The sequence below is a fragment of the Mirounga angustirostris genome, unplaced genomic scaffold (genome assembly GCF_029215605.1).
Source record: "Mirounga angustirostris isolate CCGP_5_RB_7025 unplaced genomic scaffold, mMirAng1.0.hap1 SCAF_11, whole genome shotgun sequence".
NCBI classification, from domain to species: Eukaryota; Metazoa; Chordata; class Mammalia; order Carnivora; family Phocidae; genus Mirounga; species Mirounga angustirostris.
This window is the reverse complement of record NW_026991719.1, coordinates 123,762,596-123,905,297: the sequence shown is the minus strand read 5'-3', so window position 1 is coordinate 123,905,297 and position 142,702 is coordinate 123,762,596. Positions and strand designations below refer to the sequence as shown.

General features: G+C 46.4%; 4 protein-coding genes across 8 annotated transcripts; 1 reads left to right on the top strand and 3 right to left on the bottom strand.

The window, feature by feature from the left end:
• Nucleotides 1-26,530: 26,530 nt before the first annotated feature.
• LOC123842068 (thioredoxin-like) lies at nt 26,531-27,029 on the top strand. 2 transcript variants are annotated; one of them, XM_045871577.1, is made up of 3 exons: nt 26,531-26,674; nt 26,711-26,761; nt 26,970-27,029. In XM_045871577.1, the coding sequence occupies exons 1-3, from the start codon at nt 26,531-26,533 to the stop codon at nt 27,027-27,029; spliced, it is 255 nt and encodes an 84-aa protein (XP_045727533.1). The 2 variants fall into 2 exon arrangements, with proteins under 2 accessions (XP_045727533.1, XP_045727479.1); XM_045871523.1 differs by having other exon boundaries at nt 26,531-26,761.
• A 40,687-nt stretch (nt 27,030-67,716) lies between these two features.
• On the bottom strand, nt 67,717-73,999 carry CNGA2 (cyclic nucleotide gated channel subunit alpha 2). Its single transcript, XM_045883729.1, has 6 exons — nt 73,890-73,999; nt 73,578-73,670; nt 72,788-72,958; nt 71,372-71,479; nt 69,469-69,575; nt 67,717-69,122 (listed from the first exon to the last, which is right to left on the bottom strand). The coding sequence occupies exons 1-6, from the start codon at nt 73,997-73,999 to the stop codon at nt 67,717-67,719; spliced, it is 1,995 nt and encodes a 664-aa protein (XP_045739685.1).
• Nucleotides 74,000-85,013: 11,014 nt separating this feature from the next.
• FATE1 (fetal and adult testis expressed 1) lies at nt 85,014-115,811 on the bottom strand. Of its 2 annotated transcripts, none has more exons than XM_045883759.3 (6): nt 115,676-115,811; nt 92,159-92,499; nt 91,019-91,146; nt 86,850-86,956; nt 86,369-86,447; nt 85,014-85,606 (listed from the first exon to the last, which is right to left on the bottom strand). In XM_045883759.3, the coding sequence occupies exons 2-6, from the start codon at nt 92,262-92,264 to the stop codon at nt 85,475-85,477; spliced, it is 552 nt and encodes a 183-aa protein (XP_045739715.1). In that variant the 5' UTR covers nt 92,265-92,499; nt 115,676-115,811; the 3' UTR covers nt 85,014-85,474. The 2 variants fall into 2 exon arrangements, with proteins under 2 accessions (XP_045739715.1, XP_045739708.1); XM_045883752.1 differs by lacking the exon at nt 115,676-115,811 and adding an exon at nt 110,331-110,395.
• On the bottom strand, nt 105,216-115,813 carry PRRG3 (proline rich and Gla domain 3). 3 transcript variants are annotated; one of them, XM_045883739.3, is made up of 4 exons: nt 115,676-115,813; nt 112,240-112,278; nt 110,772-110,932; nt 105,216-110,401 (listed from the first exon to the last, which is right to left on the bottom strand). In XM_045883739.3, the coding sequence occupies exons 2-4, from the start codon at nt 112,244-112,246 to the stop codon at nt 109,874-109,876; spliced, it is 696 nt and encodes a 231-aa protein (XP_045739695.1). In that variant the 5' UTR covers nt 112,247-112,278; nt 115,676-115,813; the 3' UTR covers nt 105,216-109,873. The 3 variants fall into 3 exon arrangements, with proteins under 3 accessions (XP_045739695.1, XP_045739701.1, XP_045739688.1); XM_045883745.3 differs by lacking the exon at nt 115,676-115,813 and adding an exon at nt 114,865-115,108; XM_045883732.3 differs by lacking the exon at nt 115,676-115,813 and adding an exon at nt 112,769-114,849.
• Between the last annotated feature and the right edge of the window lie 26,889 nt (nt 115,814-142,702).

Below are 142,702 nucleotides of genomic sequence, written 5' to 3'. Positions count from 1 at the left end.
ACATGAAGGGAGAATATCTATGTGGAGAATGGCAGATAGACCAACATTGCCCAACTCTTGAGCCTTGAGAAATCTGTTCCCCCATACTAGTCTCTTACTGTCATTCTGCCAGAAAGACTGTGACCCAAATGGCTGTTGATCCTTTCCAACTGCCCTAAGAAACATCTCTCACCACGTTTCAAGGGGCTGCCTTGGACTTTCAGTTTTATGCCTGAGAAATACTCTTCCCTTTTGATGATGATTGACAGCTAGAACAGCAATTCCTTCTGGATATACGTGGCACCTGTGCTCAAGGCACAAGCTTAGCCAGACCACTAGAGAAAAACACACAGACAATAGGAGGATGAAAGTATTGTTTGATTTCTGTGCTTACAATCTTTGTTTCATTTTATGGGGCTTGAAATAGACCCCAAAGGAAAATTGTTGACATGATTCTAATAACTCAGGGAGGACATGTGGCAGATAGAATTCTAAATATGTTTCCCTAAGACATCTGTTCCCAGGTTATTGAAGTAAACACTAATCTATGTACTGCTGTAAAGGGATTTTGCAGATACAAAGTTCCAAATCAGTTGACTTTAAGATACGGAGATCACCCAGACTGATCTGATTTAATCACAGGAGCCCCTGGAAAGCAGAGTTTTCTCTGGCTGGTGGCAGAAGGAGAAGTGAAAGAGATTCAAAGCACAAGGAAGATTCAGTGCACTCTTGCTAGCTTTGAAGATTGAGGGGCTCATATGCAAGGACCAAAGAATGAACTCTAAGAGATGAGAACAGCCCTTGACTGACACCCAGCAAAGAAACTAGGACATCCATCGTGAAATTGCAGTGTGCTAGCAACCTGAATGAGCTTGGTAGCAGATCCTTCCCTGAAGTCCCAGGTTAGAGCCTGGTGTGGCCCACACCTTGATTTGTGAGGCCCCAAGAAGAGCACTCAGTTAAGCTTTCCTGACCCAGGGAAACTATCAGAGAATAAATGGGTATTATTTTCAGCTGCTAAGTTTGTGGTAATTTGTTACATAGCCATAGAAAATGAATACAGGACATCTAACCAGTCCCCCAAAAGTGTCAAGCCTGTATCTCAGCTCTCTGCATGCATGAAACCAAAAAGCCTCTCTTCCCCTCTCCAGCCCTGAGCTGAACTTCTCTCATACAACTTCTCTCACTAGCTGAGGTCTCAGTGTGGCCTTCTGGTTTCTGTGGTGCTGGGGACAGGCTAATGACTAACTTGATCCACTGGCAAGCAGGACATTTATCAGGCCCAGGCTGGTAGGAACAATCCCTGCTATTTTCAGGAAGCTAGGTACAAAGCACTTCCATAGTCATTTCTCACTGGAGCATCACAGCAACCCCCAACAGTAGAAGCAATCATGTCCCCATTTCCCAAATGAAACAATGAGGCCCAAAGAGAGAAAATAGGTGGCTCAAAGTCAGAGAACTAGCATGGGAAAAGTCCCTGCTATTTAATACAATTTACTTTTGGTAACTGTGGATTTTTCATCTGTGGGTTGCAAGGCCTCGGTGAAACATGATCATCAAGGCTGCTTCTCCTCATGTGCATCTGAACTAAAGGAGTAGAGACACTAGGGAACCTAATGAATCGTGATATATTTATTAATTATTTGCAGAGTCATAATCTGCCCCATGATGTTCCCTTGTTTTGTAAGGCTCTTTGCCACATGGTTCCTGTTATTGTTAATTTTATGTGTCAAATTGACTGGGCCACAGGGTGCCCAGATATCTGCTTAAACATTATTTCTGGGTGTGTCTGTGAGGGTGTTTTCAGAAGTGATTAGCATTTGAATGGCCGGACTGAGTAAAGAAGCTCACTCTTCCCAATGTGTGGGCATCAAGCAATCCACTGAGGATCTAAATAGAACAAAAAAGTAGAGGACGGAGAAGTTTGCTCTCTCTGCCTGACTACTGAGCTGGAATATATTGGACTTCTGCTCTCAGATTGGGACTTACACCATCGGCCCTGTGGTTCTCAGGCCTTTGGAACTACACTACTGGCTTTCCTGCATCTCCAGCTAGCCGATGACAGATTTTGGGATTTATCCTCCATTAGCATGTGAGCCAAGTCCTCATAATTAATAAACAAATAAATAAACATCTCCCATTGATTCTGCTTCTCTGGAGAATGTTGACTAATTAGGTTCTCTCCCTCACTTTCTTCAGGTCTTTGTTCAGTGGGGCCTTCTTGGACCACTCTATCTAAAATTTCATTGCCCCCTTAACCGTACCTCCTGCTTTATTTTTTTCCTTATTGCAAGTTATCACTATGCAATATCCTATATATTTTATTTATTTCTTTATTGTCTATCTCCATAACAATAGGGATTTTTGTCTGTTTTGTTGATTGTTTTATCACCAGCACTCAGTATATTGCCTGACATATAGTAGCTGCTCAATAAATTTACTATTTATTTTTATTTTTATTATTACAGAGCTGGGATGTAATCTAGGTATATATAAAGTCAAACCCAATTCTCTTATATGGTCACCATGGCCATTCTGGCTCTCTGTAGGGACAGAGACTGTCAAGGATTAACCATCATATCTCCTGTTCCTTGGAGACAAAGTGGCCCCCAAGAATATAGACAGAGGCTGCTTCTGTCCTAGACCCTTCATTCTCTGAACCAGAACTGACTGCAGTGTCACCTGCTCTCCTTTTTTTATGGAAAGTAATTTGTCCAGATGATGTCTCAGGCCCGAAGGGAAAAGATCCTATCTGCCTAATAAGCTGGGATTCATTCATATCAAAGGGAACAGAAGCAACAGATTTATCCTGATGCCTGTAATTTATTTAAAACTTAAACTGACCCTAATGTAAAAAATGAAATTGTGCCACCTGAAGTGGCTGAGACATATCAAGTGTGGGCCATCTCTCTGTGGCCAAAGCAGTCTCTCAATAACTAACTGTAATACCCCTTCCCATTGGCAGAGCCTTTAGGACCAGGAGGTTCGACCAATCAGGGCAGCTCAGACCTTCCCAGAAGGGTGGGAGAAAAGCAGAGGCTGCCCAGTCCCCTGAGTCTTCCACTTGGGTAGTCATGGCCTACCCTAGACTGTGTATAGGAACCAGAGTTGGGAAACCTATCTAGGACATACAAGGCCTTTGACTGGTGTAGTTTTGCAGCTTCTAAGGCAGGGTCTGCAATGAGAGAGTTTCACAGAAGGCTTTGACTAAGGAAAGGTGTGGGATTACATGGGGAGTGAGACGGAAGTGCTTCTGGAAAGATATGACGTTGCCATGCATACTTATATGGTATTAAAACAGCTGACATGTTAAGGGTGTTTTTTAAAGAATGTCACAATGTCCAAACATCAAATAAACCCACTCCCAGCCCCTAGCTTTATCTAATGTCACGTGCCCTCCTGGGATACAACCTCATTCTAGCCTGATTCCTGATCTCCAACCCCATAACATACACATGTGTATGCACACAAACACACAAATACACACACACACACATTGCTGTTTCACCTTCTATTCTTGGTCTCAGTCCTTGCCTTACCTCACTTGATTCTGACTCCTGCCTTGGGTATCTTTCCATTAACTGCTAAATGTAAAGAACAAGCTATTTTCTCCACCACCAGAAAATGGAAGTCCAAGCAGCATTTGGATCTAGTAGAGTGTTCTAGTCACACCTCAGCTGGAAACTATGTTTGCATAATGTTTTCCAAGGCAGCCCTTTACAAGCAAGTCAAGGTTAGTGAAAAGTAGAACCTAGGCACAAGTAATTCATGCCTCATGCAAGGAATTAGACACAATCTAGATGTTAGACAATATTAGCATGGTTAAGAAAATTATTGTACATCATCTCCAAAGAGTATTATGCAACCATTAAAAAATATCATTATGAAGACGATGTTGCAACATGGAAAGTGCTTACACTTTAATGGTAAATGGAAAAGGCTGCATATATGACTGTAATTACAGCAATGTAAAAAAAAATATACACATGTGGTCAAGGCCTGGGAGGCAATGTGGGGTAGAAAATAAGCTCTTATGAACTACCATGTGGGAATTATGGGCTATGTTTTTATTTGCAAATTTCCTATAATGTTCTTTAATAGTGTTATAATATTGCTGTTATAATAAATAATAGTCAAAGAGAACCAAGTCCAGTCTGAAGTCTTCAGTCGACTACAGCTGCCTGGACCAGAACTGTCATAGAAAGACCTTCCTCAGTGTCCATGAAGATGACAATAAGGACAGACACTGTGGAACACAATCTACTCTAGCTCTCCCCTCTCAGTTCCTCATCCAGGGGCAGACTGTGTGTTCTGTGGGCTGCAAGGAAAGGACAGAGCAGGCCAGGCCTCTGGACCAGAGGCAAAGGAACAAATTTCAAACACTGCTGTTATTCCTGTACAGGGCAAGTACCTGATGACTCCTTGCATCCTCCACACTGCCTTGTTCAGTGTTGTGCACACAGGAGTTACTTACTAAATATCTAACTTACAATTATTATCATGATTTTTCTTTCTCCCTGTTCTCTCCCACCAAAATAAGATTCTGGTTGTCCTTTGGTATTCCCCATCTCAGTGGCACCTCACCCATGGGGGTGGCCAAAGGCACTCACCCTTGTCTCCCTCTTTCACATCCCCACATTCAATCCATCACTGAATCCTGTGGATCCTGTCTCATTAAAATTTCTTGATGTCTAGGGGCACCTGGGTGGCTCAGTCAGTTAAGCATCTAACTCTTGATCTCAGCTAAGGTCTTGATCTCAGGGGGGTGGGTTCAATCCCCACATTGGGCTCCATGCTGGGTGTGGAGCCTATTTAAAAAAAAAAATTCTCAAATCTCTCTTACTTCTCTCCATTCCCACTGCTACCCCACAGTCCAGACCTCTGTCATCTCACACCTGCACTATAAACTGAGTTGCTTAATCTCCAACCTCAACTTAATCCTCTACACAAGTTGTGCTGAAACTTTCCTGGCCTAACAGTGGTGGTCAGGGGAAATGCATGGTAAGGGAGTGGGGAACACTTAGGACTGTGAACCTATGGCCTAAAGCCCCCAGAAGAAGCAGGGCCTTGTGGGAAGAGTCCACATTTTGTCAGGTTCCATTAAAATGACGCCCATGTTGCTGGCAGTTCCTGCAGGGCCTGAATCTATCAGGGACTCCAGGACCACACTGCAGGATGACCCATCTAGGATTCAGGATGAAAAGATTTGAACCTGTATTCAGCTTTGTTTAAGTATTATCTCATCATTTCCCTTTATATTTAAGTGTGTTCATGTACAGAGTGTATTCAGTTTAGTTGTATATGTTTATATATTTTGGGCGGATGTTTTTGAAAACATTTCACTGATACAGAGCAGGTAATCAAAAATGTTAATTATGAACACCAGCCACCATCTAGATATTTCTAAAATATTATTTTGATTGAATCACTCTTCTGCTTAAAACCCTTTAATGATTTTCCACAGCTTGCTGCATAACCCACATGCCCTTTAGGACCTAGTCCTGGTGACAATTTCAACATTATCTACCATTAGCCCAGGAGCCACTTCATTAGCCCCTAAGACCACCAAATGGCCCAGAGGGGCTACTTTAAGCCTTTGTAGGGGTTGATCCAATGGTGTGCTGGAGCCAGTTCATTGGTTTTGACAGCACATTGTATGCGTCTCTGCTCAACTGTGTTTCCAGTGATGTCAAGCTGGTAGCTTGAAATGGGCCATGATGGAATTACTTACAGCACAGAAATTGAAAAAAACTAAAATCAGAGATTTCTCTTTCCAGAAAACTCATTTTTTAACATTTAGCAGCACACCACTGAACTGATCCTTCTTCTTGGAATATCCTTTTCTGTGATCTTCACTGGTCCCTGCTTCAAGATTTAATTCAAGCAACATACCATCCAGGCATCTTTCCTCATCTCTTTTTGCCCCTTTCTGTATCTATGCCTCTCCTCTGTGCTCCTGTGCATACATCTATCATTTCCGTGTGAACTTCTTAGGGGGATACCCAAGAACTATTTGTTAAACTGAATGAAATTTCTGATAGAGCTGGGATACCTTGATGCCTACAGCTCCTGTGGGCCCTGGTGAGCCTAGTCAGTAGAATTAAACCCTGGGGACAGCTAGAACAAGAATTAAGAAGTCCCCAGTCTCTCTGAAAAGTAACCAAATTAACAACTCAGTTCTAACATGTTCCTCCATTCTCTTCCTTGCTAAGGATATCAGGCTAACAGCTTCCTTAACCTTTCCCCAGCTTCTCTCAGAGGCTGCTGTAGGGGAATTAGTTCTCCTGCTAAAGAAATTATCATTCACACACATACCTGAGCAAACAGCTGAGACAAGAGTTATAGAAATGTGTCCCATTGGATTGCAAATGGAGATTTGTTTTCTTTTTGCAATAATCCTTTATAACATTTATCATTTGCACTAGCAAGTTGGTGCTTAGAACAACAATCTAGAGTCATTCTAAAGACAGAACTTTAGATCCCAGGCTTCCCTGAAGAAGGAGGGATAAAAACCTTTTTCAAAGGAGAAGAGAAACATCAAGTCATGCCAACCAGACACCAGTGTGGCAGAGGAGAAAGATTAAATATGGGATGATTCCGATTTTCTGCTCCTCAGACCAAAACCCAGAGCTACAAACTGAAGTTCTCTCCTCAAGGTGTTAGCAAAAGCCTGACTTCTAACCAGGAAAGGGAGTAGGAGAGGCAGGTGAGGTTAGCCCTTAGGTCAAGAGGGAAGGTCATCTCCTTAGCAAGTTCATAGGAAAAAACTGTGCTCTCACAAAGAGCAAAAGGTGGCTGACTCCAGAGAACCATGGGGAAGGAGCAGATATGACAGGAAGAGAGAAAAGAGAGACTACTGTCCCTCTGATTGGGAAAGGAGACTACCGCTAGGGCTTCCCTTTCCTCAGCTCAATACAACCTAAAGCTCAGAGACTACCAGAGAAATAAACTTTTGGTCCCTCTGGTTTCAAGAGAGACTGTGGAGTCCCAAAGACCTGGGTTTTAATCCTTGCACAGCCATTCTCTACCTGAATGAATTGGGGCAAATTAATTAGTTTTGCTCTGCCTCAATTTTCTCATCTGCACTGTAGGTACAACCTCGCTCAGAGTAGTGAAAATTAAAGTAGATGTAATAGTTAACTTTATGTGTCAACTTGGCTAAGCTACGGTGCCCAGCTGCTTGGTCAAACACCAGTCAAAATGTTGCTGAGGAGGTACTTTTTAGATGTGATAAATATTTACAATCAGTATACTTTGAATAAAGCAGATCACCCTTTGTGGTGTGGGTGGGCCTCACCCAATCAGTCGAAGGCCCTAAGAACGAAGACTGAGCAAAGAAAAAGAATTGTGCTTTCATGAGTGCAACATAGAAAACCTGCCTGAGTTTCCAGGCTGACTGGCCTTCCCTGAGGAAATTGGACTTGCCAGCCCTCACAATCACCTGAGCCAATTTCTTCAAATATATACATATTGCAGTCAGGGTTTGTCTGAGATACAGAGCTAATAGTATATATAAACAAACAAATAAACAAATTGTTGGATCTGTTTCTCTGAAAAATCCTGACAAATACAATAGATAACAGATATATAGCACCTGACATGGGCAGGCACATAGGTCGTATGAGTAATGACTCTACCAACTAACACCCATCCACACTTCTCACCATATTTATCCTTTCATTTGATGGCATTTGATGTTGTCCTAACTAACCTACCTTTTCTTTCTTTTTTTTTTTTTTTAAAGATTTTATTTATTTATTTATTTGAGAGAGAGTGAGAGACAGAGAGTATGAGAGGGAGGAAGGTCAGAGGGAGAAGCAGACTCCCCGCCAAGCAGGGAGCCCGATGCGGGACTCGATCCCGGGACTCCAGGATCATGACCTGAGCCGAAGGCAGTCGCTTAACCAACTGAGCCACCCAGGCGCCCAACCTACCTTTTCTAATATCCAGGCCAGCCGTGGGGTCTTCTCCTAAATCCCTTTATTTTGATGACAAGTCCTAATTGAATATTTTTTGATGGATCTTAAACCTGGATACATATTACAATCACATGGAGAGCTCCTCAAAATTATCAGTGCCTAGACTCCATCTCCAGATATTTTAATTCAATTACTCTGGGATGGAGCCAGGACATCTATAGATGTTAAAAGCTCCCAAGTGATTCTAATGCACAGCCAGTGTTGAAAACCATTGTTGCAAACTATGCCAAGTACATACCAAAAACAAAGACAAATTTGAGAGGATGCATCCTTTCATTCAAGTACTCTATTTCCAAGTAAGTGCTTTCCCCTCAATGAAGGGTATTACTGTCATCCAGTGCCCAAGCAAGAATACCAGGAGTCATCCTTGATTCTTTTTCTTTTTATTTTACCCCTCAATCCATCAGCCAGACTTATTGACTCCTGCATAAAAAATATCATGCCCTCTTCTTTCTAACTCTACTGCTACTCCTAATCTAAGCCCCAGTATTTCTTTTCTAGGACACTGTATTCACTTCTGTATCAGTCTGGGTCCAATCATGACAAAGAAACTACACAATGATTTCAACAGGGAAAGTTTAATATAAAGAATTGTTAGTAGTTTTTCAAAATAAAAAAAAGTTCTACAGATCTGTTTCGGAAAAATGTGATAATACTTAAAAGTATTAAACAGTACACTCAAAGTGGTTAAGACAGTAAATTTTATGCTGTATATTCTTAACCACAATTTAAGGGGGGGCAAAATCTCAGTAAAAGGAGTCAGACACAGAAGGATCCACATTCTGGAAATTCCAGAGAGTGCTAATCTACAGAGACAGAAAGTAGGGCTGGGAATGCAGACAGAGAGTGATTGTGAATGGGCACAATATTTTTTATACCATGATGGTGGTTTTACAACTTTGTAAACTTATTAAAAACCACTGAACTGTACACTTAAAGCCAATAGATTTTGTGGTTTATAAACTATACCTCAATAAAACTATTTAAAGAATAATTATTAACTATGACTGGGGGTTGAATTAATTAGGGATTAGCAATTAACAGGTAGAGAACTCTAAAGAACATACGAATAGCAGATATAAGGAGCAGGCACTACCCTTATGAGTGATATGGAGCACCCAATGGAAAGCTCCTTCAAATACCCCAGCCATTTATTGACCTTGGGGATGCATACCCTGTTGGAGAGGGCACCATCATGGCTCACTGAGTGGCAGAGAAGTCACTGTGGTGCTGCACTGACAGATGTACTAAAAATTCACCCTTAGGAACTTGTTAGAAATGTGTCCTCTAGGAATGCTGTTCACTGGTAGGTGTCTCACCAAAACTGCCCAAGGTGGGTGCCAGAAGAAACTGCTGGCCATTGGGTGCTGCTGACCACTGTGTACTTCAGGATCTGAGTTCTGGAAAAGCTCTAAGTACTGCAGGGGCCAGACACTGGGGAAGTCACCTGTGCTACAGAGGTGAGACCTGAAGAAGCCATCCATATAGGCTCTAAGAGCCTGCTGATGAAACACACCAGAACCAGGAAGAAAAACTCTTTTCCTCCTGTAATATCTTCCTAGTGTCCTCTACTGACAAAGTTTCTGTAACAACTGGCAAGGAAAAAATATTTGGAGGGACCAGATCCAATTTCATACAACAGGCAAAAAGGGTAAATTTGGAGCTGAGGGGTAATAAATCAGTAACCAACACAGACTCCTCACTAATATATCTGCTTCCATTCTTGCCCATCTGAAATCCATTTGCTTTATAGCAATCAGAGTGCTTTTTTTTTAAAACTGAAAACTTTATCTCATCGTTTTATTTTCCTTGGAATAAAATTCAAACTTCTTCCCATGGCCTAAAGATCCTGATACTCTGGCCCTTGTTTCGCTTTTCCACTATTCTTTGCTTCTGTTTCATGCAGGGTTTTCTCACCAGCTAGTCCTAGAACCCCTTCACTATCCTACTCCTTCCTGACCCTCTCCTACCCCTGGACCAGCTTAGCCCCTACTTATCTTTAGGTCCCAGCTAAGATGGCTCTTTCTCAGGGAGGCCTTGCCTGGCCCCAAGCTGAGTCAGCTATCCAAGCTCCCTGTACTTGCCCTTTTGAAATATTCATCATCTGTAGTTCCTTGTTCCATGTCTGAATCTCCTACTGGACTGTCCAGTTTATGGAGAAAGAACTACATCAGTCATGGCCACAGTCATATCCCCAGGGCTTGGCACAGTGTCTGACACTCTGTAAGTGCTCAGTAATACCGTTAAATAAAATCTAAATGATGATAGACACCTAGTTACGACTACACTGAACCTGGTAGGGAGCACTGTGTTTGATGAACTGAGCCAGGAAATGTCTGAGGTAAGTGGGTTTAATCAGAGAAAACTCTTGGAAGGAAATTAATTTTATACCAGATAAGAAAGGGATAGTGGACCTAGATTGCCAATAAAATGTAGAATTATTGCAAGAATTACAGTACCTAAAAATATTGGCTTGACTAAAACAGAAAAATTAGAGTGGAGAATAGGGGACTTAAGGCTAAAGAGGTGAGGGGGGAAGCAACAGCAGAAGGGATATATCTGTCTAGCTGATCTAGGACCCCCTGAGGATTATTAAAGCCAGATGTTTTGGGGAGATGACTCTGGCATCTATGCATCTGAATGGGCTGCAGTTTCCCATGGAGAGAGAGCAGAATGGGCAAAGGAAAAGTCTGGTGACTAGTGGCTGAACTCAAACCATTGGTCAGTGAAGGGAGGCGGGAAGAAGAAAGGGGTGTATATACTTCAGTAGTACCTGCAGAGGTAGAAGAAATGGGATCATGCTATATACTGGACTCCGTGCTGGGTTCAGGGGGTAAAAGAGTTATGGCCTCCTCCTTGTGGAACTTGTTAGTGGGAGAAACAAACATTAACCAAATAGTCACAGAAATAAATATCATTGCCAACTACTGGATATTTACGCCAAAGATACAAATGTAGTGATCTGAAGGGGTACATGCACCCTGATGTTTATAGCAGCAATGTCCACAATAGCCATACTATGGAAAAAGCCAAGATATCCATCAACAGATGAATGGATAAAGATGTGGTGTGTATATATATATATATACACACAATGGAATATTATGCAGCCATCAAAAGGAGTGAAAGCTTGCCATTTGCAACGATGTGGATGGAACTAGAGGGTATTATGCTAAGCAAAATAAGTCAATCAGAGAGGGCACCTGGGTGGCTCAGTCATTAAGCATCTGCCTTCGGCTCAGGTCATGATCCCAGGGTCCTGGGATCCTGCTCGGCAGGAAGCCTGCTTCTCCCTCTCCCACTCCCCTTGCTTGTGTTCCTGCTCTCTCTGTCAAATAAATAAATAAAATCTTAAAAAAAAATAAGTCAATCAGAGAAAGACGTATCATATGATCTCACTGAAATGAGGAATTCTTAATCTCAGGAACAAACTGAGGGTTGCTGGAGTGGTAGGGGGTGGGAGGGATGGGGTGGCTGGGTGATAGACATTGGGAAGGGTATGTGCTATGGTGAGCGCTGTGAATTGTGTAAGACTGATGAATCACAGACCTGTACCTCTGAAACAAATAATACATTATATGTTAAAAAAAAAAAAAGAAGAAGAAGAAGAAGATATTAGGAAGGGAAAAATGAAGGGGGGAGATCAGAGGGGGAGATGAAACATGAGAGACTATGGACTCTGAGAAACAAACTGAGGGTTCTAGAGGGGAGTGGGGGTGGGGGGATGGGTTAGCCTGGTGATGCGTATTAAGGAGGGCACATATTGAATGGAGCACTGGGTGTTATATGCAAACAATGAATCATGGAACACTACATCAAAAACTAATGATGTAATGTATGGTGATTAACATAACATAATAAAATAAAATTTTAAAAATATATATCATTGCCAACTGGGTATGTGTTAAAAAGGAAAATTGCAAGCTGCTCTGAGAGTTAGCATCAGGAAGGCCTGACCTAGCCCAGGAGGTCAGGAGAGGCTTCCCCATAGAACTGAAGGGGAAGCTGAGATTTGAGTTAACTAGGTACCTGTGGTGGTTGGGTGGTGAGATATAGAGAGAGCACTCAAGGGAGATAACTTCATGTTCACACATGGAACATGTATATGCACATGGCTTGCACCCACTCTTCTATCTTTGGAGGTCCTAAGAGACTTATTTAAGAGAGAAAGCAGGCCTCCAGGAATATCTTGGGGCAAGCAAGGCTTGCTCACTCTGGCACATTTGTCCTCAGCCTCCACTAAACACTTTAGATATTCTCAAAAAATCAGCACATCCACTTACAACAAACCTATTGACTTGACAGGGAAGCTAAAGCACAGAAAGTTGAAGTGATTGCGTTAAAACCACAGAGAGTGAACCCATGTGTTTCACTGAAGGTACGATTTTGAGACAGATTCAAGCTGGGAGTCAAGTAATCAGGTCAGCAAACAGTCAATGGATCTCAGACATTAAGAAAATACATCAGTGGCTTTGTTATTGACACAGCCACAGTGACTCAGAGATAAGCTGAGGAGTAAGACCATAGCTATACTGGTCAATAAAGCACTTTCGTCCTGACAAAGCAAGCAATTAGGATCAGCTGTGTTTCATTTTTTACCTCCTACTCAGAATGACCCTCTAAATACGTCTAGCAAGTCAAGAAGGCAGGGCTGAGGGTTGACGTTTAAGTCATTCCAGGGGAGATGAGAAAAAGAAGAGCATAGACCAAGAAATTCCACATGAGCTATTTTTCAAAAACTCCCCATCTCTGAAGTATGAGGAAACTGGAAGCAACCTAACAGAGAGCCCCTATCCTCCACCTCTCCTCACCCCTCCACAGTGCAAAGCATTACTGACACTAACTCATCCCAAGCTGGGCAGATTCAAAGGAGCAATACATGTTGGCAAAGAAAGGGAGGTGGGGTCTCCATGTCTGCTTGGGGCCAGCTTGGAAACCTCATTGACTCTTGCCAATTTCTACTCCTCCCTTGCTGCCAGCTCCAGGTACACAGGTCCACTGAAGATGCAATACCATCCCAGCCTAGACCAGAAGTTCTTTGAAGGAAGAGACAGGGTGAGAGTTACTTCTGTGTCATTTCTGTATCCCCAGTACCTGACACTAAATAGGCACTCTGTTAATATTGCTTTTGTTGACTACGTACCTGAATTCAGGGGGAAAAAAAGCTGCTTTCCTAGGAAAATCTCAACCCTAACTTAGCAGTCCCTGAATTCTGCCCACAGATGTGCCCTAGACTAAATTCTACTTTTCATGGCATTGTTCTGGGCAAAGAAGCCCCTTCAACTCTCACATTATTTGGTCTCTGCCTTGTCATTCTTTCTGACCTAGCACAGAGCCATTTTGTTTTTTTGTTGTTGTTTTGTTTTGTTTTTAGATTTTATTTATTTATTTGATAGAGAGAGAGAGATAGCGAGAGCAGGAACACAAGCAGGGGGAGTGGGAGAGGGAGAAGCAGGCTTCCCGCTGAGCAGGGAGCCGGATACGGGACTCGATCCCAGGACCCCGGGATCATGACCTGAGCCGAAGGCAGACGCTTAACGACTGAGCCACCCAGGTGCCCCACAGAGCCATTTTGTTAAAAGTCTTATGGCCACTTCAGCCAAGTTATCCATCTGCCTGCAAGAAAAACTCTGGGCCCAAGTTTTTCTTGATCTCAGGAAAAACCATAGCTCCCACACAAGCATATCATAAAATCAAGTTCATTTCCATTTGGCTTCCTCAGCCTCATCTCCTAAGTCAGGTCTCAAGTTTGGCTTAGCTGATGGGAAGGCCGTGTTTTGGGAAAGTCCCAGTGCTGAGTATTAGTCACCCAAAAAAGTGTCCTCAAGGCTTTCTACATGTGGAGACAGCAACCCACAGCCTTGCCAGCAGCTATAGCAAAGTCTCAGCTGAAGAGCAGAGTGGTAGCCTTAAGGCATCTGAAGGAATCAGGGGCCTCCTCTTAACCCCCAAACTGAGAATGAGCTTCTTTGGGCTAAAGAGGTCTCTGCTGAGACTGGGAAGTTCAGCAGTCTTATGTCCCAGCCAACGTCCCACCCAGATGGTGCCTGTCCTTTCTCAGATAGCCTGAGGGATTTATATCCTTGGCATGAACCATTTTTCTGGTGGTGACCAGGTTTCTCAGAACCTCCTGAAGAACAGTGAAGGGGTGTCTTGAAAGAAGGTGAATTTTGGAAAGAAGACAAACAAGGGAGGGGATTCCATGTTGAGGAGAGGGTTCTAGGTTGAGCTAAGAGCATGAGCAAAGGAATGGAGATAGATAAATTAGTGACTGAAAGTACTAACAAGTTATTTTGTTTACTTGGACTCCAGGACTCTGAAAAAGGAACATAGGAGACAAGGCTGAGGAGGGCTGCAGGAGCTGAATTCTCCAGGGTCTCTGACATGAGCTGCCATCAAGGGCTTGGACTTTGTGCTGTAGGTGGTGCCAAGCCTCTGGATTATTTTAAGCAGAATAGTGACACAAGAAAACTTATGCTTTGAAAGGCTCCATCTGGCAGCTGTGTTGTGTTTGGACGACCATTCAGGAGGCTGCGGTAGTTGGGTATTGAGATGGTGGTGGCCTGGTCTATGAATAATGTCCTAGGTTGAAAAGAAGTAGACAAGAGATCATTAAGAAGATAAAGGGACAGGACATAGTGACTGACTGAATTTGGGACATAAGAGCCAGGAAAAAGTTGAGGATTTATGAATCCATATAATACATTAGGATTTATGAACCCATAAAATATATTAACTAGCTTTTACTGAGCATCAAATGTATACAGAGCTCTGTGCTTGGTAGTAGGGACCCATAGTTATATAATACATGGTGTCTACACTCAAGTAGCTCCAGGTCTGGTGGTAAAACCAGACAAGAATGTGACAATGACAATAGGGTATGCCTAGTTGTTACGGGGCACAGAGGAGGGGCTCCACATCTAGCCTCAAGAAGATGGGAAGGCTAAAGTGAAAATTCTCACAGGAGTTAACCACTGAGCTGAGTCCTAATAGGGACCAGTTGAAGGGATGAGGGTACAGATACTGCAAGCAAGTGCACAGCATATGTGAAGACCGTGAGGTGTGAAACAGCATGATGCATGTGTGGAGCCAGGGACGAGGTGGATGGTAGCACCATTAATGCTACCTGGGACACAGTAGGCAGAATGCCTTGTGGTAGTGGTGGCAGAAGAGGAAAGGCAGGTTGGGTTCTGTCTTGGACATATTCTGTTTGAGGTCCCTGAGGAGTAAATAATCTCTTCAAAGAGCTCCCTATAGAGATACAGCTGGGCTTAAGAGGGATGGTGATGGTGGCCTGTGTAGAACACCTTGCTCTCCACCTTCTCAGTAGCATAAGACCAGTGGGGGTTAGGAGGACTGAGAAAGGGAAGATGGAGGCTATCTGAGGCAATTCCCTTTGGTTGCAGGACTCTGTGGCCCCACAGCAGACCCATATTTGAGGTAGGGATTGTTTGGCTACCAGGGATCTGAATGGTTGAGACCGCTTTGGTGCCTGAAGGCATATCCTCTTTCTGTCTCTTGTAACTTGTCTAGAGAAGAAGGTGAGTCACCAAGCTCACATACACACCAGAGGAGCAAGGGATGGCAAAGCCCACATTGGCCACCTGGTTCTCCCAACTCCTTCTTTCCTTAGCCACTCTTTCTTTCACCTACCCACAGTGAGAGCTCAGTCCAACTGTGCCAGGTCTGTGTTCCCAGTCCTGCCCCTCCCTCAGAAGGCTGGCTGCACTTAAGGGGAGGGTTGACTTCATGGCTGCCAATCACTGACTCTGGAGCCAGGGTTATGCTTGAGGAGCAAAAAGACCTATCAGTCCACAGAGAAATTTCACTTTTCCCATTGTCTGCTTCACCTGGCAGGATAGGCATTCTTCCAAAAGATAGCAAAGAAGAGGGAAGAGGAAGAGCAAGGTATGTCTTAGGAACGGTGAGTCTTCAAGAGTGTCAGAGGCTGGAGCTCAGGACAGTGGAGGGAGGAGAGAGTGGCCTTCAGTGAGGACAGAGAGGTGAGCAGAGGTCAATCACGGAGGACCTCTTAACGCAGGTTAAGGAGTTTGGACTTTGTCCTAGTGCCAATGAGGAGCCACCAGAGGGTTTTTTTCCTCTTCCATGAAGAATGACTTTATTGTTTTTGTAAAATTTATGTGTTCTCCTAATTAGAAGTTAAATCAATGCAGAAAAGGTTAAAGAAGGAAATTAAAAAATAACTTTGGGTCCCACACTAATTATTGTTAGGGCCTCATTCTAACCTTGCCTTTATGTTCATGCTTAGAAACGAGGGTGAGTATAGAGACAGATACAGAGAGATACAGAGAGGTGAACAATTTTCAATGATATCCTTGTATAAATGCTAACTTAAACAAAAATATAAAATTTAATTTCCCTTCAATTTAAGAGAAGGTGTCTTCTCTTAAAGAAGAGGAGACACCTCAAGGGAAAAAAAGTAATTAGGTCTAGGTTGTAAGAAGAACACTCTGGCTGCTGTGATAAGGGAAGGATTTGGAGGAAGGAAGTTTTGATGAGACCAGGTAGGAGCCACATTGTCATACAGGTGAGAATAGTAAGAGCTTGAATGAGGCAAGGTTAGTGGGCTTTGAGAAGAGAGGTGAAGATAAGTTCCAGTGGAGGAGTAGATTTCCTAGGACTTGGTTTCTGGTAGCGGAAAACACAAAAAAAGCTCTGCTAGGTGACTCATAGGTCTCAAGCCTTGGTAATGAGGAGTTGTTGTTGCCATGATCAGAAATAGGCTAAGCAGGCAGAGCAGGTTTGATGAGGGAGACGATTAGCATTGCTTCAGATGTGCAAAGATTTTGTAGCTGGTGGAGTATCCAGCAGACAGTTGGAGGTGGGAATCTGGCTCAGATGGGAACAGGACTGAAGATAGGGACCTGGGAGCTATCCACACAGAAATGAACACAGAAACTGTGGGACTATGAGAGATCTCCAGGGGAGAAAATGTTGAGATATAGAACTAGGCCAAGGACAGGAACAGGAATGCAGGGAATGTTTATGTTAGGAGATGGAAGGAGGGAGAGGAACTAGGAGAGTCAAAAGGGTTGGGAAGAGGCAGATGTTCCTGTCTCAGTGTTTTGTTCATGGTAGTTTCCAGAAACATTCTGGAAAACCCAAGTGCAAGGTGTGTTTGGTGAGAGAGAAGAAAACTAAGCCTACAATGTGAGAGAAAGCAGCTGGGAAGCAGAGTTTCATCTCAGCAGAATGGGGCCAGCAGGTCTCTATGAAGGGCTTGAAGAAGCAGCAACCAAGAAGGGGCCATTGCATTTGACAGTTAGGTTTTGAATGTCCATTGTGGAATAAAGTTCTGGAGAGTACTGGGAGACAGAGACAGATGACTAGGAGATGAGGAAGAAGTCAGGGTAAGGATGGGATGGCCTTGAAGGCAATCTCTACTCTCCAGATGTTTGGAGTGAAGACAAAGGAAAAATCAAAGTAACACCAGGAGACTAGTATATGCCTAACCTAGGATGGGCATTTTCTAGGCTGTAAGACAAGAACCAGTAGGGCGAAAGAGTCTGAGAAGGAAACATGAATGGTGATGATTCATAAAGATGGGACCTCAGGAATCTGGATAAGAAGGGGAGTGAGAGTGCCAATAGAGAGAGGTGGGCCTTAGGACTAAAGAAAAGGAGAAATATTGAGGTAGAGATAGTGCCAAAATTTTAGACTTGAGAAAAGAAATGATACCATCAGCAACCACCACTTCTTAAGCATATACACAGTGCCAGGCATCAGGTTGAGTGCTCCTCAGGCATTATTTGGTGTCATTCTAACAATAACCCATGACATAGATACAATTATTGTCCATATTCTATAGAAGGAAACAAAGCTCATACAGATCAAATATCCCAAGGCTGGTTAGTGAGAAAGGCAGGGCCCCAGCCCAGCTCTGTGGATAAGGTCCAAGTTCTTGCTCATTCATGTTGAATGGCCTCACACAACTCAAAATAGGAGGTAAGCTTCCTGCAGGCAAGGGATATAAGGGTGCGATTGGGAGTCAGACAATCCTATGGAAAGGCCTCAGGAGAACCAATCTGGAAACAGAATGAAGTTCAGGTTAAATAGGATTTGACCAAGAAACAAGGTGTGACCAGCAGCCTTGTGAAGAGTCAGGGAGAATCCAATTGCCCTAGAGTCTCCAGCCCTTCTTCAATGCCCAGATCTATAGAGATATTATTCCCCCTTTACCAATGAAAACTTGAGGTCCAGGAGAGTCAGTGATTTTCCCAGAAAAGAAAGTTGGGCCAGGACTGGTGCACAAAGTTTCTGACTTACATGGCAGTGCTGGCTCTTCGAGTCTAGTGGATGGATGCACGCACATGGCTGGGAATGCTAAGGCACCAGCCCTTCCCAGCACACAGGGACAGCATAACTTGGAAAACTGCCGTTCCAAGCAACCAGGCTCTGTGAATTCTGCCAGATCTGGACTTAAGTGTCAATGCCACCACTTATTGGCCATGTGCACTTCAGTCCGTTGTCCAAGCTCTCTAAACCTCCATATCCTCTGTAAACTGGAAATAATAATAGCACCTACCTCACAAGATTGTTGTCATGTATAAAACATGTCACCCCATGTGAGGGCCATAGCATTGTGCCTGGCACTGAGTGAGTGGTCAATAAATATTCATGGCTGTTGTTTCTGTTGTGGCAATTGCTGTTAGTGGGGAGAACATGGTTTAGAGGCAGACAGTCTGGGCTCTAGTCCCTGATTGACCACTTAATTGCTCTGACCTGGACAAGTTGCTACACATAAGGCCAGTTTCCTCAGCTCTAAACTGGGGATAATTCACAGGTGACCATGAGGATCAATTAGGTAGCAGAAGGGAAAGTGCTTTGAAAACTACAAAGTGCCCCACAAAGGTTATTTATTTAATTCTACCTTGGAACCAAAAGATCAGCCTCCTAGAGAACAAGGCACAAAGGATAAGAAGAGATGAAAATAACTAAGTTAATGAACTCCATAAATCAAAATTGAGTTTGGAAGAAGGAAAAAAAAAAAAAGACTTTTTACTTGTATTTGGAACCTGCTCCAGACCAGGATTTGGACAAGCCCTGTTGGGGTTACAGGGCTGAGTCAGCTTTGCCAACAGCACCCCCAGGTCACTTGTTCACACCTAACTCTGCCACCAAACAGAGGAAAAGCAGATTGGAGAGTGTAGGTGTCAAGATGGGCTTCTTGAACAAAGTGGAATTTGGACTGGGCTTTGAAGGGTGAATAGGTGAGTGATGTGTGAGGGGTAGGTGTAGTTGTCAGAGGGTTAAAAAAAAGCTTGAACAAAAGCACAATAGCAGGGAGAGGCATGAGTTTAGGGAACAGCAAGTCAGTCCATGTGACTGAAGAGAAGGGTTTGTGACTGAGAGGAGAGGTGACAGATCAATCTAGAGAGGTAGGGTGGAAGCAGCTCACGGAGTGACTCAAGGTACCTAAGGAGTTTTAACTTTGTTCTGCAGGAAATGAGGAGGAACTTGTGACCAGTGCCTTCCAATTTCCCTGGCCTTACCTGGCCTCCCACTGTGTTCTGAGCAATGTAAGTTAGAAAAAATTTTCTTTGATGAGACATACTCCATGGAACTTCAGTTTGGCTTGTTCCCATCCTAAGCAGAATTAACTGTAGCCAAAAGAAGTGGTTGGTCATGTCCTCTACAGCTCAGAAAAGCAGCTCTCTATATAAGTCTCCCCAGGGTCCCAGGAAGACCAAGCTCTGCCTCAGCCAGACAGCCCTCTGCTAGACAGTGGGAGGCCATGAGCACTCTGGGAAGACCCTACTGATTCTTATCCTCCTCACCCTCCCTTAAATGTTTTTCTCCTCATTTGTGGCTTCTCTTCCCATTGTTCCCCCCACCCCACCTCCTGGTCATTTCTGAATTCTAGTACTCTTATGTTAATTTTAATGCCTATAGACTTAGCTAGCCTTTGACTTTTGACAATTTTCCAACCATGGCCACCCTGTCTGTTACTTGCCCCTTCTCCAGAAAATACACACAAGCAGAAAAATCCCTGCTAATGTGCATAGGTAGGCTTAGCAGTGTCTTTTTGAGCACAAAATCCTCCATCTTGTTAGTATTGGGGAGCTATTCTGTCTGGGTAGATCAGACCTTTACAAACCTGACAATGACTAATCTGCCAAATGTTTATCATCGTCTAAAGATTTATAGCTTTGTTCAGAAAAGGTAAAAATTGTTGGTTTTAGTCAATTAGAGAATAATTTATTGTCTTTCTTCTTTCTGTGACCTCCAAGACCATATGTGGTTTATCAGTAAGGGGCCAGTCTCCAAGGCAAAACCAGGCACACCAATAATCCCCCAAAAGGCAGAAATGGGACAAATGAACTCTCTGACATGCTCTAGGTTGGAAGTCTCACTGGGATTTGTTCCCCACAGATCCCCATCACAAGGAAGTTAAAGTAGGCTCCAGGTTCATCAAACACACTGGGAATCGCCAGTATTTTACAAATGTGAAGTTGTATAGTCAGACTTTAAGATAACTATTCCCTCTCTAAAATTATCCTACAATTAGAACAGTCACCAGGTAGTAAGTATCAGAGCCTTGGTCATATCCTTCTGGTAAAAACAGCTAGATTATTTTTGGGAATGGCTAAGTGAATAGATTTAATAAGATTTACTACTCAATTTTAACCTAACAAGGAGACCACTTCGTTAATACAGCCTGGTATCAAGATAAACTAGAATGACTAAATGGGATACACAATTAGAGCAAGGTTTAGAGAAATACAAGTCCCTAAGAACTTTAAAGAAACTTCCTTGCTAAGCCTAAAATGATCAACCTAGTACTTTCTCTTTCCCTTGCTTTAATCTGCTGGTTTCAATGTCAGGATTATACCAAGATTACTTCAAATTTTTGACTGCCTGCTATCTCAAGCAAAGAATCTATGGAAGAAGAATGACTTGGTCATCTCTCCTTTGACACCACCCTCCCCAACCTAGAGCTGTGATATTGAAGAAATCATTCTGTGGCTCTTCCCTAATAGCCCTCTACTGAAGTCATTAATCACAGATGTCATTTTCTTCTCATCACAGTATTTCTGCATTTGTTTCCAAGGAATCTGAGAGAATCCAAAAGGAAAAGAAAGATGGCCATGTATGCGCTGCTTCCCAACATAAAACCCTGTGATTGCCTTTTCCCCAAACGGGAGGGATTAAATGTTCTTTCTCCAAACCTGAGTTTCTTGCCCTCAAGCCAGAGTGTATGGTATTCATAATATATGTTGGTCCCTTATATATATGGGACCACCATAATATATGATGGTCCCTTAGAAATCACTACTCCTCAAACTGTTTTCTGTTACAATTTGGACTTGGGAAAATTAATTATGCCAGAATGGAATGTTTAATATTCCAAGAGCATAAGCAGATTTCTAAACAAGCATATGTAAATGTTTGTTTTTTTTCCCATATGTGCTGTGAAATCAGACCCAACATCAGAGTCCTCCACTGTAACTCTGCTCTAGGCTCCTTGTAGGAAATGCCTAATTGTGAGTTTTTTCCTATGGAGTGAGAATAGGGACTCTGGGACTTGGGCATTGCTTGGTCTGCAGCTGCTGAAGTGGGAAAGATTCAAGTCTGATTGGGAGATAGGCATCTATTTTTTGTTTAGATCAAACACTGGAAAGAACCTGCAGATCCAAGGAATGGAGAAGCACTGAAAAACACAAAAAGTGTGATGAGATTTCCCCACCCCAGGGACAAAAAAAGGAATTCCAAGGCATGGGATTGTGGACACTATAATACAGAAGTTAGGGGAAAGGGAAGAGATGAAGACCAGAGACAAAAGGTGTTACAGGAGACCTTTGGAAGATTCCAGAACATTTCCCAGAAGTCCCTAGTACAAAAGGCCTGTGACTTCTTTAGGGCAGGAGAAATAAAAGTGGGAGCCAGGAAGATTCTCTCAGATCATTGCCCAAATGAAGGAGAGAAACCCAAAGGAGCAAGAGGAGGGGAATGGAAATAAACAGTGGCCTTAGAACAGCAGGATGGAAGTAGAGTCTAGGAATGACCCCAGATTCTAGGAAATACCTTGAGGGTTTCACAGAACTCAGAGACTCCTATTAGCCCTTTGTCACTCCCAAACTGTCAGTAGACTAATCTGAGACACCCTGAGTCCTTGCAATCTCACCTGGCATTTCTACTGTGACCAGTCTGGGACTCTTGGCTTCAAAGAGGGCCTCTGCCCATTTTGGATTGGCATGGATTCTCCAACAAAACCTATCTCTGCATCACTCTTCCCCCACATCTGTCTCTGTCTGGCCAGAGGTCCATACCAAGAAACCTAGATCTCCAGCCCAAACACAGAGAAGCCTCTATCCCACATTAGTGGTCTATCTCCTCTTTACTGTTTATGGTTCCTCTCCTGCTTCAGCCACTCATCTGGCTTTTGGCCCTTCTCTAGAAGAAGTCCTTCTCTAGAACAAATGACCAACCCTGTCTGGAGTGACTCTGGATGACCAGAAGATTGGCATTTGCCAGCATCCCTTCCTTTGCTTACCACTTTGTGTTTCTAGCTTCCCCTGCTACCCTCCTGGCTAAGTCTATGCAATGGCTGCCTGATCCCTGAACCTGAATGTGTCATTCCTGGCCTGTGGCTTAGCTCTGGCTCTGCTCTGTGACTCATGGTACTGACTGCTGGCTGAACCCCTTCATTGATTACTTGCAGCAGTATACCTTTCCCAATCCAGGCCTTAACCCAGATGTCAGTGTGCAGACCTCTACCTCAGCTTTGGATGTTCTTCCCATTTCTCCAGCCAGCCTATGTGGCAGTGACAGTGGAGAGGCCTAGATAAGCCTATGCTTAATCCTCCACATGGGGGTTAGAGGGTTACAGCAAAGGAAATTATCCAAGGCCTTGGCTCACAGCACCAAGGTCTGACAAGAGATAATAAGTGAAATTAAGGAGGCTAGCGAACTCTGTCTAAAGAGTCATCAGAATTCTCTGACTGAGCTGGGATTGCCCCAGGAGCACTCAAAGAGCCAGAGGTTATAGCCAGCAAGAGAGGCCAAGAGGAACCTGTCCATAAATGGAATTAGTACATATGGGGATTGGAACTAAAGACAATTAAGAACATCCCGGTGCTGTATGTTTGGTGGCCCAAGTGCTCATATGATTAATCAAAATCTTCATACCACCTCAAATCCCAAGCTTACCTAGAAATCAATGTTCCAGATCAGCACTGTCCAATAGTGGCTATAATACTGGACAATGCAGATATAGAACATTGCCCTTTTCCCCAAATGAATTTCTGGAATAAGGACAAAGAAAGAATATTCAAATGACTAGTCAACAGCTCACCAGCCAAAGGGGCTAGACCAGAAGGGAGGGATTGGTGCCACATGGGGAGAGAGAGAGGGATTCTGGTGTTTTGTTATTCCCAGGCCAGCTCTCTGTTCAGTGAGGAGCTTGGGACTGGTGGTCCTACCTTGCCTTCCTATATCTCCGCCTCATTGGCCATTTCAATTTTTACTTATATGACAAAACACTATAAAATTCTATTGTCATTTAAGGACATTTAAACAAATGAAGAAAGAGAGCTTATTCCTATATGTGACACCTCTTTATCCTTCTTATCAAAGAAATGTCAACTCTCCACAAATCAATCTACAGATTTAAAATAATCTTAACCGGATTTTTGGGAACCTAGACAGGATGATTCTAAAGCTGATGTGGGATATAAACAATTGATATAACTAAAAATATATATTAAAAACAAATAAGGGGACACTTGCTCTAACAGATATTAAAATATATTTTGAAGTCACAATAATTATAAGATGGACATAAAAGAATAGTGTACAGAATAGATCTAAAAACAGACTCAAGTATATGAATATTTAGTATATAATAAAGGAGACATCTCAAATCAGTACAGAAATATGTTGAGATATCCTATCTCAACAGGGAGGGGATCTCAACTGAGCCTGGGTGGCTCAGTTGTTAAGTGTCTGCCTTCGGCTCAGTTATGATCCCGGAGTCCTGGGATCAAGCCCCACATTTGGCTCCCTGCTCAGCAGGGAGTCTGCTTCTCCCTCTGCCTCTCCTCCTGCTCATGCGCTCTCTCTCTCTCTCTCTCTCTCTCTCTCAAATAAATAAAATCTTATGTTGAGATAAATGGATAAGTATTCGGGGGGGGGAGGAAAACTTAGATCTTGTCATGTAGAAGACAAAAAAGGGAAGGGAAGGGAAGGGAAGGGAAGGAAAGGAAAGGAAAGGAAAGGAAAGGAAAGGAAAGGAAAGGAAAGGAAAAAGAAAAGAGCAAGACAATCTAATATTAGTCTCTTTTACAGTGTCATCTGGAGAAAGCACAAATTTGAATCTGAACAACAATGTACTCTTTTGTGTCCAGATTATTTCACTCAGCATGATGCTTTTGGGATTCATCCAGGCTATTGCATGCATCAGTAATTCTTTTTTATTGCTAAGCAGTGCTCTATTGGATGAATATGCCACAGTTTCTTTATCCCTTTTGTGTATTCAGTTTGTGCATATAAGTCTATTCAGTTTATTATTGTCCTGTTGATGGACATCTGGGTTGTTTCCATGTTTTAAGCTATTATTTATAAAGCTGTTATGAACATTCTTGTATGATTCTTTTTATAGGCATGTATTTTCAGGATTTTTGGGTAAATACCTAGGAGTTGAATGTTTAGTCACAGGGCAAGTGGATGCTGAGTTTTATAAGAAACTACCAGACCCTTTCCCAAAGTGATTATATAATTTTATATTCTTACCAACAGTGTGTGACAGTTCCTTTCTCCACATCCTCATCAATATCTAGTATTGTCAGTCTTTTCATTTTTAACTACTCTGGTGAGTGTGTAGTGGTGTCTCATTGTGCTTTTCATTTCCAAGATGACTAATGATGTAAGCAATTTTTCATGTGTTTATTGGCCATTTGTATATCTTTTGTAAAGTGTTTGTTCAAATATTTTTGCCCATTTTCAGTTGTCTGTCTTTTTATTATTGAGTTGTAGAAGTTCTTTACATATCCTGAATGCCAGTCCTTTATCAAATATAAGTTTTTAAAAATAATTTCCTCCAGTATATATTTTGCCCATTAATTTTGTTAGCAGTGTCATTTGATAAGCAGAAGTTTTAAAATTTTTATGAAGTCTAATTTATCAATTTCTCTCATTGCTTCTGTTTTCTGTATCCTGGCTAAGAAACTGACTACTTCCAAGTGGCAAAAATATTCTTCTATAATTTTCCTTAAAAGGTTTACGGCATTTCATTGTATGCGTAGGTCCCTGATCCATGACAAATTAATTTTTGTGTATGGTGTGAGGCTAGGTTCAAAGTTCATTTATTCGTATAAATGGACAGTTTTTTAAGTGCCATTTGTTGAAAATATTTTTCCTTTTTCATTATGTTGCTTTGGCACCTTTGTCAAAAATAAAAAGACTGTATAAGTGTGGATCTATTCTGAGATATTTATTCTGTCACAGTGATATATTAGTCAATACTTATGCCAGTAACACACTATCTTGATTAATATAGCTTTAGAGAAAAGCTTGAAGTCAGGTAAAGGTTAATCCTCCAACTTTGCTTATATTTTTCAATATTGCTTCAGGTTTTCCAGGTCCTTTGCATTCCCATATAAATTCTATAAATAGCTTGTCAATTTCTACCAATATGAAGTGTAGATTGAACTGGAAGTATGGATACCACTTGAGATGCTATTGTGGTTGTCCATAGATAGGAAATATGCACTTGAATCAATGCAGTGGTAAAGTGGAAATTAGGAAATGCATTCTAGAAATTATCAGGACTTAATGATTGGATGTGAAGACTGAAAAAGATGATGGAGACTTAGATTACTCTGATATTTCTGTCCTGGATGAACATAAGGATGACATTTTCATGAAATATAAACCCTCTTTCATCTAGAAAGTATTTATTAAATGCATATTATGTAACAGAGACTGTGCTTGGCACTGGGAACATAACAAAGCAAAAGCATACTCGGTCCCTACCATACTGGAACACCTTGTGGATGAGAAAGACATTCATTAAATAATCAGACAAACAGATGTAAAATTGCAACTAATAAAAGTGTACTACAGCAAGCACACTTAGCACTTAGATCTTGGTTCCTAATAACTTTCTCCAATAAAAAGAACCAAGAGCTCCTTGGAGAAAGGAGCTTCTAGGACTGGGGTAGAAAATATACAAGATAAGCCAAGTATCTTGTAAGACGAGAAAATAAAGAAGTGCCAAAAGCATTAGCTGCAGGTGTACAACATACTCAACTGTAACTATGCTGTGCCTTTTTTTCCTGTGGCTTATTCATTTCATAACTAGAAGTGGGTATTTCCCATGTCTCTTCACCCATTTTGTCCATCCCCTAGGCCCCCTTTCCTCTGGCAGCCATCAGTTTGTGTGTCAACTATATTCAAATAAAAAAATTAAATACATAAATAATTTTTTAAAAAAAAATAAGTGCTAGTTGCTGTAAAGGGAAGGCAGACTGCATGTTTTGCAACTCGGTCTGGCATTTTTTGATCCACTCTCATCAGTCCTCACCATCGTTTGTCAGACCCCAACTGCCAAAATGGTGAAGCAGATAAAGAGCAAGTATGCTTTTCAGGAAGCCGTGAACAGTGCAAGAGATAAACTAGTTGTAGTTGACTTCTCAGCCATATGGTGTGGGCCTTGCAAAATGATCAAGCTTTCCCTCTTTGAGAAGTATTCCAACGTGGTATCCCTTGAAGTAGATGTGGATGATTGTCAGGATGTTGCTTCAGAATGTGAAGTCAAATGCATGCCAACCTTCCAGTTTTTTGTTTTTTGGTTTTTGTTTTGTTTTGTTTTTAAAGAGGGAGGGGGTGTGGGGTAGGGGCAGAGGGAAAGAGAGTATCTTAAGCAGGCTCTACACCCAGCACAGAGCCCATCACAGGGCTCCATTTCACAGCCCTGAGATCATGACCTGAGCCAAAATCAAGAGTCAGATGCTTAACCCACTGAGCCACCCAGGCACCCCATCCTTCCAGTTTTTTAAAAAGGGACAAAAGGTGGGTGAATTTTCTGGTGCTAATAAGGGAAAACTTTAAGCCACCATTAATGAATTAATCTAATTATGTTCTCTGAAAACATAACCATTCATTGGCTATATAAAATTTATAATTTTGTTTATTTACAAAAAAGAAAGATCAAATATGAAGACTATATACTCAACTGTCATCTAATTATAAGTGACAAAAAATATTAATTTTACCCTTTAAAAAAGAAGTGCTGAAAATGAAACAACAAAATCCCACTATGATAGAGCATGTCAAAATGACACAGGAGCCAACTGAAAGACTTCTTAATGGCCAAACCTGGAATAATTTAAGCACCAAAATAAAGTAATATTAGAATGTAACCCAAAGGCGCCTGGGTGGCTCAGTTGGTTGAGCAGCTGCCTTCGGCTCAGGTCATGATCCTGGAGTCCCTGGATCGAGTCCCGCATCGGGCTCCCTGCTCAGCGAGGAGCCTGCTTCTCCCTCTGACCCTCCCCTCTCTCATGTACTCTCTCTCATTCTCGCTCTCTCAAATAAATAAAATAAATCTTTGAAAAAAAAAAAGAATGTAACCCAAAGTATAAAGTAAATATTCATGAGTCCATAGTAATAGAAATAACTGATTGAATAAGTTAATAGATGGGGGATAAGAGCCTCTTATGCACAGGAATTACAAATAAATTATATAGATACTAAAAGAAGGTAAGCATAACACCTACTCCTTAAGTGAGGGTTGCACATACTGATTTCTTTACAAAGAAGACATTATGGAAAGCAGGGGGAGAAGAATCATTTTACAGTATAGAAACCTAACAAGCACTACTTTAGCCAGGTGATCAAGGTCAACATCAACTATCATAAATCACGTAGATAGTGTGTTGCCTTGATATGATGTGATGAAAATGTCATTTTACTTCTGAGGTTTTGCTCCCAAATATCATAACTCCTGTCTAATCATGAGAAAAACATCAGACAAATCCCAATAGTGGGGCATTCTACAAAATACTGGATGAGTCCTCCTCAAAACTGTCAAAGTCACCAAAAATAAGGAAAGTCTGAGAAATTGTCCAACCAGGAAAAGCCTATGGAGACATATATTTAGACAACTAAATATAGTATTGTATTTTGGAACACAAAAAGGACATTAGGTAAAAAGTAAGGAAATTTGAATAAATTACAGATTTTAGTTAATAATGTATCAATATTGGTTCATTATTATAACTAAAATTCTACACTAATGTAAGATGTTAATAATAGGGAAAACTATTGGAGGTATATGGGAACTCTCTGTACTATCTGCTTAATTTTTCTGTAAATCTGAAACTGTTCTAAGAGATAAAGTTTATTAGTTTTTCTAAAAGTTCTCTAAAAGAGAAGTGCACGGTCTAAGGGGGACTTGAGGCCAGAGACAGAAACAATGTTGTGTTCAAGGAACAGAAATAAAATCATTGTGATTTAAGTAGCATGATCAAAGGTGAATATGGTGCAAACTACAATGAAACTGATAGATAAGGGCCAGAATGTGCAAAGCTTTGTAGACCATATTAAACATTTTTGTCTTTATCTTGAGAGCAGTGATGTTAAGTAGCAGGGGATGAGAGGTGACATGAGGCAAAGGGAGAGGTAAAGGATGACACCCACATTTTAGTTTGGCCAACTGAGTGCCTGATGCAGAATTTACTGAGACTGGAACACTGGAAGTGTGCAGGAGATCAGTTTTAACCATGTGGGATTTAAGATGCCTGTGGGACATCCAAGTAGAGTGGTGGTGGTGGTGGTGGTGGTAACTTTATTGTTATGGCTTCAAGAAAGAATGAGAACAGGCTACTTCTTTCAAAAATTTGGTGGTAAAAAGGAGAAGGCTGGGACAGTCATTGCGCAGGAATGAAAACTCAAGGGAGATAGAGACAGAAGAGAAGGGCTAAGCAATAGAATAAAGTCTTGCCAGGCACCAAACTTAAATTCAATCATTAGGCATTACCATATTTGATAACTATCTTCTCCCCAACTTAATGGTGCCAGTGAATAGCTTACTCTATACTTCATCACAAGCCTGGCTGTAGAGTGGCTGGGGCTTGTGATAGATGGGGAGGCCATAAAAATCTGGGTGCTGGTTTGAGATTTACCTTATATCAATATTTACTATAGACATAATCAATACAGCTGCTCAGAATGATGTTTCCAATGAAATAAGTATTTTCTCCAAAGTCAGTCCTGCCTCTACTTCAGGCAAAAAAGAAGCAACTTTTGAATCCATTGCAGTCTTGTTTTTTGAGTGACTCTGAGTTGGTTGGGTGGTAATTTGTAGCTCAGGCTGCAGCCAAGGAGCAGGCTTTGCTTCTGGCTCCCTCCTAGGCAAGATCTTTAATCCAACAGTGATTTAAACCAACCCTTTCTCCACAAGCTGCTCTGCTTCAGTCTTGTCTATTCCCTTGCCCACACTTCAGATCACTAACCCATGGACTTCCTTCCAGCAGCTAAAACACAGGAGCTCTGACTTTCTGGCCCAGCTCCATTCCTATTAGGTTTGTGGCTAGTAAGCTAGGTTCTTAGAATCGACTTAAACTGGGACAGGGGTAATGGTAAGTAACTACATGTAGCCACCTCTGGATGTATTCTAGGTCCAGCATTGGGGTTGCCTTCATGTACTATAACTACCATAAGGCAAACTACATTATCACAAACCATCCTGCCTGCACAGAAACTTAGTCTGCCTGTCCCCTTAGAGTTAGGCATGGTACCCACCACTTCAACTACACACACATAAAGACCCAGGTGTTCAAGCCTGTTGGCAACAGCTCTTCCTATCCTCACTGAGTGTTAGATCCTAGACAGGGTCGCAGCCTGCACTGGCACACACTCTCTGCCCTGCTCTGTACTGGGCACAAATGAGATGCCCAGGGATGAAATAAAAAGTTTTATCCTCAAAGAACATAAGCAATCATCTAAATACAAACAGGGCAGATACCTAAAGACACAAGAAGAGCATGAACACAGCTTCAGTTTACCAAGTACTCACATGACTTCACCTAGTTCTCACAAAGCCCTGCATAATAAATCTTATTCTTACTATATCCAAATTATAGAGGAGGCAACTGAGGTTCAGAGAGGTGAATCTCTTTGCTACAGTCAAGTTTTGTAAGTAGAAAATACAGGATTCAAATCCAGATCTGTTTGACTCTAAATTGTGTCTTCTTAACATCTTCTTAAGAACTCTGCAAGGCTGTCTCAGAAAACATTGACCTTGCCAGTAATTCCCACCATCAAAAGCTGATAGCAACACCTGCTACAGGATGGGGGCATGTGGCTGGGGTTTCTGGGAAGGGGATGCACTGGACGAGTAGAAATATAACCTGAATACTATTAGTGTTGGCAGGTGCATACCACGCCTCAACATAGCTGCTCTATTCCTCCATCTTGTCCAGGCTAATCCTGTCCTAGAAGATGTGTCATTTCATTAAATATGCCCTTTGCCTCTGTAACAAGATTCCCTTCTTCTCCAAGCAAAAATGATGGATTGGCCTTCTGTTTGCTTAGCTGCTTACCTTTGAAAAGCCACCTCAGTTGAGCCAACTTTTGAATCATTTACAGGAAAATAGTTCTGCTGCTAAGACCTGCATTATGGCCTGACTAGGGTGTGACGGTGGATAAATCTCCTTGGGTCTCAGCTTTCCCATTTGTAAAAGATAGATATGTTGGGTTTCATTCCATCTGTGTTCTATCAATTGAGGAAGATAGATTTAGTTATTCAGTCAACCAACAAAAAATTATTGAAGACATCCTATGTACCAGGCATACCGACATACAAAGCATACAGTGATGAATAAGACAGGAATGATCCTGGCCCTCATGGGGTTTAGCATCTGTTGAGAGAAGTGGCCATGTAGCAGGTGCATCATAACACATTGTAATCATAGCAGGAGGGCTAAGAGACCAGGGTGTCTAACTCTGCCTGGGGTATTGGGTAAGTTTGCCTTCCTTACCATTACCTTTCCCTGGATAATTTCTATGCATCATTCATTCATTCATTCACTCCCCAAACATTTCCTGAGTGCCTGCTGAGTGTCAGGCACTGGAAATACAGTGAAGGTCAAGGTAGACAATGTCTTGGCCCTGTGGAGCTTACATTTAAGTAAAAAAGATGCACAATAAGTAAACAAATACACATACAGAGATAACTCAGAGTGATGAGTCATAAGGAATAAAGTTCAAGGCAATGTGCTCATAACCCTGTAGCTACTTTAGGTTGGCTAGTTCAGAGAAGGTCTCTCTGAGGAAATAACATTTGAGTTGAGAGTCATTAACAAGAAGGAGTCAGTCACATAGTGATCTGAGAGGTAGAGCTTTTCAAGCAAGTAGAAAAGTAAGCTCCAAAGTCCTGAATATACACTGAGTTTGATCTGTTTAAGAAAAAAGAGGGGGAAAGGCCCATGGGGCTGGCATATGGGGAATGACGAGAGAGTGACACCAGGTGAGGTTGGAGTAGTAGGTGAAACTAGGTAACTCAGAGCCTTGGAGGTCAGGATAAGAAGGGTGAATTTTATTCTGTCTGCAGTAAGCAGCCATGGAAGGTTTGAAAAGCAGGATAGTAAAGTGATTTGCATTTTTAAATCACTCTATCAGATATTTGATTTGCAAATATTTTCTCCCATTCTGTAGCTTGCCTTTTCATTTTGATTGTTTCCTTTGTGGTGCAAAAGCCTTTTAGTTTGATGTAATCTCACTTGTCTATTTTTGCTTTTGTTGTCTATGCTTTTGGTGTTATATCCAATAAACCATCGCCAAGACCAATGTCAATAAGTTTTTTCCCTATGCTTTCTTCTAGGAGTTTTACAGTTTCAAGTCTTTAATCCATTGTGAGTTGAATTTTGTGTATAGTGTAAGGTAAGAGTCCAATTTCATTCTTTTTCATGTAGTTGTCCAGTTTCCCCAATAGCATTTATTAAAGAGACTATCCTTTCCCCATTGTGTATTCTTGACACCCTCGTCAAAAATCATCTGACAACACACACACACACACACCAGAATATTACTCAGCCATAAAAAAGAATGAAATCTTGCCATTTGCAATGACATGGATGGAGCTAGAGGATATTATGCTAAGTGAAATAAGTCAGTCAGAGAAAGACAAATACCATATGATTTCACTCATATGTGGTATTTAGAAACAAAACAAATGAACAAACAACGAAAAAAAAAAAGACAAACAAAAAATCCAGACTCTTAGCTGTACAGAACAAACTGGTGGTTGTCAGAGGGGAGGTGGGTAGGGAGAACCATAAAAGAGGTGAAGGGGATTAAGAGTACACTTGTCTTGGTGAGCACTGAAAAATATATAGAATTGTTGAATCATTATATTGTACACCTGAAACTAAGATAACACTGTATGCTAGTTATACTTCAGTAAAAGAAAGTCATTTGACCACATCTGCAAGGGTTTATTTCCGGGCTCTCTATTCTATTACATTGGTCTATATGTCTGTCTTTATGCCAGTACCTCACTGTTTTGATAACTATAGTTTTGTAACATTTTGAATTCAGGAAGTGTGATGCCTCCAGCTCTGTTCTTCTTGTTTAAAATTGCTTTGACTAGGGGTGCCTGGGTGGTTCAATGGGTTAAGCGTCTGCCTTCGGCTCAGGTCATGATCCCAGGGTCCTGGGATCCAGCCCCGCATTGGGCTCCCTGCTCTGCGAGAAGCCTGCTTCTCCCTCTCCCACTCCCCCTGCTTGTGTTCCCTCTCTCCCTGTCAAATAAATAAATAAAATTTTTTTAAAAAATATAAAAAATAAAATTGCTTTAACTATTTGTGGTCTTTTGTGGTTCTATATGAATTTTAGGATTTTTTTTCTATTTCTATAAAAAATACCATTGGGATTTTTTTTTTAAAGATTTTATTTATTTATTTGAGAGAGAGAATGAGATAGAGAGCATGAGAGGGGGGAGGGTCAGAGAGAGAGGCAGACTCCCCGCTGAGCAGGGAGCCCAACGTGGGACTCGATCCCGGGACTCCAGGATCATGACCTGAGCCGAAGGCAGTCGCTTAACCAACTGAGCTACCCAGTCGCCCACCATTAGGATTTTTATAGAGATTGCATTGAATCTGGATATCATTCTGGGTAGTATGAATATTTTATCAATACTAATTCTTTTAATCCATAAACATGGGATATCTTTCCATTTATTTGTGAGTTTTTAAAATTCTTTCATCAATGTTTTGTAGTTTGGGGTACACAAGTCTTTCACTTCCTTGGTTAAGTTTATTCCTAAGTATTTTACTGTTTTTGATGTAAATGGGATTGTTTTCTTGATTTCCTTTTCAGATGGTTCATTGTTAGTGTATAGTGTATAGAAACATAACTGATTTTTGTACTTTGATTTTGTATCCTGCAACTTTACTGAATTTGTTTATTCTCCAAAAAAACATGTAAAAATGGCCAACAGACACATGAAAAGGTACTCAGTATCACTAATCATCAGAGAAATGCAAATTAAAACTACAATGAGATATCACCTCACATCTATCTGGATGTCTATTATCAAAAAAGATAATAGAAGACAAGTATTGGTGAGGATATAGAGAAATAATTTTTGGTGAGGATGTGCACTGTTGATGGAAATATAAATTGATGCAGCCACCATGGAAAACTGCATGGAGGCCCCTCAAAAAAATAAAAATAGAACTACCATGTGAGACAACAATCCCACTTCTGGATATATATCCAAAGGAATTGAAATCAGGATCTCAAAGAGATAGCTGCGCTCTCATATTCACTGCAGCATTGTTCACAATAGCAAACCATAAAAGCAACCTCAATGCCCACCAACAGATGAATGGATAAAAAAAAAATGTGGTGTATACATATATATAATGGGACATTATTCAGCCTTTAAAAAGAAGAAAATTCTGCTATCTACAACATGGATGAACCTGGAGGACATTATGTTAAATGAAATAAGCTAGACACAGAAGAGCAAATACTACATGATGCCACTTATATAAGGAATAAAATAGTCAAACTCATAGAATCACAGAGTAGAATGGTGGTTACCAGGGGCTGGTGGTAGCAGGGGGAGGAGTCTTATTAATCAAAGGTAGTTTCAGTTATACAAGATGAATAAGACCTAGAGATCTACTATTCAGCATAGTGCCTAGAGCTAACAATACCGTATTATATACTTAATTTTCTAAAGAAAATTTATATTAAGTGTTCTTATCATCATAAGTAAATAAATAGGGCAGGAGGAAACTTTTGGCAGTGTTGAATGTGTTTATGGTATAGACTGTGGTGATAGTTTCACAGTGTCAACTCCAAAGTCACTAAAGTTATATACATTAAATATGGACAGTTTTTTATATGTCAATAATACCTCAATAAAGTGGTTTAAAAAGATACTCTAGCTGCTGAGCAAAGAATAGATTGGGAGGCAAGGCAAGAGTGTCAGTCTGCTCGTCTGCTGTAACAAAATACAATAGACTGAGTGCTTAAACAGTAAGACATTTATTTCTCACAGTTCCAGAGGCTGGAAAGTCCTAGATCAAGGTACCATCACAGTTAAGTTCTTGAAGGCCCTCTTTCTGGCTTGCATTTAGCCACTTCTTGCTGTATCCACATATGGTTGAGAGCAGAGAGAGAGGAACTAAATCCTCTCTTGTCTCTTCTTATAAGGGCACTAATCCTATCATGAGGGCTCCACCCTCATCATCTAATCACTTCCCAAAGGCCTCACCTCTTAATACCATCACATTGAGGGTTAGGGTTTTAACATAGGAATTTTGGAAGGATAAAAACACGCAGTCTATAACACAGAGAGACCAGTTATAGAGAGAAAGGTAACAGTGGCTTTAACAAGATGTTCCATGATAGCTCAGTCAAGGGCTGTGAACCTTCTCCAAGGCCTCCTGGCAGACCTGCTGCTACATTTCTATAGATGTAGAGAGTGAGTTACTTGCTGTGACAACCCCTACCGTCCCCCACAAGCTAAAGAGGTCCATCTGCAAGCAAGAAGGTACATGGAATGGGGAGCCAAGAGGCGGAGGTCCCTCCTCCCACAGTCACTCTAGCCTGGGCACCTGGTCTCCCTGAAGAACCCCAGGATTTCTGCCTATTTTTACCATACAAATGCCACTTCAAAGTCATTGTACTAGAAAAGCACCATCTGGGCAACTTCTTCCCAAGATTCCTTCCAGGCAGAAAGGCCTGAGGCTCCCCTCATCTTGTCTCCTGATCACAGTCTGTAAGAGCCTGGCCTGGCAGATTGGCAGCCAATCCCCACACAGGCATGACTTATGTGTGTAAGGCACAGGTCTGCATACGGTTAGAGGGTGGGTCTGCAGGGAGATTAACTGCTCCTGCCTAACACCTTTGGACCTCTAAAGTGACTGTGAAAGCCTGGATTGTCACCATCTTCACAGTGACCATCGGCTTACCTTGTTGTGGAGCCTTGGGTAAGTTCCTCCTATTCTGGGGCCAAAATTCTCCTATCTGTAAAATGAAAAGTTGGCCTAAATTACCCCTGACTCAGAATGTTCTAACAATGCTACCCCATGAGCTCTGAGATAGGGGGGTGCTGGACTGGGTGAATCGTCAAAGTATAGCAAAAGTACCAGATGGGAAGAAGCTGGCTTGAGACAGGGAACTGGCATACTGGATCTTGAGGCATGGAAACAGCTTCCACTATGAAAAAGACCACAGTGAAGGGCTCTGTAGTTACACACCACACCCACGACCAGTTGAGCCTGTAAGTAAGAGATGGGAATATAACCCATGAAGCAAGACTGGCAGACAGAGACCCTAGATTTTTCCAGGCATGCAGTAGTCTCTGACTGAGAACTTACTCTGTGTCTAGCCTTGAGATGGACTCTGGCTTGAGAGGCTAGAAGGGTTGAGGAGAATAGGGTTGTGGAAAAGAGAGGAGGAATAAGGCAGCCACTACAGAAAATGGATTTTCAGAAAAAAAGTCAGGATGTTTAAAGAGACTATTAATGTTGTTTTGTGATATATGGTCTCTTCCCTGCCTCTCCCTGAAGGCTTCCAGTGAAATGCCACATTAACTGTCAATATGCATTTGCAGTTAGATTTTTCCTTTTTGAGATCTGACCAATATGCTGAGATTATCCTCTAGAGGTACATAGTGCCAGAGCAGTGGTGGCCCAAGGAGGCCCCACACATTTGAGTTACATATAGAAGAGTTTTAGCAGCTTGGCTTGTTCACAGGAGGAAAATCTAATGGTCTCCCAGCTACTCACCTACCCCCATCTCCATATCCCCTATCCTGGGGCCACCAGGTCACAGAAACCCCTCTGCTCAAAAAGGTTGAGCAACCTCAGTGAAGAGTCAAAGAGGAAACAAAGCCTCAAAGTTTATTTCACAGTGCAGTCATTTGTAATGCAGGCCCTGAGTCTTAGAGATCTGGGGAGTTATATATAGGGTCTAAATTGGACTGCAAGCTCATCAATACTATTGCCACCTACTATGGACTGAATTGTATCCTCCCAAAAATTCCTATGTTAAGCCCTAACCCCTCAATGTGATGGCATTTGGAGGTAGGGCCTTTGGGAGATACTTATGATTAAATGAGGTCATGACGGTAGAGCTCCTGTAATGGTATGAGTACCTTTTTAAGAAGAGACACCAAAGAGTCCCTTCTCTCTCTCTCTCTCTCTCTCTCTCTGCTATGTGAGGACACAAAAATAAGGTGGCCATCTACATGTTGAAAAGAGAGCCCTCGCTAGAACCCAACCATGCTGGCACCTTGATCTCAGACTTCCTGCCTCCAGAAGTGAGAAAATAAATGTCTATTGTTTAAGCCACCCAGTCTATGGTATTTTGTTATGGCAGTCTGGGCTAAAACACCACCTCTGATAGGAAACCAGAGCTTTGCCTTTCACATACATACTTATAGGCATCCCTGTGGGTTAAGCATGAAAGGAAGTATTAACTGCATTCCACAGAGGAGGAAACTGAGGCCCAGAAAGCAACCTCACTTGGCCAAGGTCACAGAGTGACTAAGTTTTGGAGCTGTGATTCAAGTCCAGTACTTTTGAGGCTAAGTCCAATATCTTGGTCCCAGTTTCTCAAAGTGTGACCCAGGGACCACGTGTTTCAGAGTCCCTGAAGAGCTTCTTGAGCAAGCATAATTGGTGTGCCCCATCCCAGATTCACTAAGTCACAGCATCTGGGGGTGAGCCCATGAATCTGCAGTTTTATCAGCACAGTGTGATTCTTATGCTTCCTAACACTAGAAAAGATATATCACTTTGCTCAGACCGTTGTAACAAAGTACCACAGGCTGGATGGTTTAAAAAATAGAAATGTATTGTCTTTCAGTTCTGGAGGCTAGAAGTCCAAGATCAAGGTGTGGGTAGGGATGGTCCCTTCTAAAGGCCATAAGGGAAGGATCTATTCCAGGCCTATCTCCTTGGCTTGTAGATGGCCCTGTGTCCTCACATTGTCTTCATTCTGTGTGTGTCTGTGTCATAATCTCTTCTTCCTATAAGGACACAAATCAGATTGGATTAAGGCCTACCTTAACAACCCCATTTTAATTTAATCACCTCTTTTAAGACTACATCTCTAAATATAGTCACATTGTGAGGTACTAGGTGTAAGGACCTCAACATACAAATCTTAGAGGTACATAATTTAGCCTATAACAGAATCATTGATCAAAAATATGATTCCTATGTTTCATCCCTAGTGAAAGACAAGTCATTTCTCTTTCTCTCCCCCTTCCTCCCACTTTCCACACCTCTAAAAACAACACTGGCTTCAGGAGTTCCTGCTTCATGTTCCCATATCTCCCAGCTCAACTGAGGCCTTTGAGAATCCTCAGGAAGCTAGGGTCCTTCCACCTTTCTTGGATGGTGGGTATGCACATGGGTGATGTGTGGAATGTGGCATAGTGCCTTGTGAAGAAAGGCTTCTATTCTCAGGTGTGCAAGTTGTCTCAGTCTGCATGTTTCCAAGGGCTGTAATTAGTCCAAAACAAAGTGGAAGGCATACTTCCAGCAACAGAAAACACATACCCATCACTCTGGCTCAGCACCAACACAGTAAATACTGTCTTTCATGCCCTGCAGCTGACAAGCTCATGTAACTCACACGAAACAATAAGAACTCATCTTCACTCACAAAATCAAGCATGCTTGCCAAAGATAGCAGAAAATGAAGACAATGTCTAGGGGTGTGCATAAGTACAACCCCTCTTCTTCCACACTGCACATCCTTGAACCACAGTTACTGGAGGGGTGGTGTCATGTGGAGCACCCCAGCTTTACCCATAAGACCCAGCACAGAGGGTGTAAATCTCAACCCAATGGGACCCGAGTTATTCTGGGCCCTTATGGTGCTCCTCCTATACCACATTTGGCATTAGATGCACTGGAGATCTTGTCCCCAGAGACATTTGCTCACACAGCCCTTTCATACTCTCTGGAAAGCCTGGACATTTTCCAAGGGCCATATCCAATCCTTGCTCCCCTATAAAGCTTTGGGCAAAATCCAATGCCATTTCTTCTGAACTCCCAAATCCCTGGTATAGAGATACCTGGTTTTCCCCACTCCCTTTGATCACTCAGTGCAGAGTTCAATCACACTGGGAAATTCCATTTGTTCTGAGAAATGGCCCCCTGGGCTGGGGCATTCTAACAACCCAGGAAATCAGATTGCAGCCACTCTCCCTCCAGTTCTACTTCCTGGTTGCCCAGAGCTGCTGTCCTGGTCATCCTACTTTCCAAATCTCCTGTACTGGAAAGCATATGTGTGTACCTCCCCACACTCAGCCACCAGGCTGCTAAAGGGCCTCATCCTTGGGGTGTGAGGAGGGAGGTGACAGGGATATAAGGGCCTCTCTGGCAGCAAGAAGAGAGAAGAAGGGAGAAAAAACATGTGAATACAGCTTTGTGACAGCCACGCTCATATAAGCAAAGAGCTGGAGGAGGAGTGGGCACACTGGGAGAGAAGGAGATGATCACAAGAGTTAAAACAGGGCAAAGGCCCACTGTGCCAGGACCCATCACACTGCTGAAGTCCACTCAGCTTGTTTACTTGGGCTTTTTACATGGGGGCTATTCACAGTACTCCTGCACAATCCAGACATGGGTCATCTTCATCCCAGTTAATGTAGGTAGAAGGCTGGGAAGACGATGTCTCAGTCTCAGAGTGTAGGTCTCTTCTGAAAGGGGGCTAAATATGCCTGTAGGACCCACCCTGACCACACCAGGCTCAGCAAGCTGAGCCATTTCTAGTAGCCATGAAAGCAGCTGATGTGATGCTATTCCATGCAGACAGCTCTGTTTCATAAGCAGGCTTGATGTCATACCCCAGGCATCTGGGGTGGGATTGCAAAGCTCCCTCCATCCTGCCTTTGCCTTATTTGTATGCAATCTGTCTCTTTCACTTAACTGAGAGCCCCTCTAGGCCAGCAATGGCCTCTGATTCCTGTCTATCACACTTACCCCACAGCCCACGCTCTAGAACCTGGCACTGAATAGATGATGGCTCAGTGTTTTCAAGGGAGCCCAGTAACCCAAGAAACCTATGAAGGTGAAGTCACAGCTGCAAATATGGGTCAGGAGATCAGTAATTCTGGAACAGGCAGCCTCCCCCCTGGGACACAGCTAGGGCTGTGGCTGGAGCTCGGACAATTGTGAAAGCTGTATGCTTCTTAATCTAAAGGAGAGCTGGTTTGCTTCCTCCACCCATGAAGGATGTGCAGAGCTTGCTAAGGAAGCACTGAACTCTCTAAAATGCTCCCACACCCATACTAGCTTTACAAGGCCTTTCTTTTCCCCCTCTTCCTCAACCCCCCTCCTCCATCTTTGCATGTTTTGACTTTCTCAATTTTACCTGCAATTCATGCTCATAAAAGAATATGTGAAACATTCTGAATAAGAGAAAGAAGTAGAAAATGTCATCCATATTCCACCCACCAAAGATAGCCATGGTTAAGATTTTGAAGTGTTTTCTTCCAATATGTCCTCTAATCTTTCTGAGCAGTGAAGGTTTCTGTGTGTTTGCTTTATTTCTACTGCTTAGTGACAACTGAAAACCAGGTGAGGAGGAGGGAGCAGAATGAGGCAATGTAATTGTTAGGAGAGTGGCATTTGAGCCCCTGTTAAGCTACTGACACGCTCTGTAGTATTGGGTATGGCTTGACCTTCCCTGGGCTTCAGTTTTCCCATTTGTATAATGGGGTATTGGATTAGGTGAGTTCAGAAATTTCTTCCAACTTAGAGATTCTTTGAACCCATTAAAGAGTACGGAAGTCTTCAGAGAGATTGTTATGTGAGCTGAGATTTAAAAATGGACACTCTGTTAGTAGATTTGGAAGATGGCAGTCTAGGTGGAAGAAAAGACAATCACAAAGAGAGAAAGGTTGGAGGACACAAGCTGCCCTTGGGAGACAGTCCCCAGAGGGTTGAGTATGTGAGAAGTATAGTGGGAGATGCAACTGGGGCCAGACACTAGATACCTGGAATTCCTTCAGTAGAAGGCTGGGTCCAAGATGGGTTCCAAGCACAGGGTGTCTATTAGCCTGTAGAATAGACAGTGGATATTGGAAGATGAGCAGGGGACAAATCCAGCTGCTGCCCATCCAGGTGTAAGATCTCAGGGAAGGTCTGGCCTTGCTAGCCAAGCTGGGATGGAGGCCAATGGAATAAAGGAGGGCTAGAGTTAGGACCCTAAGGACTCCATCAAATGTAGGCATGGCACATATTGAGGGTGAAGGACTCAAAGAAACCAGAAAAGAAGAAAGAAAAAGAAAGAAAGAAAGAAAGAAAGAAAGAAAGAAAGAAAGAAAGAAAGAAAGAAAGAAAGAAAGAAAGAAAGAAAGAAAGAAAAAGAAAGAAATAAAAAGAAAAGAAAAAGAAAGAAAGAAAGAAAGAAAGAAAGAAAGAAAGAAAGAAAGAAAGAAAGAGAAAGGAAGGAAGGAAGGAAGGAAGGAAGGAAGAAAGAAAGAAAGAAAGAAAGAAAGAAAGAAAGAAAGAAAGAAAGAAAGAAAGAAAGAAAGAAAGAAAAGAAAAGAAAAGAAAAGAAAGAAGAAAAGAAAGAAAGAAAGAAAGAAAGAAAAAACAGAAGCCCCAACAAGAAAACAACTTAAAAACAAAAGGAAAAACCATAAAAAGAGTGAAATGATGACCTAGACAGAGTTCAGATTATCCTGCCATCTTCACCAGGCTTATTTTCCCAAGTTGTGCACTAATGTCAGATAAGCTAGCAGATGGGAGTGCAGATGTTGAAACAGTCAAACGTCCTAGGAAAGATGTCTGGGGATAAGGGTCTAGACATTCATTCACCTATTTAACAAGCATCTCCAAGAGCCTGCTGAGTGGTCAGCCCTTGAAAGAGGGTGCCAGCCAAGCTCTTGACCCTCCCTGTCAAGACTTAAATATACTATATGTTGGCTAATTGAATTTAAATTAAATTTTAAAAAAGACTTATATGTACAAGATGAGCATATCAGAAACAGCTGAGCATTGCCCAGAACTTTGTCCCAACTTAAATATACTTTGAGGGAATAGCTGTGCTTAGGTTACTGCCTCATGGTCCAAACACCTTGGCTCTGCACTAATATCATTATCTGAAAAAATAAAAAAAAATGGAGCCTGTGTTTCCATTTACCTATAATACTTTATTATCACAAAATATAATAAGAGAACTTCAGGGCTGGACTGGAATTTGAAAGTCACTTAGTCCAGAAGCATTATTACTGATTTAAACAGGCAAATATAAATATCTATTAGACACAGGTTTCTGAATGCAAGTGGGTGAAGAAAGCTAGGTCCCCACTCACCAACCTCCCACTATTATCCTCCAAGCAAATGATATAGCCAGTCTTGAAGAGAATGTGTCACAGGGTTGCCTCTGGTAGGGTAGAGGCCCTCCAGAAGTTTTTCATCAACTTATATTCCCAAGCAATCAGCCAATATGTGGTCTCAGTTCAGCTGGACAGACATTTGGTGGCTGGTTGGATAACATGGTGGATAACTTTGGCAATCCCAAGAGCCCCTTTCAGCTTGTAGGTATTTGCCATGGTTCCTTGCTCCCTTGCCTTTCCTCTTGTCTAAGAAGAAGAAACATTGAGGCTCATCATCTAAAGGCTGTCTCCCCTCTCAGCTAGCTTCTGAAACTTTAAACATGTGTCCTATGTAAGGAGAGCTCTGGTCTTGCAGAAGCAACTGTGTCTATTTCCCATGCCTACTGTGAAAGGCAGAACCTGATTGGCCCTATGACCCCACCACTGCCCAGTTTGTTTTGCCTCAACTAACCCCAAGAAGTATCAGTTACATCCTCTGAACTTTCACTGGCCAATTTCTCTTCCTTCTTCAATAGGAGATTTAGGGTCTTTTAGGAAGACTCTGCAAACTCCAGCATGAACTGGCAGACATAAGGAGCCCAGAGAACGACCTGGTGGTGGTGGTAGTAGTGATAGCAGTAGTAAAAATGGAGGGCTGTGTGTGGCCCTGCTTACTATGTTCGGTAGGGGGGACCTCTGCTAGTTCTAGAAGGTACTCAGCCCTGTCCCTAGCTTGACACTCTGCCCAGACCCTTTGTCTGTTTGCTACCTGCCTTCTTTTTAAATGCTCACAGCATGCTGCAGAACTGTGGAGTAGCATGAGCTTTTCATGGTGATTATAAAGGCACTTTCTTTATCACCTCCCTCTGTTATCTCTCTGGCCATGATAAAGCCAGCTCTGTCAATGTGGACTGCGAATCTCCCCTTGCCTCTATCTACAACTGTCACCGTGCTTGCAGCTCTGGCTGCAGATTAAATATCTATCATGCTGATAAATGGCTTTTGCAGCTGGGGCAGAAATGCCAAGTCACCTTAGAGCAGCCAGTGGCAGGCAATCCAACCAGGGCAACCCTGTACAGGAAGCCCAGAATCTGGAGCAATCAGTTTTACATCTGTGGCATTGTGCCCAAGCTCACCTGTGGCTCATCAGTTCCACAGGTCAGCTCAGATGGAAGGATGCCAGGGAAGCTTGTTGATGCCCTGGCTAGCTAGTGGCTCTAGAAGAGCAAACACCCACAATTCCTCTTTTGTTATTCCTAGGCAAAATTGGAATCCCTGGCCCAAAGAGACACAAGACTGGTCTTGCAGCCTAGGCTTGCAAGGCAGTGTGTTATGGATGCAAAGTATGAGATAAGGAGCTTTGGCTGCCTCTACCCCAGATCAGTGGAAAGAAGCAGCTGGGAGCCCTGTGGGGAGGGAGACTGACAAGCAGGGCCCACATTTGTACATTCCTACAGCATCTCTGGTAACCAAATCCACCTCCTCGCCACAGTAGATGAATTTGCCAGTGAAATTCTGAGGAGTGCAGAGGCTCATGCTGTGGCTTGACAGCTCTGTCCCCAGGGGCCCACCATGACTCTCCTGCTTCATAAGGGGCTCCAGGCTGTCTCCAAAATTCTTGCTGCTCTGAAAGAGAAGGGATGGATTCAGAGTTCTGGAACCCCTGGGGACTCATTCTTTTCCATACTAATTGGCAAGTTCATCTCCAAGGCTTTTGCGTCATTACTATCTGGCCATTCTCACCTTTGGTGAGTCACACCTCCTTAAGGGAGGGTTCCCTGGTGTCTCTGCTGCCTGTGATGCCGCCAAATACCACTGAGGTTCTGGCAACAAGCAAGAGGGAAATGCTGCAAACATCTGTGCCTATGGCTGGGCCTGCTTTCCTGCCAATACGTGGCCTCCAGCACAGTTCTCACTGATACGTAACTCAAGGGTCTTCTTGCTGGTCTAGAAGCTCTTTGTTGACAGCGTCTGAATCTTCTTTGCTTCTCATCTCAGGAAAGGGTTGTTGAATGAATGAAGGATGAACAAATGAATGACCAGGAGTGTAAGAAAAAGAGTTCTCAGGCTATGAGTCTTTTGGTAGACTTCCTCTAATTTGCAGCCTAATGGCTCATGTTAGGATTTCCTTCTAGGGCTTAAAGGAGGTAAGCCTGCTCTCTCCTCCCCAGGACAAACTTAGAGACTTCAAAAGGGTGACTACATTCTCCCAGGAATCTGCTCCTCCCCATGCTGAATAGTCCTTCCACTTATTTCTCCCTTTTACCCATCCTGGTAGTTTTCTTTTCCATACACCAGGTTGTCCCCAACTCTATTCAAGTATGGGGCCAAGAACTAAGCTCAGGTGTCTGGACATGGTCTGCTCGACAAGGAGTCACTACTTCCCCTTTTCTGGACAGCACAACCAATTACTGTGGCAGCTTGTTCTCTAGCCACATCACACTCTGGACCCCTGTTGAGCTTTATGGTTAAACAAATTAGGTATTTTTCTTCTGAGTTCCTTCAGAGCCAGAGATCTTTAATCAGGGGCACAAAATTTATTATTTTAAAACCTGATGGCTTTTGGGGCACCTGGGTGGCTCAGTCGGTTAAGTGTCTGACTCTTGGTTTTGGCTCAGGTCATGATCTCAGGGTTGTGAGATCGAGCACCACAACGGACTCTGCTTTTGGCACAGAGTCTGCTTGAGATTCTTTCTCCCTCTCTCTCTTCCCTTCCTGCTCATGCTCTCTCTCTCTCAAATAAATAAATAAATAAATAATCTTAAAAAAAAAAAAACCCATGATGGCTTTCTATGTGATCCTTCAAAAAGTCATTTTGTTGAGTTGGGCCAGGATGCTACAACTAACAATGACTACCTTCTTCTCTTCAAGCCTTATATAAATTTGGTAAATTTGGAAAATGTGCCTTCTATGTCTTTAAAATTGGGACTGACCAAGATTAAGAACAGAGTTCTGGGACATGTCACATTTGACCTCTATTCAATGTTGAACCCCAGCTCTCAATGAACACTCTTTTGGTGTAGTTGGTGAGGTGGTTGTAAGTCAACCCAGTGGAATGAATTCAGTTCATATTTCTGAAAAGATCATGTGAATTCTGATTGGGTGGCTTAACATACTGAGACTCCTAGAATGTCACAAGTGGAAGTACTCTTAGTGATCACTTGTCCTTTTTTTTCATTGGACAGGTAAGAGAGAAGCCCAGAGAGGGGAAGAGTGTGCCCAAAGTTACCAGGGTAGCAGAACATAATGAAGCTCTGCAGTCCAGACCTTGTCCTCCATAACTTGCTTCAGTTTCTCTTTACAAGGGGGCAATGGACAGTAGCATTGTCTCCATCACCAGAATATTTGAAGCTTCCTTCTAATTGACATTGAAAATTAAAGCAGAGACATGACACCCCATAGTCCCTTCTCTGGTACAGCAGTGGAAATTCAGAAAGCATCATTCTTTTTTTCCATTTGGCACTGAATGCCACCCAGCTTTCACATACCCAATGTCAAGGTAAATCCCTGGATGCTGCAGCAGTGTCTCTTCTCCCCTGCCCTAAAGATATAGTCTGGGATGGCTTACACAATGACCTGTGTTGAGTGGAATCTATAAGAAGCCCTCAGATGCCAAGCCTGGGATTAGACCATGAGGTTGGTTGGGGACAAAACCCTCAGCAGGGTGCCTAGACATCCATTAGTTATTTTGAGCTCTTGTCTGAGGGTGAGAAGCCTCTGTACCTATTTTCATGCATACTTTTCACAGACTGGGATTGAAAGAAAGAAAAGTAATGGATATAAAAATTTTGCCAGTACACTTCTTAACCAACCAATAAGTTTTTCACCTGTTTCCCTTGATATTTGGGGGTTGTTCCTTTTTTTTTAACTTAACTTCTAACTCTAGAGCTTATACACATCTCATTCGTTGGAAGGAAGAAGTCATTTATCAGAAGCTGAGCAAGCCAGCTCACTAGTTATATACATTTGTGCTTCTTGCTGGGCCTCTGGCCCTTTATCATTGGTATCATCCCTCCCTGACTCCTAGGCCTAGCCCATCATGGTTATTGATTGTGTCTCTCTAGCTCTCTGTTTCTGTCTTCTCTCATTCTCTCTCTCTCTCTCTGTGTGTGTGTGTGTGTGTGTGTGTGTGTGTGGCCTGCTCTCAGATTTTGTCTCTTTGTTTCTCTCTCTGTCTTTTTCTCATTCTCTCTCTCTCTTCTCTCTGGCCTTAGGTCCATCTCCCAGGCCCTAAAATCTGGAGGTTATAGTAATCCCTCCTAGAAACACCAGCATTTTCCCTTCAAACTTGTAGCTGTGGACCTTACTCCCAGTTGTCTAACTTTAAATAATGACTGTTAATGGAACATTTTGAGGATTTAGCACATACTATTCTCAATGCAAAAAAAAAAAAAAGTGCTCCTAGACTTGGGAAAATGTAAGATAAGAAAGAAGGGTACCTGCTGGGACTCCCTGAGGCTTAACCTGGCTTGCAAAAATGCACCCTGGGCTTTTAGAGGTGGCTTATGGTGAGAGATGCCTGGAACCAGATGGAGGCAGAGCCTTCATTTGATGCTATCTTCTCCCATATTACACCTCTGCCAATGTTCCCTATTGCCCTCCAGACAAAAATGAAACTCTTCAGCCTGGAGCACAAGGTCTGGTGTACCATGTCCCTGCCATCATCTCCATCTTCACCTCTCAGCATGTCCTACATATACCTTCTTATTCAGCCATTCCAAGGCTTCCACCTTTATCTCAACCCACTTTCCCTTTCCATGGCTTTTATGCCTTTGTTCATGTTGTTTTCTTACCTAGAATTCCTTTTCCTCCTTCTACACCTCCCAACTGACAATCTCCTGTAAATTAAAAAACAAAAAAGCCTGCTCATCTTCCAAGCCCAAATTAAAAGTTGCTCAATGATTCAGCCATTTAACAACTATTTATTGAGCATCTACTATGTGCTAGATACTCTTCTAGCTACTGGAAGCACAATTTTGAACAAGTCAGATAAAGTCTCTGCCTTTATGAAACTTTTAGCTTTAGTGAAGAAAACAGATATTAATCAGATAAACACACTCATGAAGGTATAATGATATCTGGCTTAATAGCTATGACCGAGGGTTCCAGGATGCAATGAGAATATGTAATGGAGAATTTGATCTAGTATAGGAAGTTGGGGAAGTCTTCTTTGTAGAGGTAGTGTATGAACTGAGGCATAAATAAGATGAATTAACTAAGTTTCAGCTAAAGAGATAAATATGTTCAAGGACCTTTAGGTAGGAAGTTCATCTATGTTTCAGGAAGAGCCAGGGAATAAGTGTATCCAGAATAGCAGGAGATGAGGTCAGAGAGATGAGCAGAAGCCAGATTAGGCAGGGCTTGCAGGACAGGGGAATGAGTTTGGATTTTATTCTTCATGAAATGGAAAGCCACTGGAAAGTTCTGAACAGCAGTTATAAGCTTTGTAAACATTCTCCTGGCGGCTGTATGGAGAGTAGACTTTGAGAAAGCAGACAAGAACAAAGACAGGGAGACCATTTAGGAGCTAAGACAAGCATATGGCAAACTTGGTTCTCAGTTGGTGAATCAAGACCAAAAGGCTTGGCCCCAGGGAAACTCACAAGCTGGAGTAGAGGCAGAACAATCTTTGCTGACCAGGAGCAGAAGCGGTGGCCTAGGATCTCCAGGCTGGAAATGATCTCTAAAGGAATGGTCCTCTGAATGTGTGTTATGCAAAGTGTGGTCCACAGATGAGTGCTTGCTGATGAGATGAGTATAACAATAAGAGTAGGTATTTAGGTACTATTTTAGCAATTTGACATGGCTGCAACACAGAAGTGTGTGATTTCGTATTTTACAAAAGTATTGATTGTGACAAAATGGAGATTGAAAAACTAGTCTTTCCCTCCCAGGTAGTGTGAAAAGCACTTCTCTACACTTCTGGCTCCCTATCTGGGGGTAAGTCAACAGGGTAAGGACTGTCATCTGTGTTTTTAAGCCATTCCCAAGGTGACTCCTAAGTCAGTTTGGGAACCAGTGGACCAACAGTGTAGCATGATCTATACTCTAAGCACATACACAGTCTCCACCTTTCTATGGCCATGCAATCACTCCTTGCACACTTCCAGGGCTAAGGAAGGCCCCCATTCTGAGGCATTGGCTCTGACCTTGAAAAAGTGTTTACTCAGATGGAGCTAGAGTGCTGACCGGCAGCTGGGTCTCTGTGAGACTCAACTGAAGCAGTGTTTATGGTCATAAGGTGCCTGGATCAAGTCTTTCTGCTGATCTTCTGCTCAGGCTGGGTCCCTATTTAGACTCCTAGCCCCTCTTCAGGATGTCTCAGGAAACTCTGCTGTGTACATCATCTCTGTCTGCAGGGCCTACTGCTGGCTTCTGTGCTGCAGTTACTTGTGCCACCATGTTCTTTTCTCCCTTCTCCTGACCAATGCTCCCTGCTTGACTGCTAGAGTGTAAGAGGACTTGATTTGTTAAGACACATTCAACTGCTTCAATATCCACCCCCACAATGTCTCCATCATCTTACTCCAGAACTACTTCCATTGTCTCCCAAGCCCTCCTTTGCATTGTCTGAAGCCTCCCAACTATGCTTGATGACCTCCCTTGAAATGCCTATTGGTCTTCACCTTTTGCCTCTTCAAAGCAGTTCTGGCCATGTTGCCCCTTTAACTTGTTCATCTGAGTGGAGAATCGTGCTGGCAAATATTTGTGCTTTGGAGCATGAGTTGTCTATTTTTTTTGAATACTGTGTGTTAGCATAGTGCGGTGACAAGAGCCAAGAACAGGGGCTCAGGAAGCATGAATTTAAGTCCCACCACTCTGAATAACTCACTGTGCCTCTCTGGGAAACCCTACCTTTCTTTGAGCCTCAGCATCCTCATCCACAAAATGGAGCTGCCTTCCTCGCAGACTTCAACACTGACAGAATAGAGGCTTTGAAATAGTCAATTTGCATAGGAGAAGAGCAAGGAAGAAGACTTGCCCTACAGATATTAAGGTATAATACAAAGTTACAGCAATTTTAAAAATAACAATATGTACTGGTGTAGGAAACCATAAAACTGACTAGATCCCCACCTCACACCACATATAAAAATTTATTTCTGATGGATTAAAAACCTAAATATGAAAGATGAAAGCATAAAGCTATTAGAAAATGTAGGAGAAATCCCTTTAACCTTTGAGAAGGCAAGGATCAGACCTAAAATAAAACCTTCAAGCCATATGAATTGATAAACTCAACTAATCAAAATCAAGGATTTCTGTTCACGAAATGTTAACATTGGAAAAAAAGATAAATGGCTGATTGGTGAATACATTTGTGATGTCTTAAGCCAAACCAAGAAGGGATCCTTCAGCAAGAAGATAGGGACAACAACAACAACAATAACAACAAATAGATAAAGAATTTGAGTAGGCGAGGGCGGAGCAAGATGGCGGAGGAGTAGGAGACCTGGATTTTGTCTCCTCTCAGGAATTCAGCTGGATAGGGATCAAACCATTCTGAACACCTACAAACTCAACAGGAGATCGAAGAAAAGAAGAGCAACAACTCTCCGAACAGAAAAGCGACCACTTTCTAGAATGTAGGACATGCAGAGAAGTGAACCAGAGGTGATATTTGGGAGGATAGACGGCGGGGGAGGGGCCTCCGTCGGCCCTTCTGGCAAGTGATAGAGCCGCGGAGCACAAAATCGGAACTTTTAAAAGTCTGCTCCGCCGAGGGACGTCACTCTGGTGGCTCAGCGGGGGTGGGACCCTCCGGGACAGTGTGGTCTCAGGACCCTCGGGGTCACAGAAAGACCGGGGGTGCCTGAGTGTGGCAGAGCTCCCAGGTAACGGAGCAGGGAAGCCGGCTGCAGAGGCGGAGCCCAGGCGCGGGCTCTCAGCTCGGGGTGGCCCTAAACCGTGATCCGCAGCCCAGTCGGGCCCCTGCTCCTCCAGCAGGGACCCCACAAGCGGCAGATCCGGGGAGACTCACCTTCCTCCCCCGGGAGGAGCCACGCAGGAGTTCACCGCAGGGATCTGCTGGGTTTGGAGACTCCAGACCGGGTCGGGTGCCAGAGACAGAAACATGCAGTCACAGGCCGGGTGAGCACGGAGATCGGCTGGAGACCGGGGAGACGGGAGTGACTGACGGCTTTTCTCTGGGGGCTCACTGAGGAGCGGGGCCCCGAGTTCTCAGCTCCTCTGGGGCGGAGATTGGGAGGCCGCTATCTTCACTCTCCGCCTCCAAAGCTGTATGGAAAGCTCGCAGGGAACAAAAGCCCCGGAGAGCAAACCCGAGCAGATGACTTAGCCGGGAGGGGGCAAGGGCGGGGCAATTCCGCCTCCGGCAGAGACATTTGGAAACCACGGCAACAGGCCCCTCCCCAGAAGATCAGTGAGAACAGCCGGCCAAGACCAAGTTTACCGATCAATGCGAACGGCAGAACTCCAGCGCTAGGGGACTACTGCACATAGAATTCACGGCTTTTTTACCATGATTCTGTAGTCTTTCAAAGTTAATTTTTTTTTAACTGTCTTTTTTTCTTTTTTTTTCTTTTTGAATTTTTCTTTTTCCCTTTTTCAACCAACATCTTATCAATCCCTTTTTTTAAAAAAAACATTTTTATTTTTCATTTTTAGAGTCATATTCTATCCCTTCATAGTAGTTACCTGTATTTTTGGCTTATATATATAAGTTGTTCTCTCTTTAAAATTTTGAGATAGTTTCTTCTAACAGATTAAAATATACCCTAAATCTCTAGTATATGGTGTTTTCTATTCCCCTGCCTGATCACATTCTCTCCCTTTTTTTTTCTTTTTTCTTTTTTTAAATCCTCTTCTTTTTTCAAACAACTTCTTATCAATTCCTTTTATAAAATTTTTTATAGTTTCCATCTTTACAGTCATATTCCATCCCTTCATCATATCAACCCTTATTTTTGTACATATATAAGATTTTCTTTCTTTAAAATTTTGGGAGGCACCTTCTTCTAAAAGACCAAAATACACTCCAAATCTAGTGTGTGGCACTAATCTATATACCAGCCTGATCATATTTGATCACATTCTGGTTTTTTTTGTTGTTGTTGTTGTTGTTGTTTTGTTTGTTTTTGTTTTTATCTTTATCTTTTTCTTTTTTTTCTTTTTCTTTTTTCTCTCTTTCCCTTTCTTTTCCCACTGCTTCAGGTCTTTTCTAAATTGTTTAGAGTATATTTTCTGGGGACGTTGTTACTCTGCTAGCATTTTGTTCTCTCATTAATCTATTCTCCTCTGCACAAAATGACAAGACGGAAAAAATCACCTCAACAAAAAGAACAAGAGGTAGTACCGACTGCCAGGGACCTACTCAATACGGACATTAGTACGATGTCAGATCTAGAGTTCAGTATCATCACTTTAAAGATACTAGCTGGGCTTGAAAAAAATATGGAAGTTATTAGAGAAACCCTTTCTGGAGAAGTAAAAGAACTAAAATCCAACCAAGTAGAAATCAAAAAGGCTATTAATGAGGTGCAATCAAAAATGGGGGTGCTAACTGCTAGAATAAATGAGGCAGAAGAGAAAATCAGTAATATAGAAGATGAAATGATGGAAAATAAAGAAGCTGAGAAAAAGAGAGATAAACAACTACTGGATCACGAGGGCAGAATTCGAGAGATAAGCGATACCATAAGACAAAACAACATTAGAATAATTGGGATCCCAGAAGAAGAAGAAAGAGAGAGAGGGGCAGAAGGTATAATGGAGCAAATTATAGCAGAGAACTTCCCTAATTTGGGGAAGGAAACAGGCATCAAAATCCAGGAAGCACAGAGAACCCCTCTCAAAATCAATAAAAATAGGTCAACACCCTGACATCTAATAGTAAAATTTACAAGTCTCATAGACAAAGAGAAAATCGTGAAAGCAGCTCGGGAGAAGAGATATGTAACCTACAAGGGTAGAAACATTAGATTGGCAACAGACCTATCCACAGAGACCTGGCAGGCCAGAAAGGACTGGCAGGATATCTTCAGAGCACTAAATGAGAAAAATATGCAGCCAAGAACACTATATCCAGCTAGGCTGTCATTGAAAATTGAAGGAGAGATAAAAAGCTTCCAGGACAAACAAAAACTAAAGGAATTTGCAAACACAAAACCAGCCCTACAGGAAATCTTGAAAGGGGTCCTCTAAGCAAAGAGAGACCCGAAAAGCAACATAGACCAGAAAGGAACACAGACAATATATGGTAACAGTCACCTTACAGGCAATACAATGGCACTAAATTCCTATCTTTCAATAGTTACCCTGAATGTAAATGGGCTCAATGCCCCAATCAAAAGACAAGGCTATCAGACTGGATTAAAAAACAAGACCCATCGATATGCTGTCTGCAAGAGACTCATTTTAGAACCAAAGACACCCCCAAATTGAAAGTGAGGGGGTGGAAAACCATTTACCATGCTAATGGACACCAAAAGAAAGCTGGGGTGGCAATCCTTATATCAGACAAATTAGATTTTAAACCAAAGACTGTAATAAGAGATGAGGAAGGACATTATATCCTACTTAAAGGATCTATCCAACAAGAAGATCTAACAATTGTAAATATCTATGCCCCTAACATGGGAGCAGCCAGTTATATAAGGCATTAATAACAAAAGCAAAGAAACACATCGACAACAATACAATAATAGTGGGGGACTTTAACACCCCCCTCACTGAAATGGACAGATCGTCTAAGCAAAAGATCAACAAGGAAATAAAGACTTTAAATGACACACTGGACCAAATGGACTTCACAGACATATTCAGAACATTCCACCCCAAAGCAACAGAATACACATTCTTCTCTAGTGCCCATGGAACATTCTCCAGAATAGATCACATCCTAGGTCATAAATCAGGTCTCAACCGGTACCAAAAGATTGGGATCATTCCCTGCCTATATTCAGACCATAATGCTTTGAAACTAGAACTCAATCACAAGAGGAAAGTCGGAAAGAACTCAAATACATGGAGGCTAAAGAGCATCCTACTGAAGAATGAATGGGTCAACCAGCAAATTAAAGAAGAATTTAAAAAATACATGGAAACCAATGAAAATGAAAACACAACTATTCGGGGCGCCTGGGTGGCTCAGTTGGTTAAGCGACTGCCTTCAGCTCAGGTCATGATCCCAGGGTCCTGGGATCGAGTCCCACATCGGGCTCCCTGCTCCGCGGGAAGCCTGCTTCTCCCTCTCCTGCTCCCCCTGCTTGTGTTCCCTCTCTCACTATGTCTCTCTCTGTCAAATAAATAAATAAAATCTTAAAAAAAAAAAAAGAAAACACAACTATTCAAAATCTTTGGGATGCAGCAAAGGCAGTCCTAAGAGGAAAGTATATAGCAATACAAGCCTTTCTCAAGAAACAAGAAAGGTCTCAAGTACACAACCTAACCCTACACCTAAAGGAGCTGGAGAAAGAACAGCAAATAAAGCCTAAACCCAGCAGGAGAAGAGAAATCATAAAGATCAGAGCAGAAATCAATGAAATAGAAACTAAAAGAACAGTAGAACAGATCAACGAAACTAGGAGCTGGTTCTTTGAAAGAATTAACAAGATTGATAAACCCCTGGCCAGACTTATCAAAAAGAGAAGAGAAATGACCCAAATCAACAAAATCATGAATGAAAGAGGAGAGATCACAACCAACACCAAAGAAATACAAACAATTATAAGAACATATTATGAGCAACTCTATGCCAGCAAATTAGATAACCTGGAAGAAATGGATGCATTCCTAGAGATGTATCAACTACCAAAACTGAACCAGGATGAAATAGAAAACCTGAACAGACCTATAACCACTAAGGAAATTGAAGCAGTCATCAAAAATCTCCCAAAAAACAAAAGCCCAGGGCCAGATGGCTTCCCAGGGAAATTCTACCAAACATTTCAAGAAGAATTAAAACCTATTCTTCTGAAACTGTTCCAAAAAAATAGAAATGGAAGGAAAACTTCCAAACTCATTTTATGAGGCCAGCATTACCTTGATCCCAAAACCAGACAAAGACCCCATCAAAAAGGAGAATTACAGACCAATATCCCTGATGAACATGGATGCCAAAATTCTCACCAAAATACTAGCCAATAGGATCCAACAGTACATTAAAAGGAGTATTCAGCACGACCAAGTGGGATTTATCCCTGGGCTGCAAGGTTGGTTCAACATCCGCAAATCAATCAATGTGATACAATACATTAACAAAAGAAAGAACAAGAATCATATGATCCTCTCAATAGATGCAGAAAAAGTGTTTGACAAAGTACAGCATCCTTTCTTGATCAAAACTCTTCAGAGTATAGGGATAGAGGGTACATACCTCAATATCATAAAAGCCATCTATGAAAAACCTACAGCGAATATCATTCTCAATGGGGAAAAACTGAGAGCTTTCCCCCTAAGGTCAGGAATGCGGCAGGGATGTCCACTATCACCACTGCTATTCAACATAGTATTGGAAGTCCTAGCCACAGCAATCAGACAACAAAAAGAAATAAAAGGCATCCAAATCGGCAAAGAAGAAGTCAAACTCTCACTCTTTGCAGATGATGTGATACTTTATGTGGAAAACCCAAAAGACTGCACCCCAAAACTGCTAGAACTCATACAGGAATTCAGTAAAGTGGCAGGATATAAAATCAATGCACAGAAGTCAGTGGCATTCCTATACACCAACAAGACAGAAGAAAGAGAAATTAAGGAGTCGATCCCATTTACAATTACACCCAAAACCATAAGATACCTAGGAATAAATCTAACCAAAGAGACAAAGGATCTGTACTCAGAAAACTATAAAATACTCATGAAAGATATTGAGGAAGACACAAAGAAATGGAAAAACGTTCCATGCTCATGGATTAGAAGAACAAATATTGTGAAGATGTCAATGCTACCTAGAGCAATCTACACATTCAATGCAATCCCCATTAAAATACCATCCACTTTTTTCAAAGAAATGGAACAAATAATCCTAAAATTTGTATGGAACCAGAAAAAACCCCGCATAGCCAGAGGAATGTTGAAAAAGAAAAGCAAAGCCGGCGGCATCCCAATTCCGGACTTCCAGCTCTATTACAAAGCTGTCATCATCAAGACAGCATGGTACTGGCACAAAAACAGACACATAGATCAATGGAACAGAATAGAGAGCCCAGAAATGGACCCTCAACTCTATGGTCAACTCATCTTTGACAAAGCAGGAAAGAATGTCCAATGGAGCAAAGACAGTCTCTTCAACAAATGGTTTTGGGAAAATTGGATAGCCACATGCAGAAGAATGAAACTGGACCATTTCCTTACACCACACACAAAAATAGACTCCAAATGGTTGAAAGACCTCAATGTGAGACAGGAGTCCATCAACATCCTAAAGGAGAACACAGGCAGCAACCTCTTTGACCTCAGCTGAAGCAACTTCTTCCTAGAAACATCGCCAAAGGCAAGGGAAGCAAGGGCAAAAATGAACTATTGGGACTTCATCAAGATAAAAAGCTTTTGCAAAGCAAAGGAAACAGTCAACAAAACCAAAAGACAACCGACAGAATGGGAGAAGATATTTGCAAATGACATATCAGATAAAGGGCTAGTATCCAAAATCTATAAAGAACTCATCAAACTCAACACCCAAAGAATAAAGAATCCTATCAAGAAATGGGCAGAAGACATGAACAGACATTTTTCCAAAGAAGACATCCAAATGGCCAACAGACACATGAAAAAGTGCTCAGCATTGTTCGGCATCAGGGAAATCCAAATCAAAACCTCAATGAGATACCACCTCACACCAGTCAGAATGGCTAAAATTAACAAGTCAGGAAATGACAGATGTTGGCGGGGATGCGGAGAAAGGGGAATCCTCCTACACTGTTGGTGGGAATGCAAGCTGGTGCAGCCACTCTGGAAAACTGTATGGAGGTTCATCAAAAAGTTGAAAATAGAGCTACCCTATGATCCAGCAATTGCACTACTGGGTATTTACCCCAAAGATACAAAAGTAGGGATCTGAAGGGGTACGTGCACCCCGATATTTATAGCAGCAATGTCCACAATAGCCAAACTGTGGAAAGAGCCAAGATGTCCATCAACAGATGAATGGATAAAGAAGAAGTGGTATATATATACAATGGAATATTATGCAGCCATCAAAAGGAATGAGATCTTGCCATTTGCAACAACGTGGATGGAACTGGAGGGTATTATGTTGAGTGAAATAAGTCAAATAGAGAAAGACATGTATCATATGATCTCACTGATATGAGGAATTCTTAATTGCAGGAAACAAACTGAGGGTTGCTGGAGTGGGGGGTAGGGTGGGAGGGTTGGGGTGACTGGGTGATAGACACTGGGGAGGGTTTGTGCTCTGGTAAGCGCTGTGAACTGTGCAAGACTGTTGAATCTCAGATCTGTACCTCTGAAACAAATAATGCAATATATGTTAAGAAAAAAAAAAAAGAAGAAGAAGGTAGCGGGAGGGGAAGAATGAAGCGGGGGAAATCGGAGGGGTAGACGAACCATGAGAGACGATGGACTCTGAAAAACAAACTGAGGGTTCTAGAGGGGAGGGGGGTGGGAGGATGGGTTAGCCTGGTGGTGGGTATTGAGGAGGGCACATTCTGCATGGAGCACTGGGTGTTATGCACAATGAATCATGGAACACTTCATCTAAAACTAATGATGTAATGTATGGGGATTAACATAAGAATAAAAAAAAGAATTTGAGTAGGCAATTTATATAATGGTCAATAAACATGTGAAAAGATGCTCAAGCTCACTAATAATCAAGGATATGCACATTGAAGCAATAAGATTTCACTTGGCCCCTATCAGTTTGGCAAATAATAGAAAGTTGAAAAACACCAACTGTCAGCAAGGACTAAGTGAAACTGGAGATTCCATGCCCTCCTGGTAGAGTGTAAACTGCTTTATTGTTTAGAGAGCAAACCAGCAGGGCTTATTAACATTATGTACACCTGTACTTCATGATCCATTGAGCCCACATCTGGGTGCCTATCCCAAAGCAGGTCCCATTAGGACATGTCCAAGGATAGCCACTGTGGCACTGCATGGAAATGGGGATGAGCCATTTTCCATCCCCAGGAGAATGGATAGTTTAAATAGAAAACTAAGCAGCAGTTTGAAGTAACTAGATGTATGTGCAACATGGACTGATCTCAAAATTATAGCGCTGATTTTATTTTAAAATAAGAAACAGAACAAGATTTATAGCACAATAACATTTATGCAAATTAAGAACACATACACAAAACAACACTATATATTTTTTTAAAGATTTTATTTATTTATTTGAGAGAGAGAATGAGAGAGAGAGAGCACATGAGAGGGGGGAGGGTCAGAGGGAGAAGCAGACTCCCTGCTGAGCAGGGAGCCCGATGCGGGACTTGATCCTGGGACTCCAGGATCATGACCTGAGCCGAAGGCAGTCGCTTAACCAACTGAGCCACCCAGGCGCCCTAAAATAAGAAACAGAACAAGATTTATAGCACAATAACATTTATGCAAATTAAGAACACATACACAAAACAACACTATATTTTACAAGAATGCATACATATTCAGAGACTCATCTCAAATGCATTAGAGTGGGTGCCCATGGAAGGGGGAAAGGATGTGGGGATCTGGAATAAAGGGGGGGAAACAACACAAGAAAGGGGCCTTGTACACCCTGTCAGTGATTCTCATAGCCAGCCCTGAAATGAGGGGGTGGATTTAATTCAACTGTGCACCTAAGGTCCACAAATAAGTTTTATTTAGTCTTTTAAAGGGGAAAAAAAGGGAGAGGGGGAATGAAATAACTGCTTACTGGGTATGTAGTTTCCTTTTGGGATGATAAAAAAGTTCTGGAATTAGAAAGGGGTAATGGTTGCACAACATTGTGAATGTACTAAATGCTATTGAATTGTATCCTTTAAAATGGTTAAAATGATGAATTTTATGTTATGTAACTTTTATCTCAATACAACCGAGAAGAAAAAGAACAGGAGAAGGAAAGAGGCACTGGCCATTCAAGGTTCCTTGGAATGCAGCCTGCCCTGAGGCCTTTTCTCATCACAACCCTGTCTCCTGCCCATGGGCCCTTGAGGCCAGGTTCCCCACTGCAGTGCAAGGATGTCTTGCGCCTGGGTCTGGCCCTGTGCAAAAATGGCATAGATAGCAGTGCCCTGGCCTATGCCTCCCTGGGTAGCTAATCCTGGTCCTAGCTACCTAACAGCTGCATGGTGAAGATCTAGTGGGTTGATGTATGGGAAAGAGCTCAGTGCCTGACAAAGCGCTATGCTGGTGTGAAGGATTGTTGGGGATATTTATGACGAAGGCAAATTGCTCACAAGGCAATTTTCTCTCCTTTATTCCTTCCTGACATGGCAGCCAATTTCCATTTTAGAGACCTGGGACTTTGAGGAAGCAATATCATAATCCTTCCCCTCTTCCCAGAGTTTGCCAAAAATTTGGTCATCCCTCCTGATGTCAAAACAACTGAGAGGTGTGCAGTGCAGGAAGGTGGTTTGGGGCCAGAGTTCAGAGTCCTTTACTCAGACACAGGATGGCTTCTCAAGCAAAGGTTGCTTTGTCTCAGAGCCCCAGGCCTACAGCATGAATGTGTGCATGTTCTGGTCCATGCATCACAGTGCATGCCCAGGAGTGTTAATCTTCACCTTACATGGAAATGTCCTCAGAGCGGCCAGCTCTGGCAGGGATGGGACACTTCCATGCTGCAAGACAAGCTGATGGGAGACATCAGGACATTTCCTCTTTAGAGGGGCTTCTGGCAGCTCTTTCTTTGCTTGGAGGCCCATGTAGTTACTTCATTGGTACCACTGGGTCTCAGGATGCTTAGAAAGGCAGCCCTCCCCAGGGTCTTGGTATTTACGCTCAGCACTTTTGGTTAGGAAAGGTCAAGGCTGGAGCTGGCAATGCTAAAATTCCAATACATGTGCCTTTTGTTATTACAAGCCAGGTCACCATGAACAACCCACATGCACCTTCCTGTCTAAGGAAGCTCTTGACTTACACTCCTCTTTCAGTAGGGAGATTGTTCACTGCTCCCCTCCTCTCCATCAATGTTGCTGCTGGCCAGCAGAGAAACAGCAGTAAAACAAAGATCTGAATGTGTGCCTCCCCGGCTTTCAAACATTGCAAATAGATAACTTAACAAATACAAATGCTTCCACCTGGCTTTCAAGGGTCCCCATGATAAGGCCCCTAGCAACCTTTCCTGCTTTATCTATTGTCTTCTCCTACACCTAACACTTTAGCTAAAGCATTTCCCTGTTCTTATAAATACACCAGGCCTTTTTCCTATCTTAGACTTAGCACATATTGTTTCCCTTACTAGGAATGTCCTGTCCTACTCTTCTGCCTTGAAAACTCCTACTCATCCTTCAATATCTTCCCCAATTCTCCCAGACAGGGTTAGTCACTGCTTCCCCTGGGTTTTACAGCAAATATTCATTAAGCTTCTTCTGGGGGGCGCCTGGGTGGCTCAGTTGTTAAGCGGCTGCCTTCGGCTCAGGTCATGATCCCAGGGTCCTGGGATCGAGCCTCGCATCGGGCTCCCTGCTCAGCAGGAAGCCTGCTTCTCCCTCTCCCACTCCCCCTGCTTGTATTCCCTCTCTCGCTTCTCTCTCTCTCTCTCTGTCAAATAAATAAATTAAAAAAAAAAAAAAAGCTTCTTCTGGGTGCCAAACACCGTGCCAGGACATAGGGGGTACAAAAGGGATCAAGACATATATAGTCTTACACTCACAGAGATGGCAGCCTAGTAAGTGGAAAGAGATGGGTGTGGGCAGAGAGAGAGAGAGATTGAACAAAGAAAGAGATAAAGAAGGGAAATATGAGTGAGCAGTGCTGGCCAGAAAATAAAAAAGATGAGGTGGTGTGACAAAGAGTGGCTGAATGGCCACTTTAGACTGGGTGGCCAAACATGGTGACATTTAGGCTGAGGACTGAATATCAAGAAGGAGCTAAGGATTGTGGAGCCAATGGATCTGACTTCCACTTACTGCACATCTGTAGCCAATCACTTAAACTTCCTGTGCTGTGGTTATTGTATGTGCAAAATGGGCAAACCTAGCTTGTCAAGGTGATGAGAGGCTTAAATGGAAACACATCGGGGCACCTGGGTGGCTCAGTTGGTTAAGTGTCTGCCTTTGGCTCAGGTCATGATCCTGGGGTCTTGGGATCAAGCCCAGCATCAGGCTCCCTGCTCAGCAGGGAGTCTGCTTCTCCCTTTCCCTCTGCCTCTGCTTCTCCCCTTGGCTTGTGCTCTCTCTCACTCAAATAAATAAATAAAATCTTAAAAAAAAAATGGAACCACATGTGCCTAGAGCAAAATGGGCCTTGATAGGCCAATATAACCACAGTTGAACAGCCAGTCTACTCCCCTGTTTAATATAGGGACTCTGAGGCCTGATGTCACCCTAGCTTTGCTTCTGGCCCCAATTTTTGGATTGCATGAATGTAGTGCTCTAGTTGGCCCTCAGTGTCTCCTGAGACAATGTTTGTGCAGCCACTCCCACCCCTGCTCCCTTGGGTACTCTCTGAGTCCCCAGAATGCCATTGCTGCTGTCCTCTTGGTGCTATGACAGAATTGCACTGGGTAGGTGATCTATATGTGGTATCTCTAGGAGCTCACCTGAGCCTGGTGGGCTGTCTCTGTGAAGGGCAGAATCCTCATTTGGCTGGGAATGTGACTGGGGTGGACTAATGGCTTTTCCTGCTCCGATGCAGAACGTATGATCAGGTTGTGCTGTTGTCTGTGTCACCTTCAGGAACACCCCTCCCTCCACACTGTCTCCTTTATGATAAGCAGCCCCAATGGCTTCCCGAGGAGGTTTCTCTGGCTACTCCACAGCAGGCTGGGAGCAGAGGGACAGGGCAGCAATGGGCAGAAGCAGAGAGTAAAACAAGCTGGAAATGAACGGCCAGGACATGGGCCTTGGGACTGAGAGACACAGGGGCAATGAGCAGCAATGTGCAGATGATGGGCAAGGATGGTCAAACCCTATAGGCAGAGGCTGGGATGGAGAGCCATCCAGCCAAGGGAATTCCAAGAAGAAGACAAAAGGATCATTTTATAGGAGATCTGCCCATGACCTTGCTCCCTCACAGATAGCTCATTGCTGGGGGGTACCCATCAGAAGCAACTCCCACCAATTACACAGTGACCAGGAGCTCACTAAAGCCCAGGAGCCTTCACAGACCAGCCCCCTTCATTATTGTCCAGACAGCCATCAGCAGCCCCATTTGGCATGTTAACTCACAGCTGAGACTCTGCCCTAGCATGCCTGCCTCCCCTGGCTTGCTATTTTTCTGAGTTCTTGCTGCCTGAGGGAGGGATTAGGATGGCTGGAGGAGTGGGGCTGGGATTGGGGATTGGGGTCCAGGTCCTTGGGCTCAGCACAAAGTCCACTGAGGCCCAATCCTCACCAGATCCAGAGGCTGGGATGCAGGAAGAGGTGGAGGGGCAGGGCAGTCTAGGGCTCAGAGAAATGGGCAGGGGGGAGGCTGAGAAGGAAAGGGGGAATAGAAGGGTCTGGGGAGGCAGGTTGAGGAAGAGAGGGAGATAAAGAGAGCTTGGTGGTGGGGAAGAGCTGTGAGAAGTGAGGGCTGGATGGCATTAGGAAAAGGGCCACCTAGAGAAGACAGAGAGAGGGGAGGGCAGGGAGTAGGAAAGGAGAGCAGAGATGGATTGAAAGGACGGCAGATGAGGGAAATTATTCTGAGGAAGGGAAGAAATTTCCATACCTCTAGCAAATAGGGTGGAATAGAACCTACCTTACATTCCTGGGCTCCCAGGCCAGTACCCCTATCAGATCCTACACAGGCATGGCCCTGGTCCCAGCCACAGCACTAAGCCCCTTTGGACCTGTGCTTAACAAGCCTTTTAGCTAGAAATGCATCTTCATCACCCTCCCAAATGGTGCCAGCTGTAGCTGGCTTGGTATTGGGTCTTAAATAAGGACTGGATGGTCCTTCCAGGGAAATGTCTGCCTTTTCTCCAAGCAGAATCACTTAGTAGTTGGCAGCTCAGTCCATGCCAGGAGGAAGGTGACCTGCAACAGAACCCATAGTTAGTATGGTAAACCATTCCTCCTGCCGGAACCAGATGGCATCCCATGCCAGCCTACCCCAGTTCTCTGTTCGGCTTGCAGAGCTCTACCTTCAGTAGGGCCCTCTAGGGACCAAGTCCCTACCCACACTTCCAACACCAAGAAGCCTCAGCTATGGAGAAGGCACTGTGAATCCCACAGAGAGGAGGTGGGGACTGTTTTTGATGTGGATTTCTGTGAGGGCCACTTCAGGGCCCTGAAGACAAAGAACCAGTCATGGCAAGGTCTAGAGGAAGAGGGATCAAGGTGGAGGGACAGTGAGTGCAAGGCCACCAAGACAAGAAGAAGCTTGATGGGAGTGTGGAAGGAATTAAAAGAAGACTGGAGGGCTTGGGGCAGAGAGAAGCAGGAGGAGAGAAAGAGCAGGCAAGGTCAGAGACATGGCCTGGGCCTGTAACAACAGGACCTGGAGACCACAGTCATAAGTTTGGATTCTATTATAGGAATAATGGGAAAACAATGGGAGGTTTTAAGCAGGGAAATGGAAAGGATTTCAGGGAGACAAGGTAGAAACAAGGACATTAGTCTGAAAACAACTGCAGGCATCTAGAAGAAAGCTTATGGTGGCTTGGACCAGGGTGGGATCAGTGGAAGTGGGAGAGGTACGTGGATTCTGACTTTACTTTGAAAGTTAAGCAGAGAGTAATTCCTGGCTGGTTGGATATACTGGATGAAGGAAAGAGGTAAGTCCAGGATGACTTCAATGATTTTGGTCTCAGCAACTGGAATGGTGGACAAACCATCACTGACATGGGGAGGATGGGAGGGAGCTAGTTTAGAAGAAAAGCAATAAAAGGTGAGTTATGATGGTGTTGATTTTGAAATGCCCTAGTGGTGTCAGGTAGGCATTTGGATATTCACCATTATCTGGTCACTGCCTTCATGAGCCACTGGAACAATTATTCATATAAACATTTTCTTTAAATCAACCTTAACTCGGTTCACTTTTTTCTTTAACTCCATGCTGAGCAGTAATATTCATAACATCAAGGGTTTCGTAGAATGCTAGTATTTTTTTCTCAATACACATTAAAATTAATAATGACAAACATAGATTCCAGGTCCCCTTGAAGTTCAACCCTGACATTTCCTCCATGCCCAACCCCTAGCAAATTCTGGGCACCTAGCATACACAGACTTGAATTCAGCCATTGGCTTTAACACGCAAGAGCCTCCAAGGGCATTCGAAGGGATTGCAGTGGGGCATTCAGAGAGGAAGACTTGGTCCTACAGTTCAGCGAGGCCCTCAGGGCAGCCACCTAACTGCCTCAGTGAGCCCTGCTCAGCCCTCTGCTTGGTAGGGGGGTTTCACAGAGCGGCGCCCACCACCCTTTTCTTAGGTCCATGCGCCCTCTGGTGGCTGGGTTCTCTGAGTCTCTGCACGGGGGGCTTCTGAGCTTATTTCCAAGCTTCGCAAAAGTGAGGGACCCTCTACCTTGGCCTCCTTTCAAGGAAAGGGAAAGGGGTCAAATTAGCTTTAGGCTAAAGGCTAAGGGGCAAATAGGTGCTGCTGAGGCTGGACTTTAGCTGGGCTGAAGTGGGGGCAGCAGTCTGCCAGCTAAGCTGAAGCCACCAAGGGTCAGACCAAAAGGGGAGGGAGAGTGGTGGGTAGCAGCAGGGGTTTTTGTTTTCTATAGAAGGTCACCAATGCAAAGAAAAGAACATTGATAGCCATATACAAATAGGGCAATTTACCTTAGGTGGGTATTTTCAGAGGAAAATGAAGAACATTCCAATTCAAATATTTTAAAAATAAGAGCAGAGAACATCAGACTATGCTGAATAAATACAACACATAATGGAAAATGTACTTCAGTTCTTAAATTACAGCCAGTTATGGGAGAGAAGCGGGGGTGGTGGCCAGCAACAGGCAAGAGAGAGTCACGCTCTTGCAGGAAATAACCAAGGAGGGGACTAGGAGTGGACACAGAGAGAGACACTGTCTGCCTCGGCTGACATCCAGGTGCTCACACAGGCGTCCAAACCACATCTACACAAGTGCACACACACACACACATTCACATACTCACACACCCCAAGCTTCATGGATATTCTTTCTGTAACTCTTTCATCCTTTTCTCAAAGAACAAACTGTGTTTAGATGAGAAGAGACCAACTGCTAAACAGACACAGCCAGTGTTCAGGACAGTCTCACATAGAAGGCTGTGGTAGGCCTCAGAGAAGAGGCCACTTAACTGAGTCTCAGAGGAAGAAAAGGCAGAAAAGAGTGATCCAGGCAAAGGGAACAGCATGAGAAAAGTCCTAGAAACCTAAGAGAACATAAACATTCAAAGCACCACAAAAGGGGGCACCTGGGTGGCTCAGTCGTTAAGCGTCTGCCTTTGGCTCAGGTCATGATCTCAGGGTCCTGGGATCGAGCCCCGCATCGGGCTCCCTGCTGGGCTGGAAGCCTGCTTCTCCCTCTCCCACTCCCCCTGCTTGTGTTCCCTCTCTCACTGTGTCTCTCTCTGTCAAATAAATAAATAAAATCTTTAAAAAAAAAAAAAAGCAGCACCACAAAAGGTGATTAGACTCGAAGATGTCTGGGGAGAAGGTGGGAGCAGAGCCCTGAATCCTGCATCTCAATCCAGTGGGCTCCCCAGATGACCCAGATGAGTCACCTACTTTGCACTGGGGAAAATTAGGTCCAAGATGCAGTGTCTGCTAGATTGATGTGGGCTGGAAATCAGGTACCCAAGGGGGTTGGGCAAAGGGTGAACCAGGCTCTAGTGGAAAAGGCTGCAGATTTCTTGCTAAAATCAAGGAAATATTTTTCAGTGCAGCCATCCCCCTTCTTCTGGGCAGTGCCATTCTAGGGCAACAAAACTAATATCTACTCTGGGTTCCAGCATGTAGTGAAACTGAGCTCCTTAGTGTAGCCTTAGCTATGATCATCTTAGCTATGATCAACTGTTGGGTCCCCAAGGACCCCACCTCCTGGTGGCTCAGCCTCTAATAAAGTGAAGGGACTTAGAGTCCTTTCTTCCAGCCCAGGACTCAAAAGGAGAGCATACACATTTGTGTATTCATGTTCCATCATGAATGCTGCCTCCCTACTGCTGCCACTCTCAGGGATCAGGTCTAAGCATGGGTAATCCCTCCATGGAGAGCCCTCCAAGTGAATCTGTCCCTGGCTAGGATTTGTTACCGTAAGGTAGGCAAGAGGCCAAGAAATTACATCTAATGTAAAAGAAGTCTGGCTAGAAGAATGAATTCCAATGAAGATCAGTGGTGACACCTACATCCAGGTAAATTGGACTATATAAAAATTAAAAACTTCTGTGTGTCAAAGGACACAATGAACAGTGAAAAAGCAACCTATGGAAAGCGGGGGAGGAATTGCAAATCATATCTGAGATGGGCTAATACCCAGAATATATAAAGAACTCCTACAACTCAATATGAAAAAACAAACAACATGATTAAAAAATTTGCAATGGACTAAATAGACATTTTTCCAAAAAAGATATAAAAATGGCCAACAAGCAATTGAGAGATGTTCTACATCACTATTTACCAGGGAAATGAATATTAAGAATACAATGAGATACTACCCATACCCATTAGGATGACTACTGTTAAAAAATAAAAACAAAAACAGAAAACAAACGTTGGTGAGGGTGTAAAGAAGTTAGAATCCTAGTGCACTGTTAGTGGGAATGTAAAATGGTGCAGTTGCTATGGGAGACAGTATGATGGGCCCTCAAAAAATTAAAAATAGAATTACTGTAAAATTCAGCAATTCCACTTCTGGGTATCTTCTCAAAGGAAGTGAAGGCAAGAACTTGAGCAGATATTTGTGTATTCATGTGCATAGCAGCATGATTTACAGTAGCCAGAAGATAGAAACAACCCAAGTGTCCATCAATGGATGAATGGATAAACAGAATGTGTTCTATCCATACAATGGAGTATTATTCAGTCTTAAAAAGGAAGGAAATTCTGACACATGCTACAACATAAATGAACTTTAAGGGCATTATGCTAAGTGAAATAAACCTATCACAAAAGGATAAATAGTGTATAATTCCACTTATATGAGGTATCTAAAGTAGTCAAGTCATATAAACAGAAATTAGAATGGAGGTTGCCAGGTGCTAGCAGGGAGGGAAAATGGGGAGTTGTTGTTTGATGGGGACAGAGTTTCAGTTTGAGAAGATGAAAAATTTCTGGAAATTTGTTTCACAACGTGAATGTACCTAACACTACAAAACCATACACTTAAAATAGTTAATATTATAAATTTTATGTGTATTGTACCATGATTAATAGATAGACAAATAGACATAGAGAAAGAGATAATAAATAGGCAGGTAGGTAGGTAGGTAGATAGAGGTAAGTGGTATGCATAAAAGCATCTGAGTCTGCACCTAGAGCTTCTTGCCCACTAATTAACACTTGTCCTTTGGGTTCCTAATCAACTGGTGGTACCCACTCAAGTATCTGCTCCTCCAGAAGATCCTCTGCAAATCCCCAGACATAGCCAGTGTTTCTGTCAAGACCCTGCTACTGGCAAATGGAAACATAGGAGTTTGGTGTGTTCGCTCATTGCCCCAGCGAATCAGTATTTTCTGAAAGCCTCCTCTGGGCCAAGCATGTCCCCGAGGCTACAGACAAAGCAGTGAGGGAGAGAGTGTCCTGGGCCTGCCCTCAAAGAGCCCACAATCTGGAGGGGAAACCAGTTCTGTCAAAACCAAACACACAGCATGATAAGAGCCAGAATATAGACTCGCAAGTGCTGTGGGAGTCTAGAGAGGGGGTGACTGACTGCCTAACTGGGAGCCTTCTCCAAGAAGGTGGTGCCTGAGCTGAGTCCTAAAGGACTCAGTGGGGCTTAGGCAGGCAGCAGAAGACAGCAGAGAGTGTTCCAGGCAGAGTGAGTCCTGGATAAGAGGGAAAAAGAGGGGAGAAAGGGAAAGAATGTGAATAGCAGAGCTGAGCAATAACCACAACTAGTTCAAATGAATTTATTGACTTGTAGGTGCCTCTACTGAAGATGTGAACTTGAAGAGTCTCCCACCCACTACCAGCCTCAGGGCTTCTTCAGTAATGCTCTGTATAGAGGGGTGATGGCCAGAGCTCCCACCCACCTCCTTCTCCAGGTGGCATTTCCTTGTTCCTCACTCCCTGCCCTGGAATGGACCAGGAACCAAGAGAATAATGATCTCTCTGGTCGAGAGAAGACTACAGAGACCTCACTCCTGGCTGGCAACATTCAGATGGATGAACAGAGCAGGACTTGGAGTGCCTGATGGAGAGGCAGCCCTGAGTGAGCACACTCCTACCTGCCACCTTCCTTTCCCTGCCTTGAGAGATAGACACAGTACCTATGGTAACTGTCTGCAGTCATTTCTTGAACTACATACATGTGCAGGGAAATAGAGATATTCAGAACACATATTAGAAAAGCAAGGGCCAGAACCAAGTGGGAAGCAGCTATGTGCAAAAGAGCCTGTAGAGAGGGCAGATCTGCAGTAGGGTGCACAGTATCCTGCAGATGGGCTTCTTCAGAGCAGATCATTGCCCAGGCTTCCAGGCCCAAGAGAGACCCCTTCAAGATAGTTCAGCTGCTCCTCTCTTCTTTCCTCAGACTTGGACAAGCTAAAGCTCCTGGAAGCTGAGCCAACATGGTCTGCACTGTGCATAAGCTTGGCTATTAGCCGGACTTGGAGGAGGGCTCCTAGAGGCTTCAAGGAGAATTCAAGAGGGTAATGCATACAATATGGACACCTGCATGGCTCTTCTAGTTCCTGGGGTCAAGGCCAAGGCTGGGAAGGCAGTTGAGCCCAAGCCCTTATGGCTCATCATCAGCAGCTGGCTCGGGGCTATTCATCCCATCTGACAGGTAATCATCCATATTGTTCTGCTTCATCTTGGTTTCCAGAACTGTAATGCGTTGCTTGAGTTTCTGCTGGGCTCCTGTGTACTCAGCCAGCAGGTGGCCAAAGCGAGTGTACAAGGTCTCCATGTTGGTCTCCAGCTGCTCTAGCTTCTCCTGTACATCTACTTCCATGCTGGCAGCCACCTCATTCTCATCCAGCAGCCCCTCCTTCATCAGGATCTCCCGGCCCCTCTCCTCCAAGACCTTCTTGGCATCAGGGTACTCAGTCACAGCTTCCATAAGATCATCCTTGGACAAGCAAAAGAGATCTGAGTAACCAAGGCTACGGATATTGGCTGTGCGTCGATTGCCCATTTTGCTGCCCTTAATGTTAAGGATACTGATCTCTCCAAAGCAACTCCCAGCCGAGAGAAGGGCATATTGAGTAACACCATCATCAGCCACTACTGCCAATTTGCCTTCCTTGATTATGTACATCTCCTTGCCAATATCCCCCTTGCGGCAAATGTAATCTCCAGGGCTGAAGACCTGAGGACGGAGCTTCAATACCAGCTCCACCAGCAGGCCAGCCTCACAATCCTGGAAGATACGCACTTTTTTGAGGGTGGACAGATGGACATTGATGGCTATCTCAGCCCTCAGCTTGGCTGGCAAGTTCTTGAGAACTTCCCGTTCATCCACACTCTTCTTATTGGTCCACAGGTAGTCAAACCACTTAATGACCTTGGCTTCCATCTCCTTGCTGACCTTTCGGAACTGCATGTAATGTTTGACAGCATCAATCTTGGCCTGGAATTCAGCCCGGGTAGCATTCATGTTGGAGATCATGGAGCCCACGTTTCCCACAATGGTGGCAAAGATGAGGACACCAATCAGGAAGTCAAAGATGACAAATAAGTACTCCTCATCCTTTACAGGGGGTGGCGTCTCCCCAATGGTGGTAAGTGTCAGGGTAGACCAGTAAAGGCAGTAGATGTATTCCCTAGCCAGGTAGCCATACTCAGGGTCAGTGATGTTGGGATAAACCCAGGTGTCAACCCCAAAGCCAATGGACTTGGAGATGGCATAGTAAATGCAGGCATTCCAGTGGATGATGACGAAGATATAGAGGACCAGGTTGCTGATTCGGAAGATGTTGGGGTAACTGGTACGTGTCTCAGTGCGGTCAAAGAATTCAAACATGCGGGCAAAGTGTAGCAAGCGGTTAAAGCGCAGCTCAGGGCTGTGGATGCCCACAGCAAAATAGATCAGGTCCGTGGGAATGATAGAAGCCACATCTAGCTTGAACTGCAGGGTGTGGATATAGTTGTCCCGCAACTTCTTAGGATCTTTGACCAGCAGCCCTTGCTCCAGAAAACCTAGTAGAGATGCAAACCAGTATATCAGCTCTGCCCTCAGGCCTGTCCCTCCCAATAGGCTAATGCTCAGCAAGGGACAAACTGCACATTCATCCCTCCTTCCCAAGGAGAGGTATAGGAAACTCACTAGCAGAGCTGGCCTGAAGGACCCTAAAAGATGACCACCAGGTTTGAACCTCACTAAGCACATGGGGATGTGAGGTTCAAAGAGGAGCAGACACCAACTCAAGTCCCAGCTAGGCAGTTGAGTCTAACACAGTGTCAAGAGGGCTTCATAAAAATGTGGACTCAGGACTTTGGACCTATGGGTGATGCTCCTGCATATGCATCTCAGTTGCTCACCTACCTGTGCGCAATCGGATGAAGAGGTCCGTGATATACACTACATCTGAGAAGTAGTCCAGCACCAGCCACACTAGGTAGTAGCCTTTTTGTAGGTCACTGAAACAGGCTCTGCAGGAAGACAGGACTGGACTTCACCCTCAAAGTCAACCAAGGCCCTCTGGAGGCCTCAAACTGAGTGCCCACTGAGCACAGGGCTTGGGATGGCTACCAGGGACACTGATCAATCACAGTCAGTCTAAAGTCATGAAGAAACTTACTGACAAGCAACTTCTACTCCAATCCTTATTATTACATAGACATCCTTAAACAGACATCCACACTGACCATTACTTGTCTCTCATCCACTGGACTATGAGTACCAAGAAGGCAGAGACCACCTCTTAGTCATTACTCCATACCCTATGCCCTAGTCCAGAGCACCAGGATTTGACAGGTGTGAGTTGAATGAAAAATGAGTCATTGGAAGTATGAATTATAATACACAGCTGAAAAGCCTCCATACCCATCTCTGCAACATACACCTATTGAGAACCCAACACAGACCACTGGCCAATCCAGGTGAGAGAGGAGAGAGTAGCTGGGCTTAACCGAGAGGCAGTGGGAATGAAGAGAGGTTGGAGGCTGCAGGAGTTTTAGGAGGAATTGACAAGACTTGGTGACTGAATGGGTAGGAACCTAAAGAGGGAGCCGAATAAGAGAACCCAGGATGATGACCCAGTGAGTGTACTAGTCAAAGGGAAGAGCAGTTAATTCTGACTACTTGGTCACATTTCAAATAAAACCCCAGCCCCCTCCACTGGTGCACAAAGCCTAGAGAACAGTCCTGTGCCTGCCTGATATTCACTTGAAGTCCTCCAGCCACACTAGGCCATCCTGAGATGGGGTCTTAGCATTTGTTCCTCCTTCCCAGAATGTTCCTTTCACCAGCCTCAGGCACCTAAATAACTGATTCCCTCTCACCATTCAGGTCTCAGCTAAGGTGTCACCTCCTCAGAGAGGTCGACACTGACTGCCCTTTCTCTAGTAGCTTCCTGCCTCAAGTCCCTTAGGCATTTGTTTTGTTCATGTTTACTGCCAGTGTCTCCCACTAGCCTGAGAGCTCCAAGAGAGCAGAGACCATGTGTGTCTTGTTCACCGCATTATCCCCGGCACTTAGCACAGAGCCTGGCATCCAATGGGTGCTCAGTCAAACCCTTGCTGAATGAATAACTGAAGTGGGGGATGGGATGGGGTGGGAAATGATGTCAAGGAAAGCTACCTGTAGAGAGTGGCTTTGGATCTGAAACTGTAAGAAGAATCTCCACAGGCTAAAAATGGGGAAAGGGAATTTTCTCTTGAGGAAACAGCATGTTATGATCCAAGAGTAGTGAGTACTGGGGCTGGGGTATGTCCAGAAGGTGGAACTAGAGAGAAGGCCAGGTCCAGAGGGCTGTAAAGGACACTCTGAGGGCTTCAATTTCATCTGGTGAGCAATGGGGAGCCATTGAAGGGTTTGTGAGGAGGAACTGACATAATCAAATATCAGTTTCTAGCAACCACACTAGTTGCAAGTGTGAAGGATGCATTGGAGGGGGCAAGAGTGCCTACAAGAAATGGCTGCAAGACTATTGTAGTTATCCCAGGGAGAGAGGAGGGTGGCCAGGACAGTATTGGTGTAGATGGAGAAGTAAGAACAGATACCAGGAAAGGATAGACAGCAAGCTTTGGTAGCATATTAAGTTGGGAAGTAGGGGGCATTGGGAGTTAATAAGGCAGAGGGAGGTGCCATTGGCAAACAGGGAATCCAGAAAGAAGGCTGGGTTGGGTGAGCTCTGTATACACAGCTGGGACTGGTGTACTCTCAACCCCAAGGCCTGGGCACTGGGATGCTTTGGCCACCCCCTCCCAGATCCCTCCCTGCTCACCTGGCCACCAGCAGGCACCAGTTGTAGAGGACAAGCATAGCAATGACAAATAGCCAGCGGTAGTACCAGTCCCCAGCTGGATCCAAGACAAATAGTTCAAATTTCTTCCTGAGGAGACAGACAGAGGCCAGGCTTGGGACTAGGTCCTCAGCATGGCAGCACCCCCAGTTCCCAGAGGCCAGGGGTCCTTTAAAAAGTAATTCTTAAGAGGATGTGCAGGGTAGGGCGCCTGGGTGGCTCAGTTGGTTAAGCGACTGCCTTCGGCTCGGGTCATGATCCTGGAGTCCTGGGATCGAGTCCCACATCAGGCTCCCTGCTCAGCGAGGAGTCTGCTTCTCCCTCTGACCCTCCTCCCTCTCATGCTCTCTGTCTCTCATTCTCTCTCTCGCAAATAAATAAAAAATTAAAAAAAAAAAAAAAAGGATGTGCAGGGTAAAGACTGGGTTGGCTCAGGGCCCCATTTTCAGGGAGCCACAACTTGGTACTGGGCATTTGAGTATAGCTCAGATGGTCAAGGGTCACCCTTCTTCCTATTTTAACCCCACACAAACCCATTGGTTCTCATGCCTTCTGGAGGTCGCTTGCCCATAGGGCAGGGGCATGGCCAGGGGCAGTCTTTTCATTGGGTGGGTCTCAGGGCCTGGGGAAAGACTTCTGCAGGATGGTAATAAGGGCTCAGGGCCTGTTCCCATATCTCTCCTGGGAAGAGAGAGGCACTCCAAGAAAGTGAGTGCCACGTGCTTCCTGCCCACCCCACCCTCCCTGTTTGGTCCCTGGTCTCCAGCTCCCAAATCGCTTTCCCAGATGCTACATCCTATCTTGGCAAAAACTCTTTTCCTCCACTGTCCAGAAGTGGGGAATGTCGGCTTGGCCAGACATTCCCAGTCGCCAGTTCATTCCTCAAAGAACAGACCCTCCAGCTCCACCTTCTCCGCCCTCCCCACTCCCTCCTGCTCAGTTGTTCCCAGGCCTTCCCCAGCCAGCCAGACCCCAGCATGGCCTCCTCAAAGGCCCACCTCTGTACCGACATTGCCGCTGGTGTAGGCATACTCTCAGCAGCACTCCTTAATTGCACCCTTCTTTGCATTTACTGACTGCTGGAACTGAGACTGGGGTTGGCACACATCCAGGTGCGTTTGAGTTTTGCTTCATGAGCAGCAAGAGGACATCTGGCAAGGGGCAGCTAGGGGAAGAAAAGCCACCAGGAGCTCCCATGGTAATTGGCCCCTGGATGTTGGAAAAGCTGTGAACTAGAGTTAAAACCATAGCAGGTCTCCCCTGCCAACCCGTTTGCCTGCCATGGTAGGGCTTGATATAGACCCCAGTCTTCCTCTGGCAGTGGCATAAGAAACCCCACCAAGCCCTACAATTGCATGCTTGAGAGCCCTTCTAGTCCTACAAGCTGGACAGCTATACTTGGTGCCCTTGCCCTCGCCGTCCTTGTCGCCTTTGCCATCCCCTTGCTGTGTCATCACAGTCTGGAGCTCGGGCCCACGGAAACGCTCCAGGAATGAGTCAGGTCGCAGTTCCTCCTCACGAAAATTCTTGTTGGCCCACTCTCTAATGATCCCCACCAGGCGGACAATCCTAGAGATGAGAGGAAACATGAGCCAGAGAGGAGAATCATGCTGTTCGAAAGGATGTAGGCCCAAGAGTTCACTATCTGGTGAGGGAGATGGAGAAGGGACCTTGGAAACAGGCCAGTCTATGATGTCTGCCATGTTAACAGTTGGGATGGGGGTCAGCACTGAGGGCAGGGACTGGGGTTCAGGTATGACTCTGAATGCAGCCTGAGGGGCAAGGGGTTGCTCTGAGAAGACTTCCTGTCAGAGGTGCCATCTCAGTTGATTGTGGAGAATAAATAGTGGTTTCCAGGGCAAGATAAAGGTTGTGCTAATGGAGGGCAGACCAGGAGGAATATTGATCCAGGTTTCCTGAGACCTAGGCTGCAGATCTCAGGACCCTCTACATAGACCTCTTTGCTGGGAAAGATTCCCCCTTTCCCAATGCTGAGACAGACAACTCTGAAGGCAATACTCCACTGACCACTCCCAGCTTGCTCACAGGAACCTCCTCAGGAGAAAAGTGCTTCCCAGGGGTCTTAGAAGAAAGGTTCAGTGGGACTGAGAGAAGGTGAGTTATGGTAGTCACTCTAACAGGCCTCATGGGCAGAAGCAGGTAGCAGGAGGGCAGTGGTGGAACCCACCTGCGGAAGCCACCCCTACCCTGCTGGGGGGCATCCATCTCCGCCAGCCTCTGCAGTTCTGAGGAGGTGTCATCGTCAGCTGCAGACTGTGGCCTGTAGAGGAAGAAGCAGAGCTGACCAGGGTTTCTATGGGCATACCTTGTCTCCTATCAGCACTTTTCTCTCCCGGGAGGTGCCTAGAAATCCCATAGCCCCTTTTTAGAGGGTATCCTTAAGCCAAAAGATGGTTTGCTCTGTGATAATGAGGCAGAGCTGGGAGAAAGTAGAAGCCTCCAGGCCATCTCTGAAATGATCCAGCCTCAGCAGACTCACCTGCTGCTGGTCCTGTGGTCATCTTTGCCATTGGCCTTGATGACAGGAGGTGCGTGGTGGTTGTGGTTATTGGCTGGGGAACTCTTCACACCATTGGATTTTTCTGTCATCCTCCATGTACAACGAGTATCCTCACCTGCCAGGGAGATGGCCAAGAGGAAGGTCACAAAGGATCTTGGATACCATATAAGGCAGAGGAGGTACAAGTGAGCAGTGAGAACAGAACCAGCGCTCACCTGGCAAACCCCAGCATTCTTGGGTACTGCTATGGCAATGCGGGACAGGGGAATTCAGCATTGCCTAAATACCAGGCTCTAAACACCAAGAAAATGAAGATGCTGTCTCCACTCTGCCAGGTAATTTAAAAGGCAAACAACACTAAATAATTTGCAAAATGTGCTTATTTTTCTTTCACCCTGGTGAATTTTTTGACATATGAACTATCAAAACTAAAACAAAACAAAATGGATTAAAAAAAAAAAGATGGTATGCCTGGGCAGCACAGTCAGTTGAGCATCCAACTCTTAGTTTTGGCTCAGGTTGTGACCTTGGGGTGCTGAGATTGAGCCCCGAGTTGGGCTCCACACTCAGCAAGGAGTCTACTTAAGATTCTCTCTCCCTCTCCCTGCCCCTCCCGCTTGTGTGCTTTCTCTCTCTCAAATAAACAAATTAATTAATTAAAAAATACTGTCTAAGACATCTTCTGGTGCCCTGGCTTTCCAGATGTCTGGCACATGCTTAGGATGCTGAGCACCTCCAAACCAGCCACTGTCCCCAAGCTCCTGACCCATGGGAGGAAATGTATCTCCTTGGCCCAAAGCAGTTGCCTCTCCACCACTCCCCCCTGCTCTTTGGTTCTCCTGACCCAAGACCACCTCAGAGCTCATGCTCCTCAGGTGGGAGTTCATCTCTCATTGACTTCTTCAACTAGTGGTACTGTCTCTGGCGCTCCTTCCTCTCAGCTCTAGTCACATTCTTCCCAGTACCCTCCAAGTAATGTTGCATAAGCTGAGAAACAAAGAGGAGCCCAGGGTTGGAGCAGGGAGTGAGGAGGAGAGAAGGGAGAACTCCCATGGGCTCCATAGGCAGTAGTACCAGTCATATGACTTTCTCCTTTGGGCTACAGGGAGCCTTGGAAGAGGTGAGCAGGACCATGGCTAGAACAGCATTATATTCTAGAAAGATCCTCTGGCTGCTATGTAGAGACTGGATTATATGGGGCGCAAGATTGGAGGCAAGGTGGTAGGGAGAAGGCTGAAGAAGATGGTGCCAAAGGAGCCCAAGACAAGTGGGCAGTGTGGAGAACTATTCAGGAGGGAGAAAGGACAGGACTCAGAGATGGATGGGGTATGGAGAGCACTGGAGAGCAAGTGGGTGGGATTACACAGAAAGAAAATACAGACTGAGGGACCAGGTCAGAGCTCTGGAGAACCCCAAAGTTTAAGATATGAGTAGAGGAGGAGGTATTCACAAAATAGACTAAGAAGGAGCAACCTGAGAGGGAAAAATCCTGAAGAGAGACAGGTGATTACATTCACTCTGCAACGTTTCTTGCCATGGGGTCAGGGAGGCTGGGGAAAGAGATTCAGAGCAGCTCTTCCCTGCTCAGGTTGGTCAGCTTGTCCCACCAGATTTGATCAGAAATGGGCAGCACACACACCCCCCCGGGTTGCCTATGGCCCCTACTGCTGAAACCCTGCCACACTCCTCATCACCTCATCCCCCCCATCTACCCGTTCCAGCTTCCAAAGCTGTCACCATGGTGATGGCAGACACACCAAGCTCTATGGTGAGTGGTAATAACAAGCAGCCTCAGAGCTGCTCGCTTGGTGCTCTCTGTGGGACTACAGCACTGGGATGCTAATGAGGGCACCTGAGGGATAAGAACCAGCATCTCTGAGTCCCTGTTTAGACCCTAGAGGCAGCAGACCATGGAGACAGAAAGTTCCAGGCAATGCAAACAAAGGTGGTACCACTCACACTGATCAGAGTTGACCTCAGTGGAGCACTGTTCAGTGAATGAATAGCAGGGGTACAGGTGGGGCAGTAAAGGGCAAGTCCTTTGCAGGGATGGAAGAGACACTGGCGTGAGGAGGCTGGACCCAGAGTGGAATGTGAGCAGAGGAGGCCAAGCCAACCCAGGGAGGCTGCAAATACCAGAAAGAGGACTTGAGGCAGCCTCTCACTGATAAAGATCCAGTGCAGGCCCTGCCGACCACCACTTGGACCTCTTCCTTACTAATCATCCCTGATAGCAGTGGCCCTCAGCCCACAATAGAAATAACTGTGGGGGCACATGGCAACATTTATAGCCTCTCTAAGGTTCTAGCACCAAGACAGATTCTTCTCCCATTATTCCTGCTCCTTCTCTGCTATGAACAGTCCCTTCCTTCAGTCTGATTGTCCAGCAGCTGCCCCGCCACACACATTCCTGTTCATCAGAACCACCCCCTCAGGCTGCTTGCCAGGGAACAAAGGCAGGCAGCTATCTCCTGGCACTGTAGGCAGCTAGGCCAGTGGTTCTCAGCTGCACACTCTCCAAGAAACTTCATCTAGTCCTAAGGCTTCCATTACCATCATGTCCCAAATTAAGGTCCCAATTCAGGCATCTCTCCCAAGCTGCCCACCCATATCTCCAGCTGCCTGCTAGACATCTCCTTTGAGGCACCTCAAATGCAACATAACTAAAACTAAACTTGATACTTTTACCTACAAATTGGCTTCTCCAAGTTACCCATCTCATAAAGGGGGGCTGCCCTCTACCCAGTCATCCAAACCAGAAACTTGGATGTCAACCATAATTCCTTATTTCCTTCAATCATCATACCCAGACAGCCTCTGTCCTCAGTCAACTGTCCCCCAAAAGTGTCAAAGATCTGTCCCTCTACTGCCCTCCATTCCCAAGGCCCTGGCCTGGTCTCGAGCCTTGACTGTTGCTCTGCAGTCATGCTACAGCAGAGTCTGACTGCCTCAATCCTCACCAGGCTCTGGAATGGAGGGGAGACATGGACATCATCAGGGTTTGCTGGGAGTTAAAGCTCTCAGAGGGGATGAGAGCAGAGAAGGAGGCTGAGGATAACATTCTCAAGACCAGCAAAGGTGACATGTGGCCCAAGGAGCTGAAAGAGTGGGGGAAATTGGTGACCTTATCAAAAGCAGCCTCCCATCCTTCTCCCCTCTAGCAGCTATTATTTTGTTTTCTGTATTTACAGATTTGATTCTGCTGGTTGGTTGTTGGTAGGGAGATGGGCAAAATGGGTGAAAGGGGGTGGGAGATACAGGCTTTCACTTACATAATTAATAAGTAACAAGGATGAAAAAGGTACAGTGTGGGGAATATAATCAATGGCATTGTAATGGTGTTGCATGGTGATAGATGGTAGTTACACTTGTGGTGAGCACAGAATAACATAGAGAAGTTGGATCACTATGCTGTACACCTGAAACTAATGTAACATTGTGTGTCAACTATACTTCAATTTTCTATTTAAAAAAAAAAACAGCCTCAAGGAGTAGGGGTAAAAGACAACATGTTTTGCAGGGTTTCATAATGAGTAGTAGGTGAGGAAAAAAAGATATGAATATGTCTAACTCTTTCCAGAAGCTTGACTGAGAGAGAAAGGAGAGAGAGTAGAAACTCGAGAATGTGGGGTTGCAAGAGGTTCTCTGTGGTGCTCCTGTTATTCTTTTAGTGAGATAATAAAGCAGGTATAAAAGTTCTGAGGAGGGATTCAACAGATAATGAAAGTATCTGTGCATTTGACCAACTGCAGGGGGAGCCTGATAGATTCCCTGGGTTGAGAAGACAGACAAGAGTATCCAAGGAGACCAAAGGCAGCTGGAGTTTGCAGAACAGAGCACTGGGGAAGAGAAAGTTGCACAGAGAGAGAATTCTGGAGATCTGCAGAGTCCCTTTCAAGTTTTCAGCTGAGCATTTATCAACACACACCTATGAGGAAGGAAGTTATCCATGGCTGGGGAATGAACCATTCCAAAAAATTACAGGTTACAGTTCCCAACCCTAACACAGGGCTTGGAATAGTGTCTGATGCCACCAACTAGACTGGAAAACTTAATAATTCATGGGGTATCTGGTGGTGTATCCAGAAGGGTCCTGCTACTGTAGTGGGGAATAATTTGTTCCTAGACTGAACACTGTTCTGGTCCCACTGAAAAAGTCTGAAAAGCAAGACTCAAAAGGATCAAACTTTCCAAATAAGTTCACTTCATCCCAGAGCAAGACTCAAAAATATCTTTTAAAATAATAAAAAAGTATCCAGCATCCAACAAGGTAAAATTCACAATGTGTGGCATCCACTCAAGAATTACCAAGCATACAAATAATGTCTCCATAATGAAGAGGAAATGATCTATTAATTAAAACACACCCAGAACTGATACAAATATAGAATTACCAGACAAGGTTGTTAAAACAGTTAATATAACAAAGATAAAAGAGAATGATAAAAAGAAAAATCAAAGCACCATTGAGCTGTGGGACAACTGCAAGTGGCTGCATATAGGTGTTGGTGAAGTTCCTAAAGGAGGGGGAGAGAGAAAAAAATATATGAAGAAAAAATGGCCAAAAGTCTTCCAAGTTTGACAAAAACTATTAAGCCCACAGATACAAGAAGCTCAATGCTTCTTTCTAAGCATAAGAAACATGAAGAAAACTACACCAAGGCACATTATAATCAAATACCCCAAATCCATTGATAATGGGAAAGCCTTAAAACTAGCCAGAGAAATAAAACATATTATGTACAGTCACAAAAGTAAGGATGAAATCAAATGTCCAATAATAAAGGTAAGGACCTGATGGTAATAAGGAAAATCCTTCTGCTGAGCTTCAGGGTTTCCTTCCAACTTCCAACTGGACATTACTCTCTGGCTACCCTTGGACAGGTGCAGTTCATCTTGTCCCAGATCACACTGAATTCACCACCATCAGCCCTTAAACAGACATTTGTGACTGACTGAGACTTCAAGACTTCAGCCTCTGGCCTTCAGGGTGGCTTGGCACTCAAGCTTCTCCCTGTGCACAGCTTCCTGCCAAGTTCCCAAAGTCCTACAGTGAAGCCTGAGTCCAGACCATGCCACCTTTTTGCCAACACTCCCATGCACTAGATTGTGCACTGCCTGAGGGCAGGCATCAGGATCTGCATTTTTATACAGTGCCTCCTCATACAGCACTGCAGCTGGTTCCTGGAAATTGCCCCACACATATTGATGGAAGGAAGGAAGGGATGGAGGGAGGGGGGAGAACACATAAAGGTTAGACCTTAGTGCAGTTCTGAGGAATCTCAGAAGGCAGAGCTTAGAAGAGGGAACTGCTAGCAGGGAGATGCTCCAGTGAATCCTTCCAGGTGACTGGGTATCCCAACTTCTTTTATAGTCCAGGCCATTCTGGCCTCAGATTCAAGTTAATACCAGCCAGATTTTTTCTGATTGGGAAGGGAACTCTTCCATGACTGATAGCCTGGAGAGGCAGGCTCCGAGTCTCAGCCAGAAGCTAGTGCCCCAGATATTAAATTTCAGCCATTACAGCAGAGAAAGTCCTAGGCTGTAGGCAGAGAATGGTACCAAGGGGTGAATCATGCACATCATGGGTGGCAGGGCAGTAAGGACAAGCAAGCAGGAAAGCAGAGAGGTAGGCAGGCAAGCAGACAGCGACAAGGAGAGCCAAGAAGAAGCTAGAACCTGGGGATGCAGGGACAGTTTCTCATTTGTTGAGCAACTACCGTGTGCTGAATACTTGACCTAAGTTAACTCATTTAATCCTCACAACAACCTGACAAGTTTGATGCTATTATTATCCCTACTGCACAGATTCACACCTAAGCAATCTCGCTCCAAAAGCACACTCAGCCACAGGGCCAGCCTGGCAGGTGAACAGAGCCAGGGACTTGGGTATGAGTACCAAGAGGAGAGTTAGGTCAGAACTGCACCAAGCACTGCAGGCTCTTGTGAAGCTGAAGTTGCAGTGACACTGCTAAGTCCCAGAACTAAGGACAGTGTCTGGTACTTCTTGAATGGATGAGGGAATCATCTACATGACAAATTCCAAACTCTGCATTTGGGCATTCAAATCCCTTCTGGATCTCACCAGACCCACCTTTGCAGCTTCATCTCTTGTGGGGTCATCTCATGTTGGAACCTGGTGGGGTGTGGCTAGGTCTTGTCCTGGCAGTTCTGAGGCAACCATGGCATCCAAAGGCCAACCAGGTATACACCTTGTCAGCCAGTTGGGGTTCAACTCAAAGCACACGTGCCCAGTCTAAGCACTCAGTGTCAACTTCCTCTAGGGAAGGCAGCCACCACCCAGGAGGCCTCGCCTAACAAGTAATGCTAAGGACTCTGCTCATGCTCTGTCAACAGCAGGGCCAGGACAGTGGCAGGAAATCTAGAGACCAGGCCACCCCAACATTAGCTGTCTCTTACGGCCACAGGCCAATATGGATGGAGCTGACACTTCCTGGATGGAGCTGACACTTCCTGGTCTGGGGTCAAGCTCAGCTGAAGGACCAAAATGGAGAGCCTGTCTCTGCCCCAGGCCAGGCTCTGGAATCTTCCCTCAGCTAGAAGCTCTAAAAACTTCATTGCAGATGCTTTTGCCCAAATGGCAGAGGGGCTGGCTCCCAAAGCCTGAGAGACCTGCAGTAGACACTCTCCCTTCTGAAGAAGCCAGGGTGCATTTGAAGGACTGAAAGCAAAAACTGTAATCCAGTAGGGTTTCTGGGAGAAGCATTACATAACCCCTGCCCCTACCTCCATTACTTCTCATATGCAGAGAGCCATGGAGCTCCAGGTGGCATACCCCCCATACTTTGAGGCTGGGATGCCCAGAAATGCCCTGGGCCAGGCAGAGTGGAGGTAGGGGTGGGTTGTAAGGTGCATAGGCTTTTCCTTCTCTCCTACCAAAGCCTGCCTGGCCAAGCAGCCCCTCAGCCCCTCAGGCCCTGTACTCCAAGTCTTCTCCAGTCACTCTCCTAGAAGAGAACAAAGACTTAGCTGCCTTGGGCCAAGCCTAACATGGCACTCTGTGTCTTCATACTCCTAGAGGCCCCAGGATTTCATTCAGCTGCTTTGACAAGAGACAATGTTTCCCCACACAGCCACTTTCCCTCAGCTGGGAAAGACCAGTCATATGAAAGCCCATGTCAACACAGGCTCTAAGACCTGCACACTTTCATGGGCTCCAGCTCCTACTCCATGGAGGCCATCAGCTCTGGCTACAAGAAGGTGCCAGCCCTTGATCAGTGTCTGCCTCAACCCAATGCCAGCCCCTTTCCTTACCAATCAGATGACTTCAGAGGCAGGGTGTCCCTTGACCACAGTCAGCATCCATTGGCCCTTCTGTGAAGCCTCCAATCAGAGACAAGCCCCTGGGGGCTCATCAGTGCCTGAAGCCAGCAGTTACCTCCTGGTGTTCCTGTTCCCAGGCCACTGGGGTCCCTGAACCCCCACACAGCTGGCAGCTTCTCAGAGAGCTGCCTCACCCTGCCTGACACCAGCAGGGGAGACTGACAGTGGCTCAGAGGAGCTCATGCCCATGGCTGCAGCAAGCTCAAGACCCTGGCCCAGGGTGGCACCCACCCACTGGAGAAGCTGTCGGGCCTGCTGGCTGGATGCGTGACCCTCTCACTATGGGCCCCGTATACCTTAGGCTGTAAGCAGGTGAGGGCTGGTTGCTGGGCTGCCTGACTGTGGAAGCTGCTTGTCTGCTCAGACCCAGGAGCCAGCCCCTCCCAAGCTCCCTGAGGAGCCCTCGCTTACATGGAGCATGCATCACTCAGGGCTTTGTGTCTGGGGACTCAAAGCTGCCAGCTCACTGCCCCCATGCACCTGCCTCCCACCTTGGTCACAGTCCTGGCCAGCCTACCTGCCAGATGACAAGCCAGGAAGAAACCTGGGAGAGAAAAGAGGTTCCTGGGGTGGAGCAAGGTTGGAAAGGAAGCCATTCCTTCTTCTCCAGGGCTCCCTGGACTTGGCCTCTAAGAGGGGCCATGGCTGGGGAAGTGAAAGAGGGCAAAAACCCTTGGGTGGCAAATCATTAGCTCCTTTTCAAGAGGCCAGGTACAACAAAGCCCCCTCTGTGCACCTCACATCTTTCCACATGCCCACTTTCTTCTGCCTGGGAAGCCAACCTGAGACAGAAGAACCAGAATATTGAGTTTCAGCATCTGCATCTGCCAAGGCTGGCAAGAGTTTAAGGGCCAGCCCAGTGGGGCAGGCATGACCAGAGGTTTACTGCTTTCCCCACCTGCACACACATCTGGGGAACCGGCCCATCTCTCAGTGGGTTGTGTGGGGTGGCTTACATGAGATCCCATGCACAAAGCCCAGGACACATACAGGTACACATATCTATGCAACACTAGGAGGTCACTGATGGCTATCACATATGTGACAGTGAGAGTTTGCAAGGATGCACACCAAGCTGACCATGGGAGTTAGTTCTATAGCAGGGCTTAACACTGTGGGACAAGGGGCTTCTTTAGCTACACCTGTAATGTTTGCCTTTTTCAGGAGGATATCATCAAGCAGGACTCGTGTAATTATTTTTTACATGCAATGTGCTAGCTCATAGTAGGTGCACCAGAGAAAGTAATGGTCAGAATTGACTTACTTTTATGCCAGAGGCTTTTCCACAGTGGGCATGCCCTAAAGACCAGGCTTGTAAGACCAAGGCAAGTCCAGCCCTCAATTCAGGAGGCCAGAATTGCTCTCCAGGGACTCTGGTCAAGATGCCATCCTACCAGCCCTTTATTTCTGCTAGATGCCAGAGATACAGAAGGCAATGGAAGTTAGTCCCTTCCCTTTAGCAGCTCCTGATCCAGTGCAGGAACCAACTACGTACCCCTCTAATGCCAAGCCTGGGCAGCCCAGGGGAAGTTTCACAGAGGAATGATAAACAACACACTGCAGAAGAACCCCCTCCCCCACAGCCAAGTATGAATGAGTCCTTCCCCTCTCCCACCAGCCCATGGGGAAGTTCAAGGCTTCTTGGGAGATGGGTTGGGCTAAATAGCATCAAGGGGGTAGATGAACGCAACAGATTTTAGCCAGAAGGCTTGGTAGGAGGTGCCAGCCCCTACAATAGGGCCCCTCACAGAACTCTGCAGAGGAGCCCACTGCCTATCTCCCAGGTCATCATGGAGGCCATCATGGGGCAGCTCTTGCTTCTGTAGATGGAGCAGGCAGGCAGGGCTAGCAACAGCCAAGCAGTCACACCACAAGGTAAGGTATGGAGGGTAGCCAGGGTCTAGGCAAGTGCTCCACCTTGGCTCACCTAGCCCAGGAGGCATTTCTCCAGGGGACTGCCACACTGTTTATTTGCATCTCAGCTAAATTGCTCCCAAGGGAGAACCTTTGTTTTGCAACATATTTTTAGCCAGACTTCTTTTGAAAACATGTCCGTGTCTGCTCACACACACACATGCACACCCGTGTCCCAAAGGGTAGGCCTTGCCCTGACCCGCAGCAGCCTTCTCTTCCTCTGAGCCTTCTGGCACAGCCAGCTGGAACAGAAGAAAGGGGCAACTTTCAGAGAGCCACTCAAGGGCAGGCCTTCTGGCATCCTTAAATCCAGGCCTCTCCACTCTGTTTGGCTGGCCTCCTTCCACGTCCTTAAAGGCAGTGGGGACTTTGGGATTGTAGCTGTTGCCCAATAAGTCCCTGCACCTTTGGGCCCTGGTCTGCCCTGAGGCTGTGGGGAGGGGAGGGGTGGCCTGCAAGGAGGTTCCCCAGCCTTCCTCTTAGTCCTCAGATGATTCCTGGGCACCAGGGCCCATTTGGAGGTGGCAGGGAGGCTCCAGGTTCTCCCCAGGCCTCTTGGCTTTCCCAACTAGAAACACTTGTGTCTGGATGCCACTCTCTCCCCATTCCACAGAGGGCTCTCCTCTGGCACTCCATTACCCTCTCTACTCTGGGACCAGAGAGGGAAGTTCCCAACCGTTTCTTCATTAAGTGTTCTTGTCTCCACTTTCGGCAGGGTCCAAGCCCCAATGGCCACATGCATGGTATCCCACAGGGCTAACAGGAGGCCCCTGAGAGTCAAGAGTAGAAGAACCCCCTCATTGTATGGGGGCCATTGATCACCAGAGAAGGGTGGGGCAGGGACAAAGCAGGCTTACAGCTCCAGTCTCTGTCTTTCCTTCCCTTCTTCCTTCCATCCCTGTCCCAGTCTCTCTCATCCTCCCTGTCCTCCCACTATCTCTATCTCTGTCTTTCTCTCTCTGTCTCTGTCTCTTTCTCTTTCTCTCTCTCTCTCTCTCATACACACATACAGACACAGACATACACACACATACAGTCATGTTTATTTTATATCTAATGACTAACATACTTTCCTACCTTTATAGATGGAGATGCCCTGACAGATTAGGAAGGTCCAGTTAGCCACTAAAGCCAATAAGAACTTTCTGGGTCCCTGCCCCCCAAGAGATGTGTATTTATCTCTTGGCCCCAGGGAAAGGGGCAACAGTTTTTCCCAAAGCCTCCTGCAGCCCAGCACATCTGCCCCATGGTCAGGCCCTAAGCAGCAATGCTCCCATTTGCTCAACCCAAGTCCCACTGTCCTACCAGCAATCTGCCCTGTGTGAGGTTAGCTTCATGGGGCTGTGGACATGGGGGAGAGGGGTTCAAAGCCCCTCCATGTGACCTCTCATCCAGCCTCCACAGCTGAGTAGGGGTCTTGCCCTCAGTCAGTCTATATGAGACAGGAAGAGCTCGAGGCTGGAACACAAGAAAACCCATTCTAGACCTGGATGACCCTGGACGATGTTCTCCCTCTCCAGGGCTCAATTTCCTCCCTGGCAAATGGAAAGGTTTCTGGTGCATTCCAGGTTTCCTCTGATTGAGTCCCTGCAATGCCTGGCCCAGAGAAGCTGTTGAAGAACAGCTTACCCACAAGCACTCACTGTCATGAGCCCAACAGGAAGGACTTTGCGAAGCTCTGCCCCTAAAAAGACTCCCTGCCTGGGCGGGGGACTTTGAAGAGGAGGGAAGGGAGGGAACCAGGACCCTTGGGTTGGGGCATCAGCCTGGTCCCTGCAACAGTGACTTTGTCCAGAGGGGCTGTCCCTACATGAATCCTGGATGTAAGAAGCTCAACCACCAGTGTTTGCTGCTATCAGTGAAATTTTATTGAGTGCATTTTCTGTGTAGAGCCCTGTACACAAAGTGGAAGAAAACTGGGAATGCAGAGCCAAGCCCCTGCCACAGAGGATGGAACAGAAGGGACACTGAGGGCACAGAGGCAAGTTTCAGCTCTGAGATGGTCACTATGGAGCCCTGATGGGCAAGCAGGAAACACCTGCCACTGGTGTTACTCTGGGGACGAGATGCCACCTTCCTCACCCTCCAAAGTGGCTACATTTCAGCCCATTCAGACTTTTGGAATGCCACACTTCTTTTACCTCCCAGCTGCTAGGGCCTCCCCCAGGCAAGCTGTGTAATCAGAGTTAGAAAATGGCTCTGACGCTGCTAAGGACTGCGGGGTGATGGAAGGAAGATGGACAAGGGCGGCCCAGGGAGAAAAGGGAAGAAGAAGAAGGAGAAGTGGGCTCAGGCGGCATGAGGCATCACTGGCGCATCCACAGCCACAGGTTGGCGACGCAGGCCGACACCAGCATGGTGAAGAACAGAGCATCCCTGTGGCGCCAGGTGGCACCCTGGTCCTCCAGGGCTCGCAGCCGGCTGGTGATCACGTGCAGCTGCAGAGACCAAAGGGGCTGGTGAGTGAGATTCTCCTGGGGAAGCCAATGGCTCACCACTGGGGACAGTATGAACTTAGTACAGGAAGGGGCTTTGCTGCCCTTTGGGAGGCCAAAGTGCCTCTGGATGAGAAACAGGCAGAGCAATTGAAACCAGGGGCTGGGGTGGGCCCATGGGACCGAGGGCCGGGCTGCCTGCGTTCGCAGGCCCAGCGGCCTTGCCCCCGCATTGGTGTTCACCCAGTTGTCTGGACGAGTCCAGCCTGTCCGAGCTGTGCGGGGGGAGGTGGGAAGGGCATTTCAGTCCTGGGCAGGCGGGCATGGGGGCAGCTGCAGTACCAGAGTAAAGGCTCCAGGATGGGTGACACTCGGGGTTCAGAGACAGCCACCAGGGCAGATGTCCCTCCGGGCCTGCTGTGTCCTCTCCTTGAGAAGACAACCCCTCCCTCAGACCTCTTAACACCATTCTCTCTGCACAGATTTCTATCCTCTTCTGTTGCCTCTTCGTCCCCCTTTTGACTTCCCCTATTCCCTTCCCACACATCTCAGGGAGAGAGGCAGGGCTGAGGCTGCCATCAAGATGGGACACTAGAGCCCTGAGGACTGGGAGGAAAGGAAGGGGAGCCTAACCTCACCTCCACAGCTAGAGGCTAAGATGACTTCAAGGGGGGTGGTCTCATTGCTGCTGAGGCCCACCTGCCCCAAGACACCATGATTCTGCTTCCACCCTCCCAGTGGGTCCATAGCACAAGAGACGCTTACCTGTCTTCTCATGACTTCCATCTCCAGTCCATTTAGCTCTTCCAGGCCAATCTCTGCCACCCTATCTGCGTCTGGGTTGCTGGGAAATAAGAAAAGACAGGGGGTTGAGAGCTGCTGGTGGTCCCAGGCCAGGCATGGCAGGGAGCATAGGAAGGCTATGAGGGCAAGCGGGTAAAGTCAGGCGTTTTTCTAAGCAATGACTGTCATCCTGAGTCCTTCACTTCCTGGGTAAGCAGATCCTGGGACCTGAGGGCTGGGAGCCACCCCAGCCCAGCCTCAGTGCGCTCAGAGGCCCCAAATGGGCAAAAGACCAGGAGGTTCAGGGGCTATGGTGAGGAGACAACAGAGCCCCAACATTCCAAGAATAGCCAGCTGCTCACACCTTCCTGGTCAGTCTGTTTGCTAGCCCATCTGGTCCACCCTGGTCCCTGCCCAAAGAGCTCCAGCTTTGCTCCTGCAGGATCCCTGGGATCTTTCTTACCGCTCATAGTGGAATCTCATGTTTTGGAAGCCACCAGGATACTCCTGGGGGTTGGCATCACCATGGCCTGGTTCTCTCAACATTCTGGGCGTTGGCACCTGGGGCCCCTAAAGAAAGGAATGGTCAGTAAAAGTAGCCCACTCAGTCTCAACTGAGCAGCTGCCCCCCACTGCCTAAGACCAATGGTGCACCCTATCAGGAGTCACGTGGTACCTGATCCTCTGGAATCAGGGGTTGGCAGCTTCAGACCACTAGAAGAGCTTGGGAATCCCACAAGTTGGCCAATTGCCACAACTCCGCCCATACCATGCTCCTCAGTAGCTTCTAGCCATCCAAGCTATGGGGAAAGAAGAGCAGTGACAGGGATCCCTGTCCTCTGCCAGCACTGTCACATGAAGACATCAGCTGAGTCAGAGAGGAGAATGGAAAACCTCAATTTTAGAGCCAAGGAAACTGAGGCCTGACAAATGACTGTACTTCCCAAGGACACACAGTAAGTGTTGGAGGTCAGGATAGAACCCTGGCCACTGAGAGACCATAACCTCCTTCTCTGGGTGAGCACAGCCATCCCAGCGGCTTTCATTTTTCTCCATCTGCTAATGACTACCTGGAGTGGATGTCTTTGGCCCACAGCTCTGGGGCTAGGGTATCTCATGCCTTGAAGAGCCAATGTGTGATAGAGGAACAGAACATGCCAGACCCACCTGGATTCAAATTTCAGCTCTAGGTTTCCAGTGCAAGATGAAAAATTTCACAAGCTATTTGATTTAACCATGCCACATGCCACCCTGTAAGCCCTTATCAACATCAAGTCGTTAAATCCTCTTCATGGCCCTTCAAAACAGGCATTACTATCATCCCATTTTGAAAGATTGGAAAACTGAGACACAGAGAGGTCACATTACTTGTCCAAGTCACACAGATAGTAAGTAGCAGAGCAGTCATTTAAAGCCAGGATATTTTGCTCCAGCTCCAGTGGTCGTGCTTTTAACCATTATACCAGGACGCCCCATATTGTATACCACTGAAGGGGAACTTCAGACTCCATTAAAATGAAAGTGAAGACAGTAAAATGGTATAAAACCTGTAAGAAAGAAGATAACAGGAGAGGAGAGGCCACAAATGATGACTGTGGCATTCAGAGAGTGCTGAAAACAGAGCCAAGGGAAGCAGGCCTTGTGGCTCAGAAGCAGATGGGGAGCAGTAGAGGAGGGAGTCCTCCTCCTGCCAGTGGCCAGAGAGGACCCAGACCTGGAGGCTGCAGGGACACTGGGGTGGTCTTGAAGACCTGGTGGGTGGGGGTGGGGGACAGCTGCCTTGGCTTAAGGTCTGTACATGGAAGAGTCATCCAGCCCTCTTACTGCACCTGGCTGGCAGCCAGGCACTTTCCCCCGAGTTCAAACTTGAGCTAAATGAATGGAGAAGCAGGGGTGGTTGTGCCACAGAACAGAGTCCTCTCCACTCTGGCATTTACAGGTGCCTCCTGCACAGCCCACCTTGCTGAAGTAGAACCTGCTGTCTCACAGACCTCACCAAGACATAATTCTTGGCTGGCGCTATTTGCCTCATTCTTAACAAGGAATTAACCTTGTTAATTCTTAACAAGGATTAACCTGTCACCTGAGAAATATCTGCATCCCTCCTATGTTCTTAAGAGCAATAGTAAACTGCAAGGTTGAATGATTTCTATATAAAGGATTTTCATAGGAACTTTGCCATCATGCTCCATTTGTTGTAATAATGCAAAATTTCTCTTTCTCAAAAGTGCACACAGATATTGGTGTGACTTTTTCTGTGTGTACTTGACAGTCATGCTATTTTATTTTCCTCCTCATCTTCTTCTTACAATACCTCAAAAATAGGATGAAAATGACAGTATGTGTCAAGAAAACCCCAGGACTATAAAGGAGAATTTGATTGAGAGTTTCTCTTAGAACAATTTCTACACCATCCCCTTGATTTTCCTACAGATTGGGATCAGAAAGACAAAAGGTTTTTTGAGAGATCTGAAGGCAAATAAGGATGAGTAACTGGTGGCTTGGGTTTGTTTGTTTGAAATAACATAGTTTGTTTTTAACACATAAATATAACAAGAATTAATGTGACAACATCTGCAAGTCGATGATAGCCTATTGTGGTTTCCATCATAAGACAGGTCTAACTGTTCAAAACCAGTTGTCTTGTTGCTTTTTTGTTTTTAATTTTAGAAACCCTTTATTTAGAATTATATGCATTGTAAAACATAAGACTTTTATAGCAATTTGATGGAGATTAAGAAAATCTATGAATTTCAACAAGTCCTAGCTTCCCTCTACTATTTCAAAAAGTGTTATTTTTATTTTCATGTACTTTTCAAGGCACACTAGTTCCCCCACACCCAAATCAGTGGAACACCATTATGAAATTTTTTTGTCCTTTCATGTTGTGGTTCTCTCAGAGGTGGTTACGGTTCCATTCTTTTTTTTTTTTTTTTTTTGGCTCAAAAGTAAATGATAAATAGAATTGATAAATTTCTTAATTCTAAATGTCTAATTTCTTTTTTAAAAAGATATGTTATTTATTTATTTGACAGAGAGAGAGACAGCGAGAGCAGGAACACAAGCAGGGGGAGTGGGAGAGGGAGAAGCAGGCTCCCCGCCGAGCAGGGAGCCCGATGCAGGGCTTGATCCCAGGACCCCGGGATCATGACCTGAGCCGAAGGCAGACACCCAACGACTGAGCCACCCAGGCGCCCCCTAAATGTCTAATTTCTAAATTCAGTATAATGACTGTTTCTTTTTAAAGTACTCCTGTGGTCCTAATAGGTAACTTAATGTCTCCCCACTGCCCCCCAAACACCCTATTCTCCCTCAGTCTCATGGGCATGGGTGGCTTGCTGGAGCCTGAACTGCTGGAGCAATTTGATTTGAATTCCACTTTTGGACACAAGAAGCCAATTCAGTATTTCTGGTTTATTTTTTTTCCCAGGAGGTCTCTGATCTGAGAGCTCTATTTCTCTTTATTCATTAGCAGTGGAATCATTTGGGCCTTTATCATAACTCATTCCCTAGAACAGCCAGGCCCCCTTACTCTCCAACCTTGTTGCCTTTCCCCACTAACCTCTGCAACACTGTAACACCCTGGTGACCCTGGTTAACAGAATCCACTACAGAACTACCTGACACAAGTGATTCCCTAGAATATTCAGGTCATCCTCCTCTCCAAAATGGCTGCCTTTTCCCAGTATCCTTTGTAACATTGTACCTGCCATTTTTTTTCTAGAACATTCCTTAACTCACATTAAATTAGTTTAAAGGATTGGCTACAAAATAGTCAGATTCAATTGATTGGAATTCCTAATGGCAAGGGAGCATAAGAACCTAATTTGCCCTACTTTTGTCCCAGCCCTGAGAAATATATTTTTTATTTATATATATTTATATTTAATCTATTAGATGCAACCCATCCACATTATCAAAAATTAGTAATCCTTTACTTAAAGTCCACAGAGTGTAGATGTTAACAAAGCTACAAAATACTTTCATAGCAACACCTAGACTAGTGTTTGATGGAATAACTGGGAACTACAAGCTACCCAAATGGACAGGTAAACTTGACCCTTAGAGTGATCTAATCACTAGGGAGGCTGAGGGAGAATTTGGACTTAGACCAGGGACTGTAGGGCATGCCTGGGGATGGTGGGACTCCCCAGTGGCTGCAGGCAGATGCTTTCTTTCCTGCTCTTCCCTCCTTTGGTTCTCTTGGTTCCTGCCCAAGCTGATTATTTAATTAATAATTAAATAATTTATATAATTATAATTTATATAGATAAATATTTATATATAAAATATAGATATATAGAGAAATATAGATAGAGATTTATTCATTCATTTATTTATGAAGGAAAGTTTCATTTCACACACACTAGTTTTGCAGAGTAAAGTGTATATGTAGTCCCCAAGTAATATGTGATTCAGGTGTTCTGGACTCTCAAGGTTGAACTCCCAGCCTACCAAAGGATGGCCGTGACCTCTCATTGGACATCCCTGCCTTCACTGTCTCACCAGTACACAGGAGCTTCCTCCCTTGCCCCCAAGTCAACATCTGGCTGTGCTTGACCTACCATCATCAGGCAGCTTGTACTCCCAACCCCAACCCAGCCGTTGCATGCCAAGGGCTCCATACAGTACCGTTTTCTTGGGCCGGGTGGCAGTCATATTCCAAACCGGTTGCCCTGCAGCAGAGCCAGCAGACTTTGGATCCAACTTTTGTCGCCGCCGAGAGGCACCCAGGGACTGAGATCCATGCTCCATCATTTCTAGGGAGAAGAAGAAAAGCCCCAGGAACACCCATAGAGGCTGTGCCAAGGCTTCCTGGGCACGGGATGCACCAGAAAGAGGATAAGGTACCCAAACTTCTTAGGAATCATTCAACACTCATTAACTGCTGTCCATTGGCAGATCCCAGGCCTCAGTCTGTTCATCTGTTCAAAAGTTTAGCAAGTATTTACTGAGGGCCACGCTCTGGGCTAGGTTACTGGAAGGAGAGCAATGACCAAGAGACAAGATCTCAGCAATCAAGTAACCAACTGTCTGTGTGTGCATAGCGTGAGTGAGGGGGCAAAACAGAAATAATCCATCAGTGTTAATTCAGATCAAGAGATACATGCTCCCAAAGTGATAAGAACAGGGCAACATGGCAAAAGGAAGGGACTACTTCTAGAAAAGTCAGAAACAACATTGAGGCAGAGACCTGAAAGAGAAAAAGATCCCTGCCATGTAAAATCTAGGGAAAGAGCATCCCAGGCAGAGGTAACAGTCAACACAAAGGCTGTGAGGAAGAACCAGCCTTGGGCTGTTATAAGGACAAGCATAAATGCAGTGTGCAGTGGGTCACCGTGCCACAACATGAAATATCTTGAGGAGGTCACCTTGATTGGCTCTTGTAGATCGTAGAAAGGAGTTTGGATTTTACTCTAAAGGAAGAGAAAGCATTGAAGGACTAGAGGAGAGAATTGATCTGATTGATCTTATAAGTTGAGCCCTCTGGGTGCTTTGCCATAGACACAGTGGTAGCTTGAACAAGGGGGAGATAAGGACCACCCATGTGGTCCTTATCCAACTCTCTCACAGGCTGCAAAATGCTCACATCACCAATTCCTTTCCTCCCAGCTTCCCTGTCCCTAAGCCACAAGTACATGTATATGCATACCAAGGCACAGACACACCCGTAGCCACACATACATGCATATATATGAGTCTGCCCAGCCATACACACACCTTGCACAAGTGCAGAGACCCAAGGAAAGGGACATTACAGGGGCTCCTCACCTGCTATCACCAGGTGCTCTTGGTTTTGCATATAGCTTCCAGGAACCAGCTCTTCAGCCAGGGATGTTTCCATCTCCTCCTTGATGCTAAGGGGTCCTCCTGCCATCACGGCCAGTTTTTCACTTTTAAGCTATAGCCAAGGATACACAGGAAGCAGGGCGCAGAGCAGGCACTTGGAAAATCAGCTCTTCAAGGGGTAGGAGCTCAAGCAAGATATAGCTGGATATGGGGGTGGAGCCAGACTCCCTCATTGGGCTCAGGCCTTGGACCCAGCACCTTGTGTTCCTGCTGTATCTTGTTGGCTTGGTTCACAGCCTTCTCCCCTGCTACTCTGTAAGCAACTTAGAAGGAAAGATAAGTGTCAGAAACTTTGCCTGTGAGAACTACCCTGGCTCTCAGGTCACTTGATTTGGCCCCATTGAGGGGCAGGTGGGATCCACCCTCCAACATTTCTAAAGAGAAGCAAGTACTAAAAGAGAATAAATAAAATAAAGAGAAGCAGGTACTGGCACAGGACCCCAAAGCCAGTCAGTAGTCAAGACAGGGTTAGATCCCAAGACTGTCATGGCTTCTGCAAGCCCAGCTCTGGCTAGTAATCTAGGCCACAGCACCCTTCGGAAGGCATCCTCTGCAGAACACATCCCGTCTCTCCCAATCTGGAGTTCCCAGGGAAGGGAGATGGCCTTTTGACGCCCTGGGTCAGCCTGGGCAGGAACCATGAGAACCAAAGGAGGGAAGGGCAGGAAAGAAGGGATCTGCCTGCAGCCACTGGGGAGGCCCCACCATCCCCAGGCATGCCCTACAGTCCCTGGTCTAAGTCCAAATTCTCCCTCAGCTTCCCTAGTGATTAGACCACTCTAAGGGTCAAGTTTACCTGTCCATTTGGGTAGCCTGTAGTTCCCAGTTATTCCATCAAACACTAGTCTAGGTGTTGCTATGAAAGTATTTTGTAGCTTTGTTAACATCTACACTCTGTGGACTTTAAATAAAGGACATTACTAATCCTTGGTAATGTGGGTGGACCTCATTTAATCAGTTGAAAGGCCTGAAGAGCAAACACTGAGGTTTCCCAGAAGAGAAGAAATTCTGCTCAAGACTGCAGCATCAGGAAAAAAGAGAAAACATAAACTACTGGGATTATATCAAAATAAAAAGCTTTGGCACAGTAAAGGAAACCATCACAAAATAGAAAGGCAACCTAGTGAATGGGAAAAGATATGTGCAAATGCTATATCTGAGAAGGCCTTAAAATCTAAAATATATAAAGAACTGATACAACTCAACAAAAACAAAAACTCCAATTAAAAAATGGGCTGGGACCTGAATAGACATGTTTCCAAAGAAGACATCCAGATGGCCAACAGACACATGAAAAGATGCTCAACCTCACTTACCATGAGGGAAATGTAAATCAAAACCACAATGAGATATCACCTCACACCTGTCAGAATGGCTCAACAATACAAGAAACAAGTGTTGGCGAGGATGTGGAAAAAAAAGAAACCCTCATGCACTGTTGGTGGGAATGTAAATTGGTGCAGCCACTGTGGAAAACAGAATTGAGTTTCCTCAAAAAATTATACATCAACATGGATAGGACTGAAGGAGATTATGCTAAGTGAAATAAGTCAAGCAGAGAAAGTCAATTATCATATGGTTTCACTTATTTGTGGAACATAAGGAATAGCATGGAGGACACAGGAGAAGGAAGGGAAAAATAAAGGGGGTGGGAAACCGGAAGGAGAGAGGAAACATGAGAGACTATGCATAGACTCTGAGAAACAAACTGAGGGTTTTAGAGGGGAGAGGGGTGGGGGGATGGATGAGCCCGGTGATGCGTATTACGGAGGGCACGTTCTGCATGGAGCACTGGGTGTTATACAAAAACAATGAATCGTGGATTACTGCATCAAAAACTAATGATGTATTGTACGGTGACTAACATAACATAATAAAATAAAATTCAAAAAAAATTATAAATAGAAATAACGTATGAAACAATAATTCTACTACTGGGTATTTACCCAAAGAAAATGAAATAAAACAACAACAACAACAAAGAAAATAAAAACACTAATTTGAAAAGAAATATGCACCCCTATGTTTATTGCAGCATTATTTACAATAGCCAAGATATGGAAGCAGCCCAAGTGTCCATCCATAGGAATATTGGATATTGAATAAGGAAGATGTGGCATATACATATACAGTGGAATATTGTACAGCCATTAAAAAAAGATGAAATCATGCCATTTGTGACAATGTGGATGGACCTAGTGGGTATTATGCTAAGTGAAATAAGTCAGACAGAGAAAGACAAATACCATATGATTTCACTCATATGTGGAATCTAAAACAACAAGCAAAAAGCGGAACCAGACCTATAAATACAGAGAACAAACTGATGGTTTCCAGAGAGGAAGGGGGCAGGAGGATGGGTGAAATGGGAGAAGGGGAGTGGGAGATACAGACTTCCAGTTATGGAATGAAGAAGTCATGGGAATAAAAGGTACAGCATGAAAAATATAGTCAGTAATATTAAAATAGCATTGTATGGTGACAGATGACAGCTACATTCATGCTGAGAATAGCATAATGTATAAACTTGTTGAATCGTTATGTTGTACACCTGAAACCAATATAACATTGTGTGTCAACTATACTCAAATGTAAAAAAAAAAATTTTAAAGACTGCAACATCTCTCCCTGCCTAAGATTCCAGTGTGCAGGCCTGCCCTGCAAATTTTGGCCTTGCTAGCCCCACAGCGGCAGGAGCCAACTCCTTAAAAGAAATCTCTGTGTACATACACATACATACATATATCCTATTGGTTTCTTTTCTCTAGAGAACGCTGACTGATACAACCACCAGAGGTGAACCCTCGGCTCTTGCGAATAACTCCAACGTCCCCGGGGGAAAAGGAGGCTATTTGCAAAAGGAGTCAAGCACAGCTGGGGCCAGGTGGGAGGAAGAGGAGGAAACAGGGAGGAAAAGAGGAAGGGAGGAAGGAAAGCGTGAGAGAGAAAGGGAAAGGCTGGAACTTGCCTAGAGAGGGTGGCATGGTCTGGGCTGCCTGGCCCCCTCCCTGTCCCCACCTGTCCAGCTGACATAGGCTGGGACATTCCTGAGGGCCCTGAGGAAGCCCTTCCCAGATCCAGTGGAGCAGCTGCAATGAAATCTGAGCTTTCTGGAAGGCCACCTTAGGAGCAGAGAAGTGTGCTTTTGTGGGACTCAGGAGCCTGGGAAGCAGGAACCATGGGTTTCTGCCTGGCCAGGGTTGCCAGATCGAGCAAATATAAATACAGAATGTCAATTGAATTTGAATTTCAAATAAACAACAAGGAAGATTTTTAGTGTTAGTACACTCTGTGAAACATTTGAGACAAACTTGCACTAAAAATTTATTCATGGTTTATCTGACATTCACATGAGACTGTGTATCCTTTATTTTATATCTGGCAACCCTACATCCTGCCCATCCTCATCATGATCTCATGATTTGACCTTGAGCAAGTCTTTCCTTTCTTTGGGCCTCAGTCTCCCCATTTGACAATGCAGCTAACAATCCCCTCTTTACAGTGTGGCTGGAAAGCCCCCACTGTCTAGTGTGCCAACCTTGGGGGCTTGAAGGCCTAGAGCATCCCTAGATCAGAGAACTCTGCCAAGCCTTATGGGGGCCCGGAGGATGGCTCATGGTTAGTGTAGGTGGTGGGCTTACAGAGACCTAGACCCCAGTGGAAGGCTCCCCAGAAAAGAGGGCCAGAGAGCCCAAAGTTCTTTCCACCCCAGAGATGAGACAGATGCCTCTGGAAAGGGGAAGGAGGAGTCCAGAGACTATCTGGCTGAGATGTGTGTATATGTTTGCAGTGTTTTACACAAATGAGATCATACATTTGAGGTACGTGCCCATTCTGCAGTTTACTTTTTTTTTTTTTTTGCAAGTACCTGAGACATAGTAGGAAAGTCCTTATAAAAGTTTAAAAGAAAAACACATAGAAATGTGTAACCTTACATGTACACACTTCAATGAAAAGAAGGCCAGGGAATTCTTGTCTATCACTTTCTTTCTTTCTTTCTTTCTTTCTTTCTTTCTTTCTTTCTTTCTTTCTTTCTTTCTTTCTTTCTTTCTTTCTTTCTTTCTTTCTTTCTTTCTTTCTTTCTTTCTTTCTTTCTTTCTTTCTTTCTTTCTTTCTTTCTTTCTTTCTTTCTTTCTTTTCTTTCTTTCTTTCTAAGGTTTCCCGGAATTTTTTCTCAGTTTTATTGAGAAATAAGCAACTTACTTTTTTAAGTGCACAGTGTGCCTTGGGGATCTTGCACGTCAGAACAAATCTCCCTCACATCTTTTAAACACAGCTTTTGCTGCACAGCTGTGCCCCTGTTTATTGATCCGCTTGTGGACATTTTGGGTGTCTAGAGTTTTTCACTTTTATAAACAAGAAACCGTGAGCATTCCTGGACATGCCTCTTTGCACACATATGTAAATATTTTTGTAGAGCAGGTGCCTAGAAGTGGAATTTGTGTGGTTCTAGGGTATGTATGTGGACAATTTTTACTAATATTGACCGATATTGTCAGTGCCCTTCCTAAGAGACTGTGCCAAGTGGGATCTCAACAAGAGGAAGAAAGATCTGTTTTCTTCACAGCCTTATCAACAGAAGATATTATGAAACTTTCTAAAAGGCATCAGTATGATGGGTAGAAAATGATATCTATCTCATTGTTGCTTTAATTTTATTGCTTTAATTATGAATAAACCTGAGCAATTTTTCATATGTTTATTGATCTTCTGTATTTCTTTCCTGTGAACTGTCTGCTGGAGGGCTTGGATCTTTATTAAAATGAGAGCTGTTTTATTAACAGAAAGGGATGGAGATGAAAGCTCTCCCTCCTTTCAAGCTAAGTGTCTCCAAAGAAAACATATCATCTTTTTCCCTAAAGGTGATCATGAGCACATAGCCTCCACTGGGGGCCAAACAATTCCAGTTAATTGCATCCAAGTTTGTGCTGAAATCTAGAGGGCATCCAGCCCCCCCAACAGAGCAGGCTGTTGTCGGCCTGTCTGCCTGCCTGTCTGCTCTTGTCTTATGTCTGTCTGTCTCTCTGCCTGCCCGACCACCTGCCTCCAGGAACCCGGGCCCAGGATCCGTACACCTGGGAGTGACACTGGGGCATCTTAGGCTAGTTGTTTCCCATGCTCTGAGCCCCTGTTTCCCATCTTCATATGGAAGATTGGGCTAAAACCCAGTTTTAAACTGTTTTATGGTTTCAGGGAGGTATGCTGGGGCTACCTGGGCTTCAGGGCAGACTCCAGCCTCTCTTCACAGAGAGCAGCTCGCTTTCGTCACTTTCTCATATTGGGGTTCTATGGAAGAGACCATTCAAAGCTAGCAGGTGCAGTGGTCTACTGCATCCCAGCCCTGCTCAGTTTCAGGCAGCTACAGTCCCAAGCCCAAACGAACAACCCTGAATTGGGCTGTAAACTTAGATCCCAGGCATCTGGGAGCTTCCTCTCCTCTTGCTAATGAAACTTACGAACCTGTAAACAATTCTCCTTCCTGCTCCTGGAAGCAGCTGGCACTGATGTCATCCCTGGAGCCCCAGGGCCTCCCCGACCAGAAGGGAAAGGGAAGAAGGACTAGCGGAGCCTTGCATTCCTTAAAGACACAGGGAGGACAGAGGCATAAACTTCAGGGACTGTAAGGCCCAGGGAATGAGGACCACCTCGTAAGCAGAGAGAGGGAAATAAGTGGCAGGAGCATATGGGGGCAGCCCTTTGGACTCATTCCAGCACCCCCCCCGCATAGGGACAGGGCCACCAGCAGAAGGTTATAGGGAGTACCTCGATTTCCAAATGTGGGCACTTCTCATTCAGTATGACTGTCTTGAATCAAGACTGACTGGGTGTCAGGTCCTGAGACTAGGGATAAATTTCCTGTCTTCATGGAACTCAGGCTTAGAGGGCAGACAGAAACAAGCCGACAGACAGGAAGGAAGTCCACAGGTCTGTGGGGATAGTAGCGGGGGCTTGTTTTTGAGGCAGTGCTGCCCTAAATCCTGCTACACTCTGCCTTCCTGGAAATGTGGTGGGTGGTCCCTCAAGCTTTGTCAACCTAAGAGCGAGAGACTGACTCTTGTTCCCAGCACCGACAGCCTCTGACTGCACACCTCCTGGACAGCTCACTACTTCCTGAGGTGGCTTGGACTGGGTGGAAATGCTGGTCAGGACCCCACCCACCCCCAAACTCTGGTCCAGTCTGGAGGGAGCAGCCCCAGCAGAAGTGGGTTAAAGACACTGACACAGAGCCACAGCCTTGACTGCCAAGCTTGCATCTCGGCAGTCATGGCCCTCCCTGCAGCCCCCGGAGTAGCCCCCACAGGAGCAGGCTGCCTGAAAAACTGCCGTACAGCTGCAACTGAGTGTAGGGGAATTGTTGCTAGCTAGGTGCCCAGAAAGGAACTCAGGACTGCACTGTGTGCCTGTGGGACAGAATAGCCCCAAAGAGCAAAGACTGGGAAGCTTGCCTTCGGGCTCCTGGTGTAGCCAGCTGCTGTCTCTGCTGCTCGTTGTCTCTGCTGGCCTGAGAATCCCTTGCCCCCAAAGCTGGCAGCACATTTGGAAACCTGGAGGGGTTTAGTTGTCTGCCTGTCAGTTACCTTTGCTCCATGTACAGGGAACCCTTGGAGTGGGTGGGAAAGGCCCTCTCTCCTGATCCCCGGCAAGGGCGTCAGATAAGGTGACCTGGCAGAGTCCATGGCCTCGCCTGCACAGTGACTCCTCAGATTGAAATGTATCTGCTTCCAATTGTTTCCATGTCCAAAGACCGAAATGTGATGTGTATGTAAAATTCAGGAGAATCAGAAACCAAAGGAAAATGACCAACAATAATGAAGAGGTGGAAAAAATGGTGCAGCTGGAGAATGAGGTGGAGGAACCCAAGCTGAGAAACCCAGGCCTGAGAAGCTGCGTGTTTTTTCCAACAAGCAGATACTCCTCCCAGTATCCCCCATTTTAGGTGGACAAGCTGGGCCACTTCACAATTCGGTGGCAGGGCTTAGAAGCAAACCAGTGCTTTAAGATTGGTGATCCAGGGTCCTTGGTAGAAGAGGAGGAGGTCGGTCCCAAGGGAAGAACTGGCTCAAGAGAGCCTCAGCAAGCAGCCTCCAGCCCCATGCCGCATTGACCTGCCCTTCACTCTCCCAAGACAGAGCTAGCAGGCAGATCCTAACACAAAGAACACACACGAGGGAGGATGGGGTGGGTCAGAGCCCAGGCTCTGCAGTCCAACAGTCCCCTCCCCGCAACCTCTTGGGGTTGGAGTCCTAGCTCCTCACTTAGCAACAGTGTGCCTCAGTGGTCCTACTGGGGAAAAGGCAGGTCAGGAGGCATAGAATATGAAGCACTCAGCTCCGAGCAGAGTTAGTGCTTGAAGCCCAGCTGCTGGGATTCTCACAGAGGCCACGAAGCCTCCTGCTCACTATAAAAGGTGCTCCAGCTTTATCAGTGACCCATCTCTGCATTTTCTAGGGTCTTCAGCTTCTCCTCCTTGCCAGGATGATTCTCTTCAGCACTGAGATATCATCACATCTTTCCCAGCATGGGGATATTGGTTCCATGAGGGCAGAGACCTTGTCAGCCTCACTCAGCGCTGTCTGTCTCCCATGCACTTAGCACAAGACCTGACTCCTGGTAGGAGCTCATTAAGTAGTTGTTGAATTAAAATGACCTGAATATTAAAAAAAGAAAAAACACCATCCTGCTTCGGTGTCTTGTCTCACTCATACTACTGGCCTTTCTCAATTCTTTGAAAATGTCGTCACCACCATGCACAGTGTCTCCACTCCTTTACCTCCTAGGCATTCCTCTCCTCATTCTAGTCTGCCTTTCTCATCCACAATTCAACTGAAACTGCCTCAGACCAAAGTTACCAGCAACCTCCTGGCAGCTCCTTCCCATGAACCCACTTCAGTCTTCATCTTACTTGACTTCTTGGAAGCATTTCACATCATTGTCCTCTCTCTTCCTCTGCTCTGACCCTTCCCAGTGAATGGTCCTGCCATCTACCCCACAGTCTGAGCCCCCAAGCCTCAGAGTCATCTAGGACTTCTCCCCACCCCTCCCAACCAGTCAGTCACTATGTATAGTTCTGTTCCACCTATGATCATTAATTTTATGTGTCACCTTGACTGGGCCATGGGGTGCCCAGATTAAACCTTGTTTCTGGATGTGTCTCTGAGGGTGTTTCTGGATGAGCTCAACATTTGAATCAGTGGACTCAGTAAGCAGATGGCCCTCCCCAGTGTGAGTGAACATCACACAATCCTTTAAGGGCTTGAATAGAACAAAAGTTAGAAGAAGGGAAAATTCACCTACTCACTCCCCTTGTTTCTCTCTCTCTCTCTCTCTCTCTCCCTACCTGACTACTTCAGCTGGGATACTGGTCTTCTCCTGCCTTTGAACTCTCTCTGAACTCTCTGTCTCAGTGAACTCCCTCATTGGCTCTCTGGATCTCAGGCCTTTGGACTCAGACTAGAACTTTACCACTGGCTGTCCTGGATCTCCAGCTTGCAGAGGGCAGATTGTAAGAATTCTTGGCCTCTATAATTACAATTGCATGAGGCAATTCCTTATAATAAATCAATCTCGATAGATGATAGATAGATAGATAGAAATATAGATATATAGATAGATATCTATAGATAGATAGATACATACATACAGATAGATAGAGAGAGAGAAAAAGAGATTACAGATATAAATATATAGATTTAGCTATATCTGCACAGGTTTCCCCTGCTATCCAAAAGTAGAGCATTCCTATGAAATCTTTCATAAACCAAAATGACTTAAAGGAAAGAAGCAATTACTATTAATTTATATGGAAAAAATGTTTGAGTGTCCTCAGACCCAAAAAATAACCTCTATCAGGCCTTTCTGATGCCTTAGGACACCTCTTGCTGACAGATGCACAAAATAAATCAAGATAAAGCACAGATCAGCCACTGTGGAAAACAGTATGGAGGTTCCTCAAAAAGTTAAAAATAGAATTACCCCTTTATAGCAGCAATGTCCACAATAGCCAAACTATGAGAAAAGCTCAGCTGTCCATCGACAGATGAATGGATAAAGAAGATGCGGTATATATACACAATGGGATATTACTCAGCCATCAAAAAGAATGAAATCTTGCCATTTGCAATGACGTGGATGGAGCTAGAGGGTATTATGCTAAGTGAAATAAGTCAGAGAAAGACAAATGCCATATGATTTCACTCACATGTGGGATTTAAGAAACAAAACAGACGAGCAAAGGGAAAAGAGAGAGAGGCAAACCAAGAACCAGACTCTTAACTCTAGAGAATAAAGTGATGGTTACCAGAGGGGCAAAGGATGAGGGGACGGATGAAACAGGTGATGGGGATGAAGGAGTGTACTTGTGATGAGCACGGGATGATGTATGAAGTGTTGAATCCCTATATCATACACCTGAAACTAATATTACACTGTATGTTAACTAATTGGAATTTAAATAAAAACTTCCAAAAACAGATAAAGCACAGATGCTCATAGACACAGTTCAAAGCTGAGATGCCAAGTGCAGCTTGTGAGGAAGAAGCTTGGTGGGTGCACACAGCCTCTGGAACAGGTCACTGCAAAACAAATGTTGAACAATGGACAGTGTTGTTGCTTTTGGCCTATTTTTATAAAAGCAAAAATCTTCTGCTGGTTTCTTTCAGTTAGCAAAAACAGGTACTAATGTAGGTCTTTCATAAAAGTGGTGTAAAGCAAACTTGAAAAGCGGGGGGGTGCCTGTATGTCCAACTCTCTATCTTTGTATACATCTCCTACTGGTTCTGTGTCTCTGGAGAACCCTGATACAACCTCCTCAATATATAATTAATTCTGTGTTTGAGCAAAAATCTTCTCAGTAGTCTACTTCCCTCTGTCTTCTCTGCCACTCCCCTAGGCAATCCCGTCACCGCCTCTTGCCTGGATGACTGCATGGCCTCATACTTATCTCTTGGATCCCGTCATGACCCCTTCAGCCCATTACCCACATAACAGACAGACTGATTATTTTAAATGTAACAGGCCTGGCCATATCCTCCTGCTTCTCAAAGATACCTCAGTGCCTTCCCATTCTCACTAGAGAGTAAAGACTACAGCCCTGAGTGTGGCCTCGGGGCCCTGCATGGGCTGCCTTCCCTCGGCTTCTCCAATCTCATCTTGCTCAAGGATTTCCCCTTACCCTACCCTGGCTTCTTCTGTTTCCTTAAAAATATGATAGCCTTGCTGGACTCTAGGCCCCTTCACATGCCATTCCTCTGCCTGATTTAATTGTCTTCCATGCTCTTCTGCCTGATTGATTCCTACTTCAAGCTTTAGGTTGGGCCTGGCTTCCTCAAGAAGGCTTTCTCTGGCAGCCCGCAGCCCCAGCCCCCCAGGCTTCCCCTACCAGAAAGTCCAACATGGTTCATTGCCGTGGCTTGTCTAATGCCTTCCCCACAAAACTAGGCCCAGAGTTCCAGAAAGGGAGGACCTAGCATGTTGCTGTACTCCCTTCTGGGGCCCCATGGCTTGGCTTGAAGCAGGGACACAGCCAGCTTCTGGAACACCATGCTAGTCTTGTGATTCTTAAAAAAAAAAAACCCACATATTTTGTCTATAAAAAAGTCTGAGGGGACACAAAGATTTTGTCTATTCTTCAGGCTTTGGGTTCTCACATCACTCTCCTCAGAGGGACCCTGGGAAAACTATGCTGAAGCCCACTTCTGTCCCAATCCCACCTGGGCTGTTAGGACCTTTGGCAAGTGGCCCAGGCCTGTCCATTTGTGGCAGGGAAGAAACTGCTGTGGGGGGCCTGATTTCAGCCTGACAAGGTGCCCCTGTCTTTGCCAGCATCTCAGAGAAGTCCTGATGTCCACCCCCAAGCTTTTCCAGAGTGTGTGTGATGTGCTCAGGGTTGGGATAAGGAGCAACAAAGTCTCCCCCTGCTACAGATGGAATGTTATAGCCTGAATTGTGTTTCCCGCCCAAACCGCCCCCCCACATTCAGATGTTGAAGTCCTGACCTCCAGTACCTCAGAATATGATTGTTTTGGGAGATAGGATCTTTAAAGAAGTAACTGAGGTTAAATGAGATCAAAAGTGTTCACCCTTACACCAAGAGGAGATTAGGACAACAACACACACATAGGGAAGAACATGTGAGGTCACAGGCAGAAAAGGGTGGTCTACAAGCCAAAGGGAAAGGCTTTAGAAGAAACCAACCCCGCCAACACCTGGATCTCAGCGAACTAACCTCTAGAACTGTAAGAGAATACATTTCCGTCATTTAAGCCATCCAGTCTGTGGTACTTTGTTATGGCCGCCCGAGCAAACTAACACATGAAGCTTGGGTCCTAATTGGAGAATATAATCAATCAACACATTTTATTTCATTGAACACTGACCGTGAGCCACTGTGCCGAAGTGTAAGGAAGAAGTGGGGAGAAAAACGTTTTACATGGTCCCTGCTCTTGTGGAATTAACAGTCGGGCAGGAGGAGGTGTGAGGGTGCTGGCAGGTTGGACAGTCAACGGGAAAACAAAAGCAAAGTAACCTCCAAAGGAGACTAGCAGTGTCATATGAGTGGCCGGGGTGTGGGGCATTCAGGAGAGACGTGAGTTCCCCTTGATGAGGGCAGCACTTCCTGTCTGTGAGCCCTTGGTCAAATGGCCTTCCTTCCCTCAGCTATCACAGGTTTGTTGGAAGAATTGTCTCAGTTAATGCATCCACAAGGCCTGGCATACCCTAAGTGCTCAATAAATGCTGTCTGTGATTATTTCCAAGCACAACTCATGGATCCTTCCCACTATCCCTCCGTCCCTTCAGTAGGTGCAGTCTCGGACCAGCTGCTTGAAGAGTTTGGCAGTAATACAAGGTGGAGGCTTGGGGAAAGAACGACAAAAGGGATCCCAAGCCACACCCGAGAAGCAGTCTCTGCCCCCTTCCCTGCCATCACGCCTTTAAGTCTCTGCTCCTGACTTGCCCTCACGGTCCATAAGCAATCCCAGTGCCTTGGCCCCACAACCTATGGTCTTGTGGTACAACACGAAAACAAGAAAGCGAGGCCCAGTCCCTCGGATGGTGCCCAACAGGGACTTTGGGAGCCTGGGGCCTCCCTCATGTATTAGCTTCCTCTTGTGGGCTAGCCTAGGACTCTAAGTCACTGCCTAGAATGCTTGTTTCTGACAAAAAGAGCCTAAAGTTCAAAACCCATATTCAGAATGTGACCCCACCTGTGTCCTGGAGTCTGCTTGAAGAGTATTCACTTGACTTCTCCACATCTCCAGAAGGTTGGCTTCATGCAACAAGCCAGTCCCAGATAAGAATGGAACCCAAGGCCCCTGGTTGTCAGTTCTGGCATTTAGCCTCCACATTCAATCCTCGAAGGAGGCCCTAAGTTTCATTGTCATTTTCTCATCACTGCCATGGCTTTTCCTATTAAAGCGTGGATTATTTTCATTACTGGGGATTGGCCATATCTCACCCCACACCAACAGCCGGGAGTGTTTGGGGCTAAGACTATGCTTCCACCAAGGGGAAGCAAGGGCATCCTTGCCCTCTGAACAGTCTCTGACTCTTGCCATCCTCTGAATTTAGGAAGCAGAGCCAGGGCGATGCCTGAGTTTTAAATCCTACCTTCACAGGACACAGAAAAATTTCTCCCTCCCAACCCTTCCCCAGCTCTGAAACCAAGCAAGGCATCCTTTTAGCAAAAGAGACAACTCTGTTAGTAACCAGGGATCAGGTGACAGGGAAGTTGCTAACTTGATTGGCCACAGACTTTACTAACCGCATCCCAGGGGGATGGGCCAGGAGATCATCTTACACACATGAGGACAATCTTTAGAACCCAAGACATCTCTGCTTCCTGCTTCTAAACTGGTTTGGGCTGTTTCCTCATCTACAGTCTGACTTTTGGGAAAAACAAGTTTGGCCCACAACCATCCATTTCCTCCGCGAAAGTTTGGGAGTCAGCAGGGATCCAAGACTGATGAGGACAGGACACAAGTGAATGCCATGTGCTCTTTATTATTATTAATTATCTTCTTGTACAGAAAGAGACGAAATTTAACAGCTAAACTCAACAATTATAAAAAGAGAGAGAGAGAATAGGAAGCAAGTATATTGGTTGCTCCCAGGCTCCAGTGAAATCCTGACATACTACTGAATGTACAGATTTCCCAGCTGACACGGGTCAACACATGAATACAAGCACAGTTTAAAGTGGTACCAAAATTAATCCATTTCACAGTAATCATGTCTATAAGCTCAGTTGCACATATCAGGGTTTCCACTGTCACAAATTCACAATCACAGAGTGAAATAGCAGGTGTGTTCAGGCCTGGGAAAGTGGCATCCAGAAGGGGAGATAGATCGGGAGGCAAAAGCAGCTGTGGGATTTGTTCCAATTTTGAATATCTGTGTTAATGCTCAGGCTGGGGGCGGGGGAAGGGCAGGCACCATTCAACGGTCAGATGTCTCAGTACAGTGTTTGGATATCCTTGTCAGAGAAATTCTTGCTAGAGAGAGACTCACCGCCCACAGCCTGTGAAAGGAAAACCTCCCTACATTTAATATTTGGAGGCGAATGATGGGAGTGGCCAGCCTGATAGCAAAACATCTGCTTTACAGAATATTTAGCAAGATACACCAGTTACGTTACTTTAAATTGCAGGCTAGGAGAATGAAAACCTGCAGCACCCACCCTTCCCACAATGGAGAGAGACCAAGAGACCATCCTACGCAGAAAGAGCCTTACACACGAGAATTGCTGAGCCCCAAAGCTGAAGGCACGGTGAAGGGATCCCTGATGTCTTGAGCCTTTTATTTGAAAAAGGTGCTCATTTTAACTAGATCCCTCTTACACATAGGACCCTGAAAATTGACTAAAGCGAAGAATATTTCAAATATTTCTACAGAGCGAGAATCGCAGATACCATGAATTATCTTAAGTTGTGATTTTCTATAAGTTCTGAATGGGCACAGTCCTGAAATGGAGCTTCGTTACTTGTCAAGCCGAAAAGCTTTGCTGCCCAGCTCTCCATCTTGGCCTTGAACATGAAAGCACATGCAAGACCTAGCACACAGGCACACTCTTAGAAACACAGAGAGTAGGTGAATAGGACCCCCCCTTCCCCCCACCCCCGACAAAAGAACAATCTAGAGGCAGTGTTGTTTTTTCCTTCTTCTCATGGGATACCATTTGTTTGTCAAAAGATCAACCCGCAGCCAGAGAGGAACCATCTGGCTCCAACTCCTTAACAAAAAGACATTTTCCTGTCCCGAATTCCTCATATTCAGGCCACCAGAAAGGCCACATCCAACCCACTGGGCAGATTCCTGTTTTCCCAAGCACCCTAAGGAATTCACACTACTGGCAGTGGGATTCACAAGCAGAAGAGGAGGCTCCTGCTAGATGTTGCTTCACTCTTTCTCCTGTGCTTTCGTCTTGAAAACCCCAGGCGATGGGGAGCAGCGTGGTGGGACAGGTTTGCGATTCTCATTTTAAAAAGTCTTAAAAAGGTTTTTAAAGCCTTTTCTCTTTTTTCTTAATGAAAAATATCTGAATAACTAGCCCCACCAGTCCCAAAGTCAATAGTCACACATTTTTTTCCCACCAAAATATAAAAACAAAAAATAAAAAGGCCCAGGAGTGCTCAGATCTCCTTCAGCTGGTGATACCCACAGAATAGGAGTAGAGGCGGGGGACACCAGGCCAAAAGGGTGTGTGAGTGAGGGGTCCCACAGGGTGGAGGCTTAGTCTTCTCCCAAAACTTTTTGTGAAGTGGGGGCAGAAGGTGGTGCCTTTCCGGGGGCTTGGACAGCTAATCTCAGCTTTCCTCCCTCAGGGCCCTGTCAAAAGCCCGTCCAGCCCCAGGACGTGACATTCCTCCCTTCAGACTGGTACCCTCCTGGTACAAATATAGCCACACACCGGCTATTGTTTCACGCGTACAGGCACACACACGCACACACACAAAGTCCCAAAACAACAAAAATGTGGCTACTACAGATTCAGCATCATATCAAACCAACGTCCATACAAAGACAGAGTTTGAAAAGATATATACAGAGCGTTCGTAAAAGCCAAATGTGCACCGCGAGGAGTTCTGACCATTGTGTACTGTACAGTCTTTTTTTCCTACAATATACTGCAAAAAACATCCCAGAGACCACGGTGGCAAGAATCCTGCGAAGCACCTTAACAGGAGAACACAGGGCCCTAGGAGCTGCCTGTGAGCTCTCCCTGCGGGCCCTGGCTCGGCGCCTGAAGGACACAACACGTGCTGTCCTCCACCGGGCCAGGCTCCTGCTTCCCGCTCCCTCCCATCTCCACCCAGCTTGGCAGGGAAGGGCTCAGCAGATGCCAAAGGCAGCAGGCATTCCTTGGCCTACTCCCTTCGGCTCTGGTCACTAGGGCCCATGCCTGGCTCTCTTCTCCCATGCTCCCGGGTCACACGCAGGCACCTGCCTGAGGAAATGCTGGGAGGGCAGGGCTGGCCCCAGAGCTTCGGGCCGCCCCAGGTCCTCCAACATGGCCAACCAGGAGTGACCACAGCCTCCGTCGTGCAAAAAGGGGGGCCTTTCTAGGCCCTAAAATACCTTTGTGAGGAAGGGCAAGAGTGTAGTGTTAGAGGCCTGGAGGGAGGAAAGGGGGAAGGAAGGAAAGGTGGAACGCACCTGGTCAGCACCTCGGGCATCAGGGAGCTCTTGGGGAAGGAGGAGGGGGCACAAAGTGCCAACTGGCAGGAGACTGAGATCCCAAGTTGAGACTCAACATCAGTGTCACGTGAAGGCCTCCACTAAGACTGGTCTCCTATAAGCTACACATTTCTAGAAGACTCTTCCTAAGGGCAAACTGCACTAGCTCCCCAGGCATTAGCTCAGTCAGCCTCCCATAGGCCTGGGAGGGAGTGGGAAGGACGGAAAACCGCAGGCACCAGGTCAAGTCGTCGAAGCTGGTGGCCTCATTGGGATAGGAACACAAGTCTCCTAAACTTGAAGCATGTCCCAAGGCCAGTCCTCAGGGCGGGAGGGGCCTCCAGAGGTCATCTGTGGCCTCGAGGCAGGGTTGCCGTCAAAGAAGGAGACCCGATGCCGGTCTCGGAGAGCTGTTTGGACAGAGAGAAGCTTGTCTTCTCGGTGGCTTGCCGATAGACCCTGGCTGTGCACTCGTTTGGACCCCACAAAAATTTGCTACATTTTTTAAAGCACCACTGGGGCCAGAAGGATGGACATGCGGGGGTGAGGGGAAGCGGTATCGAGAGTCTTGTACGTGGTCACGGTCAGCTAAAGGGCAGGTCACTTCTGCCCCACTGCCGTCCAAAGCCTCACTGAAATGCAGAGGTGGACAGCCCCTGGGCCAGAGAAGGGGGTTACTAAAAATGGACCAGCCCCTGGCAATAACACAGCAAACCCTGAATGGGCCTTTGACCCCACGTCACAGGCTTCCCCACCTCCCCTGCCAAGAAATTTCTAAAAAGGGACACTTCAGGATCTTTTCCCCAGGTGGACACCATTCTTAAGGAGAAGTCAGTCATCTGAAGTTCAAGTTCAACTCAATGCACCTGCTCACGAAAAAGGAAGTATCCTAAAAGTTCAAAGCCAGAAAGCACAGTGCTGAGGAGGCCAAGTTCATGGGTTTAGTCATTCCATGGGCCAGTCAACCTCTGTAGGAGAAAACTTCAGCTCTCTGCCCCAGCCCGTACCCCTAACCACTCAGAGGCCACGGGCTCCCCAGGCAGGGTCACCAGCGTTAGTTTTCCCAGTGCTCTGATTGGGCTCAGGCCAGTGCGTAGCAGTTTTAGCACAGCCGGTACACACGTCTAGAAAGCCAAGGTCTTCAGGAGGCCAAGCACACTAGAACCAGAGCTAGCCTCCAGGATGGCCAAGTTCACACAGGCCTCTCGCTCAATCCGGCAGCTAGGCCCTTGCCCCTCATCCTTCACACACCCTGTCCTCCTTCCAGCTTCTCTAGATATTCCTTTTAACGTGGTCAGCAGCGTGGGGGTGGGTGTTGGGGCAGGGGAGTCTCACAGATCTGATTTCCCTCAGTCCCCTGTGAATGGCCCAGGTTATATTGTTTTGTTTTATTGTGTTGGTCACTTATTCATTTGTTATTACCCTTTTTTGTAGTTGTTGTTCAGTCCTTGTCCCCGTGCTCAAAATGTAAGCAAAGACAGAAAGCACAGGACTGTTGAGGAAAAGGGGTTGCTGAAGGGCTAGCTTCTCTCCCTCATCTCTGTGGCCTAGGCTTCCAGACAGAGACAGGTCTCCAGCCAGCTACGTGGCCCTGGGGCCTGAGCCTATGGACATTCTGGCCACAATCAACTCAATAGGGTAATACCTTTGGCATAAGAGAAGCCAGTTCCTGATGGGAGGACAGGATGGCGGGAGCATGGGGGTTTGGGGAAGAGCTGGGCTCTCTAGCCTGTGGCTCTCCCCAGGGGCTTTGACGCATATGTGTTCCCTACCCCCCGCCCCCTCCACCTGTCTCTGACAACTGACTTCCTACAAATCCACGGTTAGGAAATTATTTGGCAACAGGAGGCTAAGGCTGTTTTGTGGTGGCACAGTCTTTAAAAAGTAAAAAAAAAAAATAATAATAATAATAATAATAGGAGACCCCTTAAAGAGGCTTTCACTCCGGACAGGCCAGAAGTCCTACTACTTGTCCAAGCCAGGGTTGGTGGCCACTATCTCCTCATACTTCGGGGGTGGGTCGCTATAAGAGACGCTCGCCTCCTCATTGCTGCTCTCCTGGGGCGCAGTCACCTCCTCATAGGATGGGGGAGGAGTGGCACTGGACAGCCTGGAGAGAGAGAGCTCAGGGAGGTAGAGGGTGCTCTCCAGGCGAACCGTGGTTCTGCCCCCTCGACTGGGCCCCAGCACCACCTGTGCATTGTTCCCTGCCTCACGGTGCCCAGAGGACTCCCCCTGGCTATGGCCAGTGCCCCGGTACACCATGACCCGGGGGAGACTGTGCCCGGTGCGACTGGCCAGGTACCGGTTCTGAGCATACGACGGGTGATGACGGGTGGCTTTCTGCAGCTGGCACCTCCAGATGATGAACAGGGCAATGACAATCAGCAACGCCACCCCCAGAAGGGGCACCACCACGTACATGGCATCTGAGCTTTGTGCAGGGTCTCGGACTGAGTAGACTGCATTCGGGTACCCCTTCCAGAACTCCATCTACAAAAGAAGAAGGGCCGCTTACACTTACATGCAAGACCTCATGCCCCAGCTGGACCTCAGAGAACTTCAGCTAGTCTGGCAAGTTCAGCAGGGCCTGGGGCGGCTCCCCACCCTGCCCATCTGACTGGCCTCTCAGCTACCTGAGAGGCTATGGAATGCACCCAGGACAAGGGACAATGCTCCCAAGTGAAGGGGTCCCCAGAATCAGGCAGCTGGGACTCTAAGGACATGTTGTCTGTCCTTCCATGGCCTGAGACTGGGCTATCTTTCCTTCATTGCTTCTGACTGGCCTGAGATACCAGGGCCTGCTCTTGTTATTCCTGAGGCTGCCCCTGCTCCCAGAAGCCGGCCCCGGGGCAGTACGTGCCGTTTTCTCTTTGTCCTCGAACACCTCCTTGACCTCCTCGTAGCTGCAGACCTCCTCCATGCACTCTCGCTCAATGGTGCCCTGGCGCAACTCCTCCAGGAATTCATTGGCACGAGGGAACCGTTTCAGGACCGAATGGGCATTCTTGGCCTCCAGAAACACTGAGGAGAGATCTTCACTGAAGCCTGGAGTGGGCAGGGGCCCAGGGGCTCCTTTAAGCCAGACTCAGCCCAGACACAGAAGCATAACGAGGAAGGGAAGCAAGACAAAGTTGGCAGGCAAGACACCACCCCAGATACGGCGAGGCCTTTTTTTTTTTTTTTTTTTTTTTTAAGATTTTTTATTTATTTATTTGAGACAGAGAGAATGAGAGAGACAGAGAGCACATGAGAGGGGGGAGGGTCAGAGGGAGGAGCAGACTCCCTGCAGAGCAGGGAGCCCGATGCGGGACTTGATCCCGGGACTCCAGGATCATGACCCGAGCCGAAGGCAGTCGCTTAACCAACTGAGCCACCCAGGCGCCCACGGCGAGGCCTTTGTAAAAGGGATCAAAAGGCTAACTTTCTCTGATGCCATGACGTGTCAGCTTAGAATACCACTGACCCGAGGAGACTCGGGCCTCGGGTGTTACGGAGGAAAATGGGATCTGAATGAGAGGGAAGGGCATGTTGCTGGTGACCAGTAACAAATCACCGCATATGACTCTACAAGGGCGGCATCCCTCCACCTGAATGGCCACCTGGGCCATCATCAATAGTCCGGCCCCAGACAATCTAGTACAAACCCATTCTGGCCTAGATCAGGGCATTGGGTGCATACAAATCTGAGAGTGCCTCTGGGAAAGGGGTAGCAGGATCTATGTGGGGAATCTAAGCCTTCGTAGACCGCACAGATGCTTCCTGCAAAAATGTCATTGAATGCTGGTCATATCTACTTATTCCAAAGGGAGGGACCCAGCTACGGTCCAGCCACCTAGCTACGGTATCAGCTATATGCCTCTGTAAACCTGAGCTAGTTCTCCTGTCAACCAGCCCCTTGCAGGGCCCAGGGAGGCAGGGCTTTACCAAAAAGCAGGTGCCCTGTAGTACTAGTTTCTCTCCTAGTAGCCTGGGCAGGTGCACATCTACAAGGTCACCCTGGGGACAGGCAAGCTGGGAAGGACTTGAAAAGTGAGCATGCAGGGCACCTGGGTGGCTCAGTCGGTTAAACATCTGCCTTTGGCTCAGGTCATGATCCCAGGGTCTTGGGATCGAGCCCTGAATCGGGCTCCCTGCTCAGAGGAGAGCGTGCTTCTCCCTCTCCCTCTGCCTGCCTGTCTGCCTACTTGTGCTCTCTCTCTAACTATGTCTCTGTCAAATAAACAAATAAAATCTTAAAAAAGAAAAAGAAAGAAAAGTGAACAGGCACCTTTCCTGCGAGCCCCTGGGCATGGCCCCTCACCCCTTGGCCTGGGCCCTGGCAAACTCACCTGCCATTGTTCCTCCCTCAGACCCAGCGTCTCACTTGCCTGGCAAAGGAGAAAAGCAGAGTCACAATGAAATCACACCCCAAAGCCTACGGGGCACCTTCTTGGCCCTGGGATGTGACTCCCACCCCCGCTGGCCTGGTCAAAGGTCAAAGGAGCACCTCATGAGGCAGGTCACCCCCTGTGCCACTCACAGCTTCCCATCCTTCCCCAGGCTCTCTTCCCAGAGCTCCCCAAGGCCCAGCAGAGCCCAAAGCTAACCTTCCAGCTCTTTGCCCCATGAACAGATTCAGAGAGCTTAGAACACCTAAGGGTTGACTTAATTCTTAAAAAAAAAAAAGGGGGGGGGGGAAACCCATCCTACAGGCCAAGGTTCCTCCTTCCTCACTTCCCTCGACAGATCTTTGCACTGTTGAGTCGGAAAGGACCTCAGAGAGACAGAGAATTACGTGAGGTCAAGCACATCAACAGTGACAGGGACAGGACCCAATTTTTGGAACTCAGTTTGCTCACAATGGCAAGTCCCAGATACCTCTAATGACAAGCATGTTCCTTGAAATCGGGCAGCACACGTTGAAGAAGCAGGTACTGGCCAAGCTTAACGCGGGGAACAACAGCCATCTCAGAAGTCTCAGCCCAAACCCAGGTGCCCCGCTCTTGGTCTGCACCAGACAAGGCACTGAGGATCTTCTGAAACTGAGATGCTAACTCAATGCAAGTGTTGCCTCTCATGTGAGCTATTGTCCAAAAGCCTTGCTCCTGCTCAGGAATCATCCTGCCACTATGTAAACCGTGGCCACGGCACAGTGCGCCCCGCACCACGCACTCCCCCTCACACACATATTCCAGAGCTCTGCCCAAGCTGTCCACATCTGGGAGCAATCACCCCGCTGCCCCCTCCCCAAGCAGAAGCTCTGGTTTTATGACTTCACTGGATGCAAGACACCTGAACGGTGTAACCCGTCGTGCCACCCTTTTTGCCTAGGCTGCCAGGAAGTTCAGTGTTAACAGTGACCATCAAGCCCAGCTGTTGAGCACATATGCTTCTCCCGTGCAGCGTGGCATACGCTTTTCTCTTTATGTGTTCAGACCTCGTGTATGTTTCAAATATACCTTCTAATCCTTTCGGCAAACAGGTAGGCTATAAATCATAAATAAAATTAAAGCTAAAGGAAAAACAGCAAATCTAACATCCATCTATGGCAACACCATGTCAAGGGGGATTTTTCTCTCTTGAACCCCACAATGATCCCACCCAAAATTATCAGTGAGTGAATGTGTCAACAGATGGGTCTACCATTGTAAGAAAAGTTGGCCCTTGATGTTTTAAGAGTGAAGATAGACTATTTATCTCAAAATTCTGCTTCATTACTGATCTCTGGGTTTCCGGGGGGGGGGGGGCGGGGGGCGGGGCATGCCAGTCACATGGTGATGGTGTGGGTGTGGCATGCCTAACAGCAAAGGGTTTTCATTGAATTAAAAACGGAGCTGTTGTGTCAGGGTTTGACAAGAATGAGTAAAGGCTGTACTAATAAGTGAAGACAGAAAAACCTACATTTCATTGCCTATCAAAGAGAACTGCCGTGTGATTTTTGTTCATTTTTATGTGGAAAAATTACATAACAGCTTACATATAGCCACCTCTTGTCCCAAACACACCTGACTTTGATGCATGAACATCCACACAGATCATAGCCACGAATGCGTGCTCTCCTGACCCTTGCCAAAGTTATTAGTTCATTTTTAAGCTGCAAACAAGCCAGGAACGCCCCCCAAACAGCTCACGGGGCATGACCTACTCCATTAATAATTCTGTAGCCACCATCGCTGCTGCTGCCTCCTCCACCTTCCCCAAAATTTAGCGCCTGCTTCTTCCCCTATAAATACACCATCAATAGGGCGTTGCTATGGCAACAGCGAGGAAGCGTGAGGGCTCCACGACAGAGAATGCTGCTGCAGTCACGCATGTACATGTCCCTCCTACCCCTGGTGGATACTGTAAGGCTGATTGTAGGCCGAAGGAATTTTTAACCCACTCCCCCCAAGAACACAGCTGAATCCTGAAGGCCTGGAAAGGAAGGCAGGCAGGGACGGGCCGCCACAAAGACCTTCCTTATTAAGACCCCAGCCTAGGCTGAAGCTTCCAAATCACAGCACTCTGAAACATCGCTCCCAAAGTCCCTCGCATGGGGACAGGAGGCCATCAGAGCACCGGGTGTCCCAAGACGTAGCCTCCAAACCACTTCTCCAAATCCTAGCCCTTTTCATTCCCCTCACTCAGAACTGGTCGCCAGGAAAGACTTCTGTGATCGCCAAAGCGCATGACTCATGAACCTACCCAGTGACATGGAACTCCCAAATTATGCTCAAACTCTGGGCCCTCCTTGTCTCCTTCCACTCATGCCAGCCCTTAAAGTGCTCGCCCTTGCCCACCGTCGCCCTCCAGCTGCGCCCTGCCCAGGAACTCCAGCTTCTGGCCCAGCCACGCTCTTCTCCTGGGTCTGCTCAAGACCCCCAACGCCTTGGCCCGGCCGGGCCGTCCCCCAGTAATGTCCCGCGCCCGGTTCAGGGGCCCTGGACACCGAACCATGCCCTCGGGGCTGGGGCACCCAACCCAAACGGCCTCACCGTTCTCTGGGCCCGGGAGGCGGCCGCCCTGTTTGCGCACGCAGCCCGCCACCTCGCTGCGGCGCCTCTTCCAGCAGGGCCCCTGTCCCCGCCCACCTGCTCCCCGTCGGCCAAGCCCCCGGCCCGGCCCAGCCGTCTCCTCCCTCCCTCCCTCCCCGCCCGGCGCCCTCCGGCCGCCACCGGGGCCCCCGCAACCGGCCCGGCCAAGGCCCGGGCCGAGGTGCGCCTGGAGCTCCCGCCCCTCGCAGCCGGGCGCCCGGGCCCTGCCCGTTACCTCGGCACCCCCCTGCCCCTGCTCTCCTCTGGGGACTCCGCCGCTGCCCGCCCCCCACGCCCTGCTGCGCCAGGTCTGGCCTCGCGCCCCGCGCCTTGCGCGCCACCCTCGAGCGCCACGACCACCGTGCCCTGATCGCCAGGCCGCGATCGTCGCGCCCCACCGCGCGCCGGGCCGCCGGGCCGAGGACAGGAGAGGGCTGGGGGCGAGGAGAGCGGGCCGAGGGGGAGGGAGGGCAGGCCGGCAAGCTGGGCCGGAGGGGCGGCGGCGCGCACCGAGCACCGCGCGCCCGCGCCCCACTCCGCCGGCGCCGCCCCTGCCCCCGCCCGTGCTGCCAAGGGGCGGGGCCTGGCCGGCGGGCCCGGGCACGCCAAGGACCCCCAGCCAAAGGCGCGGGCCCCGTCGTGCCTCCGGGCACTGGCCCTCGGAAGCCCGGGCGCCAAGGCGGGCTGGGGCGGCCGCGCCCAAGGCCCACACGCCAGGGGCCCCGCGCAGCGCACCCCCCCCCCCCACCAACTGTCCCCGATCCAGGCTCACCTGTCATTGTGGCCAGCCCGCCCCCGAGTGCCAGCCGAGAAAAGAAGGGGCTCGGGCCAGCAGCCTGGGCCCACCTCGCCGGGCTCCAGCCGGCCCCTAGAAGGGCTGGGTTGAGGCTGCGTTCCGCCAGTGACTGGGTGACCTTGGCTTCTTCACTTACCTCCTCCCCCCGCCCCCACCCTGCCCCAGGACGACAGGCTTCTCTCCTGTCAAATCTGGTAAATGGGGAGAATCCTGCCTCCCTCGCGGGGCTGCAGCGAAATAAAAGAGGAAATGGGCTTGGGAAACTCTTAAGGCGCAGAAAGGGAAGAGGAAGGGAGCGCGGGGGTGGGGAGTGGGCAGGGAGGGGTCTCAGGAGGCCCCGCTGTGGGAGGTTCAGCATGACAGGACCAGACGCTGGTACATGACACTAGTCCAAGGAGAACCACGCGACGAGGTGGACTGCTAAGGGAAGGCAGGACCGTTCTGGGGGAGCTCAGGATCTGGGTCTGCCAAATCTTCAGAGGAGGCGTCCAGTGCACCCTGCTGGGTTTTCAGGGTTCTTTTTGTTCTCTGAACCTCTGGAGCCCATCTTGCAACTGAAGTGGGCGCCTTTCCCACCCTTTTCCCCATTTTGATGTTTTGGGCAGGATGATCCTGAGAAGGCATACCCGGAACTACCCCCACCCCCATTCGGGGCAGAGAAACACCAACTGCCTTGCCGCCAGGGTCGTGGAAAATAGGGGGGGAAGGCCTCCATCACCTAGGGCCTCTTCCAGTCCAGCTCCCAGAGCTGAGCAGCCCCTCTGCCCCTCTCTGTCCCTGCCCTTCTCTCTCCTCCCTCTTCCCCCGCTCTGGGTGCTTTGCCCTCCACCCCTGCCACCTGTTCTCAGAGTCTTCCCCTGGCTTGCTTGTCCTTGCAGGGCTGCAGGAGCCCTCTTTGCCCAGGACAGCCCCTCTGTGCCCTCCTCGAGGAGGATCTTGATCTGAACTGCCTCTGGTCTGCACCAGGATGGGAAAGGCTTGGCCACTGGCTTATCCGCCTTGGTTAGGCACCCCGCAGGTTGGTGCTCTAAAGGACTTTATTTTCCAACCAAATTGCACCTCCCCCAGTCTACAGGTGCAGTCCAGACCCTCATTATCTAAATCCTAGAGAGATGCTCTGGTCTCCCTGTGAGCCTTCACTCTCCTCCATCTCCATCACACCCAATGTGCACCCTTCTCTTACTTGCTACCAAGCGGTGTTGGTGATCTCAACAAACACACTTTGGCACACATCAAAATCACATATGTAGGGCATTAAGGATTGTGGGAGGACCCACCTCCAAAAGAGTGTACATTACAGTTGCTAATAATAATAAAAAGATGGCAAAAGGCAGACCATATTTCAATAAAAATTCCCTATACATTGCAAGAGAAAAGACCTTTTTTACCCAACCTTGTCCTAATTTCTAATCTGTCTCCATTCCTGATCCATATCCCATCGGGCAGGACCAGCTTCATGGGTGTGTTCCCTACACTTGGTTTAAGGCTCTGCTGTCTCCATCTTGAAATTCTTAATTCTTAATACTTTTTGAACAAGAGACCTGTATTTTCATTTTGCACCAGGACCCACAAAGTATGCGGGCCATCTCACCCATTGGTGACAATCTCAACATCCTCAATTCTATCCCAGCATTTCAACCACCCCACTGCTCTTAAGATTCCTCCCCTTCCCCTCTGCAAGCCTTGGCTAGTTCTTCCTTTCCTCACCTCTCAACTGCACTGATTCCACCATCTTCTGCCACATGGCCTCTCCCCAACCCCATCCCTGTGTCTCATCCTTTGGCTGAGACAAGTACCCTCTTCTGGGGTCATTCACTCTTGGCACCTCATTCCCTACCCAACCCTCATCCATCCCAGAATTGAACTCCACTGCCCCCCATCCCTTTATATCCTCACCAAGCCTCACCCTCTCCCTGAGCCTAAACACTGATCCTTACCCCATAAGAGCCTCAATGCATCTTTGCAGATGGATTAACCAATCAATCAAGTACGTGGGCTGAATTGTGCCTCCCCAATTTACATGTTGAAATCCTAACTCCTTTACTTCAGAATGTGACTATATTTGGATAGGGTCTTTACAGAGTTCATTAAGTTAAAAATGAGGTTATTAAGGTAGGCCACACTCCAATCTGTCTAATGCCCATATGAGAACAGGAGATTAGGACACAGGCACACGGGAAAAGGCACGTGAAGCACGTGAAGACACAGGTAGAAGGCAACCATCTACAAGCCAAGGAGAGAGGCCTCTGAATAAACCAATTCTGATGACACTTTGATCCCAGACTTCTGGGCTCCGGAATTGTGAGTAAATAAATTTCTGTTGCTTAAGTCAGTCTGTGGTACTTTGTCAGGGCAGGCTGAGCAAACTAAGATATCAAGTATTTACTCGGTGCTATTATTTTGCCAGGTAGTATTCTAGGACTTGGGATTACAGGAGCCAATAAAACACACAAAAGCTCCTACCCTCGTGAAGTTTAGACAAAAAGAAAAAAAAAAAGAAGTCAAAGATGCGGGATGTTGGGTAATGAATAGTGCTATGGAGACGAATGAAACAGAGAAGGGTCTTTGGGGTGCAGAGTATTTAGATACAGTAATCAGGAAAGACCCCACTGAGGAGATGGCGTTTGAGCCAAGATCCAAAGGATTTGAGGGGTCATACTGTTCCAGGCTGTGGGATCCACACATGCCAGAGCCCTGGAATCAGGGGCATGCCTGGCACATCCTGGGGGCACCCAGGAGGCTGGTGTGCTGAAGTGGAGGGACTGAGAGAGGAGGACAGTGGGGATGAGATCAGGGTGGCCACAACAGAGGCGAGAGATTGTGCAGGGCCTTGCAGTCCATTGCAAGGACTTTGGCTGATAAAGTGATGTGGAAAGACATTGAGGGGCACCGTGATCTGATGTCTATTCTCATACAAGTTATCAATGGGGTTGCTCCCTGAAAACAGATTAAAGAGAGAAAAGAGTGGAAACAGGGAGACTATTTCGGGACTCTTGAAATAATCCAGGTCAGAGATTTACATTGAGAGGTAGGTAGATTCTGGGTAGGTTTTGACCACAGATTGGTATCAGGCTACGGCACAAACACAGAAGTCAAGGACAGCTCTCATGGTTTTAGCCAGAGGAACAGGAAGGATGGACGTATATTTACCAAAGTGAGGAAGACAGTGATGGAGTCAGTTGGATAGAGGAGTGTGGAGTTCAGGGGCAATATCAGGGCTGGAGATATAATTGGAGAATAAGTAGCAGTATTAAAAGTCATGAGACTGGATGAGGTCAACTAGGGAGTGAGTATAAAAAAAGCAAAGCAACCCATGAACTGAGCCCTGGGTAGCCCAACATTTAGAGGTGGGACAGATGAAAAGGAACCAGCAAATGAGACTGGGAAAGAACAAGCAGCAAGGTGTGGGGAAACACTGAAGAAAGTGGATCAAGAAGGAGGGATTGGCCAATTCTTCAAATCCTACCAACTGGAGTAGTAAAAGGACAAAGAATTGACCACTGGGTTTAGCGATGTGGAGGTCATTGGTGCCCTTCCAGAGCAATTTCCACAGAGATGTGGGGCCTAAAGGTGGATCAGAGCGCTTCCAAATCAAGAGTCGGGAAAGAGAAATTGGAAACAGTGAGCGCTGACTGATGACTCTTTTGAAGAGTTCAGCTGTGAAGGAGAGCAGAGACATAGGAGAGGGGTGGCTGTAGGAATATGAGGGAACAAGATAAAAGTATTGTTTTAATGTGGGAGAGATTACAGCATGGTAACATGTTTGTGTGCCAATGAGCCAGTTAAGAAGGAAATAGTTGATGATGCAAGAGACAGATGCACAGATGCAGGGAGGCGGGAGAGGTGATGCTGGAGCTTGGAGCAGGTATCTTCTGGTGGCTTCTCTTTTTCAGGAGAACAGGAAGCCAGGCCACTAGCTGGGAGTGACGGTGGAAGAGGAGAATCGGTGGTTTAAGGAGAAAAGGCTTAAAACAGTGTTCTGGGAGACAAGAAGGCTGGATGCTCTATGGAAATGTAGCATGATTGCTAGGCTGCGCTAAGGGCCCACTTGAGGTTTAATGGCCATTAACGTGAAATTACTCAGCATGTCTTCCTGGTTTTCACCAGACACGTTCAATCTCAGGGGTGCAGACCCAGAGTAGGTAGAAAGTTGGATTTTATCAGGGTTGAATTTTCCTACATGAGTACAAAGAAATGACAGAGGGACACGGGAGTTTTGTGTGGTTCTAGGGAGAAATGAGGATGACTGGTCATGGATTAATGGGTAAGGAGAGAAGTAAGGATTGAGTCAGCATTTGCTGAAGGGCAATGAGAAAAACACTAGGATTATTGGTTGAAGGGTCCCAGTGGCAGTCAAAGGATTGCTGGAGTTCTTGTAGTTCTAAAAGGAAGGAGCTGGCTTTCAAAGGTTGGGATATAATGGCGATTGTGGAGATGTGGTGGTGACAGATAATGGCAAGATCTTAGGCTATGACCACAGAAGTTAGGAGGAGGGAAAGAGTATCAGGGGGGAGCAGGTCAGGAGACTGAGAGAACAGGGGTTTGAACCCTTTCTGTGGATATTGACATCACCAAGAATGTGCATATTTAACCACTTCTTATACCAGAGCTCTTGAAGCCTTATCTCCTTCTCAATCCCTCATTCCATTCCTTGGCTTTATCGTGACCCTGAGGGGCATCCCATTCCTGAGCCTCACCTGTTCCAAGAGCCTCCCTCCTCTCTCAACTTCATTTGTCCTGAAAGTCACCCCACCACGGAGCTTACACCCTAGCAAGTGCCACACCCCATGTCCCAATCCACCATACCTTCCCTGAGCCTTGCTCCTGAACATTTCATTGAGCACCTACTATATGCCAAGTGCTATGCTTGGTGCTGGTGACATAAAGGTGAATCAAACAGACCAATGTCTACCCTGCTTCCATTCTGGTTGGTGAAAAGAGACAATAAACTAACAAACGTGGAGGATACCTAAGACGGCAGTTGGTAGAGGTACAATGGAGGAAACCAAAGCTGGGAAGGGGGAGAGGGGGCACCAGGTCATCCTGATTCTAACCCATGCCTGGAGCCTCTCAGTGTGTGGGCTGCTAACCCCAGGCAAGCTCATGGTGACAATGTGTAGCTTCATCCATGCCCCCAGCGTCTCCCCACTTCAACCCTAGCACTGACCCTCACCTCACCCCCTCCGTGGGCTTGACCTCCAGATCAGCCCCCAGTGACATTCCTGATTCTCATCTATTCCTCAGCCCTCAACTGAGTTTCATCATCAAGCTTCATCTATCTGCTCCCTCAGCTTCATGTTGCCCAGAGGTTTACTTCCTCCACAAACCTCCCCCAGCCCTGACTGTCTCTCCTACACAGTGTCTCTCTCCACTCCATCCCTCAGCCCCACCCCACCTTGGACCCAGACCCCATCTGATCCTAGATTTATTCCTGAGCCCCAATACCTCCTCCCTTACTCCTATTCCAGGTCTGACTCTGTCAGAGCAGCTTCTGCCTTCCCAGCTGGTGTTGGACTGCCTCTCAGCAATCGGCTCAAGTGCTCAGAATCCCCCTTCATGTGGCCCAGCATGTTCCTTGGGGAGACAGGGCCTGAGGGTTCAGGGTCCTGGCAGTTTGAGGACAGCTGAGGAAGTGCCCAAGATTGGAGGCTAGTCTTTCCCTGGGCAGTCATCTTCCCTTTGGCCACCTGCCCTGACCAGAGGGTGGAGGAACTTCTAGACCAGTATTTCTCAAAGATTTTGCTGTACAGGACTGGGGAACCAAAGACAAGTGTGGGTGGCCATGATCTAGCCCATCACACCCACACATCCCTTCTGTCCCAACATACACACACGCACACCGTCCTCCGGAAAAAGATGCTTAAGCAGACAAGCAACCTCAGCCCCGGTGCATTTCATTTTCCCTCCTGCCACCTCCTGGACACAGTGGACACTGTAGCCACCACCAGGACCCCCACAGGTGCATTCCTTTCCTGTGCCGGTCTTCTCTGGGTCCCATTATCACACAAGTTCCATCAACCATGCTGGAGGGCTCCCAACTGAAGTCCAAATACATCCCTTGCCCCTGGCTCTTATGTTCGGGGGTGGGGAGTCAGAATCATGCCAGTGCTCAGAAGGGGACTGAGCCTCTCGGAGCCACTGTCTGACTGGAATGCTCACCAAGCAGCAGAGGTACCAGCCACCAGCCTCCGGTCTTTGGGAGCAGACACTTAAGGGAGAGGATGCTGATGAAAGCTATGAGAGGCCCGATGACAACTGTGGTGGTCAGAATGCACAGAGCTCCAGCCACAGCGGCCTCCTGACTATTCCAGGAGCACCTCAGGATGTTTGCACTTGTTCTTCACTCTGCCTGGGGTTCTCTTTGTTGAAAGTGTATCACAAATGTTCACTGAGCACTCACTATGCACAGGTATGTTCTAGAGGCTGACGGCACAACATCCAAGTCAACCGTAGGCCTTGTCTGCATGAACGGTGCAGTGAGGGAAGACAGACGGCACATCAATAAATAAGCACAATGTAGATCATGTTTCATCAAATCTGAGATGGCATCAATTGCATGACCTAGCAAGCAAGCCATGCTTCCAATTAAGCCATGATACAACACTTTCTTACCACATATAATTTTTATTTTGTACTTACTGAAAGAGCTCTGTAGACTTCCACCAAACATTGATTTTTACCATAGATCTCTCCAGTACTTGCATAACCGAGGAAAATATAAAGCAAACTAAATTGGTTAAACTAAACTTGCTGCCATTCAGAGGCCAACACTCCCGAATCATTTTCTGACCAAGCCTTGTAGATGGCAGTATCATTAGGAGTGTTGGGGAGGAGGCCTTTCTTTAAATAATGTATTTTTTTAAGCCTGCAGTCCCTAAATCAGGCTTTGGAATTCCCAGAGGCTTGCTCACTCCAGACTCCTGCTTAGGGCATGCAGCTGATGACGTTTGATCTACCACCTCGGCACCACTCTCCACCCTGCGCCCATAGCCATTGGTTCCTAGAAGTTAAAGAATTAACTCCCTATTGTCTCGGGGATTTCTTCCCAAACACTGACACTCACCCTGCAGGTTTTGATGTTGGCACTTTTGATTGGTGCTTGCCTGGCAGCATTGTAAATGAGAGTCATCTTGATTTCCGAGGCTGAAATGGGAATGAAATGGAAAAAAAAGACGTTCCTCTTAGCATGTCAGATGGTGATAAGGCCTATGGAGAAAAAATGAAGCAGAAAGGAGGGATGGGAAAGGCTAGGGGGTGAGGGATTGCAATTTTCAATTATCTGGTTAAGGAAGAACTCACTGAGAAGTCAGATTTGAGCAGTATTTAAAGCAGATAATAGAGTATTCTGGAAACCAGGAACAGCAAATGCAAAGGCCCTGAGGCAGGAGTATGTTTGGCACGTCTGAGGAACAGGGAGTGCCAGGGAAGGGCTCTGCCATGGCGCTCCACTGCAGCCTGCCTCAAGTCTTGGTGGGATGCCCTGTGATCCTCCCAGGAGCATTGAAAGTTGGACGGTCTTGTGAGGAGCTGTCACAAGACCCTTCCTCACCTGCCTTTCTATCTGGTGCGAGGCCACCACGAGGCAGTTTCTCATTCACTTGCCTGGTTCCGGTGAGGGCTGGGACTTCCCGCCGTGGCCCTCCCCACCTTTCGGGGACAGTGCCAACTATACCAGTGTCTTGCTCAAGTATGCACCGGCCTCATGTGTTGCCTGTCACCTGTTCCTTGTGGAACCTGAGGCGGGGAGCTCGGTGTGGAGGAGTGGCAGAAGAGACCACTCCCTCCTGCTCCCTGCTTCCAGTTACTTCCCAGCCCTGGGGTGCTTTCCTTCAGAGCACCTACCACTCCCTGCTATCTTTCTGATTCATTCATGTTTCCTTGTAGCCTGCCTGCCTCTCCCACCTGATTGTAGTCCGGACTCCTTCCTCCTTTTCTAATCTCATTTCCCACTACACAGCCCAGGAATTGTATTTTTTTTTTCAATTCTGATCATAAAAAAGTAATATGCTCCCGTTGTGGCAATTTTAGAAATCCCACCAGCCAGTAAAGCCCTTATTAAAATTTGTGTATATTGCCTTCTTGTTTTTCACTCCACAAATCTGATTTTACATCATTTAGTTCATACGATGTAAAGACTTTTTTATTTCCTTTGGTTTTATCTGATTATGAAAGACATAGTGTGAAAAAAAAGAAAGACATAGCATGAACATTATTAAAATATTAAGACAAAAACGTACATACATAAAATAGAAAGTTAAAATCACCTCTAATCCCACCACCTGGTGAGAATCACGTTAGTATTTGGGGTCTATCCTTCTGATATTTTCTTCTGCATATATATTTTCTCTCACATACACACAAAGGAATTGTGAGCTTTTTCCCCCTCAACAAGGTCTCGCGAGCTCGTGGGCGGCTCTCCCTGTCACCGCAACAGAGAGCATGACTGAGTCAACACCTCCTCATCTCCGACTTCTCTCCTGCTTCCTATTCCTAGTGCTCTCTTTCCCATTGTAAACAATGCTGTCACGACCTTGCTGGAACACACATCTGAGGCAGTTGACCATTTTCTCCCTTTGCTGTCTCATGCTTGAAAAGGCCTTCTCCGCCCCCAACATTTAAAACATTTATTATTTTCACTGTACATTTTTATGTTTTCATTAGTGTAACTTTTTTAAAGATTTTATTTATTTATTTGAGAGAGCTTGAGCTCGAGAGCACAGTGGGGTAGGGGGCGGAGGCAGAGGGAGAAGCAGAACCCCTCCAAGCAGGAGGCCTGCCTCGGGGCTCGATCCCGGGACTCCAGGATCATGACCTGAGCTGAAGGCAGATGCTTAAGTGACTGAGCCACCCAGGTGCCCCAACATGTAAATTTTTAATCTGTCCAGAATTGAATTTGGTTTAAGACTTAAACTAGGGATTCGCTGTATTTTTCTGTTTAATATTTGTGGAACACCATTTCTCCAGCAGCGTCAGAGAGAAGGCAGGGCTTAGGGGGCTAGGGCCTCTACAGTATCCACTAACTGTCCCCCACCCTGCATTTCTTTCATAATAACTATTTCCTGAGCCTTTGAGAGTCCTCCCCCGAGATGCTCCCCGCCCCACCCCGCCAAAGATTCACTTCTAAAACAACTCTGGAGCCTCAGCTCTGACACAGGGAAGCACCAGTCCTACCACGTCTTTCTTCTGTATTGTTGGCTCTGTTTCTGGTCTAGTCCATTCATCTTCTTATTCCAGTCACACGCTGTGAAGACCAGGGTAACTCTAATGCACTGGCAATATGTGGTGGGTCAAGTACCCTCTCAGCCCTTGCCCCCAGTCATTTCTATTTCTTTCCCCAAAAATCTCATTCTTGCTTATTTACTCCGCCATCTAAACTCGGGAATAGTTTCATCAAGTTACAGAAGAAAAATAACACCATTGCTATCTTGCTTGTAATTGCTTTACATTTATGGATTAAATTGGGAGAATACCAGTATCTTTACAATGCAATTTTTTTCAGTCATGCTCTTGGTATTTCTCAGGACCCCTGGCTGCCTCAGCCAGTAGATCATGTGACTCGTGATCTCAGGATCAGGAGTTCAAGGTTGGAGGTAGAGATTACTGAAAAACAAACAAGAAAACCGGAGGTCTTGGGGCGCCTGGGTGGCTCAGTCATTAAGCGTCTGCCTTTGGCTCAGGTCATGGTCCCCGGGGTCCTGGGATCAAGCCCCACATCGGGCTCCCTGCTCAGCGGGAGGCCTGCTTCTCCCTCTCCCACTCCCCCTGCTTGTGTTCCCTCTCTCACTGTGACTCTCTCTGTCAAATAAATGAATAAAATCTTAAAAAAAAAAAAAAGAAAACCGGAGGTCTTAGTATTTCTCTTTATTTTCCTAAATCTTGTGTGATGTCCTTCAGTAAGGTTGTCTAATTTTCTTCTTATTTCTTCTATGTTCTGCATATTTTTAAATGTTTTATGTGTAGTTTACATATATAAACATTATATATGTTTATATGTAATTTATATAATTTATAATTTATATATATTTATATATAAACTACACATAAAGCATTTAAAAAATGCATATATAAGTATTCTACTGTACATTGCTTATATTATATATTAACATATATAACATACATATATTTCTTGCAGTTGCAAGTGGGATCTTTTTTTCTGTCTGGTTATTGTTGGTTTATGAGAAACGTGCTGAGTTTTGTAAAATTATCTTGCATTCAAACAATGAATCATGGAACACTACATCAAAAACTAATGATGTAATGCATGGTGATTAACATAACATAATAAAATTTTAAAAAATTATCTTGCATTCATCTGCCTTGCTAAAAACGTTTCTTAGTTTTTTAAGTAGGCAATCATAGAATTTGCAAATAATGATAAATACATCTTTTCCTTTCCAATATGCATGCCATTTGTTTCTTGTTCTGCTCCTACTATGATCTTCTGTCCTTGGGCTTCATGGCAATGCCTCTGACTCAGGATGCATAACAACGTTTCACCTACCATTGGTTCAGATACATTTAATTTATCATGTTGATGAAGAATTCCTTTATTCCCAGTTCACTACTACTTGTTATTTTAATCAGGAATAGAGTTGAATGTGATTCAATAACTTTTGTTTATTTGAAGTATTTTTTTAACGGATACAATTTCATTGCTTGGAGGTTTCAAAATGTACCTAACAATTCCTCAGGGAACTGGAGGCTTAAGTTTCTTTTTTTTTTTTTTTAAGATTGTATTTATTTATTTGACATAGAGAGACACAGCCAGAGAGGGAACACAAGCAGGGGGAGTGGGAGAGGGAGAGGGAGAAGCAGGCTTCCCGCTGAGCAGAGAGCCCAATGCGGGGCTCGATCCCAAGACCCTGGATCATGACCTGACCTGAAGGCAGACACTTAATGACTGAGCCACCCAGGCGCCCCAGGAGGCTTAGGTTTCTGTTTCTCACTATTGTAAATGATGTTGTGAATGAAAAAAAAATTTCTTAAATATGCTGTTGTTGCAGCTATTCTCCCCCTCCTTCTCCTCCTCCTTCTTCTCCTCCTCCTCCTTCTCCGCCTCCTCCCCCTCCTTCTCCTCCTTCTCCTCCACCTTCTCCTCCTTCTCCTCCTTCTCTTCCTCCTTCTCCTCCTCCTTCTCCTCCTTCTCCTCCTTCTCCTCCTCCTTCTCCTTCTCCTCCTTCTCCTCCTCCTCCTCTCCTCCCCCTTCTCCTCCTTCTCCTCCTTCTCCTCCTTCTCCTCCTCCTTCTCCTCCTTCTCCTCCTCTCCTCCTTCTTCTCCTCCTCTCCTCCTCCTTCTCCTCCTCCTCCTCTTTCTCCTTCTCCTCCTCCTTCTTCTCCTCCTCCTTCTCCTCCTCCTCCATCTTCTCCTCCTCCTTCTCCTCCTCCTCCTTCTTCTCCTCCTTCTCCTCCACCTCTTCCTCCTTCTCCTCCTCCTCCTTCTCCTTTTCCTTCTTTACATAAACAGGAAGACAAGTGATTGACCAAGGTTATCAAGCAGCACTTATGTGTATGAGATCGGGGCTGGGGTTTCCAGTGTGCTGGCCTTTCTGATTCACCTGTGCTTGAATTAGTTGGGGGGCATCTCCAGCAGCCACGTTTGGGTGAAGTTTAGAGTGAGTAGGAGGTAGCTACTACAGAGTAGTCTAATCCTTTTAGAGTTCCATTCATTTTTCAGCTTAATTCAACTCAATAAACAACCACTGAATTCTTCTTGTAAATCAAGGGTGATATGGATCACAGACAGATTCTACCCAGCTTCTGCGTTCACCATGTCCTCACGTGAGTGAGAACTTCTTAAAAGTAGAACTGTGGTTCCCTAGCAATAAAATTCCCTGTTAAAGGATATGAACCTTGAAAGGGTTTGACCCTGAAGAGCTGAGTTGTTATACAAGATTGTAATAAATCTCAATGCAGAAAGGTGTTTTCAGGGGCGCCTGGGTGGCTCAGTCGTTAAGCGTCTGCCTTTGGCTCAGGTCATGGTTCCAGGGTCCTGGGATCGAGCCCCAACATCGGGCTCCCTGCTCGGCGGGAAACCTGCTTCTCCCTCTCCCATTCCCCCTGCTTGTGTTCCCTCTCTCTCTGTGTCTCTCTCTGTCAAATAAATAAATAAAATCTTAAAAAAAAAAAAAAAACTTAAAAAAAAAAAAAGGTGTTTTCAGCTCGTCTTTTCCAGCAAGAAACTGTAACTCGATTTTTTGGTAAAAATTATTCAAATATTTCATTGTTTTGGATTATATTTTTATCATGTTTATTTTTTCACACATTCTCTCACTATTTTCCTTTTCTGTGAATTGTTTATGCTCTTATTTCTCTGCTGCAATCTTAGTGTTTTTCTTATTGATTCACATATGCTCTATGCACATTAGGTACACGTATTTATGCCCTTGTTTGCCTTTTACTGTTGCTCATCTTCTTGGCATACAAGCATTTATTATTTTAATGTAGCTAAATCTATTATTTTGTTTCTTCTTTACAATTCTTTCCACTTTTTTAAACATGGAAAGCCCCATCCATGCATGGATCAGAAAGCTATTTCATACATTTTTTTCTTTTTTTTTTTTTAATGGCTTTTCAGTTAGAGCAAAACATAAATCCAGAAGCCTAGAAGGGGTGGAAGTTCATGGAGTGAGTTGGGGTTATAACACTTTTGTAGCTCTTAGGCCTTGTTGTGGCTGTTTCCTAACCCTATAATGTTCACTCCACCGCCCCCCCCACCAACCTTCTCTAACTGGTGACATCCATTTGGAGCTGAGACCCAGTAGAAGCCTGCGCTGACATTCCCTGCCAAACCACTGCTTGCTTCCCTTAGAGCATCTCTATTTCTTTCTTCTTGTTTTCAACATACATCTGACGATTGCCCACCCTAGGCCCTGGACTTGGCGAGAGTGGGGATCAATCTCCTCCTTTGCAATATAGTTCAGAGGTGGGGGCAGAAGCTAAATTGTTATTTATTCAATATGGGTAAATTTATTTACTTATTTATTCAACAAAATCATATATGAGTAGAAGTTGAGATGATTTGTGTTGTTACAAGAGTTTCTAACAAGGGAGGAGATTTTAGTTAAAACAATGTACTAAGATTAGGACAAGAAACAAGAGGCATACATATTGGAAAAGATACATTGCAAAAAATGTGTCATTTGCAAGTTCTATAAAGGCCTGCTTAGAAATCTAAAGTGTTATGTAGTGTGGGAAATGATGGTGGGAACTTCAGGGGCGGAGGGCAGTAGATGGATTCCAGATCAATTTTGGAGGTAGAGCCAACAAGATATGGATGTGAAGGGTTTAGGAGAAAAAAGTAGTTCAGAGTGGCCCCGAGTGTACTGGTTGGCTAGAGTGCCACAAACTGGGTGGCTGTATCAGTCAGCTGGGGCTGCCATAACAAAATAGCACAGAATAGGGCTTCAACAAAAGACATCTATTTTCTCACTATCCTAGAGGCTACCAGTCCCAGATCAAGGTGTTTCAAATGCGGTTCTTGCCGAGGGCCATCTTCCTGTCTTTTCACTGTGTCCTCACATGGACATTCCTCTGTGTGTGCCCAATGAGAGAGGAATCTCTGATGTTCTTCTTCTTATAAGACCTATTGGACTAGGTCCCCACCTTCTGACTTCATTTAACCTTAATTACTTCCCTAAAAGCCCTCTCTGGAAATAGTCACATTGGGGTTTAGGCTTTCAACACATGAATTTTGGGGGGACGGAGTTCAGTCCAGAACAGTGGCTTATACAAGAGAAATGTATTGTCTCACAGTTCTGGAAACTAGAAGTATGAGATCAAGATGTTGGCATGATTGTTTTCTTCTGAGGCTGTGAGAGAGAATGTTCTCCCCCAGGTTCTAGTGGTTTGCTGAAAAAAATTTGGCATGCCTTGAAGTATAGAAGCATCCCCCCAACTTCTGTCTTTATGTTCACATAGGACTATCCTTGTGTGCACATCCATGTTCAAATTTCCCCTTTTTGTAAGGATACCAGTTTTACTGGGTCAGGGGCCTTCCCTACTCCTGTATGACCTCATCTTGACTAATAACATGTGCAATGACCCTATTTCCAAATAAGGTCACATTCTGAAATACTGGGGAGTTAGGATTTCACCATACGAATGTTTGGGGGACACAATCAATCCATAACCCCAATTTCTAGCTTAAAGAGTTAGATGAATGAGGGTCCCACCTACTGAAAGAGGAAAGAATATGAGGCGGGCTTGTGGGGTCTTAAAGATTTTGTTTGGGGCATATTAAACCTGAAATGTCAATAAGGTATCTAAGTTTTGAAGTATAAACTGGGCAGTTGCTTATGAGTCTGGTTCAGTAAAGGAAGGTGGTGTGTGTGTGTGTGTGTGTGTGAGAGAGAGAGAGAGAGAGAAAGAGAGAGAGAGAGAGAGAGACTTGTAGCTATGGGACTGGAGGTAGAGAAAAGCCCAAGATGCAAGTTCTATGCCTTCCAGGGTTTAGAAGTCAGGAGGAAGAACCAGCAAAGGAGAGTGAGACGGAACAGCCAGTGAGGTAGGAGATGGTGGCAACAGAAGAGAGGTGCCATAGCATCCTAGAGAAGGGAGTGTTAGCAGAGAGCTAGAGTAACAACACTCGGGCAGAGAAGTGCAGAGTGAACTTGACAACACAGAGTTCATTGGCAACCCCTGGTAAGAGCTATTTCAGTGGTAGGAGTTGAGACTGGATCTGAGGATGTTGATGACTACACTGGAGAGAGAGAGGAAGTGGAGACAGTACTTGCAGACTGGTGCTTGGAAAGGGAGCGGAGAAACATGGTGCTTGCTGGAGAAGGATGTGGGAGTCGAGGGAGGAGTTTTGTTCAAGACAAGAAATATTACAGCAAGTCTGCAAGGTGATGAAACTGGTCAAGTAGAGATGGGGAATCAGGTGATGTGAGAGAGAGGGGCCTGTGGGAGAGGATGGCATTTAGAATGCAGAGAAGGCATTGGCCTAGAAAGGAGAAGGGATACTTCTGCCATTTTAGCTTGAGGAAAGGAAGAAATGTTGAGTACAGAGGTAGACCAGCTGAGAGGCTTGGTGATAGGATGATGAGGGAATTTCCATTCCACATATTCCAATTTCTAAATTGGGAAGTGAGAAGACATGAAGACTTTGGGAGAGCAAGTCGCCATTCTAGAATGGGACTGGCAAACACAAAATATGGAAGGCCTTCTGAGCATTAAGCTGTGCCTAGATGAGCCTGGAGATCATAAATCTATAGTGGTGCACAATCTGCCAGCTTGTGTAATTCTCCCTAGCAGCACAGAGACACTTAAGTGCAGGCACACAGAGGACAAATAGTTGGGTTCATGCAAAGTTGGGGATTTGCCAGCGATTGTGGCAAAGGAAAGAAGGGACAGGAGTGACTACATGATGGCCGGTGACTCTGAAGGTACTCGGAGAGTAGAGAAGTTGGAGATACCAGGGAGCTGACCAAGGGCTGGACCAAAGTCTTGAGAAAAGAATTTTGCCGGCATAGGGTCTGGCCCGGAGTCAGCGCTCAGGAAATGTTAGTTGATTTGGTCACAAGGGAGGCCACTAGAGGGCTGCAATCCTGCAACTGTACGCCAGGGGGCAAGAGACGACAAGGAATGAGTCTGACCAAGCCCCGCCTAAAGTTTGGGGGCCTGTGGCCAGAGCTCCAATGACCCTTCTGACTGCTCTAAGCTCCCCTAAGGCATGGGCGTGAGTGGTGCTGCCTACCAGCTGGAGCCTGCTGTTGGTGCCAACAGATGGCTGGTGGTGGGATGTGTAGGGCAGAAACAGAAGAAACCATGAGCCCCAAGACACAGATAAGGGAAACATCCTTCATTGGTACCAGCCCTGTGTTCCTGGCCCATGTCTGAGCTCTGTCCAATGCCCCGGCCTTGAGAAACCACAGGAAGAGAACCTGAGTGTTCTCTTGGGTACCCTGAGGTATGGGAAGCTGGCACCAAGAAGCTCAGCCTATGTTCTGGCCCTGAAGAGCCATCAAACCTCCTTCTTGAGGCTGGTACCATGGTATATAGCCTCACGGGCTGGCCCCAACCTCAAGGGCCCCTAGAGTTAAGTGTCCAGAGCCTGGAGGTGTGTTTGTGCCCACGCAGGGGCCTGGGAAGGCTCTGGTGGAGAGGAGAGAGCTCACTGCCCGACAGCTTTTCCCTGATACCTACATGCCCAGCCCGTGCTGGGTCCGTGAGACCATATAAACCATCTAGCCCTCTGTTTATTCATTCACTCCCTTGTTCATTCACAGTTTCCCTGCTCCTTCTGTGTGTCAGTGGAAGAAACAGACAATTATGCCCAAGAGGATAGACTGGGGAAAGGCTGGAGTTAAGGACAATGTCTGACTACTAGCTTGGGTAACTGAGAGGATGCAGGTGCCAGTCCCTGAGAGGGGAGCTGGTGAAGAGCCTGTCTTTGGCTGTGTTGACTTGAGGTGCCTGGGGGACACCCACGGGGAGATGTCCAGTGTGCAGTGGGATCTTTTATTATTATTATTATTATTATTATTATTATTATGTTCAGTTAGCCAGCATATAGTACATCATTAATTTCTGTTGTAGTGTTCAATGATTCATTAGTTGCGTGTAACACCCACCGCTCACCCCAACACATGCCCTCCTTAATACCCATCACCCGGTGTGCCATTGGATCTACAGGACTAGAGGCCAGCAGGGAGATCGGGGTGAGCTACTGAGGTTTGGGAGTCATGGATCATTTCCCAGGTGGAGGCCAGAGGGCTGAGGAGGGGGAAAGGACAGCCATTAAAGGAGGAAGTGGGTCTGAAGGGAACATTGTCCTGAGAATGCTTGTAAGTTGAGAGGAGCAAGAGGGTAGATAGCAGGTAGAAATCTCAAATAAAAGTTCAATGTTTTGCTTTCCTCAGCACCACATTCCAGATGGAAACGGCTGGGCTTTGCCCAGAGGCAGCTGAGGGGAAAGAATACAGGAGCAGCCCTAAAGTGGGTGACCCCAGCTCCTTCCTGGGTCCCTTGCTGTAAGCAGACACCCCTCCGTGCGTGCAGTCCGCCTTTCCTAGCAGATCACGTGCTCCAAGGTTGTGAGTGTAAATCCCACCCCCCTTCGCCTGGTTCTCAGCTTAAGTCACACCCACCTCAGCTGAACTTTCAGCCTCTCTCCCACCTACCTTCCCCACAAACTGGTGGGTTAGAACTCTAAATAGATTACACAAACACTTGAATGCACGATTCTAAATACTGCAATTCGTCTGTCCTGTCTGTTGACCTTTGCCTCCGTGCCTTTGACATGTTTTGATTCTGCAGGGCTGTGGGTTTTCTTTCATCAACAAGGTGACCATGTGGTTAATTACCCTTTGACCCTCAGGGCCAAAGCCTCCATCTGGGCAGGAAACATCCATGGCTCTGGAAGTTTCAGGCCTCTTGGCATTTAGTTGTCACTGTCAATTCCCCCTGCTCTCCTCCGCCCGCCCCCATCTCCCTGCAGGGCTCCTGCCTTCTGTGTGCCACAAAGCCACAGACACTTGCCAACTCAACTTCCACCCAGTTCTCTCCTCCGCTAAGCAGCTCCCTCTCCGCTTTCCAGGTGACTGCTAAGGACTTCAGTTAGAGAGATGTTCATTGGGACATTTGTAGACGGAAAGGCTCAGTCTGCGAGGCATGGTATTCTGGGAGCTGAACGGAGACACAAATGCTCTGAGTGAGGCATGGAATAGACCAGGGCTTCCCAGCTGAGCTCTGCACCACGGGCAAGGGTTGGAAATGCAGAGATGCAAGGGAACGACATGCCAGGTGTACGGAATAGGGACAAATCCATGAGGGCGGAAAGACCAGGGCTTGTGTCAAACCCAGTGGTTCAGGGAGGCTGGGGGCAGAGTCTATGAAGGGAGGAGGGACGTGCAGCCGTGGAGGAAGAGTGAGACCAGACCACACCAGGCTGAGAACTTGGATTTTATTTGATAAGCAACGGAGAGCCATTCAACATCGTCTTCCTTACCCATGCAAACAACACATCTCAGTTATTTAATATCCCCTATGAAACATGCAATTGGGTCCTAGCTAAAAAGCAGAGGGTTTTCATGGCAATTGTGGTAGCCCATTTTGAGAGCTGGGGATGGGGTTTGGTGTGCTCTCTCCTGAGGCTGGAGACAAGTCTCACCCTGGTAAGAGAAGCTGCAGTTCTAAGCTCCCATGCCCACCTTGCCCTCTCCCCCTCTGCAGTGTTTCTCCCTCACCCCCCCTTTCCTTCCCAATGATTTTGGCTGAACAATATTCACACCCCAGAATGTCCCTTCACTCTCATTCACTACCTTCGCTCTCATCTTCAAAATGCTTGGAACACTGGAGATGTTGCCAAGGGCATCAGACGGTGCTGCACTGTCCATGAAAATGGTCTTCTTTCTTCATCAAGGGCATTCAGGAATAGGGACATTTATTAATTTTTGATGCCACAGAAAACACATGAATATTGAGCTGTTAAGGCTGGGTGTGGAGTATTCTATTATGTCCAGACTGAGTCTTGCTCAGTGAGGAGGCTGTGTGGCCCACCTGGGGATGAGTTGATGTGGGGGTCGTGGCAGCTATGTCTGGAAGTTCTGCCATGTGTGGCAGCTGGGACACTTCAGTCATGTTCTTCCAGCCTCCCCTGCCCACCAACCCGCAGAGAAATGCAACTCCTGTGCTTTCCCAGATAGGGGAAGCAAATGTGGCTGCATGCTGGAGAGGTAAACAAATCCACACTGAGCCACCATCAAGGCTTGTGGGGTCATGGTAAGGTGATGATGGTCTCAGCCAGGGGCCACCTTCCTGACAGCATTGCTGGGGGTTGCCCGCTTTGAATGTCGGGACTGCCGGTGGCTGTGTTGTAGGAAGGATGGCCAGGGCCCAGGGCTCCTGGATCTCCTGGGCAAGCAGCTGGGGTGAGGGAGGAGGCCACAGCTGTCCCAGCGGAAGTGCACGGCAAGGCCAGGAAATTCAGGGAACAGGCAGACCTTGTATCACAGCCAGTGAGTAGAGTGTGGGCCATGAGGTTCAGGGGCCAAGGCAGAATGCCACTGCCTCTTGGGGGCCACCCAGGCGGGAGAGCCAGGCAGCTGAGCCTGGGGTGCTGGGGGTGGGTATCCTGGGAACAAGACCTGCTTTGCCTTTGGAGTCCCCCTTCTAACCCATTCACTGGGATCCGCCTGCCCTTGGGCTGCTAGAGAAACTGCTGGTCTCCCACACCCAAGAAGAGCCTGGGAGAGAAGATAAGGTGGCTCAGGTGCATCATGCACTGTGTGTACAGCATGTGGGGCCGGGAGGGAGGGTGATGGAGCAGTTCCCGGTGTGGCATCTGAAGATTTCTCTGGTGAAGCTTTGTGCCGTGGGCTGCGAAGTCCCCAGAGCCTCCTGGAGCAGTTTAGCTTAGCACAGACCACAAAGACAGCCATGACTTTCCAGTTTGAGCTGCGGCCTTAGAAACTTCTTCTGTGACCACTCTTCTTGACTCAAGTCTTGCCCAAACTTCTGTCCTGCACTGGGCAAGGCTGGTACAGGCCTGTCTCCGATTCCATTGTTGCTAAAGGAACACCAGTCATCCCTTGCCCTCGTGCTGTCCTGACCTCCTCCTCTCTGGTCAGCCCTGCCCCCTCCAAAGCCTGCGAGCACACAGCTTTCTCCCTGGCTACAATCATCAGGAGACCCTCTGGAGCTAGAGGAATTAGCTCTCATGCCTGGGAAAATGAGCCAAAAGGTAAATGCCAGCCGACCCCTGTTAAAGCCAAGTCCAAGTTCTGGGCCAGGAGAAGCAGGAATGCCTTGGAGCAGGGACTGGGCCCAGAGCCGCCAGAGAGGCTGCAGAGAAATCCCTCACCAGGGTTTGCCTTTAGTAATACACAGAACAAACTCACAACTGGCCCATCCTGCATGTGAGCACTGGTTCTAGGATTTGGGGCCCTTGTACCACCCTAAAATGGGGTGTCCTTACAGCTATTCTTGTGGAGATCTCCGGGAAAGAGCAAGCCCAAGCAGCCTGCCCCTCTGACCCTCTGGCAACCTCATCCTGGGGCTGAGCCAGGAGCTAGGCAGTTGACTGAGGCACAGCCTGAGGTGACCATAGACCTTCCCAGGTCAGGGTCCTTGTCTGAAATCCAGGGAGTGGTGAAGCCTGAATTAACTGGGCTTGTTCAAACAAGTTCTGGCCCAACCGGGCACACTCTAGACACTGAATTCAAACAATAATCCCAACCAAATGCCTCCAGCCTCGTCAGCTTTTATGGTGCCTCTCCCAAAGCCTCTTCCAGCCTCATTCCATTTATCCTTACCTGCTCTGAGAGCTAGGTAGGAAAAGCATCGTCTCCTCCTCACTCCTTTTTTTAGATGGAGAAACTGAGGCTCAAAGAGCTTAAGTGACTAGTCCAAGGCAGAACAGACCCTCCGCTGCATCTGATGGGAGTGTGCCATTCTTAGGGCCTGCCTGACCATGTAAAGGGAGAAAGGAGGCAGGACCAAATCATTTTCCTATTGGAAACAGCAGGCCCAGCTGTGGGAACTATTGCTACTTACACAGTAAGCCTCTGAGCCTCCCCCGTGGTCAGAGTGGTCAGAAGGCTACCTGCTGACTGAGTGGCCTGAAGGCGCCTGCAGGGCCAAATGCAGGGACAGAACAGCTTCTTACTAGATTGCAAACCATGCTGGAAAATGTTTCTTGGCAGAAAAAAAGAAAAAACAAAAAACGTATTCTAACTTGAGTAGACTTGCACGGGGTCCACAGGGCAGCTCTGGGGCTCTGAGTCTGGGCCACTCCGCACGCCCGAGGAGCAGGGCCTCTCGTTCCCTCACTCTAGCAAGCACAGCATGATTTGTACACGAGCCGTCCTTCCTGTGCTGTCTGGCAGGAGGGGGAAGGCGGCCCCCGACCAAGAAAGGCAGCTGCCAGTGCAGGAGGCCACCGAGTCCCTGCCAACACCCCGGAATGCCCATCACTTCCAACTCTGCTCATCCACAGTCAAGGCGGGTATCAAGAATGTCCCTGACCTCTCTGTTGCCGTCTCTACTGGGCAGCCCAAGAGAACTGGTTCTTGGACATGCTCTGTCTCTGCTGAACACAATGGGCCAAGGAGTGACTCTGGCAAGGGAGCCTTCAGCTGCTCCTTCCCAATGGCTACAAAGTGACATGCCAAGAAGCAAACCGCCCCTGTGTCTTGGTCAACTCAGGCCTTTATTTTTCACAGTTTTGGAGGATGGAAGTCCAAAATGAAGGTTCCAGCGAGGTAGGTTTTATTCTGATACCTGTTCTCTTGGCTTGTAAGTAGCCACCATCTTGCTTTGGGCTGACATGTCTTCTTCTTTGTGCACACAAGGTGAGAGAAGGGGGCAAGCTCTTGGTGTCTCTTCTTATAGGGGCATTAATTCCACTGTGGGAGTCCCACCCTTATGACCTCATCTAAACCCAAGCACTCCCCAAGGGCTCCACCTTTGTTTTTTGGTTTTTTTTTTTTAAGATTCTATTTATTTATGTGATAGAGACACAGCAAGAGAGGGAACACAAGCAGGGGGAGTGGGAGAGGGAGAAGCAGGCTTCCCACCGAGCAGGGAGCCCGATGTGGGGCTCGATCCCAGGACCCTGGGATCATGACCTGAGCCGAAGGCAGACGCTGAACGACTGAGCCACCCAGGCGCCCAAGGACCCCACCTTCGAATACCATCACATTGTGGGGTAGGACTTCAATATATGAATTTGAGAGGAACACATTCCGTCCATACCACCCTGGTAGAGATCAGGTTTCCTGAGGAATGCCAAAATCTTCCTGTGGGCATGAGGCCTCATGTGCCCCCTTTAACCTGTCACTGGAGACTGGGGACTTCCTTTGCCTTCTTCCAGAAATGACTCATTATCTTAAGACGGGCATGAAAGGCTTGGGATGACTTCTGATAAGGTTATCCAAGTGCCCCCCTCCCCCCCTCCTCTTGTCCCCTGTGCAGACAGCTGAGAAGATGCTCTACTTGGTGTCTGGCCAGAGAACAAATCACTTTCCCTCCAGGGAGTACACCCTGGAGGAAAGCTACAGGCAGGAGAGAAGGAACATGCATGCAAAGCATCCAGGCTCACCTCGGAGGTGATATATGAGGCAGAGCATGGTCTACACGGAGGGGGTAGCCTCTAGGCCCACTGTTTTTGGCCCGGTAGGCCTGTGGCTGCCCTTGGCATCAGTGAAGGAGCCAGCAGGCTTCAGCTACACAGAGGGCCTGCGCACACAAGCCACTCACTCAGGAAGGCAGGAGCCATTGGTCTCTGCAAATGCAGCAGGCAGCAGAGGTGCCCATGAGGGGCCCAAGTCCAGGAAACGAGCCCTTTCTTTGCTCAGGATCCTGGTATCAGTCAACTGGGTCAGTACCATTTCTAGATTCCAAACGTCCATCATAAGTTCACAAAGAGTTGCAATGAAAGACAATTTTTATTAAGCACTGGAGCTGTGATTATTTTAGTACCAAGCACCTATGTTCATCTGATTTCAGCTTCCCACCATTGGAATGCTGTTCCCTGTGGTTTCCCCAACATGACTGTGGAAGAGATGCAGGGCTTGGCCATCAGGGCCAAGATTTTGGAACTCTTGTGGCTTAAGACAGAACAGCTTCTTACTAGATTGCAAACCATGCTGGAAAATGTTTCTTGGCAGAAAAAAAGAAAAAACAAAAAACGTATTCTAACTTGAGTAGACTCTGCAGCCTGCCAGCCCATGGTAGAACAGGCGTGTGCAAGGCCAGACAGGTAGGTGGGGGACAACAGTCTCCTGCTGTGGCCCGGCTGCTGTCACACATTAGCACACGGGGGGCCACAGGCTGCCTCTGCAACATAGCCTCCAAGAAACGGGTTGTGCTCAGCAATCCCAAACAGTACTTATCAGGAAAGAAAAAAAAACCGCTATCCCCCCTCCCCAAACCCCTAGTCCAGGAAACTCTGTGAGCCTTGGAGTTTCCCTGGCCACGCAGGCCTCATCGGCCTGTCTGTCCCTCTTCTCTCAAGGTTTGGCATGGGAGTACCGCTGGCGCTGGTCCTCATCCAAGCTAGACTGCTCTGCAGACATGAAATAGCCGATATGGCCTGGTGAGTATTCATCAGGGTCCTGGAGAGCCTCCGGACTTGCCTCAGAAGCTGGCACCTGCCAAGGAAAAGGGGGACAAGGTGAGACATTCCCTCTAGTTCGAGTCAGCAAGCTGCTGAGAAATACCTCTTTGGAATACAGACTTACAAGGCGCTGGTAGAAGGTGTAACTAGGGACAATGAGGTTCCTCTCCACTTTTGTCTTCCAATAGCATCTTGCCTTAAAGACCAGCAAGAGTAGCCCTGGGCTCTCCCAAAGTTTTCTTCATGCCTAAGGGTACTGGGTTCTGTGTCTGGTCCTCCCTAGCCCAGCTTCTCTGCCAGCCATGGCTAGCCAAAGGCTTGGAAGCTCTCTCCCTGCCCCTACCCTTGCACGTTGTTATTACTCTGCTCGAACTAAGTACCTTCCATGCTGAGCCTGATGGGCAGCTACCTGGCCTACTTGAACAATGTGATGGGAAAGGTAACAACAACCCACTCTGAGCTGTAGAGTGGGGAGGAGGGGCAGACACAAAGGTGGTATTACGAAGACTAGGCTGGGGGAGTCTTTTCTCTTTGAGAAGAAAGGACTCTGTGGGCTGGGTTCTGAAGGTGATGCAAGAATTCAGTAAGTGGAACCCAAGGGATGGAAGAGAAGACAGAGGAACAGAAGAAGCAGGGCTGGGCTCTGGGAAGAAAGCGGATGTGCCTGGGAACCCGGGGAGGAGGGGGGGCAGACACCAGTGGAAATGAGTCAGGGCAGGGTATGGGAAGCCCCTGAAGTCTTGTGGACAAGGAAGCTCCCACATGATCCTGCACCTGGCTGCCCCACTGCACTCTCCCAACAACCTTCCAGGCATCCTCCCTTCTCCACTTCCTTGGGATATCTGTTCAGCTTGGTCTTGGCTCTGCTTCTAAGGGCCCACCCAGATAGTAGCGCCTTGAGAGCAGACATGATGAAGAGTTTCACCAGAGTCTGCCTTGGGGACTGAACCACGGGATCCACTGAGCATCCACGTGGTCTCTTTGCATGGGCAGTCCCTCTCATGGATCAACTCTCTGGAGGATTGGTCCAGTCCAGCTGGTCAAGGTGTGTATGTGAAAATAATCACACCTTTAGCCATTTAAAATATCCAAACTCACTCATTCTGCCTTAGCTTACTGGGTTCTTTTTTCCTTGTTGTTGTTGTTGTTAGTTTTAAAAAATCAGAGGTTAGGCTCCATTAAGATTTCTAAAGCCAGAATTAAAACACCCTTTCTAAGTACTGTTAGATTGAGAGTATGTGGTCCCAAGGGGCTTGCTGGGAGTGTATCTGGGAGCAAAACCCAATATGTGCCTGCCATCTGGACCAGCTGCCAACACTGCCCTGGAAACATGACCATTACAGATGGTCCCTGAGGTGGGGTCCACCCTGGCAAATATGGAGCACCCTATGGATGAACACCAAGCACGATCCATAGAAGGACCCTCGGTTTATTTTTTAGTACAAGGAAACACACCCACACTAGGCTCTGGATTTTGTAGCAGAACAAATGATGCACAAGTTCAGACAGGGGCCTGGGCTCGGGCAATGAGCTCAGCATATGGCCTGACTCACTTTGTCCAGGTAACATATGCTTGAGAAGTTTTCACATCAGATTGCATTTAATATCCATGAGAACAGCTCACTTTTTCATGGAAACTTGAAAGGAATCTTTTTACTCAGCAGGGTGTGCCACCACCATACGAGTAACCACCCTCAAATTTACTGAGCTTTGAAGTCTGGATTTCACACCCAGAGCGTACTCCTGTAGCGTGTGCCTTTTGGGGAAGGGGTCCAGCCTCCATGCAGAATGCCCTGACCTGGCCGGGGCGGGGGGAGGAGGGCAGAGGAGAAAGGAATGGTCATACCTGGGGCCAGGTGGCTTGGTCCTGCAGGGTGTTCTGCTCACTGGAAGGCCAAGTATTCACTTGGAGGTAAAGGTGATGCTGTGGATCTCGTGGCTCTTGCCAAAGTTGGACGTAATCCTGCGGGGTCTCCAGGGTGACTACACTGGAGTCAGAATTTATGGGAGACTGAGGAAAGCTGGTCGAAGCGACTATGTCAGAGCCTGGGCTATACACCAGTGGCAATGGACCCATGGACACCCCTTGCTGCTCCTCAGAAACAAAACTGAAAGAAACATGTTACAGTAACATGGATCTGGGAACCATGACCTAAGAGTCATCGCCTTGTTCATCAGTAGGTGCTTGCAGCATGACTGGTTGTGGTGGCTAAATCAGGATTCACTGGTTTGTACCCTCACTTTGCCCAAAGAAGATTCCATTGGCTGGAGTCAAGTGAATGTAAAGATTGAGGTGAATTTTTGTCTCAAGTGGTTTTATTTGTATTACTTGGACAGCCCTCAATCTGCTACAATGGTGATCTTTGTGGCCTCGGGCCAGTCACTTTACCCACCCAAAGTCAGGGACGTGCCCTTTGTCGCTAAAGGAGCGAACAGCTGGGTGGGGCTGCTGGGTCAGTTCCTCCCTGCAAATCCAGTGCTCTCTCTACAAGAGCCCCATTTATCCTGGGTAAGTAGGGACTTCTGAATCTGTACTTTCCACAACCTCCTCAAGTGCATTCTGATGATCAGGCTGGCAGGAAACACGGCACTAACCCACCCAGCAGATGTATTAGGGTCACCGATCCTACAAGGGGGCCCAGAAGGAAATCTGGAGAGTTCTGGGAGGCCCGCTCTGAGAGCTGGCATTCACTCAAAAATATTTACTGGGCACCAAGCATGTGCTCTACAACCCCTTCGCTGCTGAGCAGAGCCTTCTCTTTCTGGCATTTGGGACCACAGACTTTATCACTTAGCAGAAAATGTGTTCATGTTCTCATACTGCCTCCCAGAACGTAGTCCTTCTGTGAGCTTAGCTCTTTGGTATGCAACGGCCATCTAGCGACTGTTTCACACCCACTTCCCTCACATAGATTGTCAATGCTATGGAGACCCCTTGGTCTGGTCTGCTGTGATCACCAGATCGCAGTAGAGTGGGAGAAGAAAGCTGGGAGCCCAGGAGTCATTCAGCTATGGGCACTTAAGACTTTACTATAGACGCCTGGTGCCATGAGACTGGGCTTGGGTGGATGGAGCCAAGCGACTTCAAGATCTGCGTGCCAATTCCCTAACTTGGGAGCTTTCTTATCTAGGCCTCCTACTTTCACAGAGTCTCCTCCGTTCCATCAACACATGCTTGGCCACACACTGTGCCTGCAGAGGCGGGGGCGGGGGGGGGGGAGCCACAGAGCAAGATGAGTGGGAGCACATTGCTTTTGATGAGGGGGTTTGGTGCCCCGTGGACAAGTCACTCATGGTCTCGGGCACACTGTCTGGCCATAAGAGGAAAGCAGAGACCTCAGCCCTTATCACTCACTGTTCCATGCGCTTCTTACCTCTGCCTGTCATCTTTGTTGTCCCCCAGGGTTTCACCTTGATAGTAGCCAGACGCCTGTCGTCCAGCTACTAACTGGACAGGAACAGCGATGGGCTGGGTCTGCATGAGTGTCCCGGGGTCCTGGGTTCCCTCCGCGGCATCAGGCGGCTGCGGCTGCTTCTGCGGCTGCTGCCCCACGTGCTGGTCCTGCACCTGCTGCAATCGCTGCAGCAGGAACGGGTTCTGCCCCTGCAGCAGTGACTTCAGAAGGAGAGACAAAAGGACCTCAGTGCCCGCGAGAGTGCCCCAGAACCGGACTGAGCACCCCTGCTCCATTCTCCCAGAGCAGAAGATGACAGTGGCCGTGCGCCTCCGGGCGTGGTCTGGGTGGTGTCTACGTGTTGATCGGGGCACCAGCTGCAGCCCCGCTCCTGGCTGCAAGATGCCGCGACCTGCAACACACGGACGTGTGCCTGCGCACGAGCGTCTGGGTCTAGCTCGCCGAGCATTTTTATCTCAGGCAAGTGAACTGCAGCCACCCGGTGCCTCAGGAGAACCGGGTGGGCCCCAAGGGTTATGAAAATGAAACCTCC

What these genes read in the sequence shown, in the direction of transcription:
- PRRG3 (XM_045883739.3), bottom strand. An exon ending in TCGAGGACAAAGAGAAAACG is followed by an intron (nt 110,402 to 110,771) that starts GCACGTACTGCC and finishes CTTCTTTTGTAG; the next exon opens with ATGGAGTTCTGGAAGGGGTA.
- CNGA2 (XM_045883729.1), bottom strand. Translation starts at nt 73,999, where the DNA reads ATGACAGAAAAATCCAATGGTGTGAAGAGTTCCCCAGCCAATAACCAC. An exon ending in GGTAGGGGTGGCTTCCGCAG is followed by an intron (nt 72,959 to 73,577) that starts GTGGGTTCCACC and finishes TCTCATCTCTAG; the next exon opens with GATTGTCCGCCTGGTGGGGA. An exon ending in GGCGAGGGCAAGGGCACCAA is followed by an intron (nt 71,480 to 72,787) that starts GTATAGCTGTCC and finishes CTGTCTCCTCAG; the next exon opens with GAAGAAATTTGAACTATTTG.
- LOC123842068 (XM_045871523.1), top strand. Translation starts at nt 26,531, where the DNA reads ATGGTGAAGCAGATAAAGAGCAAGTATGCTTTTCAGGAAGCCGTGAAC. An exon ending in TGCCAACCTTCCAGTTTTTT is followed by an intron (nt 26,762 to 26,969) that starts GTTTTTTGGTTT and finishes CCATCCTTCCAG; the next exon opens with TTTTTTAAAAAGGGACAAAA.
- FATE1 (XM_045883759.3), bottom strand. Translation starts at nt 92,264, where the DNA reads ATGGCAGGAGGACCCCTTAGCATCAAGGAGGAGATGGAAACATCCCTG. An exon ending in AGAGCACCTGGTGATAGCAG is followed by an intron (nt 91,147 to 92,158) that starts GTGAGGAGCCCC and finishes TCTTCTCCCTAG; the next exon opens with AAATGATGGAGCATGGATCT. An exon ending in ATGAGATTCCACTATGAGCG is followed by an intron (nt 86,448 to 86,849) that starts GTAAGAAAGATC and finishes CTTATTTCCCAG; the next exon opens with CAACCCAGACGCAGATAGGG.